Source organism: Oculina patagonica, chromosome 1 (genome assembly GCF_052425735.1).
Source record: "Oculina patagonica isolate OP01 chromosome 1, crgOcupat, whole genome shotgun sequence".
In the NCBI taxonomy this organism is placed as follows: Eukaryota; Metazoa; Cnidaria; class Anthozoa; order Scleractinia; family Oculinidae; genus Oculina; species Oculina patagonica.
The window spans coordinates 37,283,802-37,411,217 of NC_135758.1; the positions used below are offsets into that span (position 1 = coordinate 37,283,802).

At 39.4% G+C, this 127,416-nt stretch overlaps 7 protein-coding genes across 8 annotated transcripts; 4 read left to right on the forward strand and 3 right to left on the reverse strand.

Annotated features, from left to right (window-relative positions):
• Positions 1–5,826: 5,826 nt before the first annotated feature.
• On the reverse strand, positions 5,827–10,164 carry LOC144628018 (uncharacterized). Its single transcript, XM_078486074.1, has 2 exons — positions 8,603–10,164; positions 5,827–7,551 (listed from the first exon to the last, which is right to left on the reverse strand). The coding sequence occupies exons 1-2, from the start codon at positions 9,924–9,926 to the stop codon at positions 7,304–7,306; spliced, it is 1,572 nt and encodes a 523-aa protein (XP_078342200.1). The 5' UTR covers positions 9,927–10,164; the 3' UTR covers positions 5,827–7,303.
• A 318-nt stretch (positions 10,165–10,482) lies between these two features.
• Positions 10,483–23,088, forward strand: LOC144627957 (parafibromin-like). The gene is made up of 21 exons (XM_078485987.1): positions 10,483–10,631; positions 10,792–10,885; positions 11,154–11,192; positions 12,664–12,694; positions 12,861–12,935; positions 13,018–13,073; positions 13,497–13,520; positions 13,920–13,981; positions 14,823–14,934; positions 15,140–15,244; positions 15,696–15,794; positions 16,629–16,701; positions 16,951–17,015; positions 17,258–17,339; positions 17,827–17,850; positions 18,847–18,934; positions 19,305–19,478; positions 20,630–20,718; positions 21,029–21,105; positions 21,201–21,265; positions 21,426–23,088. Exons 1-21 carry the CDS (start codon positions 10,501–10,503, stop codon positions 21,460–21,462), a joined length of 1,602 nt encoding a protein of 533 aa, XP_078342113.1. The 5' UTR covers positions 10,483–10,500; the 3' UTR covers positions 21,463–23,088.
• A 710-nt stretch (positions 23,089–23,798) lies between these two features.
• On the reverse strand, positions 23,799–55,983 carry LOC144667298 (ATP-dependent RNA helicase A protein-like). Its single transcript, XM_078528692.1, has 31 exons — positions 55,868–55,983; positions 48,985–49,128; positions 48,250–48,427; positions 45,561–45,658; positions 44,640–44,779; positions 43,955–44,001; positions 43,426–43,571; positions 42,436–42,525; positions 39,671–39,841; positions 38,609–38,803; positions 38,303–38,374; positions 37,656–37,797; positions 35,769–35,851; positions 35,246–35,402; positions 34,534–34,628; positions 34,321–34,419; positions 33,310–33,424; positions 32,600–32,697; positions 32,105–32,178; positions 31,564–31,716; positions 29,488–29,648; positions 28,817–28,928; positions 28,426–28,593; positions 27,852–27,939; positions 27,552–27,594; positions 27,278–27,333; positions 26,830–26,997; positions 26,236–26,351; positions 25,644–25,877; positions 24,573–24,758; positions 23,799–24,199 (listed from the first exon to the last, which is right to left on the reverse strand). Exons 1-30 carry the CDS (start codon positions 55,973–55,975, stop codon positions 24,596–24,598), a joined length of 3,714 nt encoding a protein of 1,237 aa, XP_078384818.1. The 5' UTR covers positions 55,976–55,983; the 3' UTR covers positions 23,799–24,199; positions 24,573–24,595.
• Positions 53,513–54,241, forward strand: LOC144628364 (uncharacterized). Its single transcript, XM_078486466.1, has one exon. The coding sequence runs from the start codon at positions 53,513–53,515 to the stop codon at positions 54,239–54,241; it is 729 nt and encodes a 242-aa protein (XP_078342592.1).
• A 298-nt stretch (positions 55,984–56,281) lies between the features above and the next one.
• On the forward strand, positions 56,282–87,344 carry LOC144667220 (spectrin alpha chain, non-erythrocytic 1-like). The gene is made up of 59 exons (XM_078528627.1): positions 56,282–56,600; positions 57,514–57,639; positions 57,740–57,880; positions 58,268–58,456; positions 58,598–58,689; positions 58,955–59,099; positions 59,231–59,347; positions 59,763–59,827; positions 60,233–60,341; positions 61,158–61,259; positions 61,669–61,806; positions 62,296–62,406; positions 63,283–63,516; positions 63,931–64,135; positions 64,486–64,528; positions 64,748–64,817; positions 65,067–65,135; positions 65,648–65,764; positions 66,407–66,586; positions 66,941–67,010; positions 67,159–67,226; positions 67,954–68,103; positions 68,228–68,320; positions 68,715–68,846; positions 69,031–69,182; positions 69,623–69,737; positions 70,480–70,563; positions 70,904–71,008; positions 72,105–72,196; positions 72,934–73,078; positions 73,402–73,518; positions 73,631–73,695; positions 73,775–73,874; positions 74,223–74,371; positions 74,732–74,780; positions 74,956–75,206; positions 75,684–75,846; positions 76,103–76,187; positions 77,389–77,573; positions 77,989–78,093; positions 78,194–78,303; positions 78,505–78,603; positions 78,682–78,802; positions 78,904–79,158; positions 79,621–79,719; positions 79,879–79,926; positions 80,686–80,797; positions 81,165–81,241; positions 81,412–81,548; positions 81,714–81,786; positions 81,953–82,069; positions 82,431–82,546; positions 82,933–82,996; positions 83,501–83,613; positions 83,887–84,036; positions 84,609–84,764; positions 85,352–85,498; positions 86,007–86,157; positions 86,685–87,344. Exons 1-59 carry the CDS (start codon positions 56,355–56,357, stop codon positions 86,811–86,813), a joined length of 7,248 nt encoding a protein of 2,415 aa, XP_078384753.1. The 5' UTR covers positions 56,282–56,354; the 3' UTR covers positions 86,814–87,344.
• Positions 87,345–88,938: 1,594 nt separating this feature from the next.
• On the reverse strand, positions 88,939–94,311 carry LOC144628589 (uncharacterized). Its single transcript, XM_078486709.1, has 3 exons — positions 94,236–94,311; positions 91,754–91,965; positions 88,939–91,668 (listed from the first exon to the last, which is right to left on the reverse strand). The coding sequence occupies exons 2-3, from the start codon at positions 91,962–91,964 to the stop codon at positions 89,552–89,554; spliced, it is 2,328 nt and encodes a 775-aa protein (XP_078342835.1). The 5' UTR covers position 91,965; positions 94,236–94,311; the 3' UTR covers positions 88,939–89,551.
• Positions 94,312–95,370: 1,059 nt separating this feature from the next.
• LOC144628598 (E3 ubiquitin-protein ligase LRSAM1-like) lies at positions 95,371–114,477 on the forward strand. 2 transcript variants are annotated; one of them, XM_078486721.1, is made up of 27 exons: positions 95,371–95,530; positions 96,655–96,708; positions 98,115–98,159; positions 99,195–99,269; positions 101,882–101,950; positions 102,219–102,303; positions 102,474–102,598; positions 103,072–103,114; positions 103,322–103,369; positions 103,488–103,538; positions 104,946–105,013; positions 105,439–105,468; positions 106,497–106,619; positions 107,129–107,216; positions 107,298–107,349; positions 107,684–107,728; positions 108,535–108,605; positions 109,000–109,099; positions 109,855–109,942; positions 110,647–110,721; positions 111,266–111,346; positions 111,703–111,798; positions 111,911–112,009; positions 112,573–112,698; positions 112,980–113,090; positions 113,572–113,676; positions 113,975–114,477. In XM_078486721.1, the coding sequence occupies exons 1-27, from the start codon at positions 95,459–95,461 to the stop codon at positions 114,095–114,097; spliced, it is 2,148 nt and encodes a 715-aa protein (XP_078342847.1). In that variant the 5' UTR covers positions 95,371–95,458; the 3' UTR covers positions 114,098–114,477. The 2 variants fall into 2 exon arrangements, with proteins under 2 accessions (XP_078342847.1, XP_078342856.1); XM_078486730.1 differs by lacking the exon at positions 105,439–105,468.
• Positions 114,478–127,416: the final 12,939 nt, after the last annotated feature.

The window sequence follows — 127,416 nt, forward strand, 5'->3', positions numbered from 1 at the left end:
CTGGGAAATTCACTTCCGCTTAGACCTGAGAGCATGCGCAATAAAAACCGGAAGACCAAGGTTCTACCTGAAATCGACCTGAAATTGATCTGATCTATTCCAGTTTCCCAGAGTCCGTCCCGTACCGCTGACCGACATAGACGGACTCTGGGCTCGAGATTGCCGACAAGACGGAATCACGAGTAGAGCCACAGGCAGCCCAAGCTCACGATGTGAAGAGTTGAAATAATACTCTTTTGAAATGCGCGAAACGTGACTCTCGCGGAGGTGTTGTGTTACAACGATTCATATTTAAAAGGTTTGTATGGGAAGAAAACGCTTTTGAATTCATAGCTAAATGAAATGATATTTTTAACAATAAAATCAACTTCCCTTGATGTCTTGATCCGAAGCGTTTTAAGCGAGTTATGCCATTTTGGGTTTCCACTGCTAAGAAGAAGTAAAGTCTTACTTCTTCTTAGCAGTGGAAGCCTGAAATGGCATAACTCGCTTAAAACGCTTCGGATCGGCCTGAGAACCGAGATAACAAAAGATATAACAACAAGACATCGAGGGAAGTTGATTTTATTGTCAAAATATCATTACATTTAGCTATAAATTCAAAAGCGTTTTCTCCCATACAAACCTTTATAAATAGGAATCGTTGTAACACAACACCTTGGGCTGCCTGTGGTAGAGCAAGAACTGCGTGCGCGGTTAACTAATAATAGCAACTGTCATGCCCATAAAACTTTGACTCATCTCTTAGGTAAAGAGGACGCCTCGAAAGGACCAAGTTATCAGGTTTCATGTTACATATCAGAGAAGTAAATGGCATTACCAGGCAGCTCATTTTCTGGGAAGCCAAAAAAATCATTATTCAGCAAACTATCATAATTAAGCGAGACCTGCCTTTCAATTTCCACAAAACACAAACTCTGTGTTATAATAAACGCAGGGAAGATTGCCAACTGAGAAATCATATGCATGAATTGTCCAGTTGAAGGAGATAATGTAAACTATGACAGTTCGAAGACATTAAAAAAAAGCATTTTGTTTATCTTTTTTAAACGTTTTCACTTTAATCATTTTAGGCGCACACCTGTGTACATGAAGGAAAGCAACTTATAGCAATTAATGGTAAAAATGAATTTTAATTGTGATAATGTGTGTTCACTTCTTTATAACACAAGATAATTTTTTTAAAAAGTGTGATGGATTAAAACTTTTCTCACCAGATACACCAATTGTTAAAACCTACCGCTGCATTTAAACAATATTTATAGTCGTAAACATCTTTTAGGCCCCTTGCATACATACTTAGAAGGCAAGTGAATTTTTGATTATGGTTAGCTGTGCCTTTTGATTCGTTCCAGGGCAAAAATCAGTTTCTAATACCGGGGAGCGTATTTGCTGCAAGAACCTTAGCTGTTCTTAGAGTTCATTTCTTGGGCGAGAGTTAAACTGGACAGTGTACTCAGGAGTGCACTCCATGGTGGGTCAGCTACTCTGCGTTCACACACCGCCTTCTTGGCCAGAAAGACTGCTTGTAGTTCCCACTTGTTGTGGCACTATGTGGCATCTTATCCGCCTAAAACAACAGCAGGCGAAGGGAGATAACTGTTTGTATCTCTCTCTGAATTCCTTATCAGTTATAGCGTAAATACCAGGTTTCATGGCTGCATAGATGTTCGCCGCGACCTGCGTTGCAAAGAACACATATTCGCTGCACCGAGGACCTTGAGGTCCTTCACAAATATACGGCACAATCAGCAAGATTATTGATAAGATGACGAAAAGAAACGATGTGGCACTCTCCATCCTCGCCTCTTCTTGCGTCATTTCGAGACTTTCTTCTACTGTAGCCGAAGCGGTACTGCTTGAAGCATCTTCTTCGTCAACATCGACCTCACTCGCGTCACTGTCTTTGTTTGTTTCAGTGGACATCTCAGTCAAGGTTTCAGGGTTGCTTCTTTCGGCAGCGAAATTTTCTCCACCAGGGCCACAGCTTTTGTTCGACAGCATCTCATGGACTTCGTCTGTGAACTGCACAACTTTGTCGTTTCTCACGTCTCTGATCCGCTTCTTTTGGCGTCGAACTTTTATTTTTCCAGCTTTCCTAACCTCTCGTTTGCGACGAGTTATTTCCTTTTTTCTGCGCCTTACTCGGCAAAGGATGACGAGATTTAGAATCATCAGAATCAAGTCGGCAGGTACCAGGAACATGAATGAGTGAATTAAATCTAACATGACCATCGTCATCTGTTGAGCAGGATCAATGATGCACTTTTTGTATTCAACCTTGCTTATTACAAAGTACATAGCTGAGAGACCAGCGGCGATGATCCAAAAGAAAACCATTAAAATTGCGCTGAATCTTCGTGTGTGTTCTCTTCGCCCTTTGGTAGACAAATTTCTAGTCACGTCACACGCCAGAGCAACCAAGCAAAGGGCAATAACCTTGCCAGGAATTTGAGCAAGGAAGGCATAAATCTTGCACAGGACATCTCCAGCCTGACCTTGAACGAGCCAAACGTATTCACCATGAGAAAACTTGACAAACTGTGCCGGGTAGTAAAGGAGGGCGATTAAAATATCAGCACAAGCCAAACTGATTAGTGTGTATCGAGCAAACGTTTTTCTTCCTTTCCTGATGCTCTTGAACAGAATAAAAATAGCGATGCTGTTTTCCATTAAGCAGATGACAAAGAGAACAACTTGAATAGCCAGGCTGATTTTAGGGAGTAAAGTGTCCGGTTTTCTTGTCGGGGGCACCAATGGCTTTGCATAGTCCGGGATAGTTGGCACTTCGGTAAGATAAGGGGATGATGTCGGGGAGGTTGACCAGGACGAGGAGTAAGTTGGAGTCCAAGCCATTTTTCACTTCAGTGTGTTTGGCAATCCGTCACGTCCCAGCACTAAACAGCAAATGGACCTTTAGAGTCTTAAATTTGCAATTAAACGACGATTTGGTTTTTATTTGTTTAAGTTTTAATTATAACAAGTATGAACTGCCGATCAACTGGCTATTTTAAGGCACAAAGACAAGACCAACTGTTTTTCAAACGTAACGTTTGACACGTACATGCAGCTAATCATTTTAAAACCGAGTAGGAAGACGTCAGTGGCAAACTATGACTCATTCATATTTTACTTTGCCAAAAATCTTTATTTAGCGAACTACCATAAAAAAGCCAAGGTGAAAACCTGCCTTTCAACTTTCCAAATTATCTCAAACACAGGGAAAACTGGATATTTATAAACTCAATGTAAACTCCACGAACAGTTTGTAGGATATTAAAGAAAGCGTTCTGTTTATCCTTTTTTAACGTTTCCAGTTAAATCATTTTGCGCGCACACACACCTGTGTATACATAAGGGGAAGCAATTATGGCAATGATTTTTTAATCACGGGCTCTCCGCTTCCAACAATTATGCAAGAGATTAGTTTTAAACTTAAAGCGGTGATGCTTACAGTTCAGATTCGAAAATTTCACAGTAATGGTTGTTCACTTCTTTGTAACACGAGATAAATTAAGAAAAATATTTTTTTTCTTAATTTTTTTTCTTACCGGATATATCAATTATTGTTAAAATCTGTGTGCTGATATTTTAAGCGGTTTTGCAGTCGTATATTGAAACATCGTATGTAGCCCGTGAACAGGCACTCTAGTGTATATTAGGTGAAAACGCGTTCGGCAACCTTTCTCGCCGATTTTTATTTTCGCCCTTTATCCCCCCGGGGAAACCCTCTTAGTGGACTATACGGGGAGGGTCCGCCTGAAAGGAGTACCTTTTTAGGCTGCAGGTACCTTAAGGTTACTTTTGTAAGCGACTACTAATTTAAGCGATTTTAGCGAGTTGGGCGAAAATCACTAAACTTAGGGAGGGGGATGAAAAATTTTCCTCTGCAAACATTTTTTCTCGAAATTCTTACTTTTTTTTGTTATGCATATCGTGTTTGAAAACAATTTATTTGTCTTTCCAGGCCCTGCAAACAATTTTTTTCAATATTTTTCACCCAAAAAAATAATGGTCCACAGTGAATCAATATTAAACAATTGATGCCGAACCCATTTTCTGATCTTTTTAATTAACTTTGTTCTTTCTGGTAATGCAAATGTTCGTTCAATTTAATGCGAGTTTGTTCTTTTTCTGAACATTTATTTCCGTCTTAGCTATATGTTTGTTAAAAACTGGTTTACACGATATCGCTTGTTTTTTAATTTTTGGAAAATCGCTAAATTAAATAGTCGCTAAATCTTGCTCAGAGAAAAACGCTAAAATTAGTAGCCACTAACAGTAGTAACCTTAAGCCAAATAAGGTATTAAAAGGTTAAGGATTTCACGAGTTGGAGTATTAGTAAGGGATAAAGTAAAAAAAGGTAGAGCGGTTTTCATTTGAGAGTCGAAAGTAATTCGCGTTTGCTTTGGTTTTGCATTACTGCACTCAGTGATTGGTTTAAAAATCTCGCGCCATTTTCTCGACCAATCAGAACTAAGGGACCGGTCATTATTTATGTAGAGGGGGGGGAGGGAAAAATATGTTGGAAAGGTCAAAATTTCTGTAAGGCCCCCCCTCCAGGCCATATAAGTAGCAAGTGACCCCCCCTTCTTTATTCAATATTTACGTTATGACCCCCCCCCCCCCCTCACCTCATATCTTCTATTAAATGCATGTTACATACAATCTTAATTGCACACTTGTTCTGATGCACAAAGGCTGGATCAACACTTAGTCAGCCAAGGCTTCTTTGCTATGGATACTCTTCCAGCAATAGGGCAAATTTTGGAGGAGTTATGTGTATAGTAAACATACCTCAATTATTAACTCCTCAACTTTGGAAAAGTGATAGTTTTTACAAATTATGCTCTCATGGTGAACACAAATGTAATAACCATGCAAAATATAATCTTTTCCAATGATTTTCCTAAAGTGTAAAAGAGCTACTTTCTTGTTGTTATATCATGTTTTATTACTTAATTCTTGGGCTATTGCAGTGATAATCATTTTGTAAAAAGAAATAATTTCAGTCAAACCAGATATTAAAGCAGATAGGTCTGGATTCTTTTAATATTTAACTAAAATTTGAGATAACAATGGAGTTTAGAGTGCAAACAGTATTTCTGTAAAATACAAATCACTATAAAAGTTGTACATAATTAGTGGAGTTTAAACAAAAGAAAACAATAGAAATAGCATAAAATTGTACAATTTAGCGTCACTGTTTCACTTATAGTGTTTGCACTCTTCTATTTAACTGTTTTACCCACCTCAAACTGCTGATCCCCCCCTAAACTTCTTTATAAAAAATTTTAGCCCCCCCCTCTTGCCACTCTGAAATAGCCTTGACCCCCCCCCCTTCTTTTTTCCCTCCCCCCCTCTACATAAATAATGACTGGTCCCTAAAACTAAAACCAATCGTGACTCGCTCGCGCACGTTTTCCCGCGCTTCGTGTCGGCTACATGTATTTGCTTGGAGTTTTGATTGGTTCACTGGATTGTCTGTGTCCTTTGTGATTGGCCAGAGTAATTACTTTGGTTTTGGTTTTACGACAAAAGTCTGTGTCTGAGCCAAGTGGCCCATACAGCCGGAGCTTATCCCGGTTTCCGTGGCATTAAGCGACTGAGAGTACTCTCCCCTAGATAGGATGCCAGTCCATCGCAGGCCATTTATACACCTGGGTGGAGAGAGGCACTGTGAGAATAAAGTGTCTTGCCCAAGAACACAACGCAGCGTCCCGGCCAGGACACGAACCCGGGCCGTTCGGCAGATGTTCAGCAAAAGTCTTGCTTTCGTTAATGGTTTATTCAAAGCATGCTTTAAGCTAATGACTACTATTGACTTTTCAAAGAGTCATTAAAAAAGATTTTATTTATTCAGTGTAAGGGTTCACACTATAACTTATAATTAAAATTTGGCAGTCAACATCAAAGTCTGACAAAAAGTGTAAAGTAATTTGCGAACCTTCTCCGCTGCTCGGAAACATCACTTCCCCAAATATTTTTAATTTTTTTGTTTCGTTGTTTCTTCTATTGAAAAAAGTTTACGCACCAAGGAAACAGTATAAGAAAACAATGTTTTGGCAACGATGCTTCCTCGTTTGCGGGAGTCATTTACATCTTTTTACAAGGAAAGCGTATTACATGATTGAACCTAACAAGCAGAAGTGTTGTTCACGGCAGATGTTCAGCAAAAGGCTTGCTTTCATTAATGGTTTATTCAAAGCGAGTTTTAAGCTAATAACTACTATTGACTTTTCAAAGAGCTAGTCATTAAAAAAGATAAATTTATTCAGTGTAAGGGTTCACACTAATATTAAAATTCACATGGCTTATTTCTATCGCTGATTTTTTGACTTTTATAATATGGTTCCACTTGGTGGATGTACCAAATGCTTGATAAATGACAATGAAAAGTAATTTGCGAATGTTCTCCGCTGCTCGGAAACAGCACTTCCCTAAATATTTTCGCATTTGTGCTCACTTACAGAAACATTTTGCTTCTGCAACAAATTTCTCCATTTATGCAACAAGGCAACAGTATAAGAAAATAATGTTTTGGCAACAAAGCTTCCTCATTTGCAAGGGACATTTACATCTTTTTACAAGGAAAGCTTATTACATGATTGAACCTAACGAGCAGAAGTGTTGTTCACGGCAGATGTTCAGCAAAAGGCTTGCTTTCGTTAATGGTTTATTCAAAGCGAGTTTTTAGCTAATAACTACTATTGACTTTTCAAACATTTTGAAGTAAGTGAGGTCGACCCTGCTCCAGTCACTGACCACATAGAAGACAAAAACCCTTTTGCCCTGATGAGATTACAATTGAAATACGAAACAGTTGAAAGATTTATAGGGGTCATGAATGGTCCATCAAAATTTAGCAGTGCTCACAAAATTACAATTTTGTTCAGAAGGCTCGCAAAATTTTAGTGGGTGCTCATTTGCTCGTGTTCGCATACTTTTACAAGTGCTTGCATGCTCAGTTTCTATTGTATTGGAGGTAGCGTTTTAAAAAGTGCTCGTTGCTTGCAAGACTAACTTTTGCCAATGCTCGCAAAGACCATTCTGTAGTGGATGTGCGGATTTAACCGTGGATGATCCAGATTTAACCAACAGTAATAGAGAACGACGCCATTACACTCGTGTACATTTAACCATCACAACTCCAGTGTCATGCTGGGTAATATATACATGGGGGGTGGGGAGGGTAAGGCATAAGTAACATACACTACACATTTGATACCCCTATTTATAAATGGAACTATGGAAGTGTAGCACTGATACAAATGTGCAACAGCAAAATAATTATTATGTATCTTATAACATTTTCAGCTGTTTCCTCATTTCTTCTAAACGTGATTCATACTCATCTACTACTTTAAATACTGTTTCTCGATCCATCTTTCCCTCCTTAATTTTGTGAATTGTGTTTTTCAGTTTTTCTGCTTCATCACCTTGCAAAGTCTCCAAAGCTTCTTCGAGAACATCTATTTCCATCATATTAGACTTTCTCAGTGCAATCTCTTTAGATGGTGACATCTTGACTGCAAAACTGAACCTTGCACCTGACAAGTAAACAGGATACAGTCAAAGCTCTCTTAATGGACACTCTCGTAAGCGGACAGCTCTACTTACGGCCGCCTTTTTAAAAACCCTGTATTAACTCCTATACAAATTTTGTATTTTTACATTCTCGTAAGCGGACATTCCGGTAAGCGGCCGTGGACACTTTCGGAGATTATGACTTGGACTTTTTTCTTTGTTTTTAAGCTCCCCTAAGCAGACATCCCAAAGAAAATCCTTTTAACAACCTTGTATCAACATTACAATGATTTTACAGTACCATATATTTCTGTCTTTGTTTTGTCGTCATTCAGGTCCCTCAGGTTATTTTAAGCTGGGCAAGCTCCCGTAAGTGGCCATCTATCCTCTTCACCTCTAGTGGCTGCTTACGAGAACCATTCTCATAAGTGGCCAGCTCCAGTTACGGACACTTTTTTCGCATCCCGAGGGTGTCCACTTATGAGAGCTTTGACTGTATTACACTGCTGCACACTGTAAGGTTTAAGCCCTGTCCAGGATCACTGCACTGTGTTATTGGGCAAGACACTTAGTGTCTCTCTCTATAGCTTCCCAGGTATATAAATAGCTAATGCAAATTTATTTCTAAGGTAGCCCAGCAATGGACCACCATCCCATCCAGGGAGGAGTATTTAAAAGTATTACTACTACTACCGGTAACTACTTCTCATTTAATCCCAGCGCCTCTTTGAAAAAAAAACCCACAACAATTTGGATTTTTGAAATATTGAGACCCCATTTTGGGTGGTGTGGGAAGGGAAGGGGCGTGAAGATTGCTTGTTCCTCATAAAAAAATACAATAATATTGATCCAGACCTTCAGGTAAGTTAAGGGCCTGATCATCCAGACTGTATAGTAAGGGGGAGGCGCGCTCTCGAAAAAAATTTTTCTCGGCCCTTTGGGCCTCAGTTTGGCCTAAAAATAAGGTGGGGGCCTGGGACTTCCGGGCCCCTTCCCCTAGATCTGCCACTGATAATCATTGTTTTTTTAAATTATTATTTTATTTTTAAATAAGTGAATGAATTAGTTCTGTACCTTCATATGTCAATGGTGGTGGCCTGGCGCTATGTGGGATTGTCCCATGAAAAATAGCAACACGTCCATATTTTGGTCTCACTGCAAAGATGACCTCATTCCCCTCCATATCACTAAAGAACACTGTCTCGCCATGATGGTTCTCAGTCCAGTTTTGATTGAGGTAAATTAACAGAGTAAATTCATTCTCGTAATCTGCACAATCTGTGTGGATCGTAGTGGTGTCGACACTCTGGATATTATTGCATCCAATATCGTAAGGGTAATATCCTTCCCTTCCCGAGACAGCAGTTACAATCTGACTGATCAGCTGCCACAATGAAGTTTGAACAAAGTCGTCAACTTCAAATGCCATAATCCACTGCACGCTGTCTGTACTGTCCATGCCAGCAGCATTGTCATTATATCCACTACTTACAACTGTTTGTCTTAGAGCATCAAGTTCTCTAGCGGGAACGATGTTATCCAAGACAATAACACAACGGCCATCACTGGTTGTAAAATTCCTAGTGATAAATTGTTTTATGTCCAGCTTTTCACTAGGGGTTGTGCCAGTTTTAGTCAGAAATTTAAAACTAGGATAATGCTCAAAAGAGAAAGTGCCTCTTGTTGACGTAGTGTCAGGTGATACATGTAGTTCCTTGATTTCCGAATGACGCTTTTCATCAGACTGCATGATGTGAATTTTAATTACATACAAGCGCTCTGTCATGTCAATAGCTGGGGGCTTGATCACATGTTCCAGCGAGGCAGGTAAAATGACCAGCCTTCCATTCTTGGGGTACACAGCTTTTAGAATTTCACCATCCTCATACACAACCAGTTCACCATAGCCGTTGCGTCTCCAATTCTGTACAAGAAAAATAACAGCGATATAACTGTTGACATTATTTCCATTGAATTCCCACTTGCTACACGTACATGTATGGCTCGCTTTGATGTTGATTTGGCCTTCAATTGCCAGTATGCTCCAATCACCCTTTGATCTAAAGTGCGATGACAATGTATCTGATACTTTTCTCCAAGAAGAAGACCTCGTAAAAGTTGGAGAAGTCAGGTTAGCAGACCAACTATAGCAGGATTGTGCTGAGAATGCCTCCGTTTGACTATCCGAACTGATGTTGTTCGGTTCATTTGGCTGGAAACTCCATAGCGTTTCGTCTTGGCTGAGCAAAGTCTTCATTTCCCAAATTTCATTGGTAGTAAATAAATTGTCCTTAACCAAAACATCCTCCGAGGTAAATGAGCCCGATAAGGAGCTCCTTAAAAGAAGACAAAGCAAAAAGACGTAAACTGAGCGGGCCAAGTTTGAATTTGTGGCCATTTCGAAGCGATCTCGACGTCGGCATAAGTTTACAAACTGTAAGCTTATTATGTTGGGCTCATCCTCGGTGTAAGAACCTGTGAAGAAACTCACCGGTGACGTAAAACAAAGAACGAACAAAGCAACAAAGAGCGTCAAAAACAATTCAGAACATGAAAACAAAAGCTCCAAAACAAAGAAAAATATCACAGGTTCTTACACCGAGGTAAACCCGTATGTTGCCAGGATCTCGATCATCATGTAAGGGTCATGTAAGTTATCCTTGGGCTCAGTAGCCGCTCCTGAGGTGAAAACGTGATGCGTTTTATCTCTTTTATTAGTTGGTAACTTTGTGGAGACGATAGATTAGCCACCTCCAAAGTGACCCTTTTTCTTCCCACTGTAGTTTTTTAACTAAACAACAATTTTATAATGATAATACAATTGTTTGGTATCAACGAAAAGCTTCATTTCTCGCGGCGCTTTTTTTAAATCGCGCGGACAATCGCGCGCGTTTCGTGGGAGCGGGAATATGTAACCGCTACATTTTGCCCAGCAACCGCGCCTTCCAGGTCTTCGAAAGTGAGTGACGAACATGGCGGATCCATTGTCGCTTCTTCGTCAGTACAACATAAACAAGAAAGAGATCATAGAAAGAGCAGATGAAGTCATATTCGATGAGTTCTCATTTCCGAGGACAGCAAAGACGAATTATGTCATTTTCAAGTGAGTAGATTGTTGTGTTACTGTTCTGAAAGCTTCCGACTTTAATGTCAGAAATTAAAGCTATTAAACTACCCGTCGACTTTTACTTCCAATTGCGCTTCGTTAAATTAGTGATTTGTTGCTATTTGTGTTTAAACTGATTTATAATTTGTTTTCTCAGATCTCAGCCGAAGGAATACTATACTTTGGAGTCACTGTTGTTTCTGTTGAAGAATGTGCATTTATCACATCCAATCTACGTCCAACGTGCAGCGGTGAGCAAATGAAGATTTTACATTGTATAGATAAACACACCTGGGAACGTTTGATCGTTGTTGTTACCTTGTTGTGATTTAACTATATTATGTTAATTTAGTAACTCCAGTCTGCTTTTGTCGCTGCAGTAGCATTCAGTTTGTATTGTTATCTTTATGAAGCAATAATGTTGTTAATTGAATAGTAAATAAAATTTAAACGCTCGCCTCTTTAAAATTTACAAGAGTGATCTTGTCCTAACGTACATTTTGTTTATTCTATTATCAGGGTACAAAGATCCCAGTGGTGAGATATCCTGACAGAAAGGTGTGCATTTTTTATTCTTTTCTTCGGTTTAGAATTTTTACATCTCCCACCATACTTATGGATCACATGTGACCCGGCATAGCAAATCGAACCCAATCGAACTAAATTTCAATCGAACTCAATCGAACCCAATCGAACTCAATTCATGGATTGAGTTCGATTGAGTTCGGCAATCGAACCAAATCGAACTCACCGAAAAGGAAAATATCCAATCGAACTCAATCGAAGGTTCGATTTTCGAACTCTTGATTTTTGTAAAATCGGCATTGAAAATCTATAACCAGATCTTAGATGATCGAGTTACTTCAGCCCGGAGTTTAGCACGTGGGTTGTAAACTTCAAATGCGTAGTAAAAGGCTACCAGGAATGCCGCTTTGACGTCAAGGATGGCGAAGATTTCAATGTTTTAAAAAAATCGCATGATAAATTTTGCATTCATCGGACTGAAAAGCTCGAAAAAAAAATCCGTGTTCCAGATGGGATTTGAACCCACGACCCTCCGTGATCTATTTTAAAAAATCGGCGAGAAAGGCCGTGCATTCCGAATTGCAAACGAGCGCGGACAATTAGGTCACCTTCAACGTAACTAGTTTCTTCCCTGTGGCAAGTAACACTCGGAATTGTCAATTTGCAATTGTAAGTTAGCTTTAAAAGGAATAACGATATTTTTGTTTTGTTCTGTTCTGTTCTCTTAACTGCGGGCAGGGGTTTCTGTTATTAGCTGTTATTTAATAAACTGTAAAAAAGCGCAAGAAAAAACTGCTTTCGACGGGATTGCTTTGTATGTATAGGTTTCCCAGAGCCAATCGAACGCAATCCATTTAATTGTGTTCGAATTAGTTCGGTTACCGAACTCAATCGAACCCAATCTGATTGATTGGGTTCGATTGAGTTCGATTTGTTCGGAAATCGAACTCACTGAAAGTCCGATGTTCGATTTCGTTCGATTGCCGAACTCAATCGAACTCAATCCATGGATTGAGTTCGATTGAGTTCGATTTTCGAACGTTCGATTAGTTATGCCGGGCATGTGAACAAACATGGGAAAGTTAAATGAAATATGCATGTTTCTGGAGCTTGGGTTGTGTGGTGGTGGTTGGGGGGGGGGGAGGCTACAGAAACTTATTGATCACATAACTATATTATTGCAGATATTTTTTTCTAAGCAAGGGATTTTGTCAATCCAGTGGACAGTGTGTCAATCCAGACTAAGTTTTCAAAGGTCAAAAACACAACGTTGACGAGACGACAGTCTCGCAACAACTGAAGCTGTTTATAATTGCAAGCTTTTATTAGTATCACAAGAAAAATTTCAATTGACTTATAATTCAAGCACTTTTTGCTCATCGGTTCAATTTTTTGTTTATTTCACGGTAGAAAGTACATGTATGTTTCATTTAATTGTAAAACTTGGAGAACTATCTTTTAAAGTAATGATGACTTGATAACCTCTTTTTCATGTCTGTTTCAGGGATTGCTAAGTTATCTCAATGGCGAGGCAGGTAAGAATTTTAGTCAACATTTATTGATCAGTTGTAAGAGTAATTTATGGTTGCATAATGCAATAAAGGAGATGTTTTGCATTGCTGGAAATATGTCCTCAAGAAGTTCTTGACTGGATTGCTTTTGTGATTAGTCACTAACAGGTTTGTCTTGATCATCATATAGATTCTTCAAGTAGTATCGACAAGAGTGTGCCACTGGAGATGCCTAACCAGCGCTCAGCTGTCGCACAAGCACAAGGTATTTGATTGATTGACATAAGATTGTTTGTAAATTTTCATTCTTACGACAATTGATTGATAAACTTTGTTATAAATGATAGCAAAAAGACCAGGAGATGACTCTGTAGGCGGAGAGTTCAAGAAGCCAAGAGTAGAGGTCAGTATGCAGGAAAAGAGTTGATGATGCAATTTAACATCTCTTATTACCTAATACCCATTCCCTCTATAGCGCGCGCCTGCGCGAGACTCAGCAACAATGCACGTTGCTGAGTCTCGCGCATGGTTTGATGAATACAACTACCGTGATTCCCTGCAGGCGCACGCTATAGCATAGAGTGAATCGGGTATTGTTATCATTCCATGTGAGACAAACATCTGAGATTCAAGCCAAAAAAATATACATGTATTAACTTTGCAAAGCTCGTTATAAACCTGTTGAAGGTTAAGATTTATTTCATTGGCATATTCTGGTGAGTTTTTATTTACAGCAGAGACATTATACCCTCCATTTTATTATCTAGATCATTTTTATCTGCAGCACTTGTAAAAAACTAACTGTTTCTCGTGTGTGTTTTTACAGACTGAGCAGTTGCGACTGGATAAGGTAAATTAATGTGATATTACTTTTGTTACACTCCCCTTTCCCCTTCTCAAAGAAAATTCATTGGAAACAAACCCCAAAATACTACTAACAATGTCTTGTATAACCTAACTTTTCCACAAGAGTGAATGGAGGTGTCTTCGCATCACAAATTGAAATACTGTGTATGGTTCCCTTCGTGGAACCTTTAGCGTAATAAAACTCTCTCTTTCTTAGGTAACATGTCTAGACAAATTACACAAACTGCATAAAAGATTATAAAAATTGAGTTTCATATCAAACTTTGGATGTTAATTAAAAATAATTTTCCTTACAGAAGCATCTACCAGTAATATATTTTTAATTGATATTTAACCTGTACATCAGAGGTATGAAAATTTTTGTTTTCATTTCTGTTCTTAGAAAAGGTTGGAGGCTCGACTTGAAGGACACAAGGAAGGAACTGTCACTACTCAAGAGATCAGGTACATGCAGTTCTGCATGTTTAAAGGAGAAGTTCACTCCAGAATGGCCATTTATTTTCTTTACGCCAATAAAAAGTTTACACAAAGATATGTTATTCACCAAAATTTCAGCCTCCAACGTTTGCTATAACCCTATGAAATCTTTCCCAAAACTCGACAACTGAATGCCGCCATCTTGGAGCTGGTAATGTATGCATGACGTCAAAGAGCTTAGCCTGAAGTTTGGCCGTAAAATTTTAATAGTCGAAACTCCTCGTGTTTTGTATTTCTTGGAGCTCTGTTTGAGCAAAATGGAGATGCACAAACAGGCATTTTGACAAACAAAGGCCACTACGAAGAAACAAGGAGTTTTGAGTATTTAAATTATCCCGCCAAACTTCAGGCTGAGCTCTTTGATGTCACGCATACATTACCAGCTCCAAGATGGCGGCGTTCAGTTTTCAAGTCTTGGGAAAGATTTCGTAGGGTTATAGTGCACATTGGAGGCTGAAATTTTGGTGAATAATATATCTTTGTATAAATTTTTTATTGGCCTAAAGAAAATAAATGGCCATTCTGGAGTGAACTTCTCCTTTAAATATTCTTTATCTAGAGATGAATGTTGACATTGCAGCCAATCTTGATATACTCAAGATGTGTTGAACTTTAACATCATTTAAATTTTATAACTTGCATCAGTATACATTCTTTTGTGATTTGAAAGAAAGAGAAAACTTGAAAAAACTTCCTGTAGTTTCCAAGGAAAATTACAAGGAATCTTTTTATTCTCCCTGGCAAGGATATCTTCGTTACATTTTGGTCGAGCTTGATTCCTGTTTTGTTTTGTTTTTAATTTGTAAAGATCCTTGAGTGATGCTATGTCAGTTGAGAAGATTGCAGCCATCAAGGCCAAGCGTCTGGCAAAGAAAAGGACCACCATTAAAGTGGATGACGACTTGGAAGCAGGTGTTTTGGTAAGCAAAAAAATAAAAACGTTTGACTTGAGGAGTGTGTAGGCATGTGTAAAGTCTCAATGCTGGCATGCAAATATGTTTGTAGGGTAGTGGGAGGAGATAAGATGCATCTACATGCTGCTTGTTAACCTTAACAATACTTGTGAACTTCAAACAATTATTTTTGGTGGTTGGATTATTATTTTCATTTACTTATAATTTGTAGGAACAAAGATTTTTTGTGGATGCCGAAGTTGATGTCACAAGAGACATAGTTAGCCGTGAGCGACCTTTACGTACACGAACATCTGTCCTGCAAAGTTCTGGCAAGGTTTGTAATCATGGTTTTTATTGATCTTTACATTATAAATTTAATATTATATTTCAGCAAATCAATGCTTTGGATAACAGACATTTACAGGTTTAATATTTGGACTGTAGTTAGTAGCTTCCCCAGAGTTGCGCACTAGCAGACCCCAGGTGCCACAGGGGACTTACTTTTGTTTTTGGGCACTTGTATAACTTTTGCTATCATGAAAGCTTTAAAAACCTGGGCACCCAAGATTTCTTTCATAAGAGCCTTCGGGCACCCTACAAAAAAAAAATTATTATTCTAATAGCACAGCTTTGTTCCCTATTGCACTTAGTATCATTGGTGGATTTTAACACTTTCCTTTCCATATTTAAACTGAACCTCACATATCATTTTTCATGTTTATTAATTAATTAATTAATTAATTAATTAATTAATTAATAGTAATGTTCATGAATTATGTTTTCAGCAATTTCTGAAGAATGTGTTGGCCATTCTCCAGTCAGTGAAAGCCCAGGAAGAAGGAAAGGTCAAACAGCTACAGAACCAGGATCCCTTTGCCACCCCTGTAAGTACACAGAACTTTTCTTTTGCATTTATTAAATTCATGGTAACAAACATGTTATGTGCAGTGCGCAGTTCATGTAATGAATGATCCAAAACCTATAGTGCATTGACAGGACTGTCATTAGCAATTCGCTTTGTATGCAATTGTAACAAAACACAAATCAACATCTTCACCTGTAACATCGAGTGAACTCACCCTGTAACAGGTGTTATATGGGTTACAGCCCTTTAATGACAGCCCTGATTGTGAAAGTCATTCAGAAAATAAAATACTAGTTCCTGCGTAGTATGTACTAGTAGAAGTTTCACTGTAAAAATCATCTGGATGCGTTGGTTTAACAGGCAGAGCTGTGCAGTTACTTGCCCAGCAGGAGAATCTAGCAGTGCCTGGGTGCCACAGTCAACTTACTCCTGTCTTTGTACGACTTGTATAACTTTGCTATCATGAAAGCTTTCAAGAGCTGGGTGCCAAAGATTTCTTACTTAAGAGCCTTTGGGCACCCTGCAATTATTCTAAGAGCCCAGCTAAAGTTGACAGGGCTCAAATAAAGTACCGTCCAGTCATCTGGGACAAGTAGATTCTCCTACTGGGCAAGTAACTGTCATTCTCACTTGCTTGATGGGCAAGTGCGCAGCCAAGTTGTCTGCTGACTAAATCTTAACGAAATAAACTAAGGCAAGCATGGAACTGCCCCAGGCAAACAAAACTTGGAATACAAGTTTATTTTTGAGCCCTGACCTATTTGTGCATTTTGCTATCTCTGAATGCCTTACATGCCATTGATGGTAGGTTCTTGTTTTCTAAGCTTTGTTCTGTTATTTGATCTTGAAACAGGAGATCAGAAAGAAGCCTGCAACTCCAGTGCCATACAACAGATATGATCAGGAAAGATTTAGAGGAAAAGAAGGTGCAGTGCAGTACTGACGTGCTTCTTTCATGTTTCTACATGTGGTAGTGAATCACACTAATGAATGTCTGTGAGGGATATTTCTGATAAATCCAAACCTTTTGGTATTTAAAGAAAAAGTTTATTTGTCTGACCCACCTGCTGGGAGTGACCTTCATGTTGATTTTCTTCTAGCTTTCAGATAAAAGCACTTTGTTACTCAAAGATTTGTTTTCTTCTACTAATTCCTTGATTCGCTTTTATTAACAGAAACTGAGGGATTCAAAATTGACACAATGGGAACATATCACGGTCTCAGTTTAGAATCTGTGAAGGTGGAGTGTAAAAGTTTCAATTCTTCAAACTTAATGGAGGAAATTACATGTTAAGGCTACATTAATTTTTATACTGTTTAACATTAGAGAACTCAAATATCAGAAAACAGTTGAGTGTTCTTAGTAAGATGTATCATTAACGACACTCGTTGCTATGACTGCTTTGGTAATACATTGTATGTGATTACATGAAGAAGTGATTAGTAGCATTCTCACAAGCTTGCTTTATTATCTACTCACAGGAGGGAATCCAGAAACCAGCTAGGAAAGTCTTACCCAGTCCCTCCCCTCATACACAGCCAAGCAAGTCACCCAGGCCTAGTGGTGAGTACCAGAAACCTTTGAAATCAAATTATGTTTATCATAATAGCACTTAACTTTTTTTACTCTTGCGTCTTTAAAACAGTACAATAAACAAATAAACAAAGTAAAAAAAAATAAAGTTCAAGCTAGTTCCACAGTTCCTTCTTCCTTTTATGGTTCATTGTGACTGTGACTTCTACTTAAATTCACTGTACACTTCTTGTGGCTTTGTTTGAATTACTCTGGTCCACTTACGCGTATAATTCCAACAATATGGATCTATAAAAATATTGTTTTCTGAGTGTTCAAGGTTTTGTCGTTTTCCTTGTCAAAGCGTAACAGTCAAAGTACCACTGAGTGTTTCATTCTAGTTCGAATTTGTAGTATTACTTATTTTATAGTCTTGGGGAAGTTAATTAAAAAGTCAGCTTTTTGTAATTATTCCAATGAACCATTTGACATACCGGTACCTAAGTGATTTTTGTTTTTGTTTTGTTTTGTTTTTCAGCCCCTCAAAAACCAGCTAAACGAGGTAAGATGATTCAAAGAACAGAAAGTGATCTTTATTTTCTTGTGTTTCCAAATTGTGCTCAAGTTCTTTTGAAGTCTGTTGTCTGGTAAACATAGTTGGTATGGCTCCAGTCAAGGCTTGAATCCTACTGGACGTCACTCAAGGTGTTAGGTAGTCTCCTTTGCAGTAGTTATTTGGGTCGCTGTGTAACGCTTCTTCCAACTAAGTACATCGTAGGGAGAAGCATTAGTGATGGCCCAATAATGAGGGGTAAGGTAAAGAATCCGATCCAAACAACGTGTCGGTAGCATATTGGTCAACACTTCACCAAAGCTTCAGCTGACACATCACCGTTGTGTCACTGATGCTTCGGCTGACACGTCACCGATGTGTCGTCGACGCATTGGCTGACACATCACCGAAGTGTCACCAATGCTTCCACTGACACACTACCGATGTGTCGGCCAACACGTCACCGACGCGTCAGCCTACAGACCGGCATACTACCGACATGTAGGTTGTAAGACAACTGAGAAGTTGTTGCTGGGGAGATAGAAAGCTGTAACACCTGCAATATTGCTTAGACTTTAAAGTTACCCAGATGACAATGTGAAATAGAGATCTGCAGTCAATATTTACTTTTAAATTTGAGAATGTAAACGTCCTCTTGTAATGACAACCCATTGAATTGTTTGAATTGTTTCTTCCAGTCATAGAGGAGTAAATCTAGTTCTAGCTTATTTTCTCTGTGGATGAGGTGTACATGTACTTTGAAACAGTTATTGGATGAGGTTTTTGTGATATCGGAATAATCATTCAGCTGAGGCTCGGAAATCATGCATTGCGCACCGAACCTACAGATTAGTGAATAATCTGCTAGCAGATTATTCACTAATCTGTAGGTTGCGTTGATTCTCAGAATTAACTGTAGCTCTTAGCCAATGAGAAGACAGATAGTGACTGCAATGTATAATAACAGTTATAATTTGTATCTTATTCTTTGTATCTCATTTCCAGAATCACGCACTCCCATCATCATTATTCCTGCTGGTGCAACATCGCTTATAACACTTTACAACGCTCAGGATCTTCTGCAAGATTTCAAGTAAGTGCAGCGTAAGAAAAACGTGTAACAAGGGCTTTCAACAAATTTGGTGTTATAACTTTTTGCTAGACATTACACTCGCTTTTCGCTCTCAAATCACTTGTTGCACCAAGTATATTCCCTGTCAGATACGCTTCGAGAATTGGCTGAGCTCACAGCTTTCTTGAGAGAAGTTATTTAGTAACGTGATTTAACTTTGTGACAACAAGTCGACCCGACAACTTTCGTGCGCTCGGAAACACTCGTGAATGTTGCTTATTGGTTTATTAGAATGTATGTTTTGACGAGGATGCAGCACTCTTCCCTCGACTTTACAGCAATAGTAAAGGGACTTGTACTTGAATTGTAGAGATTTGTGTTCATTTTAAAGGTTCATAAGTTCTGAGGAGAAAAAGGCTCAAGGTGCCAGACGTGAAAACGAGGTTCTGATTCAACGAAGAAAAGAAATCTCTCAGGCCCAGGCTGCACCGGGAGCAACGTCAACCACAGTCACTGTACCATACAGAGTGATTGACAACCCAGCCCGCCTACAACCCAATGACTGGTGAGTTTAGTTTCCTTGCTTTACAAGCGATTCCTTGCCAATTTCGCGCGTTAAGGACTAAGTCATGTTACCTTAAGTCATTTTTTCAATGTACAGAATTTTGTTAAGATTAATAGAAAACGCGAAAATAACCTTTCACTAACGTAAAAAGATGAAAATAAATTACAAAGCTACAAGTGTGACTACAACTGGGGAAGATTGAAATGGATTTCGATTAAGGAACTTGAAAATTATAGGGTAAATGTTTGAAGATTCACTTACTGTTAGCAAGCTCTTCTAAGGACCAGTTTATATGGAGTAGAGTTGTCCCTGGTAGGAGGGTTACCCTCTCCCCCGCGCTATCTTTTACCACGCGTTTATATGAGAAAGTTGTCCCTGTTGACCGAGCCAAAACTTGGCCCTGTCAGTTCAAAAGACTGGCGAAAGTTATTTTGAAATAGCTATATTTATGGCGGCCTTTTCTAAAATCAGGAACGCTGAATCGTCGACGAAGACCATTTTGGACAAATTTACCGCCGACTTCGTTGTTGTTTTGGCCGATTGCAGCATTTGCGCATGCTCCGTATGTGTCAACTTGTCCCTGGTAGGCGAGGCAAAATTAACAAAACTGTTTATATGGAAAAAAGTTGGCTCGCTCCCCACTCCACAGGGTCACCCTACCTTCAAAGCGAGTGACCCTCCTCCCCGGGTCTCCCTGCCCCCGAGCCAACTTTGAAATTTCTCATATAAACAGTTCGCAGCTATTTATAAAGAAACGAATGAAAAGCTCTGTCGCCTGGGGTGGCTCGGTATGGAGGGTAACTCTCCTACCAGGGACAACTCTCCTACATATAAACAGGCCCTAAGTCGTGCTACATGTACTCGTTACATTTTCCTCAGTTATTCAGTACAGTACATAGTCGTTTGCTTTTAATAGTCTGAAGTGATGTTGCCTATCTCTTTCGTGAACTAAGTGTCACATAAAGCTAAGTTTGAATGTAAATCAGAGAAATTTATAACAAATAATTTTGACAGCCTTTTATTAACCTGTTATTTCCATTGTTTCTTGTAACAAGTCAAGTTACGTTTTTAGGTCGCTACTTTCGAAAATTTACAGTACTAGGACATTGTAGTTCTAACACCACTTCTAACTGTTTTTTCCGTTCTCATAGGAATCGTGTGGTAGCAGTGTTTGTTCAGGGCCCTGCTTGGCAGTTCAAGGGTTGGCCCTACAGCTCTCCAGTCGACATTTTCACCAAAAGTACGTTTAAACTGTCACATTAAACGTTACTTTACCTTTCTGCCAAGGTTTTGGTTGGCGAGTTTTTCAACAACAAAAAACTCTCTCCACGTCGAAAACAAGCCTCGTATTGGGACTAAGTTAATTATGGTTGAGAAAGATCGATGCGGAATACGAAAAACAAACGAAACAAATACGCCAAGATCCACTAACATGCGTATATAGCTCTTTTAATTTCGTAATACAGTAATAAGTTAATATATAGTGAGTGACGCACTAGGTGTCCAGACGTGGTTGACCCTTCTCATTTCGTATACTTATTGTGTTGCAGCCAAGGGGTTTTATCTGAAGTACGACGAGATGAAGACGGATCCTAATGTTCAGAAATGGGACGTTCAAATTCTTACTGTAAGTTATTCTACTAACAACCGCAGACTTTTCTTTGTTGTTGGTCTACAGATGGGACTGTTTAGATAACTGTTCCGTGATATGTTTACTTCCAGATCAGCCGAAATAAAAGACATCTGGATAAAGCCTCTATTATCAGATTCTGGGAAATTCTTGACAAGTAAGTTTACCCTAGATTTCGGTGTTAAGTCTTAGCTCATCCTTGGGGCCTAAACTGGTAGCCGTTGAATGCGCTAAGGGAAGGTTTCTTAAATTTAAAGGAAGTACTGTATTTCCTTTTTATCGTACTTACTAAAAGCTTGATTTTACTTTCCCTACAGATTTATGACCAAGAACAAGCCACACTTGCGCTTCTAAGCTTGAAGATCAGTTTACAGTGCTGAGCTGTTGTCTTGTGAATGGTCGACTGTTTACGCACTCTCATACACAAGATTTTTTTCTTACGAGGCGACAGCTGCGTGCAGCTAACAATTCAAAACGTTCTTATCCAGTCCATATTGAACAGCAGTTTAGTCTGCAGAGGAGAACTGTGGAATCTACAAATACATGGAATGGCTTTGTCATCAAGGAGTTTTCGCTTGGAAAAACTGAAAATGTAACGCTGTCACGGGAAAGTACTTCTCGTGAGCGAGCTTTCATATGAATGATTGCGGATTTCAGCAACAGACTTAGTTATACCTAAAGTAACGACCCACTGTTACTCTTAGTCTAAAGGGAACGGGTTAAAATTAATAACGGTCAGGCAGCCTTCATGGGTCTTCATGCGGGGGTGCTTTTCAGATGACTTTCGAAAGTATAGTAACAAGAACTGAACGTCTTTGTACCTGTGTATGCATACCACTTGTGTCTTATCAGCAGCACAAGATTCATATTGAAAAAGTAGTTCTACTTGATAGCGATCGCTAGAGGACCGAAACAAAGAATCAAAACAAGATTAAAATTTCCCGCATTGATTTTGTTTGTCTCTAAGCTTCGCTATCGAGTGAAATTTTTTAATTTATCTCTGAAAATGCATGATTGTAGTGTATTGATAACTCATCTTTTTATTTTTGATTTTGCGAAAAGCGTCATTGTTTCCCTGATCAATTCTACCATTTCGAGGCAGGGGCGGATCTAGGGAGAGGGGAGGGGGTGCGCTCCCCCTCCCCCCTGAGATGACCTGCGGCTTTCTAATACAACTGGTATTCTGCCAAAAAAATACGCCATTAATTAGTGGTGCACCCCCCCCCCCTCCCCTAAGAAAAATCCTGAATCAGCCCCTGCGAGGAAGTATACGATTTCGTGGAAACTGACATCTGAAATACAATGGTATGTTCAAGCACGTAGTCTTGCTTAGAAATACGTTTCGATTGATTCAGATTTTACTTGATATTTATTTGCCTAACTTCCAATTCAAACAGCGCGTTTCGTGCACAATATACAACTTTTGGGCGTTAATTGATGAATACGAACACAGGGTAACTTACAAGGTATACAGAATTCTTTAGCCAAAATGTGTTTTAGTGACCCTTTTGCCAAGAGGATGCCTTGTTTAAATATAAACATCTTTTCTTTTCTTGGACTGTTGGCCCTGATGTACAAATTAATTTAAGGGTGAATAAGTTGGGGGATCCTTGTAGTAAGAAGCTTCTGTTAAGAATACGAAAAAAGTATTTCTGTACTTAGGCCCTGGTGAAGAACGTAAGAATGAGATACTCTCATTTTCCCGCCGACTCGATTTAATTTAACCTTTGTGGGACTTGACAATGGCTCTCTTAAGCATGTGGAAAAAAGCGCACAACGTTATCGCGAAAATTGCTATTTCCCGAGAATACAAGGTTTGTGACGTCGCCTGCGACATCATGCGCCAGAGAGATTTAAAGTCTTCTGATAGTTATTTTGGAAAGTTTCTGGTGAACAGTATTTTTTGATGGGTACATTGTAAATATTTATCTAACCTAAATATGTGTACTCTTCAGAGTTGAATAAACCTTTTTGCTACCATTTGACTCATTCCTGCTAATTTAGGGTCGTGGTTTAAGGAAGTGAAGTTCTCCGAGGTAGCCTGCTAGCAGGCTCGAGTTTCGGAATGCATGCGCGTGACGAACCTGCGATAAGAAGTCGGCGAGTGAAGCAAACTTATGTATAAGCGTGAAATTCGCGCTAGACTTCTCCTCGCCGCCTCCTTCGCCACTCGCGCGTGGATTCCCAAACTTGAGCCTGCTTGAAGGGTATCTCCGAGGTTCCGTAAGCAGGGTTGCCACGGGTCAGGAAATGGACTGGGAAAAATATAATTCCTCAAGGTCAGGCAATTTTATTTTGAGTCACGGAAAATCGTCATATTGAAGAAAAGTTAGAGAAAACAAATTATATCACCGATCTGACAATTTGCAAATTTCTGTCTTTTCTCTTTAGAATGGAGGTTGACTATATCTGACATTTTGCAAATTTTTGTCAGGGAAATTTGGTTTTTATCAGGGAAAAGTGAGGGAATTTTGAAAACTGATGTCTGGAAACCATGGTAAAATATCGGGGGCTCTCAGAACAGAACATACCAGGAAACGTAAGCTGTAAGTTACCGGCCAGGTTAGAATCGACCACCAGCTCTAGGGCAAATGAGTTCCCAGCTGCTCGTATGAGGATGAACACAAACGACACCTCTTTCCCGATACTGTTTTCAATTTCTCGAGAAGAAGCAGTACAACAAACAAAAGCATAGTTGATCAATCTGCTTTATTAAGAGCTGCGATTTTAGTGACGGCTATTAGGTTTGTCAAAGGGTGCAACTTATAGCATATGACTATTGAGCAAGAGTTTAGCCACGAGAAACGGACTTTCCTTAAAAGAGAGAAGAAGCCCATACAGTTGAGAGATTGAGAGATTTATTTGCATAATTCTTGCAATTTTATTTGAGCAAATTTGTTCAAGTCAGGGCACCCAGACCTTACTTCTTTTTAATGCCTTGATATCATGCGAAGAGAAGTTACCTAATGACCCCATCCGGGATTTAAATATATAAGCGAGAAATGTAAATCTTCCTTTAGAAGTTCATAAATTGTCACTCTATCTGCCTAACTCGAAGAGTAGAACTAATCCACAGCGTGAGTGGCACACTGCCCTTGGCCCAGGGGGGTACTCCGGCTTGAAATGACGGGGATGATCGAATGGAGGCAAAACCAGGACCCAAAAATCCCTAGTCTCCGACATACCCCCAAAAAATCCCGGACAAAAATAACCCCCCCAAAAAATCCGCAAATACCCCAAATTGCCAGGAGGGGCAATAACATAACACAGAGAACGCTCGTGTATTCATCATACCATAATACGCCAAGGCCGCGCCAAGGCACTAGTTCGATACCAAAAAATCCACTATCTAAATCAAGTCACCCAAAAAAAACTGCCAAACCAACCAAAAAAACCCGGAATCGAAAATCAAACCCAAAAAATCTCGATCATCCCCGTATGACAAGCGGAGTACCCCCCTTGGGGCCCTTGGTTACATCATTTGTCTCTAATAACGTCCACCGCGAAATCCGCGAAACCCTCCCCGAGGGGGTCCCCCTCGGAATCCACCGCCTCGAAATCCACCCCCTTGATTGTTTCCGCGGTAATGCCTGGGGCCTTGGTAGCCGCGTCTGGGAGGGGGGCCACCACGCCCTCCTCTGTGCATCAACCTGGGAATGACACATTGGAATGAGTTACAATGTAATACGTGTAGGAGAAAGGTATAGAATGTGTTCATGGCGGCCATATTGGAGGAGTGAAACAATAGAATGATTTTCCTTTGGGAAAAAAAATCATTTTCATTCCTCCAACATGGCTGCCATGAAAACACTCTATACAAGAATTGTATAAAGTCGACTTGGAACGTTGAGGACTGTTGCTTCGTCACGGAACAGGGGGGGGGGGGGGGGTTGCTTCCAAAACAGCTCTAGATGTAAATCTACAAATAAGAAAAAGTTTCGGTGCAAAACGATAATTAGGGCCAGCGGACGCTGATACTGAAGTCTCAGGCAGAAGATTAATTAAAAGAAAAGTGTCAGCAATGGAATGTCATAGTCGTAATTATTTGGCTTGAGCCAATAATTTAGCACATAAAATAAGCGTGAAAATAAATTAAAAAAATAATAAATAACCTTTATTTGGGCACGGTAGTATTTAAAGCTAGTAGCTTGTTGGTTTTTGCGGAGAGAGGAAAACCGGAGAACGAGGAGAAAAATCCTCGGAGCAAGGACAAGAACCAACAACAAATTTACCCTACATATAGCCTGCGTAGCAGGCGTCGAGTAGTTTTTGTAGCGCGCGAGGGAGAAACGCGAAAGGCGTTGAACGCGCGTAGGGAGAAACGCGAAAGGCGCGAGAGGGCCACGCGAGGAAAAGATCGCGATCGCGCACTCTATTAAACGCGCTGAAAACTACACAGACGCCTGCTACGCAGGCTAACCTACATATGACACCGGGTCCGGGAATTGGGAGCCTTTTGCACATTGGTGGAAGGCGAGTGCTCTCACCACTGCGTCATCCCTGCTCCCCAAACGTTTTTTAAGATTTGAACTTACCCTGGGGGAGGACGTCCTCGTGGTTGAAACTGGTGTCCACCACTGCGACTCACGCCAAAGCTTCCCGCGTTAGCCCGTGATAGTGATTTAATAACATTTAATATTCTTTCATCTGTATGACTTGGTTCAGCTATCTTGGGTGGAGTTGTGGCAGCGTGAACTAGAAGGTAATCCAGCGCGTGGCGCAGGGCAACAATCATGGCGGCTTGATGATGAGGAAAACGGAACTGCAACCTGAGAAAAAAAAAACAAGAAGAGAAAAGCGCAAATCAGTGAAATTCACGAAGAGAAGGCCGTCAAGCGAAGTTCTCACTTGTATTCCATTGGGTTCCACATGCCACAAAAAATGCCGCCTTTTGAAGGAATCAAAGCAGAAATTAAGTTTTCAAGTTTTCATGCTGCAATCCATTTTCATACTTTCCATTTTTAGTCATATTCTTTCCCTAATAGCTTTTTACCATTTGTTCAGTTATTTTTACACAAAATAATATCATTATGTTGGGCTCTTATGAAGTTTTAAGGTTTTTAAACTTCTCAGAGTCATGGTAATTAAGACAGTGTTTCTCAAATCTGCACGCGCGAGTTTCCTTACCAGTCATCCATTCTGACGATTCCATTTTCAGATTCCACTTTACTCTGACTGAACATAAGCAGCTGGAGTGGATTGACCATGGTCATCTGTTTACACGATACAGCGCGGGTACGAATCTACGGCACAAATTCAAAAGCGACATAAGCGTTTCATTTATTGTTAAATGCACTCGCCTCTTAATTTTATTAGGGAAGTACTCAACGAGGACCCACCTTGTGTAGGGGTAGGGGGGCTATGGGCTAAGACACCACCTGTCTGATTATCACAATTTTTAAACATACCACCTGTCTGATTATCCAAATAAACAAAATTTACTGGCCTCAAAATTTTGAGATGAGACTTTCATATTAGGTGTGCATGAAGCTAACATTGCTGAAGAAATGGCACAAGGAGGTTTGAATCTTTTTCTTAGTTTCTACAAACAAGAAACCATCTTTTAAGGTGGGAAGGGGGGGTACATGAAGAGACCTCCTGTCTTTTTGTAGAGTGGTGGGTCCTGCCTGATTCCAATAGTTGTGACCATTTCCCTAGTGGACCAGATAAAAGAAACCGCCTGATATACTTTCATTTGATCGGAAGTGTACTAATATTTACCTTTTCTCCAAAAACGAAAAAAGGAGACGGAAAGGTCTGTTCTCTATTGGAGCAGTTTACTGAAGACTTGTGGATCAGCGCGGCCTTGCCTTCAGTTGTCAGCACCTTTCGTTTCTCGCGGTGAACACAAACATTGGGGTACATGCCCAGACATAGCAGTGCTACAACCTGAAAAGAAATAAACAGGTCACCACTAAGCTAAATGTTCGCTCTCTTTTTACTTTCACTGCAGTTACTTGGGACCTAACGCAATCCTTCTCGTGAGCGTCATGCAAGCTTCCCGTGACGATCCCAAAGACAGCCGCGATAAAGTATAGAACAACAACATAAAACATTTGTGTCTCTAAAAGGCCATCATGATTGGTTTTTCCAAAATCCCGCCCAACACAAAATTCTTACTGGTCGTAATAAGGACATATTATTTTCATGAGCCAATCACATATCTCACCATATCCAGTTTGGAGTCCGGACCGCTGTAGTTGAATGGCTGAGGGTGCATGCATTCTGTCCAAGATACAAGGATACAAAGCAAATGTCATTTGGCCAGATAGAAACGAAACCAGCAAGAGCTAACAACTAGCATTAATAACCGGATCAAAAGTGCGAAGAAGAAGAAGGTTGAACACTACTATTATTATTGGAGTGTTATTTTGTCACGAGGGAAAACCAATCAGATGTGAGTGGTTTGATCTACAACATGGGCAAACGGTCTTTTTACTTACCGTCTGGAAATCCAGCATTGCAGAGAAGATCTTTAAGCTGAAGCTGTAAAGAACAAAAAAAAAGTCCACATTTTCTTTACTTGCATCAACTGCATGTAGAAAAACTACAAAAAGCGCTTTTGTGACAGTTCTGGAATTTAGTAGGACTTTGCGAAGATGTGATAGGACTTTCTGACACATTAGTGTGGTATGACTGTGGGCGAGAGTGCTACGACTACAGCGCTGTGCGCAAGTGTGGTAAAACTGTGCGCGAGTTGGAAAGATTGTGCGCGCTGAATGGTCTGACGGTAGTAATGTTACCTTGGCCTCCGATGTCATGCGCAGAGTTGACATGTTTAACTGATGACTGTCACAAAAGTGAAACTCTGCAGATTCGTCTTCCACCGACCTGGAACAAGAAAATAAAACCATCCAAAAATTGGTCATGGAGGCATTTGATAAGGACGAGTCCTACTGTAGACGTCACGCAGGCCATCTTCTCCATGGACTGCACAAAAGCAAATGAATAATGGCGCATCAAGCAAACTTCGGTTATAGAGTAATTTTCACTTGAGTTTCTAATGTAATTCACTGTTCTTTGGTTTTGCATTACTTTGTTTAGTAATTGGCTTAAAACACTCGTCAAACTTTTCTCAACCAATCAGATTTAAACCAAAACCAATCGTGATTCGCTCAAACACGTTTTCCCGCGCTTCGTACTGGCTACATGTATTTTGCTTCGAGTTTTGTTTGGTTCACTGGATTGTCTGTGTCCTTTGTGATTGGCCAGAGTGATTACTTTGGTTTTGGTTTTTACGACACTCAATCAAAAATCCCTCTAGTGTATTGCATTAGCCAATAAGTAAATTTCTCCAAGTTGAGTTGTATAGCTCACCTGGCGTCTTCCCACGCCTGGTACGCACTGAGTAACGCAATGTGGTCACTGTGACGTGACCCTGCAAACTGCTTGTGCACCCAGCCCAGTCTCTTACGGTCAGATGGTGTTTCAAACGGCTCAGGGAAACTGGTGCTGGCAGCTATGGTACACATGGCATCTCCACAACTGAGAAGTGAATAACAAAAAATACATCAAACTACAAGTAAAGCGCAAGTATGAGAGTCCGTACAAACGCTGAGAAACACAAGCGAAAGCACAAGGGATCAAATGTTTTAGGGAAAATGTTTCACCACATTCCTAAATGAATATTTAAAAGAAAGGCAAGTGTGGAACATATATTTTAGTGGAAACGGTCAATGGATTGATTCAAATTACAGTAAATACTCACTAAAAGATGCATCCCAGAATGATCATCTTTCCAAGCCGTGGTTCAATCGGTAACTTGGCCAACAGATAGCCAAGCGGTGTTAGGTTCAAGTTTCTATCCAAAGCCTCCATATCTACACAAGAATAAACGAAATTTCAAGTCAAATAAAAGTGAAGTAAGATAGAAAACACTACAGAGGTGTTGAGGAACCAAAAAGGAACAAGAATGGCTGAGATTGGGAAAGAATAAAAATTAGATGGATTTCAAGATCAGCCTAAAGCCATCAATGATCAAGTTCCTTTCATCTAAAGTAGTCACAGAACCACACATATGTTTCAGTCTAATATGATGAGCCAAGTTTTGTTTCACCTGACGAAGCAGCATAACAGTATTAGAGCAGTTTTCACGCGAGTGTCGAAAGTAATTCGCGTTTCCATTGGTTTTGCATTATTACGCTTAGTGATTGGTCAAAAGAACTAGCGCCACTTTTCCGACCAATCAGAAGTAAAACCAAGACCAATCGTGTCTCGCTCACACATGTTTTCCCGCGCTTCGTGCCGGCTACTTAGTACAAGTATTTGCTTCGCATTAGCCTCCATTGCAAGCTAGTTCCAGTCCAATACTGAGAATAGGAATAAGGTCTATTCACTTAGTCTCAGACTACTATAAACATGAAAGGTTACACCACCCACCTTTCAACAGTGCAACAGATTCTGCCACAGCATCCAGAGGGGGAGGTTCAATGGCTTTGTTCAAGAACTCTCCAATGTCTCCAAGCTTAAGAAGCTTGATGGTCAGAGCCAGTTCATGAAGAGGTGTACGTAGGATCTCCGGTGTGGCGTGCTCAGCAAGTCTGTTGTGTGGTAAACAATCAAGTTTTAAGTTTGCCAACTACACAGCGTTCCCACCTCTCTTATCAAGATACGTTACTGTAATTTATTTTTGCGGTAACTTAATTTTGGCGATTTGGCCAAAAATACTTTAAAAAGCCGGTTTACACTTTACGATTTGTCGGCCCGATTTGTTTCAAGCAAATTTACACGCTGCGATTCGTCGGCCGGCTGTTCTTTGCCTATGAAAAAAAAAAACCGGCCTTAGGGTATTTTGAAGTCACAAGCTAACACAACAAAGAATATTTATCACTGTTTGCCAACATTTTATAGCATTTTTCTTGATAGAACAAATTTATGATTCGTTTCAAGTCAAGATATTTTTCCTTCAGTCTTTTTCAGACATTCTTCCTTCGGCCGGAAAGCGAGCCGTGGACTGCTATCATTTAAATAATCTCACGACCAGCCTCTATAATCTCTGCCTTTTTTTGTATCTTACACCTAATGACGGTTTTGCAATAAAACCAAAAATGTGCCTGGGTAAAAAGAATGCAAGATGGTGCAAATGAGGATTGGATGATAATTCCGTCCTGGTATCTGAAAAATGTTGGAGGCCCTCTCATTTTCGACTGTAGCTATGATCTAAGTCTTTTAGAACTAAAAAATATGCCACCTTTCTACATTGACATCTTAAAAACATGGGCAGAAGTTCATGATGTTAAATCCGCCCCTTTAGATAAACATGACATTAAGGAAGCCATTATTTGGAATAATAAATACATAACCATAGCAGGCAAATCTGTATACTGGGAAAACTGGCACGCTGCTGGAATTCTCAGAATCAAAGATTTATTAGAAGAAGACGGCAAATTCCTCTCATATGGTAATTTTCTTAGAAAATTTGGCCTTGCTACGCCATTTACCAACCTCTGGGGTTTAATAGCAGCAATACCATTAGGGTGGAAGCGTGAATTACAATCTACTAATGGTGGGAATCGACAAGAAGGAAAATCGACTTTTCCTCCTGGTCAAATACTCACCAGTAAAAGAGCTCGGAATATTCTTATTCAAAAGAAATTTAAAGAACCTTTAGCTAGTTCTAGGCTACAAAGGTTAGGTGTAGAAGAGACGAAGATCAGCGCAATTTATAAACTACCATTTAGAATAACACGGGAAACGAAACTAAGTATATTTCAGTTTAAGATAATTCATAATATTTTACCGTGCAGAAACCTCCTATATAAAATGAATATATCGGATTCTCCCCTTTGCGAATTTTGTAACGAATTAGAAACACTGTCGCACATGCTAGTTAACTGCTCCCGTATACGCGACTTTTGGAATTCAGTCTTATTCCGGTGGAATAGTCAAAATAAAGACAATTACAATTTTGATGAATTAGGAATAATGTACGGCTATAATCCCGGAAGTTCTGGCTCCTATATCTTTAATTATTATATTCTACTTAGCAAAAGACATGTCTTTCTACAAAAATATGAGCACAAATTACCTAATCTCCTTCTCTTTCTTGAGTTAGTAAAAGAAAAAATGTTTATTCAAAGATCAATCGCACATGCGAAAGGACAAAAAGAAAATTTTTTGAACTTATGGAAGCCTTTACTAACAATAATTTAGTTAACAATTTAGTTACAATAGTTACGTGTATCGCATTGTTACCTCTGTATTTTTTTTCATTTATCTTTTGTATTTTTTTTTTTTTCGTGTATTGTCAAGTGTATTGTGCTGAAAAGTAAAAATTAAAAAAAAAAAAAAAAAAAAAAAAAAAAATTCTGTTTTCCTCCACAGTCTACGTATATTTCATTGACTTAAATATCTAGTCGTGAAATTACAATTATTCGGAATTTCCTTCATTTTATTTTGATTTGTAGGAAGTTAGCAATCTTCACTTCACTTTTCCCCAGGCCCCGGCCAACTAACCTTGAAGCACGTGTTCTACTGCACAGATGAAAAGCAAACCCAGGCCTCACTCTGCCTGCGCGGCCACGCCTCTGTTCCATGTTAGTCCTGGAAGCCCACACAGTGGCGTAATTTGTCATGTTGTTGTGTGACGTGAATAACTTCACTTTAGCTCTGATGAAAAAACAACGACAGAAACCATTATATCGTCAGTGGAATGATAAAGCTGAAAAGGTTAAGTGGTTTAACTTATGTTGGAAGCTAATGAATGATAAATGAATACTCGAGAACATGATCATGGTGCGAACAGTTAGCATTTTTGAGACGAAACCTGTAAAACCAGTCTCAGAGATTGCATTTCGCCATTACTGAAACTATCTGTTTTAAATAGTTTGGATTCCTGTGGTTTATAAACATTGCTTGCTGAAAGCGCAAGTAGTAGACTTATCTTAGCAATGTGTACAATTAAGGCTTGAAGTTTCTTATCACAAATTTTTGTGTTTTCTACTTAATTAACTTAACAAGTTTTGCTGGTGTAGCGGACGGGTTGTTAGATACTCACTTGCAGGAATCAATGACAAACACCACATCATCAATGGTGATGCTTGTCTCAGCAATGTTGGTAGAAAGAATGATCTGCAAAGACACCACAGCGATCTTCATTAGCTAGCTTAAACCAAGCTAAAGTCGCAATAGGGAACGCCTTGCCCTCGCTGCCCGAGCTTATCCCAGTTTCTAGAACATAAAGCTTCTAGTAGCATTCCCCCTGGATGAAATGTCACACTGTAGTCCATTGCAGGGTAACCACCAGAATTTTGTCAGGTTCCCTAACAGATCAGTAGTACCTATCTCTACTCAATCATTGGTGGAGGGAGACACTGCGAGAATAAAGTGTCTTGTCCAAGAACATAACACAGAAACCCTGGCTAGGGCTCGAACCTGAAACCCTCGATCTAGAGTCCAACGCGCCAACCATTAGATCACCGCGTGTTTCAACAGTTCAAGAATCCTGAGTAAAAGCACACCTGCATCCTTCCAATTTGTGTGTGATACGCACCTTTGTAACTCCTTCTGGTACAGGTTCAAACACTCTCCGCTGATCTTCTCTTGGGATCTGAGAATGCAGAGGAAGCAGACGATACTTGCTACTGATTCCTGAAAGGACAGAGAAATTACAACATCAGGAAATAATATTTTGTTGATGGCCTGACATTTTTCCGTAGTGCTAGAACGCAAGTCATTCTTTCACCAAATCTGCGAGAAGAATCGCGCTTGAGCCATGAAAAAGCGGAGAAGCCGCGAGAACAAGTCGACGAACGAGAAAAAGGGCTAGTTTTCAAGCTAATATTCCGAAAAGCACACAAAAACATGTGCAGGATATCTCATGAGCTCAAGTGGCACTCCTAGCCAACACAACTGTAGCAGAACAAAGCAGTACAACGCTTTTTCGACGTTTTATTATTTCTTTTGCAGGAAATTCTCTTTCAGTTTTTGCGGGAAAACAAACTCTTTTGAAAATCATCTGTGCACGTGGACTGGGCTTATTTCTGCATTTTATACATTTCACTCACATATAGCAAGTTAAAACTCTTTCCGCTGCAGATAAAAAATACTAAACTAAGGCTAGAACGATGGAACGAGGGACTGGTTTTTTAACATTTTGCAAGATATTCTTTACAAGCTGATGGTTTCTTTATATACCGTTTGCTATATTCAATTTGCTTACACTGTATGGCAAAATCTGACATGGATCACTGTTGGTCTTACCAAATTGTGGATGCATCTTTAGATATTTGTGCAGTGCAAATATTAAGTTCCATCCTGGAAGAAATATGAGGACAGCTCCAGGGATATTAAGGCCAGATATGTAGTTCAGAAGAGCCTGCAATGTTCAACAATTATACCAGTAGGTCGTAAGTCACTTCCACTTGCAATTCTTTGTCCACAGTAAGCAAACACAAGATTTCTTACATATCTACACGTAAATCATTAAATGCTGCTATTACCAACAAATCCACCACATTGTTCCATAGTTTGTACTCTTGTAGATCGCAGAAATGGCATCATTAAATGTTCAAAACTCAAGTGGAAGGACTACTCCACTCCACACTTTTATTCTTAAAGTACATGGGTAACTAGAAACACGACCCCGCAAGAAAGCCTGTTACTCCACTCCACACTTTAATTCTTAAAGTACATGGGTAACTAGAAACACGACCCCGCAAGAAAGCCTGTTGCTTTAACCTATATCGTGCTTAAAGGACCCTAGTCAGCCTCCGCCATTTTTGATGCCATCGAAATTATGAAAACTGTATGGCGAAGCAAAATCTTATTGCATTGCTGTAAGTTGTGTTACTGGAAGTCTTTATAATTATCTTTAGCAGTTTCACCGTGTTATCTTTCGTTTAGACACGATCCGCATAAAATATAACACCGAAACTCTCGTATGTTAACAAAAGCAAAGGCGTGGCTGACTGGGGTCCTTGAAATAAAGGATGTTGTTGTTGGACAAGAATTTAGCTTATTGCAATGGTTTACTGCAGACTGTCCGACTTTTTACCCACTTCATTTTTAAATATTTCGACTTTTTACATTCCGGTATTACATTATTTTAGACCTGTTACAATCACATTCAACACCAGGGGCTAAGATGAAAAAATATGATTGCAGACGCCCTTTCTACCAACACTTTGCCTTTGATCGATCATGTACCTGATAATCTAAAATCACATTCTGAACAAACTTAATAATTTCTATTCACGGTTAAAACATGGTTACCTCCACAAGCTCAAAAGACATTTCCTTTTCACTCAGTTGTGCTAAAGCATTCTTGGTTTGGAAGGAGTAGTCATCACTGCATGTCAAGTTACAGTTTTCCTGCGAGAAGATGCAACATTACTATTAAGCTTGGCCAGTCACAAACTATCTACCTCTGCATGTTCAGCTTGTTTTTTTAATAGATACTGATAGCGTTCATAACGTAATTCTCACCTCCTCGTCATCATCAACATCATCCCTCTTTTTCTTTTTCTCAGGAAGAGGTGGAACAAAATTCAACATCTGGATCACATCTTCAAGGTAATATTCTGTGCAGGTGCAATAAAAAAATAGTTTTCCTGCTGTAGAAACTGCACTTATGTCTGTATATATGTATGTCATATAATTTTCAAATTTTACGATTTTTAGCAAGGTTTGTACATAACAAATAAATGAAATGAGACACTGTGAATCCTGGCCACTGAAAAAATTCAGTGGCTCAGGTGGGACTCGAACCCACGACCTTCCACATGTAAGTTCATATGGGATTCACTCACGATCACGCCCATCTATGGCTCTGTAGCTCAGATGATAGAGCAGTGGTCATGCAACCTGAAGGTCATGGGTTTGAGTCCCACCTGAGCCACTGAATTTTTCAGTGGCCAGGATTCACAGTGTCTCATTTCATTTATTTGTTATGACTGAGGATGATTCTAGTGTGTACATAAACTGCGATTCACAGTTTTTGCACACATCTTACTAAAAATCACAAAATTTGAAATTTTTGTAGCTGCATTCAATCCTTGACATTACTCCCTTCTAGGGCAAACAATAAGAGCTAGTCCAAAGCATGTCCACTTTAGTAGCAGCTGGCGGTATAATCAAATAACCAGTTTGTCCAGTTTCTTTCTTCATCAACAAATTAATCATAGAAGAGCGACTGTACCTTGAACAGGAAATGATCTTCCTTCTATTTCCACAATGGGACAGTTTCCAAAGTATTCTGTAAACATCTGAGTGTCAATGGTGGCCGACATAAGAACAACTCGCAAGTTGGGGTAAGCTTGAATCATGTCACGCAAGATGACCAAAACAAAATCAGTCTGTAGTAAAAACAAACAGCTTCTTAGTATTTAAATCAATCCTGTTAAATCAATCTCTGACACAACTACAATAAATACATAATAATAATAAGAGTATTTATATAGCGCCAAAATCCACTTATTGCCCATGGCGCTTTACAATAAAAATATTAATAATTAAAAATGATGTTAAAAAGTTAAAAACACTAAAAATTTAAAGACGGATATTTACAAATATAAGTTCAAATGTATCTAAAAATTGAAATAATTAAAAAGCCTGTACTACAGGCTATGCTTTAAACGTGTACAGGTTACCAATAGCCATTTATACTCAAGCATGGAGAGAGGCGGTAATAAAGTCAATTAAGTGTCATTTCCAAAACCTACATTTATGTCACGTTCATGAATCTCATCCACAACAACATGAGAAATGCCATGAAGACCATTTTCAAGTTTTCTGAGAAGAACCCCTATGGGAGAAGAATGAAATGACAACAAAACGTCAATGAGTGTTCGCTGTTTTGTACTTGTAATAACATGTAAATGCAAATTGAAAAGTATGCACTCTTGCTAGATCTGGCTTACAGGAAAACAGTCGGTATAAAACGCAGACCATGCAGATTGCAGACTGCAGACCGTGCAGACCGTGCAGACGGTGCAGACCGAGCAATTTTTTTTCTTCTTTTTTTACATTGTGTTTCACAAAACTTTTCACGAACGGTTTCCGAAGTTCGTTTGAAATTCGCGAAGTTCGCTACGAACTTTAGGGGGAATTTCATTAAGTAGTTGTCAATCAAATTACGAACTTCGAAACGAAATTGTGAATTTCACGTGCAGCGAAGTGGAAAGGTTGAGGAGTTCGCAAGTTGAGAAGAAGTTCGTCCAGTTTGTTTAATTTGGTGAAATGAATCCGTTCACAGTACAAGGAAAGGCAATTTCAATTCCAGGAAGGCAGGAAATCATCTAACGTTGGCTTCAAGGTCAAGGATTATTTTATTTAGCCTCCAGCTTGTTGAGTTTTCTTCTACTGTCAGAGAGCGCGTTAGACTGTAAACATTGGAACATTTTAAGTTATAGGTAAAAAGAACTGGTCGGATATAGCAGTTTATTTGTTAAGTTTAGGTTTCTAGTTCAATTTTATAATGTAAACAAATGCTTCGGTTGGTAGTTATGCTTTGGGAATACAGGGTTTTCTTGAGTAATCCCCTAAAATTTTTTACACTGTCCTTAATAACAAAATATAAGTAATTCGTAAATAAATATTACACATTTCAATTGTTCCAAAGCAAGTGTTGTTTATTAGTAAAAAAAAAAGCTTATTTTTTTTCAGAGGAACAGAGTTTATCACGAACAGACAGATGGCGTGACTTGCGTGTTGTGTAAACATAGAAGTGTAACAACACGGAATTGAAAAGTTCTGGTTTTCCGCAGAATTTCCAAACTGATGTGTATTCAAGAAGGAAAACGTTTTTTTTTTTCTCTTTAGAAGATTTTTACAGCACACACAAACTGTATTTTTATATGTAAACCGGTTCATCTGTTGAAATTTTTTCCTTCGAAACTGCACACGGCAGAACTTGTAATCTATTTTTAGTCGGGTGTCGGGTGACATTGGGAAAACTCAGTTGTAACATTCACAAACCATTTTCAGGGCAGCCTTGCTTTTTTTGAGTCCGTTGATGTCCTGCTTTACTGGACTTGGGATTGCTTTTTGCTGTACTGGGAACGGATTCATTTCACCAAATTAAACAAACTGGACGAACTTCTTCTCAACTTGCGAACTCCTCAACCTTTCCACTTCACTGCACGTGAAATTCACAATTTCGTTTCGAAGTTTGTAATTTGATTGACAACTACTTAATGAAATTCCCCCTAAAGCTCGTAGCGAACTTCGCGAATTTCAAACGAACTTCGGAAACCGTTCGTGAAAAGTTTTGTGAAACACAATGTAAAAAAAGAAGAAAAAAAAATTACTCAGTCTGCACGGTCTGCACGGTCTGCAGTCTGCAATCTGCATGGTCTGCGTTTTATACCGACCGACAGGAAAAGGCTGCTAAGTTATGACTTTTTTCAAGTTATGATGTGTATGTATGGAAATAGACAACCCATCCTTTGTAGCCTACCTTTATGTTTTGATTAAATAAAAAAAAAACATTGAGGACTCCTCATTGAGAAAAGTAACTGTGCTAGCATTGAAAGTTAACATAATTACAATGTTATGGTACTGTAGGCCTGAAAGATAAAAGAATTTACATATATTATAGAAAGGCTTACCAACTGTACAGAAGAGCATGGAGGCATGGCTTCTTGGTAGAACAGTATCAAACCTGACTGAGTACCCAACACTGCTGCCCAGTATCTCAGCTCTCTCACTGGCCACTCTTTCTGCAACACTCACAGCACTGATACGTCTCGGCTAAAATAGCAAATTTCCAAAACCAACAACTTGTTTTAATAACTAGCATACATTGTACCTAAATGGAATCTTCAAAGATTATGGGTGGTTCAAGAAGTTTTGGGATGCCAAGCCTTTTCTTAAGATTGTACTAAAGCATGCAAGAGCTTTTAAGAAACAGAACACATATACATGACTGTATGAAAGAAATGTGTAACTCTTTTATTCTGAGAACCAAATCATATGATTGTCCATTACTGTTCTTACTTTTGAGTCTGTGAATTAAAGTGTACATGACTTTATGGCCTCTCAAATGTGACACAACTGTTATCATGAAGTACAAGGTAGCTATAGCTTTAAAGTGTCTAGATTAAATCCTAGTGCATGACAATTCATATGAAAGCAATAGTAGCACCTACATGTCACTGGTGCTTCTAGTTTTACCATACTTGTATTTCTTTGTCTATAGATAGGCACTTATTGGCAGTGACAAGTTCAAAGTTAGTCTGACATATACATAACTGACCTGGGTGACTGCAATACAACAGTCAGCACCATAGCCTGCCTCAAGGTAATCATCCAAAATGTACTGAGGAACCTGAAATGCCATGATATAAACATTTGTGAGTTGTAGTAGAAACTAAACTTATTTTATTGGTTAAAGAACAGCAGGCAGAAATTGATCAGACCCAATTTGAATAAATATCAGAAAATATGCTGTTTGTAGTAAGACTGTGTAAACTGCCTATAGTATATGGATCTATTAAACAGATCATTTCTAATTCAGAATACCATAAATCAAAATCCACCACTGATAATTACACATTCACACCTGAGTCGTTTTTCCACAGCCAGTTGCACCCTTCACAACAACAACCCTGTTCTTCTTGATAGCTTCAATCAGTGCGGACTTGTACTGAAACACTGGCAGTTGGCTGCGCTGCTCCAACATGCGCTTGTACATATCAACATTTTGATGCTTCTCTCTGTACTCATTCAGGTAATCCTGACTTGTTGGAATAGGTTCCTGGAACACATAGAAAAACGGTTATTGCATGAAAACCATTCAGATGGTCAAAATCCTCAGTTATTAAAATTACAAACTATTAACGTGATAAATTATAACAGAAGCCAATCCAACTGCAAAATTAATAGTCCCTTACTCAGAGCTGCAAATAACAGTTGGCCATTGAACATTGGCTGACCAAAACTATTTGCTCATGTCCAACAAAATACCAAGTGTGGTCGGACATGATGTCGGGACAATGTTTTGATTGTAAATCATTTTATGGCAACAATGAATAAAAATCTGTCTGACCATAATTTTGCTTTGTGCGACCAAGATGGTGTCTTTGTAGGACATATGTCCTTTCAAGTGAAAAAAAAAATATATTTGCAGCCCTGCTTACTTGAATACTTGCAGTTTTTTGAAATGTCTATATTTGAGCCTAGTGCATTAGGGGGCTGGATTGTTTGAAACCTGATTAGCATTACCCCAGGATTAAAAGTTGACTGAGGGTTCAACTTCTCATAATAATGTTCTCATAGTGTTTCTAATGCTTAACATTTGTGGAGTTTGAGATAAGTTGAAATCAAAATTGGAGGACCAAAAATAAACAGAAAACCTTACTAAAAAGTTGAAAAACTGAAATTGAAACTCGCTTAGCTTAAACATGCTTTAATAGCCCAGCCCAGTCGGCACTTATCTTCAATTTCACTAGGAGTATTTCTACTCCCCCAATGGATGGGATACAAAATCCTCACAGGGTTGTTAAAATGTATTGAAACAAGTAAAACTAATCTGTGCACTTATATATCGTTATCCCCCATTCACATTTCTAAAGCAGCATTAATAATTATTTAACTGGAGGCTAGGTATTGATGTGGAACTTACTTGATACTCCTCGGCTCCTTCAATAATCATAGGCTGGTTTATCCATGGATTCCAGTTCATATTTGGTGGAGTCCACTCCACTATACCAGAGCCTGCTTCATGCTTTGCATCTTGAAATTTAACCATCCCAGGTGGAAGGACAATGGACACAGCTTGGCTTGGGTCTTGAGGCTAAAACAATCATGTAAGCGAGGTTGGTTTAGTCCAATTTCTGTCAAACAGTAGAGTATGTGAAGCTTCCAGTCTTCATTGCAATTTAAGAACTGCCCAATATATCAATTAAGTAACTTAAGATAGATTTAGAGCCTTAGTGTTCTTTATATATTTTAACAAATGGAAGTGTAAGAATTGTTTAATAATTAATTATTAGTATTAGAGCGGTTTTCACTTGAGTGTCGAAAGTAAATTGCGTTTGCTTTGGTTTTGCATTACTACGCTTAGTGATTGGCTTAAAAATCTCACGCCACTTTCTAAGCCAATCAGAAGTAAAACCAAAACCAATCGTGACTCGCTCGTGCACGTTTTCCCACGCTTCGTGCCAGCTACATGTATTTGCTTCGAGTTTTGATTGGTTCACTGGATTTTCCGTGTCCTCTGTGATTAGCCAGAGTAATTACTTTGGTTTTGGTTTTACGATACTCAATTGAAAACTGCTCTATGTGTTGCATTTTACACATCTAACACTTAAGTTTATACCTTATTAAAGCTTACCTTTGAAACCTTACCTCATTGGTCATCTCTTTTCAGCATCCGTCTTACATTAATTTAATTGCCTAATTGATTTACTTTACTGTTTAAAAACTAGATGACCTAGTGATCATGATTAAAAACAGCTTTACCACAGACTAATACTTGTCTAATAACCATGTCCTAAGTTCTCCTGTTTCCAACTTGGAGATGGAAAGAAACCCTAAGAATATACCAAACTTTTCCCACTAAACTAGTTTTGAGGGCATCTTTTGTGACACAACCCTCCAAGTTAAGACCATTTTAGTCCCCATGGCGACTAAAATTTTGGAGCTGGCGATAAATTGGAACCAAAGTCGCCAGCCTGGCGACTAAAATTGAGAAGATTAGGACCAAAATTTTTCACTGGCGACCAAACTTCAGCAGTAGGTGGCCAAATGGCCACTAAGGAAAAAAATATACTTGGAGGATTGTGACACTGCATCGTAATAATTTTTATATTTAGATTTGAAGTCAGTGAGAGTTGTTTAAACTCTTAGTTACCTTAGCCGAGCAAAATGCTCTGTTCCACTTGTGAGATCATTCTCTTCAAACATTAGCTATAACAAAGAGGCAAGACTACACCTTTGAAGCAGACATTTGTCACAAACCCCTGTTCAAGACAAGAACAGTGTCAGATGCAGATGCTGTCAGTATTAACATATCACTTGCACAATGCGCACCCAAAGGCTTCCTACATACAAGTATGACAAAGGTGAAGCCCAAAGGTACACATTATACAAATTTTTATTGTTTACAACACAATCAACCTAATAAGCAGTTTGGTGTGCACAATACAGTTAATTACGGCTTCTTGACTAGTATTTTGGCTTGCAACTGAAAGCAAGCAAAAATACCAAGATTATGGTAAATATACGACCCAACATACACACCAAACTGTCTAATAAGAGATTTTTTGTCAGATCACCTGTCCGAGTAATATGATTCCAATAGGACCTTTATGGTCAGTGGTCATATCAATTGTCAAGCACAAAACTAGAGCTTAACATATGTTGTTCTTGTTAGCGGCCAGGGGCTGAAAGGACATAATTATCAATTCAATTGCATCTGACACAGTCCTGAAGCAGACAGCAAAATTGGGGCTGATTAGGGCGATTGAAAATTCTTTGCTAAATCAAAACATCTTCAGGATATAAAACATAGCTCTTTTGCCACTTCAAGGATGCAGTCTTACCTCTCTTATAGCTCATATATGGAGAGAATGACCCAACAGCCTTTAACATTTTGGACTAAAATGTGCCAAGGCTATCTTGATATAGAACAATAAAATGGAGTGAACTCTCTCTATGAAGTAAGCTTAGAGAATGTACACTCCTTGACATATTTGTGGCATTAAACCCCAACCTCACAGGGACACTGATGTGCCAGGTTGTCTTGTATAATGTAAATGGAGTGAACTCTCTCTGTGAGGAAAGCTCAGAGAGTGTATACTCCTCTTTACCCTTTGGTATAAAACCCAACAACCTCAAGTGAATTAGACACCAACATTTCTTGCGTATTATAATGCAAATGAAGTGAACTCTTTCTATAAAGTAAACTAGAAAGTGCACACTCCTGGATAACCCTTTGGAAAAGTAAATTTTCCAAACCCTGTGATATCGTCATTTACTGCACCTTTTTCGAATACGTGAACTCTGCGCATTAAACAGTTACATTTTTCACTGCCAAAATACCGGTATGTGATATTTAAAAAATATGTTATATTCACTGCCAAAATAATAATGTGATAAAATATTTTATCACATATTTTTTATCTGTCAAAGACAGCAGGCCCGTGGCTAAAAGCTCAAAGTTTTTTAATAATTTTTGCCAGAGAATGCTTTATTAAGTTTTATTATGAATCATGATAACGGATCCTCAATAATTTTATGTATAGTGGCTTTTTCCTATCAGCCAAATTCCTTTCTCCCAGAAAAGCTTGCATAAACTGGTTTCAGTTTGTCAAAAAAAATCTTTATTACATTATAAGGTGCATGCATATCCTGGGTTTTAAGGGCTGTACTGTAACAGCACTTTACCTGAGGGACTGGCTGAATTTCAAGACTTTGCAGTAGGCTGGAGACTTGCTGTTCCATGTCAGGGCTGATTCCAACATCATATGGCTCAATCTAATCATCAAAAGAATTTACATCAGAGCTTCTTGTTTAACTTTGATCACATTTAAACTAGTAAGTGTTCCTCAGGATCCAAGAACCCTATATGGTTTATGAGTCTTCACTTGTTCTTAACCATGTCTTACAGATACTTAAATATATAGTTAGACAGGTACGGGGGAGTCAGGACGCTGGCCAAGCGGTTTGGAGCACTGGCGCCAGTTGTTCAAGGGGTGGATAACGCTATCCACCAGATAATCACTTAAGTTTTGTATGACAATTATCCACTGGATAGCGATTTATCCAGTGGATAGTGTTATCCACCCTTAGAAAACCTGGGCCCTGGTGTTGTAATCCAGGGCGGGGTTGTTCGAAAGCCGATTAACACAAACCCAGGATTAAAAGTTGGTCGAGGGTTCAATTTCTCTGGTATAAAAGTGTTTTTATTGCTTATGTTTTGTGGACTTTGAGATTAGTCAACATAAAAGCCCAGGCCAAATGAGGTTGAGAGTTGATGAAAGTTGACTCTCATGAGAGTTTTCGTCAACTCTCATCGACTATCATCAACTCCCGCCAAACAAGAACGAGTGTCTGTAAAAATTTTAATTGACTCTCTTGAAAAATTTGAGCACGCTCAAAGTCGATGAGAGTGCGCGAGAGTTCCATGCCAAACAAGAGTGAGAGTATGAACTCTCATCAACATTCATCCTCATTTGGCCTGGGCTAAAACTGGAAGACAGAAAATATAAAAATAAAAACCTCACTAAAGGTTAAAAAACTAAAATAAAAATCAACGCTTATCCTGGATAAGCTTAATCATGCTTTGAACAACCCGGCCCAGAGGTCCCAGGTTCAAGCCATCCACCAAGCTGATCATTTGCTCTCTTGGAACTTAAAGGTTTATTTAGTAATTACCTCATCAACTTTCTTTCTTTTTGGTTGAAGTTGGCCTGGCTCAGCAGCTTCCAAGGCTCCCATGTGGAATAATTGTCGAACAAGGCTTAGTGAAGTGTTTTGAGCAGCTTGTTTCTTTGTGGAAGCATGTTCACGAGCACTAATAGCTGTAAAACAGTTATAAAACAACAAAAATAATGAGCACCCACCTTGAATCTTTTTTTCGTTTGAATCGTAGTTTCTACTCCTGATAGAGGAGGGTTATACAAACAAGACACCTTCTTTTAAGGTTGGGAGGGGGGGGGTACATGGAGAGAGCACCTGTCTTTGCAGAGTGGTGGGTCCTGTCTGAGTACAATAGTTTTAACCATTTCTTCAAGTAAGTATGGTGTGGTTTTCTGATTGAAAACATATCAAAGCCTCAGTATCAATACTAAGGATCCAATCAGCCACATAATTTACACCTGTCCAGTGGTTACTGTCATTTGATGAGGATTTTGTATGAACTACATTTATTTTTTTATTTATGTATGTAATTCCTTAAACTTACTTCGCCTGTGAGACTTCACAAATATGGACAATTCTGCCACAAAGTGTCTACAAAAGAGTAACAAGGTATACTAGATAAGTTTTACTTATATCATTATTTTTACATCCATTTTAACATTTATTTAACTTAGGCTATAGCAACCCTCCAAGTTAAGACCATTTTAGTCGCCATGGCGACTAAAATTTTGGAGCTGGCGACTAAATTTGAACCAAGGTCGCCAGCCTGGCGACTAAAATAGAGAGGAAGGATTGAAAGCATCAGCTTAATTTGGTGACTAAAATTTTTCACTGGCGACCAACACTTGAGTAGTTGGTGGCCAAATGGCCACTAAGGAAAAAAATAAACTTGGAGGGTTGTATAGTTTTGTTGCTCTTCAAGTACATAATAAATAGTAAATGGTATACATTGTACTTATATACAAATGTAGAGACAACCAGAAAGAATAAGACAAAACAGCATAGAAAAGATACTAGTCATGCAACCATTTAATTCAAATTCCTGTACTTGTTTATGGTGGGCATTTTGAGAGCGAAAGTTTGCATTACAGTCTGCTGAACTTCAAATGCTTGACGACCAATTATGCCCTGTTTAATACCCAATTAGATCAAGTTTTGGTGTCACATGTTCATGCTTACAACTGTATAGTAGATGCAAGCAATGGTAGTAACACTCAAAAGACATGTACCTGTTGTGATCTGGACCACCTGATGAGTACTTGAAATCAGCAGGAAGCCTGTTCTGCTGTAGATATTGGTGCAGCCGAGACTTGGCATTTGCCATTGTCCAGTTTCCATGGAGATGTGCATTCAGATCTACATCTTCAGCCTGAGATTTAAAAAATGAACCAGAAGATAATACAGTATCTAAACAGAACTGGCCAGGCCACACAAGAGGTCAAGAAGTCTTATTATAGAGGCTTAACAGCTTAAATTTAAGTAGCAAACATAGAACATCCATAGAGAACAGGTAAAATAACAGTATACCATATTTTCTCAATTAAACGCCCCCGGCGTTTATTTCAAACTTGGGCCCGTGGATCCGGCGTTTATTTAAATGGTGCAGTTTATTGAAGCAAAATGTTTATTAAAAAAGGGTTTTAAGTCATTATTTGTGACATGAATGTAATTTGCCATCATACCTAAAGCATATTACACTTCGAATAAATGCCTGGAAAGCTTACTTACAACTTTAGCTCGGAGACCCGGCGTTTATTCGGGGCCCGGCGTTTAATCCAGAAAATACGGTACACTTAATGGCCCTGAGGGAAACAGTTTATTTTGTTTCCCGAGAATCTCAATGTTTTGCAAGATGGAGCCAAGGGAAACATTGATATTCTCGGGAAACAAAATTTATAACTGATTTCCCGAGGGGACCAGTCATTTCAAAACAAGTGACTTGTTATACAGCACAATGAAGACTTAGATAAACGGCTGTCATTGGTCAACATTCGGGGACAGCATTGCACAGTTACCCTCTTTATTATTAGATGTCATGTGACCTTGAAGTAGCCGATTAAAGCACATGCTGTTAGGAAAAATATTCCAGCTATATATTACAACACAGAATGATGAGTTATACAATCATATGGTCAACTTTAGGCACATACCTCTTCAAACTTTCTTTTATTGTACATACTGTAGTGGTAATCCCTTTGCCCAGCTCCACTCCAGCCATCCATTTGGTTAGCACCTGACCCTGAACCACCTATACATAATGTTTATACAAGTTATATCTCTCTTAAGGTGGTAGACTAGAGTTTAACAGGTCCGTTTTGGATGGAAAGTTCTTAAAATTAAGAGACGTGGCTGAAGTAAAAACATAACAGGCCAAGACAACTTAAGTTAAGCTTCAGAAAAATTGATGTTTGAGGTGACAATTTTCACACCTCAGGTGACAAACCTCATTTGAATTGCGGGCTCAAAATTACGAAATTTTCGTTTTGCGGCTTTATTTTTGAAAGCTGGTCAAAATGAAATGTAGGACTCTATTCCCATATAGAAAAGGAAAAATCATGCGGGAGCCCGGAGTGGAAAGCCACTTCTTTCCTCAGATATCGAGCTTTAAAGTCAAAAACACGTGCTGATTCTTTACGCGGCACTCACATCTCGAAGAAAACTTCTTTCGCTCCGGGCTCCCGTGAAAAGTATCTTTTACACTATAATAACAAACCACGCGAATTTCATCCAGATACGATAAATCTACAACTTTATTCTTAAAGTACCTTTCAGTGCGGTCTGTGTAGGTCCTTAAATTGTGGTAGTTTCTCGCCGATATCTCATCACAAGATCGTGTTTATCGGGCGCCATTTTGAAATCTTCTTAGAAAACCGCTGTTCGAAGTGTTTGTGGCAACACATGGCCGATTATAGCGCGAAGAATGCCGAAAATCTACGATCTTGTCCGTCCTTTGACGAAGTTCAAGATGGCGGCGTAAACAATTATGTAATGCATAGCAACGATGTGAACTTGAGACCTCGGCTAATGGGCACAGCGGATAATAGGCGTACTGAGTTACTGCGCAAGTCTCCCGTGAAGAATATCATGCTGTGTGGCAAATTCTTGTGTTGTTGTGTAAATGTTACGTCACGAGTCCCAGAAGCGAAAAAACCCACGATTTAACCATAAATGGAGCCAAAATACCAAGGAACCACATAAAGGACATAAGTTAAGTTTATTTCTACCATCAACTTTTAATTCAAGACCTGTAAATTGCTCTGAACGACTGATTCCGGCTTATAGTTGATATTTCACAATGATCGATCGTGTAACACAATGCCGCTTTCTAAATCACGTTCGTCCGATATAATGATCGTTATTCAGCTTCTTTTGTAGAATATATTGCAGACACTTTCACAGGAAAGGTACAGCGGACCTGAACTTACGTCTTCCAAAACGAAGCAAAGCTTTTCAACGGCAAAAGCAGACTCAAATCAACATTTGGTGCGTGTCACTCGCGTGTCACACAATAAATTCAATATGGCGGCGCAAAGTGCCGGCCTAGCGACCGACTTTAGGCTTTAATAATTCCGCACATGAACAGAATGGAGCGCTTATCTCTTGGGATTGCGAATAAATCTATGTTATCTTTCAAATCCTTGAATGTTTTGATATGTTTCATTTTTGAGCCAAACTCTATTCTACCACCTTAATACAGTCCAAGCTCCCATAGGCAACCACCTTTAAAATTGGAAAAAGTGATTGTAACTTGATCTGGTCAATGGCATGTACTAAAACCCAAAACAACGAAACAAAACCACCAAAACAAAGCCGCCAAAACAACTGAAATGAAACAAAACCACTGAAACAAGCAAAACTCATTACATTATTATTGAGAGCTTACCATAAAAAGGGTAACCTGAGAGTTATTAAGGCTAGCCGGAGTACAAATCAGGCTAACCAGTGTGCTATTCAGGCTAACCAGAGTGCAAGGGTTAGCCTAAATAGCACTCTGGCCAGCCTAAATAGCACTCTGGCTAGCCTAAATAGCACTCTGGTTAGCCTGAATAACTTCAGGGCTCGAGACTAACTTTTTTGCTAACAAGCCTAGCGGCTAGTGACAGCTATGATTTCACTAGCCAAAGCCAATTTTCTACTCGCCAGAACTTTAAAGCGTGGTTTTTCATTTTTTTTACCAAGCCACCTGAGACAAAAGCCAATGAGAAATCGAACAAAATCCAAAATCCTTACCCAATCACTGATTAACATTACAACCTACATGTACATTATGCCCAATTTCCCAGGCTGGTTAAAATTAGCAGAAACAGTTTTCTTTCACTTGTCACCTTCGTCACTGGAAAGTCCAAAAAAAATTACTGTTTGTTTGCTTTTCAGAACACTAAGCTTGTACTTGTTAGTTCTGTTCTCTCAGAGTCGTTTATAATTTGTGGTTTCTTTTCACAACAATGACTTTCACTAGCCATTTTGGCTAGTTAAAGCCCAAAATCTACTAGCCAAAACAGCATTTCTACTAGCCTTTGGCTAGTTGGCCACCGTTAGTCTCGAGCCCTGTAACTTTCAGGTTAGCTTGTTTACGGTTAGCTCTCAATAATTTTAATGGGTTTTGCTTGTTTCGGTGATTTGTTTCGTTTTGGTTGTTATGGCAGTTTTAATAATAATAATAATAATAATAATAATAAATAAATATTTATATAGCGCCTATCGAGGCCTGCTCTAGGCGCTTTACAATAATGTTAAAAAAAATGAGATTACTAAAATCATTTTGATTTGGTGGTTTCGTTTTGTTGTTTCAGGTTTTAGTGAATGCCGTTTACAAGAACGTGTTGGTAATTCACATACTTTGTTGCATCATGAGAGGTTGTGGTTGTGAAGGGAAGGGTTTACCCTGGGCTGGTCCTGGCTGTTGGTTTTGATTTGGCGTGAGCTGTGCATGAGGTGCTGGTGCCACAGATGACGGAAGCTGTTGCTGCTGTTGCTGAGCTGGCATGGCTGCTGCTGGTGCTGTTGGTCCTTCTCCCTGTTTTACACAAATACGTTATACAAAGCATACAGGTTAGACATACAGTATACGTCAAGCAATTACCATAAACAATTTACCCAACACTTTATCAAGTACAGTTCCAATGTTAACATTCTTCACAAGAGTTTGGGAAACTACAATAAGTGACAATAGTGTTGGTACATCACATTGTCATTTTAGGCACCATTTTATTGTAATATGGTCTAACTTCACCCTTTTCCCCCTCTTTTACAACCCCCTCCCCTATCAATGTTGTAGAGACTTAGCATTAGCCATTGTGATGGAGGGGAGGGGAGTATTTTTGGCAGAGTGTAATGAAATTTAAAAATAGTGGTTAACTAATTTGCCATAAAAACTGCAAATTATGCAAAGTCAATGTGTCAACTACTTTTGACTATGATTGTAAGTGGGTGTTCTGCTTTGTATCAGACACTTAGCCAACTTTCAGAAATTTTGAGCATTTTTATTTTTAAGCATATTTTATATTATTGCTTAACAAACTTATGGCTTTATACATTTTGTGAGATTACTTAACCACTTAAATAACCACTCACAAATAAATCATCTGGGAATGAGTCAGGAGGAATAATTCCTGCTCCAATCAAGAAGCCACAGAAATCCTTGGCTGCATTAGTTTCAGCATCTTTCTTGTTTGTAGCACTTCCAAGACCGACATAATCAAATCCCTCTATCTGGATCTGAGGGTATGTAACAAAAAAAGTTTAATAAATAAGTACTCAGGGTTTTCAAAACAAGCTGGCGACTGCCAGAATTCTGCCTGCTTCTTAATTAAATGTCGCCGTTTACTCTAGTCATAGTAATTCCCTAGGATTAGGGGCTTTGCAGCCCAAGACTAACTTGTAAAAGCCATCTATTCTTCCAGTTGCTAGCATGTACACCTACTTCAAAACATTAATTTTGAAACCCCTGAGTTCTGTGTACATTGCAACCGCTTCACTGGGTTAGTTTATGTTGAGGGCTAAGATTGGTGGTAATTGGTTGTTAGTTGTTTATGATTACTTGTTAAATAGAGTTTGTTTTTTCAATGCTGTTCCAGCATTCCAGCATGTTCTGGTATTCCAGGTTTGAGTATGTACACGTCATATATCACTGAATTTCGACACCTCACCACCAAAATTGGTCGGTTCAGTCAATCTTCTATCGTGTTCCACCCTTTTATCATGTTTTAAGAACAAGAAAAAACGTCGGAATTGTAAGTGGAGATGTCACTTAGCCATAGTCCACTTCTCATGTTGGTGAGTTCTTTGGTGACAACGTGATTGGATGCATTTTTTTGACTGAAGAAAGACTCTTAAGAGGGAGTAAGAAAGCTTTTATATGGTAAACAACCAGCCTCTATTGCTTCAGCTTGTGGTCGCTTACGAGTACAAGGCTGTGCCCTAAGAAAAATAACAAGGATCTCAAAGGTTCCAAACTATAAGATCCAGGGTGCTCAGCACAAGGCTTATATGAAAGAAATAAGGGAGGCCGAAATAAGATTATCTAGTCATCCAAAGATAAAAGTTAGTTGCCTGAGGCACCTGGCCAGGCGCCCTTAGAGCACAGCCCTGGAGTACCCATTCTCATAAATGACCAGCTCTTACTACAAGAGACATGGGTAAGTGACATGGTCGCTTACCAGAGCTTTGACTACATTATTTGCCAATCTCAAACCTGTAGCATCTACACATAATTATACAGATGTGAGACTTAACTTACTACAACTGTAGATAAGCTTAGCTGATACCACTCTATTTCATTTTTTCATCTGATCATGTCCGATCGGTTACGTGCGTCAAAGAAATATAAAAGATCCCTAAGCATAAATGTAATCACCTCTGAGAAGCATTTCGACAAATTTGTCTCAGCTCATACACGTGAGAATATAAATTCGCTGTGTCTATATGTCCGGCAGCCGGACAGGTTTTCCAAAATACTCCGTGTCCGGCAGTCGAAAATATTTTCAAATTTCAATGAATACCATCATGTACGTGTTTACATACCTTAAAACTTCACGATTTCCACCGCAGTGCGAGGTTTTGTGTTTATAATCGGCGCCCTCTGTGTATAAATCGAAGCTTGCCGCCAGCTTCCGGACACGAATTTCAAAATACTCCGTGTCCGGCAGTCGAGTATTTTTGGTTTTCTACTCGATAGATTCGAACAACATCATGCTAGGCAATGCTAAACAATGCTTTTCTCGCATTTCTTGCTATGAAATTTACGATCGCCGCCGAAGTACGCCGAGTTTACAGAAACCTTCCAGTACACCCACTACACCTCTTGTCACCCGCCAAGTGTGAAAAAAGGATTCATAAAGGGCGAAGCTCTTAGACTCCTAAGAACAAATTCTTCAGAAACCACTTTTGAAGAGAACATTTTAAATTTCAGAGCACGCTTGGTCGCAAGGGGCTACCCACGAAATCTGATAGATAAAAACCTATCAGAAATTAACTTCACAGAAAGGAAGTCAGCACTTAAACAAAACAAAAAAGATACGAAAGAAATTTTGCCTTTTGTCACACAATATGAACCAGCAGTGCCAAACATCAAACAAATTTTAATGAAAAAATGGCACATCATAGAGGAACAACCACTACTCAAACAAATCTTCAAAGATCCACCCATCATATCCTTCAAGAAAGGAAAATCTTTAAAGGATATGCTCGTTAGAGCAAAAATATAAAGGTTCTCAAATGTTTCACACCGGTAGAGATTGTGCGGCCTGTCACGCCTTGCTACCTCCTACTGATTATGTCTTCCAGACAGAGCCCTATTCTACCAGTGAAACCACTTAATTAACACAGTCAAAATGTTGTACTGTACAACACTTCTACGCCTAAATACACGCAAACTATAATACACATTTCTTCCATTTTTGGAAGAAAGCAACTTAAGAACGCGTTTAACAGAAATATGCCTGTGCATTTCAACAGGATGCCATTTTACACGTAGAATTTTTTAATTATAACCTTTTACAAAACACAACACAAGCTTTGAAACCAAACGGATCGAACCTACAGCAACCTGATTGGACTGGCAAGGACCAATCAGAACGCACCATTTTCGATCCTTCTACCGGTCATAGGTGGATATAAAAACTCATACTTGTCCAAAAAACTACGGAACGGTACAGAGCTAACACCTCTACCATTCCACAAATAGCAACTGACGAGGATCGTAAGATCCGAAACCTAGGTCTTGCTTGAAACCTTACAACACAACAGATCGTTGATCTAAATGGAAAGCCCAATGGAGGACAAGTACCTTTCAGAACTCTCTCCAAGCATCCTTGGAAAAAGTCCGCTTAATACATTACACGACCAGCCTGGCTGTTCAAAAGAAGAACAAAGCGACAAAGAGGAAGATACGTACGAGATCCCCAGCTTCCAACCTCCAAAAGAGGACACCAAACCCAGTAGTGGCTACAAGAAAGCACCAAAGAAAGCAGAGAAACGGAAGGCCACTGAAGCACTCCCTACCACAGAAGCTAAAATACAAAAGACGGAAATTTCCATCAGGAAATTAACCGAACATTTAGAAAAAAAGACTTGTCCAAAGACATTAAGATATTCTGCACGGGCCAATATTCCGGCAGACGAAGACTTTAAGAAAGATATTAGGACAGTCAAAGAGAAAGCAGAGCAAGGATTTATCCGCGCTCTAACAAGGTTTCACTACCGCCGTCTAGAAAAACAAAAAATTAAGCTTAACAAAGACAAAGCTAAGGCTCGCCGTTTAAGTGAAAGCGGTTCAAAATGTAACAAATCCAGAGCTACTCCGCCAACGGCGGTCAGCCGCAGTGTCAAACTTAAAAAGCTTGAGGAACTCAAAGCTAAAGTAGATCAAATGGAGTTAGAATTGAACACAGACAATAAAGATTGTGAAAAGTACTCACATATGTCTGGTAAATGTGTCAAAACCACCAAGGGTGGGGAGGAAAACCAAAATAAAGGGTTAAATACCTACACGAAAACCCAAAGGGACACGAAAAAGCGAAAAGAACGCAGAAACAAACCAACAAACTCAGCCTCACATCAAACAAATAAGGAGGAAAAATACATCAAAAACCTCTCAAATAAAAACCTCACTTATTTCCAAACTAGAGTTATCTCCAGGGGATTGAAATTTATACCGGTGAACAAACCAAACACAAACAAGATCCGGCGGCAATTACTGCAGGATTTTCGACATTTTGAAAGACGAATGCGTCTTAAATATATGTTTCACAGTAAACGCAAAGAAGTTCACACTTTCCATGTCAAATCTAACTGGAACCCACCAGTTCAAAAATCAGTTGCCCTGGAGAGCTTTTTAGAAGAAGTGAAAATGGATCTGGCTGAGATAAAAATAACTAAGCCTAAACAGAACTTGTCACGCAATGAACGCAAAGCATTAAATGAATTAAAACAATTCAAAGAAATTAACCTCAAGAAAGCGGACAAGGGAAATACCACCGTTGTCATGAACACAATACACAAGATTCAAGAGGGTCAAACCCAAATCAACGATCAAAACAATTACAGGCCTCTTGACAACCCCATGGTTAAAGAGACACACAGCAAGGTGTCACGTTTAATTACAAACCTACACCATGGCAATCACATTGATAACATGACAGAGAAATGGCTATCACAAACACCAAATCCACCTAGAATACCAGAATTCTATACTCTTACAAAGATTCACAAGCCAACCATGACTGGGAGACCAATAATCTCCGGTTGTGATGGGCCCACAGAAAGAATATCATCTTTTGTTGATACACTGCTACAACCTATATCGAAATCACAGGAGTCGTATCTTAAGGACACCACTGATTTCATAAATTTTCTTGAGAAAACCAGCGTAAATAAAGAAACATTCCTTGTTTCGATGGATGTAACCAACTTGTATACAAATATACCACAGGAAGAGGGTATCGAAACAGTATGCGAAGCATACGACACCTTTTACAATAATAGCCCTCCAATACCCACATACTACCTCAGAGAAATGCTTAGTCTCATACTTAAAGAAAATTCCTTCCAATTTAATGGAAAGAACTATCTTCAAATACACGGCACTGCGATGGGCACGAAAATGGCTGTCGCCTTTGCCAATATATTCATGGCTAAAATTGAGACACAAATCCTAAGCAATACTGTCAAAAAACCTACAGTTTGGAAACGGTACATTGACGATGTATTTTCACTGTGGGACGCCAACAAAACAGAGATCGAAAGATTCATTGATCAAGCTAATTCACATCATCCTACAATTAAATTCACAGCTGAAATCTCAAACACAAAAACTACATTTCTGGATACAGTCATATACAAAGGCGAAAGATTCAGGGAACAATCAATCCTTGACATAAAAACACATTTTAAACCTACAGAAACCTTCCAGTACACCCACTACACCTCTTGTCACCCGCCAAGTGTGAAAAAAGGATTCATAAAGGGCGAAGCTCTTAGACTCCTAAGAACAAATTCTTCAGAAACCACTTTTGAAGAGAACATTTTAAATTTCAGAGCACGCTTGGTCGCAAGGGGCTACCCACGAAATCTGATAGATAAAAACCTATCAGAAATTAACTTCACAGAAAGGAAGTCAGCACTTAAACAAAACAAAAAAGATACGAAAGAAATTTTGCCTTTTGTCACACAATATGAACCAGCAGTGCCAAACATCAAACAAATTTTAATGAAAAAATGGCACATCATAGAGGAACAACCACTACTCAAACAAATCTTCAAAGATCCACCCATCATATCCTTCAAGAAAGGAAAATCTTTAAAGGATATGCTCGTTAGAGCAAAAATATAAAGGTTCTCAAATGTTTCACACCGGTAGAGATTGTGCGGCCTGTCACGCCTTGCTACCTCCTACTCCTAGTCTTGGCATTTTTAAATGTGTACGCAAAAATATAAAATAAGCAGAGTTTATAGGGACTGTTAAACTTATTCTTATCTTGTTGCTGTAATTATGGTTACTTTTGTAATTTCTATTTTAATTGCTCTTGTATCTCTATTCTAATAAAGTTGTTTTTATGGTAACGTTTTTGCTGGCTCCCAAGCTCACAAACTTTAGACACCTATTGGAACAAACAAACAAATTGGAAAATAGTTACAAAAGTTGGACAAGGGAACAAGGGAGGATAGGTAACAAAAGAAAAGTAAAACTGGGAAAACGGAACAGGAACAGAGAACACCAAGATCCAAGGGTTACTTTTAGGTAACACGGAAACACAACGAAATGTTGTTCGGGACAAAGTGCATGGACACCTCCCCAGACCAGCGACCAACGCCCGCCCCCACCCCCCTTACGAGACCCTATTTCCTATGAGCCAGTAGTGGAATAATTTTTTCTTTCAATGGTGTAATTAACGATAGCAAGGAATGGGACACAAAAACAGAGTAGAAAAAACTTGAACAATTTAAAAAAGGAAAATTGACTGCCCGGCATGGTGTCTTTTGAGTTTGTCTTTCGAGAAGAACACGGTATCTATCGACTGCCGGACACGGAGTATTTTGAAATTCGTGTCCGGAAGCTGGCGGCAAACATATTTGCAACAAAACAACAAACTCGGCGTAATTCGGCGGCGATCGTAAATTTCATAGCAAGAAATGCGAGAAAAGCATTGTTTAGCATTGCCTAGCATGATGTTGTTCGAATCTATCGAGTAGAAAACCAAAAATACTCGACTGCCGGACACGGAGTATTTTGAAATTCGTGTCCGGAAGCTGGCGGCAAACATATTTGCAACAAAACAACAAACTCGGCGTAATTCGGCGGCGATCGTAAATTTCATAGCAAGAAATGCGAGAAAAGCATTGTTTAGCATTGCCTAGCATGATGTTGTTCGAATCTATCGAGTAGAAAACCAAAAATACTCGACTGCCGGACACGGAGTATTTTGAAATTCGTGTCCGGAAGCTAGCGGCAAGCATATTTGCAACAAAACAAACTCGGCGTACTTCGGCGGCGATCGTAAATTTCATAGCAAGAAATGCGAGAAAAGCATTGTTTAGCATTGCCTAGCATGATGTTGTTCGAATCTATCGAGTAGAAAACCAAAAATACTCGACTGCCGGACACGGAGTATTTTGAAATGCGTGTCCGGAAGCTGGCGGCAAGCTTCTAAGTCACGGGCTTCGATTTATACACAGAGGGCGCCGATTATAAACACAAAACCTCGCACTGCGGTGGAAATCGTGAAGTTTTAAGGTATGTAAACACGTACATGATGGTATTCATTGAAATTTGAAAATATTCTCGACTGCCGGACACGGAGTATTTTGGAAAACCTGTCCGGCTGCCGGACATATAGACACAGCGATATAAATTTCAATGGCAAAAGCATCACTTTTCCAAACAACTTCCGCTTTCATTGCAGATAAAAAAAGGTTCGGGTTATCTTAAACTGGAAGTTGCTATGAATAATAACTTTACCTGAAACTTAAACGTTCCCTGCGTAGCCGGTCTTTCTGTATAAATGGGTCTCACTTTACGTTTTCCACAAAAAGCATACAAGAAGTTTTTGAACTGGGAAGCCGCCATTTTGCCGGGACCACGCGAACACTCGAGATCGAGGCTGTCTGGTGCAAAATTTTTCATAACAGGGGTAGGGAAGAGAAATTGTAGCCAATAACACAGGGTAATATATTTCTTTTAGTTAAACATATCCCAACTTTTATTGCCTATAAGATATTTAAAAAATAATTGTGTTCTAGACACAGGAGACATTTTTGGTGCTAACATCTTTTTACGGGATGCTTTCTAGAGAGTTCTTTTACAATCATACCCTCCCCCTACCGCTAGGTATTCCTTTGTCATATTTGTATCACGTGATCACAGCGCTCTTCACTGGGGCGATTCCAAGGCGATTCCTTCATTCTTTGGTATTCGCCGCGTTGTGTTTGGAGTGAAAATTTCTAAAATGGCTGAGGTAGAAGCTCGTCAAATAGCCATTCTAGAAACTGTTGAAGATATCCAAAATCGGCGTGAACAAGTTTTACGGCGGTATGCAGAGTTCAAAGAAGCAACTCGTCTCCGGCGCCAGCGTTTAGAAGATGCGAAACGCTACCATCAATTCAAGCGTGATGCGGACGAAGTCGAAGCGTGGATCAACGAGAAGCTACAGATCGCCTGTGATGAATGCTACAAGGATCCAACTAACCTTCAGGTAACTTTTTGTAGTATTTAATGAAAACTGCAATCAGATAAATAGTGTTGAATTCACGTCTAAAGAGAAGATTGCTTCTCCTTCGACAACGCCCCGAGCAAACCCGAATACAAAATTAATCTCTGGTTAAATTATATTGCAGTTACGTGGAATTTACGGTAGCTCTGTATTTCATCTATTACCTTTTTTATATTATTGGACAAAGATTTAATCTCTGAGTATTTCTTTTGAAGGAAAATAGAAATATATCAAAGAAGCTTAGCTTGTTGTAAAACCAATTCAATCGAAATCAACTTGCGTGCGTGACCAGACAGCACAATACACGGTGCGCATAAATTGATTCGAAGAATCAAAGTTTCCTTCAGCTGTTTCAGTGCAGAATCAAGATGCATCAAACGAGAGTGTGTGCTAAACGCATATCGGGGCAAAATTTGTCAGGAAAGCGTTGTTCTGTGGGCTGGTTTTGGAATAGTGCAAGCTGTAGCGGCAAAAAATTTTGCGCGCTAATAAGGTGCTTGTATGTTAATTCAATTTCACGCTACCACTTTGGTCATTGGCAAGAAGAACATAATTAACATAATTTGTTCACAGAGCAGAAGGAATTTTTCTTGTCTCCAGTCATGCCATCACTGTTAAGTTGTGATGTCTTAATTATTTAAATGTCATTTGAAAGGCAAAGTTATTAGTCTGATGTTGTGAAAGGAACATAAGATGTTAATTTCATCCTGAGAGTCACGCGTGATGGTGGGTGGTGGGGAGCTTGCCTTTATATATGCAGCATTCCATATCATGGAACAACTTATTTGATTCACTTAATTTCAATCTTGCATAGAAATAGAAATAGCAACCTCCAAACTACAGAAAAAAAGTGTATAAAAAAGTAAATCTTGATGCAATTTCTTTATTTTTTCAGGGAAAACTTCAGAAACATCAAGCTTTTGAAGCAGAGATCTCAGCTCACAGCAATGCCATTGTTGAACTTCAAGAGAATGGAGAAGGCATGATCAATGAGTCACATTATGCCTCTGATCTTATCAGGGTGAGTTGTAAGTTTTATGCTCCCATTTTGTTTTTGTTCTGTTATTCTTTGGAACCTTGCGTATTGACTGCAATACCATGAATTTTCCATCATCCAACAGGAGCGTCTTGACTCACTCATCAAGCTGTGGGAGCTGCTGCTTTCCAAGTCAGCAGAGAAAGGGCGCATGCTTCTTTTCACCCAGAAAAGAGTTCATTTCCTGCGGGAAACAGAAGAAGTCATGTCATGGATTTTGGAGAAGGTAAGGGCCGATTTGCAATAATTCCAAAAAATATTGGTTCTACACACCCAAGAAAGTGTCAAATGTTTGTTATTTCAATGTTTTGTTTTCAATAATTAGGCGCACATTTACAAGATGCACAAATTATTTGTCTTTGCAACTTGATAAAGAGCGTGTGTTTCTTACAGTACTGACTATGGGCGTTGTGGCATTACATGACTGAGTGTTTCACAGATGTTTAGACCTGCAAACTGAACTCAAGAAAATGGGAAAATTTGGAAATTTGCAAACTGTTCCAGCACTGAAGACCTGTTTAGAAAGTGTTGTATCCCATCCATTTCCATTACAAATAGCTTAGATTAGAAGAATAGAAAATTAAGTATGTAAATTGTGTCTGTTACCTTTCAGGAAGCAATCGCCACTTCAGAAGAGGTTGGAAGGGACCTGGAACATGTTGAGGTTCTGCAGAAAAAATTTGAAGACTTCTTGAAGGATATCCAGGCAAACGAGTCCAGAGTGACGTACATCAACGATCTCGCTCATCAACTTGGTGATGAAGGTCATCCTGACATTGAACTGATCAGCACAAAGCAGGCGGTGAGGAATCAGTTGAATCTTTTTCATTACAAGTCACATAGCGTTCCAGTGTACAACATCCATCAGCGTAATTTTTTTTGCAGTCCAACATGTGTCTTGACAAATTTATGTGAAATTTATGAAACTGTTATCTATTTACAGGAAGTCAATGAAGCATGGGAACGACTGAAGATGCTGGCACTAAAACGTCAGAAGAGGCTTGCAGGAGCACAGCAGATACACAGCTTCTATCGGTAAGGAGTTCTGTGCTGATACTGAAGCTTTACTAGAGAAATAATGACATACTAGATTGAAATGAGCTCATGTGTACAGATAAATGTTGCTATTCAGTAATTATATGCATGTGAAAATTGTGTTGGCCCAATGGTTAGTGCAATGGAATCTGGATCAAGCAGTCCAGATTCTAATCCTGGTCATCATCATCGCTAATGAGACCGAAATTAATCATCTTCGCTAAAAAAGGGAAATGAACATTTCTAATTTTAATTTTTTTGACAGTGATGCTGATGAAACCAAGAACTGGATCAATGAGAAAGACAAAGTACTGTCTTCAGATGACTATGGAAAAGATCTTGCCAGTGTTAATGCCTTGCTGAGAAAACATGAAGCCTTAGAGAGAGATTTGGCTGCTGTGGAAGATAAGGTGGAGATTCATTTTTATCAAAACCCAATCATATATAGTAGCAAGACATTAATGTATTACACAGTGTGTACACAGAGCAGTTTATTGCATGGTATTTGCCAAAACTCACCTTTGCTCTCTGAACTTCACAGGTTACAGCCCTTGGCCAGGAGTCAAACCAGCTTCAAGAGGCCCATCCTGACAGTGCTGATGAAATTGCTGCCAAGCAAGATGAGATTGTCACAGCGTGGGGAAACCTCAAAGATAAGGTGTGGTAGATCAAATGTGTTTGCCTGAAAAGTGCCCACTACAAAACAATGTGAAGCAAGTCACTGATTCGTTTAAATTGGTAGTACCCTTGATTAATAATGGTGAATTGTTTAACTCCAATGTCATCCCCAAAGGCCACGATCCTTCGGGTCTGCACCAGGAAAAGGGACCTCCGGGCTAGTCTTGAGTTTTCTGACCACTGGTCAAGGGGAATGCAGTCTCTGGGAATGAGATTGGTTCCATTCCAATTGGGGACTCAGAAATTATATTTTCTGAGTAAATTTGACTCGACATGTGATTGCTTCTTTATTTTCTGTTGGTTTATGTTAATTTTGGTGGAATCTGAGGTTGTTTTCTTAGCTGAAGACAATGAATCATGTAGTTAATCTGAATTTTATTTTTGATTCCTTTCAGTCTGGAGTAAGAAAGACAAGGCTTGAGGACTCTTACAGGCTTCAAAGATTCATAAGTGATTACAGGTAAAACAAGAAACAATCCTTTATACACTGTCTTTATTTTGGCCCATTACAGTCTTCCCTCCCAATTACAGGGCTGCAAGTAATTTTTTCATTTGAAAGGACATATGTCCTGCTAAGACACCATATTAGACTGTTGGACAAAACAAAATTGTGTTTGGACAGATTTTTATTCATCATTGCCATAAAATGATTTACAATCAAAAAATTGTCCGGACATCATGTCCGACCACACTTGGTCGGCCAATATAATCAATGTCTGATGACCTACTGTTATTTGCAGCCCTGCCAGTACTTGACTAGCCAAAATAAAATCTTTGCATTTGCCATCTTGTTATTAAAATCATAGCTCATTTTCTCATCTTTAGCTATATGCCGTGTTGACTCTTTTCCTGTTTGTATCATTAGGGACCACATCTCATTCATAAATGAAATGAAAGTCTTGATCCAGAGTGATGAACTGGCAAAAGATGTCGCAAGTGCAGAAAGTCTTCTGGAGAGACACCAAGAGCACAAGGTACCTTATTACATGAAATTTTCGCGACACTTAAATTTCGTGATTTTGCCAAAATTTTGTATTTTGAATCACTTTAATTTCGCATTGTTGAGTATGACACAATTTACATTTTCTTGGCAGTATTATTTAACATGCCCTTGAATTAAATATAATGACTTCATCAAGGGAACAATAACGTAAAAATTAACAAAAACGCAAGGGCAGACTAAATCTCGACAATAGCAACAACAGAGCAGTTTTCACAATGTCTATGTTGTGGTTTAATTTTTGTCAGTGGTTCATTTTTTTTCGACTTTTTTTGCTTGTTTATGTTGTGGTTTAATTTTATCTTTGGTTTAAAATTTTTTAAACCAGTTTGATTTTTATTTCCCTTTGTTTCAGATTATGATAATGAATATGAGACAATGAAAAATAAAAATCAAACTGGTTTGAAAAATTTTAAACCAACTATAAAATTAAACCACAACATCTACAAGTAGGTCATGCTTGTACGTGAGTTACTGTTCTTGAGTCCGATCGACGACAACTTCCCTTTAAATTGAAAATTCCTTTCTTCTGTGAAACTAAACTTAGCTTATTGATTATTGACATGTGATTCACTTAATTTTCGCGACACTTATTGTTCGTGTCACTTTAATTTCGCGATTTTTTTGGAATCGCGAAATTAACGTGTCGCGAAAATTTCATGTAATAAGGTACTTACAACATTGTATTCTCTCAGGAATCTTTGACTAGCAAAATTTGGTCCTTGCTTTGCATGACACCAGTGTAACGCTGTACTACAGTTCATGTTATATGCTTTTTTTCTGTCTTTAGGGTTACATTGATGCTTCAGAGGATGGATTCAAGAAGTTTGCTGACGATGGAGAAGAACTTGTCAATTCCAATCATTATGCTAGTGATGAGATCAAAGAAAAGGTAATTTGGGCTAGTTGTTTGGGTTGTAAATTTGAGTTAGGACACAGTGCGAGCCATCCGAGCCAAAAAAAAACAACTCCCAATAAAATGCTTACCACAAGCTACCTAAACTAATTGTAGGTTGATCAGAGTTCTATTCAGGCTAACCAATATGTAATTTAGGCCTATTTGAATGGCTCACATGACTCACTGACTCAACCAGAAATCCTCAATCCCAATTTAAGGCTAACCCCAAGCTACCCACATGTAAGCTAACTGTAGGCTGGCCCCAGTGCTATTTAGGCTAACCAAAATGACTCTTAGATTGTCCAGACCTGTAAATTTGCCTTTTTCAGTGGATTTTAAATTGAAAACGGTGTGTTTTTTACAAAGTAAAAATGTTTTGACTTGGTTCACTGATTTCTTTTAGCTTGCAAGCTTGGAGACAGAAAAGATGGAACTTCTTGAGCTGTGGGAGAGGAGACGTGTCCAGTTTGAACAGTGCATGGAACTACAGCTGTTTAATCGAGACTGTGAGCATGCCGATGCTACCATGACCAAACAGGAGGTATGAATGTGTTTCTAAGCATGATTTTGTCAAATGCACAGACTGATACACCTTGTTCCTAGGTTAATCCAACTGTTTACGAAAGAAGTTGTCGTTGTTGTTGTTGTTGTTGTTGTTGCACCTATGATGACTTCAACAGGTAAAAGGCTGTTATAACCCACCTTAGTTCTTTTTCTTGTCAATTAGTCTGCTAGTCAGCGTTGTCGGAGTAATCTGGCTCTAAAGAAGTCTATATAAACTGTTTTGCTTAGCACTTATAGCTAACTTAAAAAAAATACTTTGTGTAAGCTTAGTTGTGTCTGCAGACTAATTATCTTAACATACCAACAACAAAAATGTGTAACAGAACAAAGAATCTTTCTTATATTGAAGACAGCATGCTCTGAACGACAGCATGGGTTTTCATACAACAATCTGTGATCTTTAGTAAATTCATTACTTGAACATATTCCTTTACGTGTCCTAAAAAGATCTACCATTACTACACAGGCATTCCTTGCTGATGATAACCTGGGAGATTCCCTTGATGGAGTGGAGGCATTGATCCGAAAGCATGAAGACTTTGACAAGTCTTTCGCTGCCCAAGCAGAGAAAATTAATGTAAGTAAAGGGTTCTTGTTCCTTGCTCTATCTACAGAAGCTTGAAATTGCATAAACTAAGTTTGATTTTTAATTGCTATTGTGGTTATGATTTACGTTGTATGCATATGAGGCAAAAAAAATAGGAAGCAAACTGGTATGAAATATTTCTGAACAAAAACAAAATGATGTAAAATGTGGCTAAATGTAATTTAGATGTGGCTAAATGTAATTTAGGCTAAGTTAACCTCGAAGCAATGCTCTCCAGCAACCTTAAGATGCACGAAGCCCGCCTGCAACCTTGGCGGTTCGCTGGGGCACTCTGTGACGCATATACGCAGTGGGCCGTTACCGCTGGCCGCTTAGAGCTCGGGGTGGCCCCAGGGCCTTCGCAGGGGCTCTTCATGACCTTTCACGCAGCGTGTTGCTCGCCATCATTCGCAAGCTCATTTCGCTAGCACTTGCTCGCAAGCTTCGCTATTTTTGCCCGGCCCACCCTCCCTCGGGTAGGTCTTAGAGCCTCGTGGAAGGTTGGTAAGTATTCCACTGAGTCCTTCAGTGTGACGGTGCCTAGGTGGGTGGTGGCCGCTTCAGGGTTACCATGGATACCTCCTTCCCTGCTGTGCATCGCCGGGCTCCACCAACCTCCGGGCACCAACGCCCAAGCTCATCTATTGTTGATGAGTTTAACTTGACAACATACCCATGTCTTTGACTCGAACGTACTGCAAGGAGTTCAATTGGTACCATTTAATACCTTATGTAGGGGCCCAATTAGTTTGCATTTTTTCAAATTATCCTGTTGTGTAAACTAATGATACATTATTCTGTATATGTTTTCCACAAACCATCACAAACAAACATGTCTAACATGTATCTCGTTGTTTTTCTTTTTAGAGCATCGATGAGTATGCAAACCGCCTCATTGACAGTAATCACTATGCCTCAGATGAAGTTCGTGAGAGGAGAGATAGAATAGTTGAAAGACGTCAGAACATTGAGGAGTTGTCTAAGGCACGCAGATCCAAACTTGAAGAATCACGTAAACTGCAGCAGTTTGAGAGAGATGCTGATGAAGTTAAAAGCTGGATCAATGAAAAGCTGAAAATTGCCTGTGATGAATCTTACAAGGTGAGAAAAAGTGTTTGTGGGATACACTAAAATGTGTAGCTGGTTCACACCCCTATAAGAAAATCAGTTGTCAGTACAAGTCTGCAGTGGTCAGTTAGCTCACATCTGCAGTACATGTAGTTTAAGTCCTTAACCTTGTTTAAGTCCTGGTAATCAATACAGAATCTCTATTCTCCCCTATACTTTCAACCAGGCAAGTTGCTAGAAATAAGGGACCTCAGAAAATCCTAACACTAAATTCTCCCATGAAGGGGAATTCAAAATCTGTGGACGATTGTGATCCTGGTCTTCAATCCAAAAAGGGTAACTTCGTGAAACCCAGAAGTTTCCATCATTATTTAATATCATTGACATTAGATGTCCCAAAAAATAAGTCACTTTTTGTAACAAAGATACAATGTCTTCTGCTTCTAGGATCCTACTAACCTGCAAGGAAAAATCCAGAAACACCAAGCTTTTGAAGCTGAGCTGAATGCCAATCAGAGTCGTCTTGAAGCAGTAGACAACACTGGAGAACAGCTGATTGGAGATGAGCATTATGCTTCAGAACAGATCAGAGAAAGGCTTGATGAGCTGCATAAATTGTGGGCTTATCTGTTTGAGAGATCAAACGATAAAGGTAAGATGATTACAATAAAGATATCTTGAGTTAAGTCAAGACATTATGCGTGAAACAAAGTGAAAAAAGTCGGGATAGGGCTTAAAAGTAGAGGATAAATATTAGAGAAGATCAAACTTGCTTATAGGGTTTCTCGCCTCACCCCCCCCCCCCCTTAGTTTTTTTAGACTTCATCCAATTCTCCTCACTCTTCTGCAACAAAATGTTTGCACTTGTACAGACTATAATGTTCATCAAATCTGTGACTTCTCGTCTAGAAATCTTTAGACAATCACATGAAGCAACAAGATGAAGCCATTTCCACTGAATTAAACTGCTCATTTTAAGGAATCTATTGTCATATTTTTCAGGAAAGAAATTAAAGGATGCAGCACAGCAACAGCAGTTCAACCGGTGAGTACAGGAATAAAACAAGATCCTTTGCCTGCCTTTATTAGCATATCCAACAATAAAACTTCATTCTTACAAAAAGCAAATCCATAAACATGTTCTCTTCCTGTGATTGAGTATGCAGTAACTGTTGTAGTAAACAGATGAGAGTCATGCTACTGAAGTTAAGAGTAAAACGCAAATACAACAAATTGATTTTTTTTTTTAATTTTTCTTTTGCAGAGGTGCTGAGGATGTTGAATTGTGGTTCACTGAAGTTGAAAACCTCCTTGCTCTTGAGGATGTTGGGAAGGTAGGTTATCATCCATGAGGAAAAACGACTTACTGAAATGTTTGCTGTTGTTCTAACAAATTTATCAGCCTCTGACCAAGACAGCACTTTATGTCCGGAACTCAGTATAGAGAGGACATGGATGAGACTGATAAAACAAAAAGATTAAAAGCTGATTCCTTGCCTTCTGTGTCTGGGGTTTATTTCAGGTGTACAATCTTTTTATTACTTTTTCGTTGTTAACCTTTAATTGCTACTGTTTTATTATAGGATCTGACAAGTGTGCAGAACCTCCAAAAGAAGCATGCCATGATTGAAGCTGATGTCATTGCTCGTGCAGTAAGTGGATAAGAGTTTTTTTAAATTTATAATTGAACTAACTTTAAAGTAAAGAATTAATCTGCGCAGTGAATTTGCAATTAAAGAAATTGCAAAGAAAGAAGCCAGAAAAAGTTCTGGCTACAGAAGTAAAGATTGGTAGTGGCAAATCTGGTCACCATACAGCTGCCATTCAGTTCATCCATGGAGGCCTCAACTTTGGCACAAAGTCCTTTGACAATAAGCATTGCAGCTTGTTTTATTGGATGTTGCTTTCACAATTTGCTGTAAACTCCATCTCTTCTCCTCCCATTGTGACGGAGAGGTAAGAGTCAACAGAACAGATTAATAAGGGTCATTATTCCCACCTTCCCTTGTTGTGATTGCAGTGAGTTAGCTGAAAATACTTACCACAACTGTATACTAGTTCTAGTATTAGACAGTTGGTGTCTCGCTCAGTATGTTTCAAAACTGAGTCATAATATTTATCCACTGCTTACTCAGAATACTTTATTTGTTATTTGTCACATCAGGAGAAGATTGAAGTTGTTAATGCCCAAGCAACAGAGTTTGCTGCATTTGATCACTTTGACGCTCCTGCTATCCAGAGTAAGAAGGATACTCTTAATGCCAGATACCAGCAAATACAGGTAATGGTGATCCTACAGGAATCACTGATCATCGCACAAATGTTATTACCCTCTTAGCAATTACTTTTGTTAGAGCGGTTTTCACTTGAGTGTCGAAACTAATTTGTGTTTGCTTTGGTTTTGCATTACTACGCTTTGTGATTGGTTTGAAAATCTCGCGCCACTCAGAAGTAAAACCAAAACCAATCATGACTCACTCACGCACGTTTTCCCGCACTTCGTGACAGCTATGTGTATTTGCTTCAAGTTTTGATTGGCTGACTGGTTGGTCTGTGTCTTTTGTGATTGGCCAGAGTAATTACTTTGGTTTTGGTTTTACTACAATCAATTGAAAACTGCACTATAAATGCATAAGAGCCGCTTGTCCATCTCTCAGCAGTTATAATATTTGTTGTGGGTTAAATTTGTTTTCAGGTTAAATCCGTTTTCAACCTAGGTTAATTAATCTGTTTCAATTCGAAAAGAACACTCTTAAAACAATTTGTATTTCTTGATTAGGATTACTTTTTATGAATTGAAAGTGTTTTAAGTCATTAAATTGGTGTCATCTTTCCGTTGAAATGGATGCAACCTACATCATCTTTACCGTGGTTTTACATTGTATCTTTTTTGGGTAAGCTAAATTTTTGCTTTAAATTTCAGGCTCCTCTTATGGCTCGGAAAGCTAAGCTTCAGGATGCAGAAAGACTTAAGCGATTCCTTCATGATGTTGAAGATGAAGAAGCATGGATCAGGGAGAAGGAACCTATTGCTTCATCCACTAACACTGGCCGTGATTTGACAGGAGCCCAGAATCTGTCAAAGAAACACCAGGCATTAATGGTTAGTACGTGCAGTAGCAGATCCAGACCTTCAGATAAGTGGGAAAGCCCAATCATCAAGACCCTGCAATTAGAGGAGGGCCCGCTCTCAAAATTTTTTTTTTTCTTGGCCATGCGGGCCTCTATTTGGTTTAAAAATAAGGTGGGGACCCGGGTTCCTGAGCCCCTCCCCTAGATCCTCCACTGACGTGTAAGATATAAAACCTCAGTGCTGTTAGCGTGAAAAGCTTTCTCTGCACATTAAACCACTTGTTGTAGTATTTTTTTAATTTTTTTTAGCTTCACCTGCATGTTACAGTGATTTTTACGAGTATTTCTTGGTGTGTTTGTCCATTGCAATTGTTTTATTTTGCAGACTGAAATTGCTGGTCATGAACCACGCATAAGAGCTGTTTGTGACAATGGTGTGCAAATGATTGATAATGGTAAGTCAGTGAAACAATTGACCAGTGTAATGGTCAACTGTCTCCTGTTTATGTGTAAAATTATTGCTTTGTATGTAAACCATAAAACCATACAGATACAAGTCATGGAAACAGTGGTGCTAATTGTATGCACTGTGTTTTGTTTTAGGGCATTTCGCTGCTGATGAGATCAAAGAGAAGATTGATGATCTTGACCAGAAATGGCTTGAATTCAAGGTAGGAGCATATAAACCTCAGAAAGTCAATGATGACAATATAATAGATCTTGTAAAAACTCTTTTCAGTATTAAAATCTGTCCTTGGTCACCATGCCATAGCGCTGAAAGGGATACTGTGCACATGTGCCAGTGCATGAGGTACTCAGGAAGTAATTTCTGTGTGGTATAGGAAGCTATTTTATTTCTTTGGGTATGCTGTGGCATTTAAATTTATCTTTGGTTTAAAATTTTTCAAACCAGTTTGATTTGTTTCAGATTATGATAATGAAAATGAGACAATGAAAAATATAAATCTGAATGGTTTGAAAAAAATTAAAACAAAGTTAAAAATTTAAACTGCCAGTTGTCATTGGACAAAATCCTGTTCAGAAAAAATGAGGCCTAAGGGTAGTCTCCATCGTTGTAAACATTGCCAAGAGTTTTGGTATGATGCCAGCAAAAATTAAATTTAAATTGTGCTGTTCAATGTTAGATTATTATTGAATGCCCAAATCAACCAACAATGGTTAATTCATTCAAACCCCCTCCAATGGACAACTCTGGTAGAAGGCACTTCTCATAAGCAGACACTTCTTCTTGGTCCCAGCCACATACAGACGCTAACAGTTTTAACTTCCCATAAGCAAACATCTCTCCCAGTTGGACAATTTTTCTTATCCCAACTTACAGAAGTCTTTACTCTACCAGTAAACACGACCTTATTATTTTCCTCATTGAACTTTTAGGACAAAGCAGCTGTACGTAAGGATCATCTGGATGACTCCCTCCAAGCTCATCAGTATCTGGCTGATGTCGCTGAAGCTGAATCCTGGTTGAAGGAAAAAGAACCATTTGTCACCAGTGACGACTATGGCAAAGATGAAGACAGCGCACAGGTAAGCTTGAATTGAATGACAGTCTAACAATTATTAACCCTTGTATTTATTTTTGTTTGCCGAACACAAAGATTACATCTGTATGTACATTCTCGAGTACTGAAAACATTTTACATACTTTTAGGCATTGCTGACCAAACATGATGCCATCATGTCAGACTTGAGAGCTTATGGAACTGTTATTGATGGGTTGAGAGAGCAGAGTCAACACTGTAAGGTAGGCCAAAACAGTTAAAACTGTTCCTGTCTGTCTCTCTTTCTTTCTAAAATTTAATTCAAGTTTCTTTTATCAACCAGTATCCCTTTTCAATTTATAAAACAGTCATCCCTTTTGCCTTGTGGACACCTCGGTATTACGGACACCCTGGACATGAGTTAAAGTTCTGGCAAATAAGAATTATTGAAATAACTCTCGTAACAGCCGACTTCCTGTATTACGGACACCAAAATGGTGGTCCCTAAGGTGTCTGTTATAGAGGGAGTTCGACTGAAGTTCGTACAGCATTAAGTTCGCTGACTTGAAATGTGCAGTTGCTGTAGTTTGCATTTCTTTGAAAAAAGAAACTGTTAATTGCTGGTCAGAAATGTTTATGAAGTATTCTCTTTTACAGCCTTCAGCTCATGTTACTGACATCTCAGATAAGGAGTGTGTACTGGCACTGTACGACTATCAGGAAAAGACAGCCAGGGAGGTCTCCATGCAGAAAGGCGACATTTTGACCTTACTGAATTCTAGCAACAAGGTGAGGCAATTCATTTTGTCAACCGCTAGTAACAGAGCTTTTAAACCTTAGTTAGTTCTTTATTGTGTTTTAAACCTTCTTGAAATGCAGCTTGGCTACTTTGGTTTTAATTTTTTTTTTATGGTACTCAGATGGTTTTCACTGACACCTTCCTTACAATCATTAAAAAATCTGTTAATTGCAGGACTGGTGGAAAGTGGAGACAAATGACAGGCAAGGTTTTGTTCCAGCGGCATATGTCAAAAGGATTGATTCCCACAAAGCCTCCCAGGAGCTGCTCTCGCAGGCTCCTGAAGTGGACTCTGTTGCACAAAGGCAGCAGGCTTTGGATGACAAGTGAGCGAATTTGTATTTTATCACCTCTTTGGAGCTTAGCAGTTCTTGTGAAATGTGCAGTGGCCTAATGTTTGAGATCGGGTTGTCAAAAGGTTTAAGCTCTGGCCAGTTGTGATGTTGTGTTCTTCAGCAAGACACTTTTAATTAATGTCACTGTTCCCTTACCCTCAACCCTAATGATGAAAAAAAGCAAATGAACTGGGGGTAACCTGCCATCCAGGAGAAATAACAATATTTCCAGGCACTTCATTGTACAGAAACTGCAGTTCAGCACCAACTGTTTCAGCCAAGTAGCCAAATAGCAGACATTATTTTTATCTTCACTCTTCCTTTACCTCCTATATATCCAGCATGTGTGTTAAGTGTTCTTTTTAAGATGCTTCTTTAGTGTCATCAGTGGTTTTGTGATGGTACTAAAGTGCAAACCACTTTTCTAACAGATATCAAGATCTGATGGACAAAGGTGAAGAACGCAAGAGGAAACTGGAAGACTCCATTCAACGATACAGTCTTTTGCGCGATGCTCACGAATTGGAATCCTGGATCAATGACAAGGTCAGGCCAGACTGCAGATCGTTTCTAATTGTTATCAAGAAAATCTTGGGAAAAAAAGTACTAATTACTAATTACATGACCTTGTTTTGAGCAACAGGGGTGGTGCAGTGGTGAGAGCGCTCGCCTCCCACCAATGTGGCCCGGGCTCGATTCCAGTCCGGTGTCATATGTGGGTTGAGTTTGTTGTTGGTTCTCGTCCTTGCTCAGAGGTTTTTTCTCCTGGTTCTCTTGTTTTCCTCCCTCCACAAAAACCAACACTCCAAATTCCAATTCGATCTTTGATGCACATACACGTCTTAATGAGCTCTAAGCTCTTCTGTGTTACGTGGGTAAAAAAATTACATTTTACATTTTTTTTGGAAAGTTATTATTGATTTACACCCGCTTTCAGTGTTCCGTGCATAGAGGCTTTTTATCAACATCCATCTTTCGACATGCTAAACAAACAAGACAGATCAAAATCTGCCAATCACAGCCCACTAGCATGACCTTCTGAACTTGTGGGCTCATTTGCATGAAACCAACAGTTTTGATTGACTCATTTCAAACAGCATGTCAAAAGACAATGTCGAAAGATAAATGTAGAATGATAGCTATGCACGTAACACTGAAAGTGGGTGTAATTAATTTTTATTCCTTATTGATCTGAGACTGTGAAACCCATCCTACCACCTCAAGTCTTTGCTTGTGTGACTCTGTATGACTTGATTATTAATTTTGGATTGTGTTTTCTTGTTTTCAGGAAGCCATTGTCACCTCTGAGGAGATTGGGAAGGATTACGAGCATGTGGAAGCACAAAGAAAGAAGTTTGATGACTTCGAGAAGGTACATTAGAAATAAAAGATGATTTTTTTTAGTAAATAACACAGGCATACTCAAAAAAAGTCTGAGTGTTCCCAACAAAAGACAAACCTATGACGTCATTCTGATTAGTACTTGGGACACTACCACTGAGCTATAGGAAACCCGTCAAAACTAGGCCATTAAACTACATGGATTGTATGTGACAAACATACATGTACTGCATACTGTTAGGATTTGAATGTTGACATTATAAATGATTGACTAAACACCATTGATACCTAGCTTTTGCACTTTTCTCTCTTGTTGTTATCTTACACCAGGTAGATAATTTTGCTCAAGTTTATATTTCATTTTTGCCCAGGATATGATTTCAAAAGAAGTGCGCATCAGAGAGCTTACTTTACTTGCTGAGAAACTAAAAGTAGAGCACTACTCAGAATATGAGATGATCCGTGAGATGATTGAGGTGAGGAAAATTTTAATAATAATAATAATAATAATTATGTGATGATGATAAAAATGACGATGACGATGATGATGATGATTACAATAATAATAATAAAAGCAACAACAGCAATAATAATAATTTTGCTAATAATAAATTTTTTATAGCACCATTTTCCATAAGTTCAGTAGCACTTGACAGAAAATGAATTTGAGAAAAAATACTTACTAGTATACAACATTTTAAAACAAAAAAAAAGAAAAGAAACACAATAACCAGCTAGCTGACAAATGATGACATTACCACTTTTCTTCTAAACATGATAATTCCCTGCCACAACATAATAAACGACATGCAGTGCATGCAGAGGCGATGACGTTTCGCAAGGGGGTCTAACTTATTTTCAGGAAAATTAACGTATACTAAATAAAAGTAGCGACAACTTCAGCGTTGAATGATTTCAACAAAAAGTTGCGTTATCTTGTAGTGTACTCTTACTACATCCTCGCGGCCCGCAGTCAAGCTTCCTGTATCATGTCTTCCACGAATAAAACACGCAAATACATAATTTTCTCTTCTTTTACTTTTATCATCTTTTCTAACATTCCAGGAGTTTTTCTTCGTTTTTTGCAGCGATTTTTTTAACTCATCGTCTATTGAGTCTGATCGGTCGACGCAACCAGAAAGTGGTTCCGCCCCTGCCTCTGGCATAAGGCTTGACTGACGTCATCGCCTAAAAATCTGTCTGATTCATTTCTACCTATTAATTTTTTAAAAAATCAACTAACACACATTTTCAGTTTTTGAAGCACAATGACTTTCATTCTTGAGTAACTTTTATTTGTACTCACACTGAGAAGTTCAAAATAATGCTTAAGAGCTTTAATATCATAACAATGTATATTATTTTAACTACAGGTACACAATGTACGTACATTCACTCAGACCACTACAATATTTTCTGTAAGTGATCCGTCAAAGTTGGGACTTCTAAAAAATTATTCATTCCTCCAGTGGCATGTTTAGGATCATCTACTGGCAAAACCCCTGTTGCTAGTCCTAGACTGCAGACTATGTTTCCGGATTGCGATTGTTGACTTTCTCATTTCTTCAACAGAGGCTGAAGCAAAAATGGACCAATCTTGTGACCATGTCTGAGCAGAGGAAAGAGAACCTTGACAATGCTCAGGATATTCAAAAATTCCACAGGTAATGTTGAGAGGTTTTAGTTCTCCTTCTCTTTTTCTAGTGTCCATACAGGTGTTATTTGTTAAGCTCACTGTGCCTTTTCATAACACTCGAACTCAGCCCAATCAGTGGTTGTATTATTTTCTGCTATCAATCAGTGTATCTCTCAGGAAACAGAAATTTATTTAAACCAGCTTGAATTGTCCATCTGTGGGTTGTGATTGGCAGATTTTTATCCAATTTTTTTTGCGTGTTTTTAAGATCCATTAGCTGTCACCATAATCCACCATACCAAAAAAAATGGTGACTGGTACATTAACCTAAAATTTCATGCGCACAAAAATGCTATAAACGCTTATAAAAGCTCTTAAAACTTCAAACCCAGCATGAACAATGTTGTTAGTACTGGGACGAATTTCGCAGAAATGTGCCTGTCTTTGTGCCCTATTGGTGTGTTAGGTTCGTAAGGTATAGTGGTAAAATGAACAGCTGCCATCTTTTTCCATACAGTGGATTATCATTGACAGCAGCAAAAAAAATGCAATTATTATATGAACTCTGAAGTTCACAACTCAACTGACAATAATATTTATGATCATTAGTTTGGTAACTTCAGAGTTCACTTTATTGAAAGGTGCAGTAAAAGCAAAACGAGAAAGGCCTATACATGTACTACAACACTGTTGAATAGATTGGAGGTTATTTTTGTTACATTCTCAGTATCATCCACTTATTTTAAATTTTTGTCTATATTTCAGGGATGCTGATGACACCAAGGCATGGATCTCAGAGAAGGACACTGCTCTATCTACTTCAGATTATGGCAGAGACTTGGCTAGTGTCCAGGCCCTGCAGAGAAAGCATGAGGTGTTGGAGAGGGACTTGGCTGCCCTGGAAGAGAAGGTATGTTAACTAGAGTATATCCCGTTGTAAGCTCTTTAATATGCTCTTTCATTGCAGTTTGGCAGATTCTTGAAATTTCCTGACACTATTAGAACTGGAAATCATTTTTCTTAACAATCAAAACAAACGACCGTCCTCACCTTTGTTTTGCTGTGATAACTGTCAGTTCTGTTAGAGAAAGTCGTTACATGACCCTAGTCTGAGCACATTTCAGTGCTAGTCAGATGTTTGCAGAATTTGATCAGTCAAACAGTGTCTTTATATGACACTAAGGCCTAACTGAAAAGTAGGCAAATAAACAATATTTGGATTTTGTCTCTCAGGTCCGTGAACTGAATGTGGAAGCTGCCAAGCTGACCTCAAGTCATCCAAATGCAGCCCAAGACATTGAATGGAAGAGACATGAGTTGGAGGAGGCTTGGGCAAATCTCCGGGAACAGGTATTTAAATTGATTTTTATTTATTTTTACAATAATTATTTTCTTTTCCATGACAAAAATAAATACACATTTTTTGTTGTCAGATATTTCAGTTGTACTGTTTCCCTTTCAGGCTGCAGCAAGAAAGGGCAAACTGAGAGACTCATACGACTACTTCCACTTCCTAAATGAATTCAGGTAAGTGTCCTTTGCTCTCTTAAAATCAACTTGTAAAGTTTATATCTTTCTGACTTTGACTTGTTTTGTATCATTTCAGAGATCTTACTTCCTGGATCAATGGTATCATGGCACTCGTAACATCGGATGAGCTTGCCAAGGATGTGGCTAGTGCTGAGGCTCTTTTGGACAGGCATCAGGTAAACACAAACCCCCTAAAGAATATCTAACTGCTTTCATAGATACTTAAGTTGCTAAGCAACATGCGCAATAGCTTTCGGAGTACTCGTGAGTGCTCGTGCTAGTTTTTGATTGGATGAAATACCAGTAATTCTGAAATTCTTCACGTGTTTCAACGAAGATTTGCCAAAACTGGCACTTAGTCTACACGAGTGAAGATTAGCCTTGTCAGAGTTTTTTCACTATAGAATACCTTTGTCCTGATAGTTATTGAATTTCTGTAGGCTGTTTACTACTATACATGCTGTGGTGGCCAAAACTTTGAAAAACTTCTTTATGTTGATGACTTTGAAATTTGTATCTGTCAGGAACATCGTGCAGAAATTGATGCACGTGATAGCACCTTTCAAGCCTTTGAAGATTTTGGCAAGGACTTGTTGGACAAAGAACATTATGCCAGTCCTGACATCCGAGAGAAGTTGGACACAATGGCCACAGAGAGGGAAGAACTGGAAAAGTAAGAAGACATTGAGTTAATTTCCTGTGAAATTTAAACTTGATCATTTTTTTAATCCTTGCATAAATTATGGATGAATTCAATAGTAGTTAAGATAGTGGGATGCTAGCTGCGACATGTATCATGCACCCACAAAACACCCCTTTTAATTCAGTGGGAGGCAAGCTTCTCAAACCGTTTTAAACTGAATTGTTTTGTTGTTCTTACCTGCTATGAGACTAGCAAGAGATAAGCCTAGTATCCCTGCACCTCTACTCAATCATTAAGCTTTAAACATGTTTTGAATGTTTTAAACCCTATTTCATGAATTGATCAACTCGGGTTGACATTCAAACTAAATTACTTAACTTATTCTTTCAGGGCTTGGGCAGCTCGCAAACAGAGACTTGATGAATGTCTGGAGTTGCAGGTTTGTTATCACGTTGTTTCTTCATCGTACCAGTTCTCAACTGCTTTCCAATTAACAACTCTTAAGTCAATGATGGTCATCAGATAGAAACAAGGGATTTATTCAGATTTGATCAGAAGTGAGCATTATCTAAACTATTAGTGACTTTGGATTGCCTCCTTGATCGTTTTCACAGTTATTCAACCGAGATGCCGAACAGCTGGAGCAGTGGATGGCAACCCGTGAGGCCATCATTCAGAGTGAGGATGTAGGAGAAGCTGCCGAGGGTGCTGAAGCCCTGATCAAGAAACACGAGGACTTCACCAAGACACTGGCTGTGCAAGACGTGAAGATCAATGCTCTGAAGGACAATGCCGACAGGCTGATTGACAACAATCACTATGATTCCCCTGCTATTGCTGAGAGGATTCATGCTGTGTTGGCCAGGTAATGCTGAAGTGTTTTTTTTTAAACAAACAATTTACATTTTGGCACATTAATGTACCTCAAGGGTGACTTACTTTACTTAGATCCTAGCTTTCCTCTGAGAGAATAGGGCCATTATACCATAACCTCCAGGGTAAGAGTGGTATATATGTAATGAAGGTATAGAAAGTATACCAAAGCCTGTTTTACACTGTACACAATCACATACAAAGGGTATTGACAAGGAAGCTGACTAACGATCATTGTACATAACTTTGCATTATATTAATAAATGTTTGTAACATTGTTAACCTTGAAGTAATCTAGGGTATACTGATCAATATAAAAATTAATTTGCCCTTTTTGTTTTGGTCCCACTTAACAATAGATGATGTTGTCCCCCAAACAAGTCACAAAACTATCCACTGGTTTGTTGCTATCCAGTGGATAGCATTATCTGAGCCTTGCTGTTTATATTGATACTGTTTTGTGCCACAGGTGGGCGACACTGAAGGCAGCCCTTGTTGAACGCCGCTCTAAGCTGGGTGAATCCAAAACAATTCAGCAATTCAGTCGTGATGCTGAAGACATTGAGGCATGGGTTAGTGAAAAGCTACAAACTGTTCTGGATGAATCTTACAAGGACCCAACCAATCTGCAGGTAACTTAAGGTTCTTCCTTTCTGATTGTATGACATTTTTTCACATCACACAAAAATTTTGATTGCACAGTACAGTTGAGCATGCAGTTATGTGAACAACATGGGACATTCATGTCAGCCTAATCTTCAAGCAGCCCTATCTGTATTTGTATCTGTAATGTATTTAGCACTTTGCTTGAAGTTAACAGAAACGTTTTTGCACCAGTTAATGAATTGTTGTGCTTATAAATTTAATCATTTGTTGTACTTTTTTCAGTCCAAGTTTCAGAAGCATCAGGCATTTGAAGCTGAAGTGTCAGCCAATCAAGAAAGGGTCCTGGAGACAATTAACCTAGCTGAAGGTGAGTGGTAATGTTCTCCTGACAATACGCAAAACCTCCAAAAGCCCTTTTCCTTTTCCCCTCGGAAATAAGCCCCTTAAATCTCAGACGCAAAAGTCCTTTCATAATAAGTCCCTCCCGAATATAAGCCCACGAGCTTATATTTCGTTATAGCTCTTAGAGAAATATATAACTCTTCCATTTATAAACCTCCTTTTGTACAGCTTGTTTCGTGTTTTACATTTTTAGAAAGATGTTCGGACTTGTTATGTTTGTTTCTCAGCTGTATGCATTTCGACCCCAAGGACCCGAGACCGGACAAGAGGAGGAGGGGCAAACCCGCCCCGCCCGCCAGTGAAGGCCCACACGACCGCCAGCCGACGCGGCCCCCGAGAGGGCCCCCGCCGAGCGGAGAATGGCAGAGGGGACCCACCCAGCCGACGAGACGCAAGCACCAGACAGGTGACCCGAGCGGCGACAGACCGCCACGCCCGCGGCGCAGAGGCGGACCGGCGAGCGGGGCGGCGGACAGAGCGCGAGGGGCGGCGCCGCGGGGGGGCGCGGGCGGAGGGCACACGGAGCACGAGGAGGGGGGGGGGCCGGGGGGGGGGGGGGGGGCAGGCGAGAGGGGGGGGGGGGGGGCAGCGAGGGGGGGGGAGGGGGGGGGCGAGGGGGGAGGGGGGAGAGGAGGAAGGGGGAGGGGGGGGAGGGGGGGGGAGGAGGCGGGGGGGGAGGGAGGGGGGGGGGGGGGGGGAAGGGAGGGAGGGGGAGTGGGGGGAGAGGGGGAGGGGAGGGGGGGAGGAGGGGGGGGGGGGGGGGAGGGGGAGGTGGGACGAGAGGGAGGGGGGGGGGGGGGGGGGGGGGGAAAGGAGGGGAGGGGGAGGGAGGAGGGGGAGGGGGGGGGAGGGGGGAGACGAAGGAGGGGGGCAGCCACAGCAGACGCAGACAGAGAGCGAAGGGTGTTTAAGAAAGACGCCCTCTCAAATTTCAGACACAGTATTCTGTCCTCCAAACAGAGGCCCAAAGATTTTTAATTTGCAAATATCCCTCGAAAATAAAGCCCTGTCCCCCCCCCCCCCCTTCCTGTATATATGCCCTTCCGTGAAAATAAGCCCCCTCGAAAGGGACACTGAGCAAATATTAATAAGGTCACTGCTTTTTTTGGAATTTTATGGTATCCAAATCAAGGTGGTATTTCTAACATTGTACCTTGTCCACACAGGCCTCATTGAACAGCGAAAGTGTGCAGGAAGCGAGGAGATTGTGAAAGAGAGAATCACTAAACTTCAACAGCAGTGGACGTACCTGGTCCAGAAGTCAAATGAGAAGAGTCAGCATCTGAAGGAGTCTAATCAACAACAACAATTTAACACCAATGTCAAGGAATTAGATTTCTGGCTTGGAGAGGTGAGCTGATTAACTGCTCGTTACCTGGAATGGCTGGCATAGCGTATTATGTTGTGGTTCAATTTTATCCCTGGTTGAAATTTTATTTTCCTTTGTTTTTGGGTATGGTAATGTATGATAATAATTAGTTTGAAAGAAAGGAAAATAAATTTTTAACCAAGGATTAAATTGAACCACAACGTATTCACTGAAAAAGAGGTTTCTGATGAGCAAGGATTGAAAATGTTTTGTTGGTGATAAGAAATAGGCTGGGTATGTGTTTCGCTGAGGTGCAAATGTCATTTCGGGAACATTGTGAACAATATGTGAACAATCTTAAAACGCTGACATTCATAATTCTATCTATCCTCAAGGAAATTATTGAGCCTATTAAGGTGGAATTTCTGTTCATTTATTGTGTTGTATATTTTTTTAGGTTGAAGCTTCCCTATCTCATGATGACTATGGTCGTGACCTGGCCAGCGTTCAGAATCTGATCAAGAAGCACCAGCTTGTAGAAGCAGATGTTGCGGCTCATGAGGTATGATTTGTGCTTAGGACTACATTACAGTTACAACACCTGCATCTAGCGAAGAGTGATGGACGTGAAAAGTTACATTCTATCTCATGATTCCTTTCAGGATCGCATTACAGACCTGCAAGCTCAAACCCAGCACTTCGCTGAAGTTGGCCATTTTGATGCTGATTCTTTGCAGGATAAATCCCGTCAAATTGCCGATCGCTATGACAAGTGAGTCCTTCTTTTCAGTTGTTGAAATACTCTGAATCCACTGCGCAACATTTTGTGTTGGTTACTTTAGCTTTTTTGTAAATGAACAGTTTCCTGCAGAGAAAGAGGATTTTGTTTTTTATTTGTATTAGTCACTGTGCCGTTGTTAAAGGTTTGAGCAGCAAAAAATGTTTAATTGTGAATTTTTTAAATAAAATTTAGGGTGAAGGACATGGCATCTGATCGCCACAAGAAACTGGACGAGTCCAATGCTTTGCACCAGTTCTACCGGGATGTGGATGATGAGGAGTCCTGGATCAAGTGAGTAGCATGTTGGCTTGTTAGCCTGCCAACATTTAAATTGACCTATCCTAAGTTTTCATCTTTTTGTTTGATCAGAGAGAAAAAGTTGTTGACAAGTTCTGAAGATTATGGCAAAGACTTGACTGGCGTACAGAACTTGCGTAAGAAGCATCAGCGACTAGAAGCTGAACTGAACACTCACGAGGCACGAATCCAGGTATGAAGACATAAACATCTAAATTCTCACTTAAGCAGAGCTGCAGCTATTTCATTCAACGTATGGAGAATTTAGATTCACAATCATGTATTCTCCTGCAGGCTGTGCTGGCATGTGGCCGTAAGTTTATCGATGAGGGACATAGCAGCTCAGATGACATCAAGGCTCGCTGTGACCAGCTGCAGGAAAACTGGGATGAGCTGAAAAATCTTGCAGAACAGAGGCAGCACAAACTAGAAGAGTCTCTTGCTTACCAGCAGTTCAGTGCAAATGTTGGTGAAGAGGAATCTTGGATTAATGAGAAGAACACTCTTGTTGGTAGTGATGACTATGGTGATACGCTTGCTGCAGTTCAGGTGAGGCAGCTGTCCTATGTGATTCATGCCTTAGTTAGCTCTTCCTAATACTTGTCTGAAGGTGGATCTCCACTGTCGCGTAATTTTAGGTATGTTAACGGGAGTGAATTTAACTGGCTTTACTTGCGTAAAATAAAAAAAAAGATATGTATGGACGATTTGCGTTTGCAAAAAAAAAAAACACATAAAACTTTTCACAGACGCGAGACGTCCATACCTTTTTAACGCGACGGTGGAAACTCACCTTAACAAGAAATTCAGGCTGTAAATTTGATATACCGGTACCAAATATGTTTGGCTTGATCACCAGCCGTGCCCCTTCCCAGTGAGTAAGAGAAGGAATGAACAACGGAAAAAGAGAAAGTGAATCCTTGAAAATTCAGTGACAGAGGCAGATGTTTTCTGGATTTACTTCTGTTGGTTTGCTAGGCAGTAGCTCATTTCGTACTGTCATTTTATTAGGGTCTCTTGAAGAAACATGAAGCATTTGAGACAGATCTGGAGGTTCACAGGGAGAGAGTGCAGGACATTGAGGATGCCGGCAACAAGCTCATTGAAAAGGTGAATTTTTGTGCATGATATAAAAAGACATGTCATTAAACTGTTGTTTTCTATTTGCCTCTCTCGTACCCCCCCCCCCCCCCCCCCCCCCCCAAAAAAAAAAAAAAACAATAATGTGAACCAACAAGCAGCCAACAACTGTTATTACTTTTTTCACAGGAAAACCACCAGTCTGAATTGATTGAGCACAGGATTTCTTCCATTAAGGTAATGTTTCTTCCAAACGAATTTATCATTTCTTTTTGTACATCAGTGTTACAAATAGTCTTTTGGAATCGTTACAGTATTTGGGATGTAAAGCTACGTCCCTTACCGCGACATGAAAAAACCTTTCCGGTTACAAGCCTGAAATTTATAGTGTTCTTACTGGAACTTATATTTTTCTCAGAATTTGGCAATAAGTGAATAATTATCGCCCAGTTAATGAATTTCTTTATTCTTCTCTGCTTGACAGCTCATTAACAGTGTAAGGATAAATTCGGCGTTAATCGCTGTTACAGTGGAACCCCGATATAACGATCCTCGATATCATCATATTCCGATGAGAACGTTGAGCGGACCAAACGTAAAATCTTCCCTGATATAACGATGTTATTAGTACACAATCACAATTTAAGCAAAACATTGAATTTAATCCAATAACATAACAGAAATCGAGTAATCTCTAACGTTTCTGACAACAGCTTTGTACCATGATATACGAAAATGATACGGTATTCTAAGCCTCTTTATGCAGCAAAAAAGTATATGTTAGGTTTACCCCTATAAAACGATATTTTCGGTTATTTTACGGCCATATAGTTATATCGGGAATTTTGATATAACGATTCCTCGATAAATTTAATAACGATATAATTTCACTGCTCCCTTGGCATATCGTTATATCGGGGTTCCACTGTACAAATTAGCTGTTACCAATACTTTATGAATTTCGTTATTATTGTGTGTTTTCACTGACTTGTGTAGAGCAAACTGCAAGAGTTGGAGAGGATGGCATCCTATCGAAAATCTAAGCTGAATGACAACTCAGCTTTCTTGCAGTTCAACTGGAAGGCTGATGTGGTGGAATCTTGGATTGGTATGTGTACCTGAGCTCTTTATTTCTCGGCGTCTTTGTTGCATTCAACCAAGGCCGCAACAACGGACCGAGCCAACGCACAAAAGCGAGACGAAGCAAACCCAGGGGAAAACGACAGGGGACGGCGGACAACGCAGGGACGCACAAGGAGCAACAAGCCGGCAGCGGAAACGGGGCGATGAAGCGATAAGGGACGGATCAATTTTCAATATTGCTCTTTTAACTTTTTCCGTTTCTTTGATTCAAGGTCAACGAAGAGCATATCTCTGGAATATTTCTCTTGTGCCTACTAACCTAACCTTTCATAGAATCATTGTTGTCTAAGGCTCAAGACTAAACCCTCCTTTTTGCATTGACCTTTTTGTAGGTGACAAAGAAGGAATCGCTCGGTCAGATGACCTGGGACGCGATTTGTCTTCAGTACAGACACTTTTCACTAAACAGGTAAAAATGCGAAGAGTTGTAGTGTTTGAAGACGATATTTAGAAGTTGCCTTGTGGGTCAGCTGTAAATAAGATCTTAAATGACGTGATAGTTGCAGGCAGCAGTGACTTGTCAAACTCCAGTTAGTTCTCACAAACGATATATCATTTGTGCTCTGTTTTGTTTATTAGGAAACCTTTGACTCGGGTCTGCAAGCGTTTGAAAATGAAGGAATCGCCCGTGTGACAGTGCTGAAGGACGAGCTTGTCACCTCTCAACACGAGCAGTCACCTGCTATCATCAAACGTCATGATGACCTTATTAGGAGGTGAGTTACTCTTGTGACCAATCATTTGCAAGATCAAACTGGCATAATGACCTTATTAGTTAATCAGGAACCCCTCTGATCAACCATTTGTCAGTGACGCGTGTTATCCACGACTAGTGATTTCGGTTAAATAAATGAAGTTCCTTGTCTCTTTGCCACCTCTAGGTGGGAGCAGCTTTTGGAAGATTCCAGGACTCGTAAAGAACGACTCCAGCATGCACAGGATCAGTACAAGAAGGTGATTGCTGGTTTGCTTGTAATTTCAGTCAGAAACTCCGGTTTTGTTAGAGAAATTGTTTTGTTGTTGCTGCACTTCTCGTTCTTGTCGTTATTGTCTCGTGGCTAGTTTACGTGTAACATGAAAGAATCATCACTTACGGCCTCGTTTTTTTGTTTTGTTCAAGGTGGAGGACTTGTTCCTGTTGTTTGCCAAGAAAGCCTCAGCTTTCAACAGTTGGTTCGAGAATGCAGAGGAAGACCTCACTGATCCAGTGCGCTGCAACTCTGTTGAGGAGATACGAGTAAGTTTTATAGCCTCTGTTCAAGTCCTTCAATTCTTCCCTCGCTCTAGAGACGTCGTCTTTGTGCCCTGTTGCCTTGGTAAATCCCAGCTTAACTGTCTCATAAAGTGTTCACGATTTTTTTCGAGCCAATAAAAAAATTGCGCACGTGCATATACTTGCATGCCGAAAGTTCTGACGTCAATGTGTCGTCATGACAATATGTCATGCTAGTTAGCAACACGTAATAAAAATTGCGGCTTCAAGTCAATTCTCGAGGTTATTGCTAAAAATGATTCTTACCCCCTTCCCTATAAGTTAACCCAGGAATATTTTGTATGGCAGAGATTAATTTTCCTGCGTTTTAATTTTACCACCTCAGGCGTTGCAAGATGGACACACGCAGTTCCGCGCTTCTCTGGACACAGCTGAAGATGACATCATGATGCTCAGGAAGCTTGATCGACAGATCAAGAGCTACAATGTCTCGATCAACCCGTAAGTATGCTTAATGGCAAACTTTAGGGGTCTATTCAAGGTATTTCTCGCCAGTTCACAAGTTGCAAGAAACAAACAGATGATTGTGCAAATCAAAACACTACACGTGCATCCAGTTAAAAACTACCACCCTAGAGCAGTTTCTCATTCACTGTCATAAAATGTCGTAGTTGTCAAGTAGGCTCAGTTGCAAACAGAAATAACCCTAACTTTTCTGATGAAAATGCCTTATGCTTCAGTGGGAGCCAGGAGGACGACACCAACCCACATTCTTACCAAGAAAAACTAAGTGTCGCAAACTGTTCCGCGAATTTTACACATTCCTGAAAAGAGATCATTTGAGATGGAGCAAATCAATACTGTTTTTTTTTTTTCTTTCATGTTAGGTACACGTGGTTCACTATGGAAGCGTTGGAGGATACCTGGGAAAATCTGCAGAAGATTATCGAGGTTTGTAAATCTTGCTCTGTCTAATCTTTGAAGCTTTCAGCGGGCAATAATTAATATATTATACTTGTCTTCTGTCTCTCTTGGCGCACAGGGGAGTGCGCGGTCGAGGGGGGGGGGGGGGCGGCGAGGGGCGTTCGTCGGGCGGACCGACGGGTGGGCGCGGAGGGGGGAGGAGGCGGGCGTGTCGGGGGGGCCGCCGGGCCCCGCGCACCTCATCCATACTGTTAAAATTTTGTTCTTACAAAATGGCTGTAATTTGACCAGTTTTACTTCTGAATGGTCAAAGTGTGGATTTTTGCTCAACTATTTGGAGCAAAATACGTGCCAAACTGATAAAAGCCGGAAAATAAAATAAATGGCTGTAGGGCGTTTGTGATAGAAAAGTATTTCGTCACACAAACGAGGCGTTTGGATCGGCTGCTGCAAATGTCACGTTTCAATATGTTTTTTGGGCAGAAGAGCCTTTAACTGTAGGCTCAAATGGAACCATTTTTTGCATTTTAGGAACGCGAGGATGATCTTCGCAAGGAAGCCCAACGTCAAGAATACAACGACAACCTAAGACAGGAGTTTGCACAAGCAGCGAACTCATTCCATGCCTGGCTCACTGATACAAGGTAACATGGACATAAATAGTAGTTGCTAACGCCACGCGCTGGAAAAAATGGGTTTGCATAAATTGACATCACACCTCTCTGGAAATCCAACATGGCGCGGGAAAAAGCATGACAGAATATAAAAAAATCAAGTCGAAAGAAGATTGTCTTTACACGCCATATTGCTGGCTTTGAAGAGCGTACTGTCTTGTTACATCTCGCCAAGTACTCTGTGTAAAACATTATACCTTTCAAAACAAAAGTTCTCACTCTAGAGTTTTCATTTATTTTTAGGGTTGCAATGGTTGACGGGCAAGGTGATCTTGAAGATCAGTTGGCAGAGGTCAAGAAGAAGAGTGCTGAGATAGCTGACAGGAAAGAGGACCTGAGGATCCTTGAGGACCTTGGGGCTCAAATGGAAGAGGCCCTCATCTTGGACAACAAGTAAGTTGTTAATAAAGGGTTAAGGTTTATCCGAGCAAGTGCATTGTGGTTGTGCCTAGGTATATAGCCAACAATACAGAACAAAATGAACTTATGATGATATTTCGGCTATACCATCTTCAGACTAAATGAAACATACAAAGCGCGAGGTTATAAGTTGGTGATTAGCATAAACATGCACGTGAGAAAGCGAAAAAAAAAAAACGGTAATCAGGAGAAAAGACGTAGGTCCGCTGGCTTTGATGCCATTGTTCAGCGATGGTGCAACGCTTGATGTGGTAAGCTTCTTTGTACAGAAGAATATTCCAATTGTCATCACTGTTGTAATGATTACGGTGTTGCGGCAAACTGCTTGCAGAAAAAATATTCTTTGATCGTTGAATTAGAAGGTGGAGTGTTTGATTGAATAAAACAATTTGGTACGTAAATAGCACAGACGCAATGCGCATGCAATAGTGTCCAGATATACGTGCCCTAATGTCCGATTTGTTATTCCATGACACGTTACGTTAACGTTCGATTTGTTGTTCCATTGCACGTGCATTTTTTACAAGGATATGTTGTTGACATAGGTACACAGAACACAGTACAGTGGACCTCGCTCAGCAGTGGGATCAGCTGGATCAACTGGCCATGCGTATGAAACACAATCTGGAACAACAAATCCAGGCCCGCAATACTACTGGCGTGTCCGAAGAGACCCTCAAAGAGTTCACCATCATGTTCAAGTAAGAGTCTTGTTACTTTTAAACACGAGCGGGAGACTAAACGTAACAACAGTCTGTAAACTTTACCTAATGCGCCGGGGTCTACTGGCAAACCAGAAACGAGAAGGGAACGACTTTGAGAAAGTCTACCTAATGTCCTTTATCCCTCTCCGTTTCTCGTGGAACACACACTGAAGTAGGACTGACCGCCGCGGGAACCAGAAGACGCGCCCCCCCCCCCCCCACAGGGGGAGGACGGAAACACAGGGGGGGAAGGGGGGGAGGGGGGAAGGAGGAGGCCAAAAAAAAGGGCGTAACAGGGTAACATTTGTAAGATGCGGGTTGGAAACTATTACTTTCCCTCTCGCTCTTTTCTAGTTAATCAGTTTTCTTTAACGTCACACCTCTTTCATGTAGTTCTGCTTAGTTTACGAATGTGCCTCCATGTTTTCATGGGACACTATTTCTTCCTCCTTTCTTCAGAATTCTTGTCTATCTCTCCATTGGCAATGTTGCTGTCTTATTTCTCGTCATTTGTCAAAGGAACGCCAGTTAAGTTGACTATAAACTTAACCTAGAAAGATAACTTGTTAATTTTTTTTCCTCAGGCACTTTGACAAGGACAAGACTGGTTACCTGGATCACCAAGAATTCAAGTCTTGCCTGCGTTCCCTTGGTTACGATCTGTCCATTGTGGAGGAGGGCGAGGAGGATCCTGAGTTCCAAGCTATCCTCAGGACTGTGGATCCAAATGGGTGAGTAGGCTTGGTTTGAGTTCGATTCCCATAACCTTGAAGGGAGGAGTGTAATCTCTGGTGGTAAAGAGGAAAAATTTTTTTTTTATTAAGTCCACCGAAAAAAATTTTAAATTTAAACCCTTAAGGTTTTTTTTTTTTTTATTTTTTTTTTTTAATTGTTCAAACACCAAATTTTTTCACCGAGCCAAAAAGTCAGAACCACCTTGTACAGCATAATTCGTCTTAAGTTTTTTTTTTTGTTTCTTTTTTTTTTTTTATAACAGCACCACATGAAAGTACTGCTCAATAGCTTTCATTTGTATGGTCTCACACAAGGGTTTCATCCACAAACTCCGGAATAAAACACGCGAACTGTTTACTCAAGGTTTAACTCTTGAAATAAAAGAATAGCTTTTACATCCCTGGAGCTAAGCCAAAAGGTGGCGCTTTCTTTAGTCCATCTCACAACGATAACGTAGCAATTTTGCACGGCGTTAACAGCAGTTATTATTCTGTCTGTTCGTAGTGACGGTGTGGTATCCATGGGAGAATACATGTCCTTCATGATCAGCCGTGAGACGGAAAATGTTGGTTCGAGTCAGGAAGTCATCAGTGCGTTCAAGGCCCTCACTGAAGGTGGAAAACGCCTATATGTCACCGAGGCTGAGCTCTACCAGGTAATTATACAAAAATCCGAGCATTTTCGCCTATTTTCTAGAAAATGTAACCTAAAAGTCTTAAAAGGACTATGTCACGGGGATTTCGCATTTTTTTGGTCTAAACTGTTCTAAAATAAGTGGTAGGCAACTTTACCCATGTAAAACATTGTCTTTGAACATTTAACGGAAGATAGAACCTTTATTTGGGGATAGAAATCAAACTTCCGCTAAAAATATCGATTTTCTTTTTAAGGCACGCGGAAACAACATGAAAACGTTAGCTAACGTTTTCAAATTGCAATCCATTTCCATCCGAGCCATCCGCAACCAAACGCGCTTTTAAACAGTTTTAGTGCTCTAAAATAGCAATTGTTAATAAACATGGACCTTTATTTTTAGGTTTCGTAGGACACAAATATAGATTTTGGCTGTTCAAAAATCTGTTTAAATCTGTGACATAGTCCCTTAAATTTTCACGAATTTTGCACAGTTATCTGTCGCTAGACGTACGTAATAACCTTTCAACTTTCTCTCTCTCGTTCTAGTCTCTCACCAAGGAGCAAGCCGATTTCTGTATCGATCGGATGAGTCCGTACGTCGACGACAAGGGCCGAGAGGTTCCGGGAGCCTACGACTACAAAACGTTCTGCGAACAGCTCTTCTCCTCTAGTTAGATTAGTCAGTCCGGCATATTAAAACAGTAAACACATTTGGTATGTTTTTGTGAAGACATGAAACACCTCACGGAAAAAATGTTACGGAAAGAATAACCAGTATATTATAATCTTGCAGCTCGCCACGAAGAGATCTGTATGGGTCTATCAACAGGTAACCATCACTTAGTCTGTAGGATGATAAGCATATATATCTGGTCTCTACCGTGCATGCCCGTGTTTTGGTAATCAGTTGTTACCATGGTAACGTTTAGCCAGGGAAGTGAAAAACTCTATTATATTAGCAAACATGTGTTAATTTGTCATCAGGGATCTGGGCCAGTGCATGTTTTAAAATCAGTAGGAAAACCGTGTTTCCTAAAGCAGTGGTTCATTTTCAAGGCTTCTTGAACAAGAAGCTTCATGTTTTGCTCTGTGCTGATTGATTCCGTTGAGGTGTTTTGTTGCTAAGTTTCAGAGTGTGATCCTCATTTAGCTCTAGTCCGGACATTGACTTAAAAAGATGATTAATAAAAGTGGTGAAGGAATTTATATGTGGCTGTTTTTTTGGGAGAGCGGGTGGTGGGGGAGCAGGGAAGAAATGGGTTTTGCGGACATTGACTTAAAATGACCCTAGATGTCGAATATCTTGAAAAATTTAGTCCCTTCCCAAGTTTGTACGACACGACCCCAAAAGTCTTTTCCACAATTTTTGTCATGTTGTTGTTTTTGTTCTGTTGTTTCGTTTTGTTTTGTTTTTCCTTTATTCGTTTGGGTCTGGTTGCAGCTCTCGCAAGATCTCGTGTATGGCTCGCTGCCCTTTGAGAGAACAATAGGACAAACAACAGGGACAATGTCCCTGGCCTCGAAAAACCGTAGCAACTCCTACCAGGAGCCCATCAGTTGATGGGCTCCTGCTCCTACACTAGTGGACCAATAGAATTACAATGTTATGAGGGCTGTAGGGGCGGATGGGTGGAGGGAGACCCTGATCACAGAAAAAGAAACACAGAAGGAATGAACGGAGGTGAGAAGTGAAAGCTAAGTAAAAAATGACATCCACCCCAGCAGGCGGCCGTAGTGGAGCAGAAAGGAGACGACAGCCATGCACATGTCTGTAACAATACATCCTAGCTTCAGAGTGAGCTGCATGATCCCCAATATTAGCGGAGTCTACCGTCTCGAGCGACAGCAGCCGCTGCAGAACACTGACACCAAAATGTCCCAGACCACTGACGAGCAAATCACGACGTGATGGGCAGAACAATGCATATCTGTTCTCGTATAAGTTCGTGGTGTAGCTCAACAATCACTGTATGAGAACAGAGTCTGTCCCAAAAACTCAAGGTAGAAGGAAGAAAGTGTCCAAAAAGGAAAACAGCGGTCAAACTAAGAAAGATGAAAGCTGCCAAAATCGTGGAAATCAGTCAAGAGGCTCACCAAAATTCGAGGGGGCAGCCCCCAGACCCCCCTAGTGGGAGGAGCCATGAAAATGGGTCTAGGCCCGAAATATTGGACTCTCACTTCAAAACCTGTCAAAAGCCTGATATCCCCTCCCTCCACCCCCAAAAAACCTGGGACAACAGAAGACAAATATGGAAACAGCCACCCCCCTTGAAAATCCTGGATCCGCCCCTAGCTGCTACACTACTGGTTCGTTTGTTCGGTTTTGCTTCGAGGTCTTACTACTTCACTGAGTTATTCCCCGTTTGCTATTTTACGTGATCAGGGCTTGAAAACACCAGAATGCTGCACACTGCTCTTGGAAACGCTAAAGTGAACAGAATAGTTGCTTATGGCAAGTCACTCCCAGCTTAGGTCAGGTGTTAAATGTTACGAACAGGACAGATAACGTAGGCCTCGTGTCTGCATAGCCAGCGTAACAAGAAGAGGAGGGACATCGCCGCGGGGGCCGCCCCGGCCTGACCCCCCCAACTGAAGTGACCCCCGCCCTGGCCCCTCACCGCGCCGAGGGCGCCTGTCTCCGAGCGCCTGAACGCCGTGCGCTGTCGAGGCCCACCATGACAGACCCCCCACCCGGACACCCCAACCTGAGCCGGGCCCGGGCGGAGCCCCCGAAGGCCTAAGGGAGACCCCCCCCCCCGGGGACATCGCCCCTAGGGTGGTGTTGGCGTCGCTTTCCAAGATGGCGAATTCTTCACCAGCCTCCATCTTGGAATTGGTTGGACCCATGATTACTTAAGCTTTTTTTAGTATTTAATGTGCATGAGAAGTTTCTGTAAAAGAGAGATTTAATTTGCCTTTAAAGGAGGCAAGAAAAAAAAAAAATCGAAAAAAACGTTTTTCTCTCAAATGCTATATGACACCGCAACATAATCAACAATACTCGAAATACTGTACTCAGTCCTCCATTTAACATAAGCATTTACATTAACTCAACTCTCGGTTAACTGCGCTATATATCGGTATTAGATGAGTTTGCAATGAGGAGTAGGGAAGACTAAGGTGCTTGATTCTTTGCAAACAGAAGAACTAATTCAACAATTACTCCGCGTCAAGAAATGCCTGTTGGCTAAGCACTTCTTGAGTACATTTTTTAAGCCTCTTAACTTCTCGACCAACTTGTAGCATTTGCATCTAATAACTAGCTCAAAAAAACATTGCCTTAAAATCTTTAAAACACAAAGCCTAACAGGTAATACTCTAATGTGGTTACTTAGTAAACAACAAATCCACTATCAAGAAAAGTTTTGCGCTATCCTATATGTAAAGTTAGACATGGCAACGTTCCCTTGTTTCTATCGTCGGTTGGCTTTGAACCTCATATCCGGGGTACCATTCTTCTTCAACGGGCCACGAGCCTTGGTCGACGACGGAGTGGGGTTGTGGGATTGCTTATTAACAGCATAGCGCATGTCCGGGGTGCCATTTTTCTTGAGTGGGCCACGCGAGACGCTTGCAGCCGCGGAATTTGCCCCGTATCGCTGCTTGTTTACAGTGTAGCGCATATCAGGAGTACCATCGTTTTTCAGCGGCCCGCCGATGTAACCAGAGGAGAGAGGCAGCTCCCAAGGAAAGCGTGTCCCGACAGAGGGCGTCCTACTGACTGAAGTGTAAACTGAGCTTGTTGTTGAGCGAGGACTGCTGAATGCTTCTTTGTTGGCCTTACAGCGCATGTCTGGAGTGCCGTCCTTGTTCAATCTCGGTCTGTAGACTGGTGCCGATGCATCTTTGCGGCCAAATAACTCTTTATTTACTTTATATCGCATATCTGGCGATCCATCTTTCTTGACTGGAGGTGTAAACTTTGCTCTATTCTCCCGAAACCTTTTGTCGGGGGTACCGTTTACATTGAATCCCTTTTCCAAATACAACTCTCGGTTTTCTTTAAACCGCATGTCTGCTTGGCCGTCAAGTTTCTTGTCAGGTTTCTTTGTGCGATAGCGGTCAGTATGGTAGCTTGCACACGAGGAGCTATTAGACGGGTATTGGTCAGACCAGAAGCTGTCACACGGGTAGTTGACAGACGAGAAGCGGTCAGGCTGATAGGTGTCACGCGAGTAGCTTTCAGGCTGGTTGCTGGCAAGCGAGTAGCTGTCAGAATGATGGCTGTCACGCGGGTAGCTGTCATGCTGGTAGCTGTCACGCGAGTAGCTGTCAGGCTCGTACTCGGGCTGGTAGTTGTCACGCGAGTAGCTGTCAGAATGATGGCTGTCACGCGGGTAGCTGTCACGTAGACTATCTTGCTTGGCTGCTCCTCTGTAAGATGCGGTTGATAACCCGTCAGTATCCGCCAAAAGTGTCTCTTCTGAGTGCCTAGACAGAGAAGTGTCATCAAGGCTTTCGACATCTTGAAAACCTTCATCTTCAGTAGTGACCGAGTTAGCTTCAGATTGATCCTCAGCGGCAAGCAGCTTCTGTCGGGCTTCCTCGATTAGTTGAAGGCAACGAGAAGAACGTGCAATTCTAGGATCCTGCTCTACTTCCTGTAGAAACTCCTCACTTGTCTGCTCCAAGCGAACACAGGACAGCAGCTCGCTCAAGTGAGGTAAACGAGTCTCCTCGTCATGCTCCATCCACTTCACGACAACACGAAAGACGTCTTCCTCGGCCTCAATGTCGAGCCTGTCGTTCTGGATAATTTCTTTTAGGTCTTCGTAACCCAGGGCATCAAATTCCTCATCTACTGACAACTTGCTGAAATTGGCGATGATGTAGCGTTTAGACTCCTCCTCAAGATTCTCTGTGTACGCCGAATCCAATTCTCGGGCCAAGCACAGAATACCAGCCACGTCATAAGTATTCAGTCTTTGAATCAACCAATCACAGCAGACTTTGGCAAGTGCGGGCATCTCGTAGGTGCACGCAGCTCTGAGTAGGCCAACGGCATTTTCGCGTTGTAAGGTAACTTTTGCAGAGTAGATATATCCGATGAGATCTCCAAGAACAACAGGTGGGATATCCAGGCGAAGCTTTTCCTTTTCGCGAGCAGACGAACCTTGCAACAGAGCTTCTTGAAGCACAGGCGAAGCTGCTGCGATGAGAGGCCCATGAACTGCAAACTGGGTGTTCCCCTTCCGATCTTCCAAAACGGTTGTGGTTAATTCCTTCTCCAAAAACATACTAAAAAGTTCTGAAAGCACATCTTCTTGATCATCAAACACAAATCTCATCGGGTTTCTTCCTTCCTGATCCTTAACTTTTCCACACATTCCTGCCAACACATCAATGTCGTACTTGACTGCAAAGTTGTTGAGGTCATCGAGAATATTTTCGTCCACTATGACTTCAGATTTGTAGATGAACTTCCTGAAACACTCCAGAATTTCCTTGGTCAGTTCTTGAAGCGCCATACATCCTTTTGTGCCCTTGGCGTCCCTCCATACAAGAACTCGTTTGACAGCCGGACTGCAAGTAATAATAATTTATAATAATTTATTACTTATTAGGGAATTGGGGTTTTTTTTTTTTTTTTTTTTTTTTTTTTTTTTTTTTTGTACCTGCAAGTAGCATGGAGTGGAACTTTTCTTCATGGTCCTTTGCTCTGGTGCACAGGGTTACATCAGTAAGTAATCCCCCCTGTGCTTGCATCTCGGCTAGGTTCTCTAGCAAAATTTTGGCATGCTTATCTTTATGGAAGACATAGGTTACATTCTTGTCTCCAATGGTTTCTTTTAGAGGCACATCCAAGAGAGAACTGTTTAAAGACATGCTGAAAGGTAAATAAAAATTCTTTATGCCTGGGATCTCTTTTATGGCTGTATTTGAAAATGCCAAAGAGCCCTTAATGTAAGAAACAAAGCCAAAAAGCTTATGCCGGTTGGACAGCAGCAATCAGCTTCAACGGACCAGTGTTATAAAATCATCGACTGACAACAATTTTTCACTCGACTCTTTCCACTCAGGTTGTCGAAATGTTAGTCCCCTAATACTTTGATTACTCGGACGATTACACTAACGAACTACTGATACTCCTGGTTAAAACCATTTACTATGTAAGCTTATATATAGAAGGATTAGTGGAGGATCTGAAGGTATAATTCCTGAGTAACAAAGTGGCAGTTTATTTATTTATTGCGATTTAATGGTAAGATCAGTCTACTAAGAGAACCTACTCAAGTTATGAATTCAAAATTAAAAAAAAGCCATTTGGGTGGTTTACAAAAGAGACCAGGGCCCGGGCATACTTAAGATTACGGGTGATTCGCAACAGCTCTCTGCGTTCCAGTGAATGTTTCAAGCGTGTTTCGGCCGTACATTTTCCGAAAACCCAAGCACGGAAGGGAACCCAGAGCACAGGGAGGCCGCAGAAAACGTCTAAGTATTTTTATGCAACCGGGCCCAAGGACCCAAACGAGGTCAACCCCCGGATTAAAAAATAAAATACAAAAAAAAGTTAGCAATTAGTTATGACTGTCCCCTTGTAACAAATGGAGGAAGTCGGCCCAACCGTAGAAATTGTTCCGCGGGAAAGCCTTTGTACGCCGATAAAATGAACGGTCGGGAACGCACACTTCTCGGCACAATAATACATCCGTACATTATCCATAAAAATATCTTAGTTCACTGATTTAATGTTTTAATTTCGGATTGCCAATACTTGCAACGGTTTACACCATTTTCAAAACTGAAAAATGAACTTTATCAGTGGCAGATGCAGAGAAAGGAGCAAGCCCTCACCTTGTGGGCAAAAATGTGAGATCTGAAGGGATTACTGAAACATTTTCGTCCGTTTTCGTTGGGTACTGTATGCAATCAGTTTATACATCCCACAGGCTGGTTAATAAAAGATTCCCTGCGAAATTCAGCCGCAAAAAAGACGACATGCGCTAAATCAAATTTAATGAAGGATAAGTCAAAAGCGGAGGAAATGTTAAGTGCGAGAGAACTATTCCCAGTATTAGCTAAGAACCAACGAGCAAGCGAAGTAATTTGTTACACTGTGCGTCAAATAAGACTTTTTTGCATAAGAGAGATTGTAAACAGTTTTTACATTATTAATTAAGGAAAAAGTGCGTAGAGGGTAAAATTGGGGGGCGCGGGGGGGGGGGGGGTTTTTTTTTTTTTTTTTTTTTTTTTTTTTTTTTTTTTTTTTTTTTTTTGTTAAAAAAAAATTTTTTTTTTTTTTTTTTTTGGGCCCCCCCCCCCCCAAAAAAATCAAGAATCGAAAGGAAAACTAAATCGACTTCCTATAAATGGCTGAGTAATGTTGGAATTAAAATCTTATCGTTTCCATACATATGCGAAAAGGCCCTGCTGCTACTTCCGGTTTCGTCCACGGCCGTACTTTCGGTTTGCTTAGAATATAGTTCTATTGAATTAAAGCTGGTTACCTGATGAGCAACAACCGCCGGATTCACTGCAAAAACCGTGAAATAAATAAAAGGTTGTCTTATTCTTCAACTGCGATGGTCGAGCATCAAATGATATGCGTAAATTCAAACCAATTTTGTCTGTTTTAAAGTCAATGAAACAAAGTGAATATTAGTATTAATATTTTCTACGAGATATGTTGAGTGACCGCCTCAGTTTTTAGCATGCAATCGGGATTTTCATTTCAGTTTCCATACTATTTAAATCATGGACAAATTAGTTGAAAAGAAATCAGTCTTACAGGAATTCTTGATGAGTGAAATCTATAGCGCAAATTTGTGCAATGCTAAAGTGATCAAGCAAAAGAACTAGCAGAGGAAGGTTCAAAAGAGTTTTAACTCCGATATGCACAAAGAATCTTTCGATCGAAGTGGTCTTCTTTACCATCTTAATTTTATCCTGTTCATTTACTTAAATTTCCCTTCTGAAGGTAAAAAAAAACTTTCTTGACGAAACTAACCGATCACTAAATTCAAGCCGACGAGAGTACTTTGTAGTTAAAACATTTTCAATTAAACTATTAGAAATGTTTTGAAAGTTACTTGAGCTAATAGTATAGCTTTCCTGAGTTTAAATATAGTTTGAGCATTTACTACATGATTTTCCTACCTTGGTACAAAGCTGTGGCTTGTCAAGAATTTTTGAGGCGGATAGGAGTTCAAGACACGAGGCTAGTACACTTGCAAAGAAGTGTGTGTTGACCATCGAAAGTGATGGCTTTTACAGAATGGCCTTCATGACGTCATAGGGGGTTCCCATACGGTCATGCTTCTATATTTACATCGACGTTCCGGCATTGTTATAACTTCAGATCTTCCCACAGGGAAACGAGAGGGAAAGTAGTTTCGATCGAAGATAAAGCTAATACGGTGCTTGTTTTTGACACAAATTAAAATTAAAGTTAATAAAAATTTGCGTAAACAGCAAAAGGAACATATGAACACTTATTGCCTGATTGCACGTCGTCTTTACATGTTTAGGGTCGGCCAAAGCTTTCAAGCGCACACGGTATACAGGAAAGGGGTTTTTAAATTGGACACACGATATTTTTACGCCGCTATTTTTTTTCGAATGTTCCGCAAAAAGTTCAGGGAATATTTTTGGGTACTAGCGCGCGTTTGGGAAGACTGGGGAGAGGAACCACTCAGGAGCAGCTCCGTGGATTGCAGGTCTCAAACCCTCGATTTCTCAAACCTCGCGATAAATTTCCTCATTGTTTGTACTGTACAGTAAAAATGCGCAAGAAAGAACCTAAAATTTTCGTCCCTAGAGCCGCCTTTCCTTCAGGCGGCTAAGAGGGACAGGTTGCCTAGGCCTCTAGGCTAAGGTTAGGAGAATGGACCTAATCCGAATGCCACTCGCACCCGAAGCTTTACTTCTGTGTAATTCTACATGGTTTTTCAATGAAGGCCGGATGCTCCTGGTGTACGAACAGAAAGGTTTCACACGAAATCTCTCAAAAATCTTCGAAGTTGTTTTTGATTCGTCACGCAATATTGAGTTTGCGTGACGAGCTGGTGCCAAAACAAGAAACCGACGTCTTCTCCCGCCCACTCGCTCTGCGTAATAGGCTAATAGCTGTTTCATTGATCGAAAATAAAGTATGACGTTTAGTCCTTTAACCAGTTTAACCGACGTCGAACTGTGAAAAACTGGAATTGGTTTAGGGCTTCTGAGGGTTAAGAACATTTGATTCTGATAAAGGTGTCTTGCACCTGCGATTACTTTTGGTGCGTGTGTTATTACCCACAATGCATTGAATTCAAAATGGCTGTGCACAGCAATATGGTGTTGTTCGTCTGCAATTAGTTTTTTTCTTCTTATCTGAAATTATGCCGTTTTTTAAGTCAAGAAAAGTCAGTAAAGATGAAGCAAAGAAACGGGTGGAACGATGCCTGGTCGTAGTAAGTGTTCTTTTTGTAGATTATTATAATTTCAGAAAAGTTGTTTTGATCTGACGTTCGGTCGATAACTAATTTCCGTTTTGGGTATGTTCGCAAATTAGTCGAAAACGTTACTAATAATGGTTGTCATTCGAGGATTCTGCTCTTTTGATAGTTATCTATCTTGAAAACTTGAAAAATAGCATCCAGATATTGATAAAGCCTTTATGATGTGTTGATTTGAGCTTAGTAATTTAACTTAGTAGAGCGAAACCTGTGATTATGCGGATCATAAGACGTGACAGCCGCAGAATTGTTAATTTTCGTTCCAGTGTTGATTGAGTTTTGAGACCAGCTTTAAAATGTCCATGGTTACATCCTATGCCTTGCCATTTCGGTACCTGTTGACGCAAATGCACAGCCCTAAAGCTATGAGTTAGACAATTAAGCTTATGTGATTGCAAGCTTAAATGTTTTTGTTTGTGGTAGACATAATATATGGTCAACATGTAGTGTTCTTCAGGTGTTGTTTTCATAGATTCTCTCAACGCATTAAACATGAAAAGTTATTTTTTTAATCTTTAAAGAAAATAACTTGTCATGTTTACATTATTAGAGATAATGTCTACAGGTGTATTATTTTTTAATGAATTTCAATTCACACTTGTGCGATAAGCAAAAGCGTAAGCACAAGCATAAGAAAACTTATGTGAACCAGCGTGAGACAAACACAAGGGCAAGGGAAATATTTTTTTTCTCTTGGGCTTGTGCTACAAGTACAAGATAAACACAGGCACACTGCCGTTTCGATGGTCATCAGAATTTCTAATGCACTGCACTTGTGTAAGTTGTCTTATGCTTGTGTGTATCAGAAGTGTGGACATCCGTTGCAGATAGGCTTGTGCTTATGTGTCTTCTCCCCGGGGGGGGGGGGGGGAATACTTGCTAGTGATACTTGCTATGAACATGGGATAAGCTCCAGCACTAGTGTGGAGCAGTTTGGCACAAGTGCAACATTTTACCTTTGTGTAGCCTTTGTTTTACCTGTTTTACCTTTGTGCCAGGGTAACCATTTCCCTTGATGTACCCGCAATAAATTAATACAATCAGTGTATTTCACTTCAGCATTTTCCTTTTATTTTAAGGCAAGAGAGTCTCCGGATCCAGCTTTTGATTTATCAAAGTGTGGAGCAACAGAGGTATGTGTGTTATCCTAATCCACATTTATTCGTTGTCAGTAATAACAATTATTTTTTTAACAATATAACCAATATTAGACTTACAAGTGTGGTTGAGCCATAACTGCCATACAAATCTCACTTGTCATTATGTGATGATTTAGAATAATGTGCAGCTCCAGAAAATATCCATACCCACCCCACAGAAGGTCATTGGAAATCCAAGAGGGTGGGGGGCTCAAAACCAAAATTTTTAAAGGAAAGTATGGGGTTAAACTGGAATTTCCAGAGGGGTAGGGGCAACCTTCCAAAATAAGACCACTTAAGTCACCATGGCGACTAAATGTTTGGAGCTGGCAACTAAATTGGAACTGAAGTCGCCAGCCTGGCAGCTAAAATTGAGAAGAAGGATTGAAAGCGTGAGCTTAATTTAGCAACGAAAATTTTTCACTGGCAACCAAACTTGAGCAGTCGGTGGCCAAATGGCCACTAAGGAAAAGAATAAACTTGGTGGGTTGAAGGGGATTCAAACCAAAAATTCTGTGGGAGGGGAATGGATATTTTCTGGAATAACACAATCATAAAAATTATATGCAAAAAAGGTGCGAAAGGTGCAATTCCAGTGGTCAGTACATTGGTTTCCAGATCGAGAGAATTGGATTCAAATGGCTAGCCTTGAACATAACCAGACTCTTTGAGTGAACACATCACATTATACCCAGTTCCCCTCTCCACCAAGGTGTGTAAATGGATACTGGCATGCGGTTGAGAAAACCTTAAAAATATATGTAAGAGGTGATGGGAGGGGGTGGGAGGGCCACACAGGGAATGCTGTGATGGTCCGACTAGCAGATCTCTCATGCCACATGTTATTTACAGTGCTTCCAATAAGACCCAACACACACTGGAGCTCTAGCTTGCTCTAAAATTCATGCAGCTCACTATAAGGGAAGATGTCTTCACCTTATAATTTATTGCTCTCTGATGGGTGCTGTACAAGGCAGCCACCTACTTAAGAACTTATTGAAAGCACTGCATGTAGAAGATTAAATACTGGAAGTAAGACGTTCTTCTCTGATACCCAGGATTAAGGAAGACTTTTTCAATAGTAATGTTTAAATAGTTCTCATGGAGAATTTGGTAGTATTTGAAGACTAGTTACTATCCCTTCAAGGGTGATGATTTTAGGACTTTTACAGGGACTGTAAGTAAAGTCTCTAGATATTTTGTGTTTTCAAAGAAATCCATTGTCAGTAAACAAAAAAAACATCTTGATTTTTATTACAACTCCTGTCAAAGTTGATTTTGAGGTTCAGTTCGTTGAACTAATTGCAGTAGACGGCAAGAAGCTGTTTGCAGCTGGTCAAAGGGAAACCCGGTGTTTTAAAATCCTAGATTAATCATGGCTTACTCTTCAATTTTCTTAGGTACCCAAGGGAGTGTATTCTTTATGTAGGGTGCTTCAAAAAGAGGTATGGTCTTATACAACAGATAATTAATTTATGCATCATTTTATTCATTTCAAACCTGACTTCAAGTGTTGAATGTGAAAGTTTCTTTTTTGAAGCCCAGTTGGGGAGGGGGAATGTTACTCGTCATCTTGCTAAATTAAGGACTTTGGACTCACTTAGGGTGTTCATGACAGAATGTAAATATTTTTTACCCGTCGAGGGTTGCAATTATGTGCTGTCATACTGTGTTGACAGTATGGACCAAACAGACTTGATAACAAATGGTCCATTTTAGAGGTTGAAAAAAGCTTGAGCCACACCCAGATTGGTCTCCTTCAGGAATATAATTCAATTTTTTACCAACGACATCCCTGTCCCTTTTATTTGTTCATCTCTTTCATTTATATTTGAAGTGTGTGTCACTGAAATCTACTGGAAGAAGATGACCACACCCTTGTCAACATAGATGCCAAGTCTCACGCTTTTGGCGTGAGACTTACTCTTTTTGACCCAATCTCACGCAACCACGCCATTCAGACAAAATATCACGCTTTTTTTAAAATACTACTTGTAACTTGAGGAAAAAGTCTTTAATTAAATACTTTCAGCAGTACTTTGGTAGAGATGAATGCTAATCGAGTAGGGAAGAGTTTAAAAACAACAAATGCTTGCCCATAATGAAGGAGATTGCTTCTCTACAACTTACTTTTTTTAAAAAAATTTGGGGGAATATACCCCCAGACCCCCCTAGAAGTTACCTCCTCTGGGTCTCACTAATGCTCCTTCGGGGCAATTCAATTTCTCACTCCATGCCAGCCAAAAAACTTGGCATCTATGTGTCAATACAATCTAACAGCTGTTTGTCTGCTAATTTAAGCCAATGAACATTATTGGTCCACAGAAATATGCAACTTTGGGCTTAATTAGTTTAATGCAGAAAGGAAGTCTATACATGAACTAGGCATGAACAAGAAGTACAGCATGCATATTTTACAAGGAAGGAATCTGTGAACTCAGGTCTTAAACAATAATATTATGTTCTTTTCATACTTTTAGGCCCTTCTACTGTTTGATAATGATTTATCAAATCTAAAAGGTGGAGGAGATTTGAAGGATTTGTCCAATTTAAGGGTGAGAGAAGTGGAATCATTTTGTATTAATAGTTTTTAATACCGGCACCATCTCCTTTTTTCGACGTTTTTGCTTGTTTACATGCTAAAATAGTAGAATAGGGGTTATGTGGACAAAATTTGGAACCACATATTTGTAAACTCTCAAGGGACTTTTTAGTGCAGAATGCACTTTTGTGATGGTTTGGTGGGCTGTCGTCTTCTAAACCCCTAACGCGCTAATGTGTAAACTTTTAATCACCAATTAATTAATTAATATCAATTAATTAATTATTCCTTGTGGAGGGGGTGGGGGTGGGGAGTACCTGACCGTACCCCTAGGTAAAACCTGGAGCACATCTACGTTACTTTCATATGAAGATATCAAACGTATATATTTGTTTCAGAAAACCCTTTGCTCTCCTTGTGGTACTACTCAACGTAATTTACACCAAACGCATGCGCAGATTAGTCCACGTTGTTTTCTGGAACTATCATAAACATCGCTTGTATTGCGTGTTTGCGGTAGGCTTCCTGCAGACTTCTTGGCGCCAAGTAAAAACCGCCAATTAATTAAATTCGATTTTGAGACTTTCACAGCGCTTTCGTAATTAGGTATGCAAAAACTTGCACCGGGATTTTTTGGCGTGAACACCTGATAACCAGGAAACAAATATCCTAGCTGTACTGCGTTTTAAAAAACCTGTCGAAAAATATGTTTTTTGATTAGATTTGTTTCTTTAGTTTTTGAGAATCGTTTTTCTTGCAGTCTAAACCGTAACTTAATTAAATTAAACAAATGTCATCGATGCCGCCGTAAAACAAACAAAAAACAAAAGTTTCATGTTATCGCATTTTCAAGGAAGACAAAAGTATTTTGTTACAAACGAACAAAAGTGTCGTGTTACGTTTGCAAAGATTAGCGTAAAGAACACCTGGGAAAGAATACAAGTAGCCTGTGAACAGTTTTTCCGAAAGTAAAATAAAGCAAATAAAAACGAACATATATAAAACATCATACTTTCAATTGTTCCATATTGCATTCTGCACTTACCAAATCATCGAGATTTTTTAATTTCTCAAGGGACTGTTTTAATTTCTCAAGGGATTACTTTCCGCTGTGGGTGATCACTTGCGATCTCGTGGAAAAAACGTGACTTGTCACATTAACAAACGTTATATAACAATTTTAAAAGTGACATGTCAGCTTTCTTATCTCAACGCACGTGTGTCTGAAAGGCGATCTATAGAAAGCGTTGCACAAACAGTGGATTGCGTAACTAAAACACGAATAAATAATCACTAGCACTTACATCGTTTAAAAATTACAAACGTCAAAAATAAACCATACCAAAAAACTTGCTCTTTTCAAAGATATTATATGCAAGAGATGGGGGCTTCTTTTAGCTTAGGAGCGGTTAAAAATTAGGCCAAATTTGGTTGCTACATGCAAGCGCCATTCTATTTCGTCATCAGCCTAGGTCGTTAGGGACGAGACCTCGCGTTGACAGCAATATTGCATGAATCGGCTTTACAACATGCGATCGTATCTACGCAGTTCGAGTGGAATTTCAGTCAAAGACAGCAAAATTCTTTCGTATTTCATCTTCAAATATAATTCGAAAGCATTCACTGTATATGTGGCTTTTGTTTAATCCTGGGTCTTGATATCCGACCCTCGCAGAGCCTAGACAAAACGCAGCTTGAGTGTAACGATTTGTTTACGCCGCAATTATATGCGCAATGTTTTCTCCAACAGTAGTCGGAAATATCCGTATTTTTTTTTGTGCTTTTTCGTGGAGCAATCGTAACGATACGGCCTTGAACACATTGAACAGCGGTCTACCTATAACAATTCAAATATGGCGTCACAAAAACAAAGCGTGGAACGCATATTTTGCTGTTTCATTTGCTAATTTCGCTGCCGTAATCTACTGCCTGGAAAGGTCCTTGCAATTTTAAAGTATAGAATTGTCAGATCTCGGTGAAATTTGCACTGTTTATTTGTGTAATGTTAAGGAATATGTGTATAAATACCCGGCGCGGACGAGCTATTTTTGACAAAATTATTTGGCTGCATTTCCTCCCAAAGATAGGAACTGAATTGTTAAACTAAACTACAAAGAAACTGTAATGATAAGTTCGAAGAACAATGCACAGGATAAACCTTCGACTCATACCTCATGCAAAAACGTCGATATCTCGAAGAGACTTTGATTGTAAGTCTAAAGTCAAAGTTAAGTTTGCTATTTTGAAGCAATGGAAATTTTAGTTTTTGATATAAAGTGAAATCCCATAACAGGCCATTAAAAACTTTGTCATATGTCATTCTTACGGCCGATTTACACGGTACGATTTCGTCGCATGTGACATGCTTGCGACAGGCCTACGACACGAATTGTGTCGTGTAAATCAAACCTACAATTCGCTTACGACTGTTGTAGGCATGTCGTAAGCTTTTCGCATGCGACAAAATCGTACCGTGTAAATCGGCCTTTACATTTCCTACAACTTGTCTTGGGAAGAATAACTTTTAATCCATTGTTTAATAAAAGATAAGTTGGATTTTCAGTTTTTAAGCTATTACCAATTGCTTGCTACAGAATACTAAAAGCAAAATATTTCTCCCAACAGGTTTTAGATCTTCATGACAATCAAATTACCTCACTTCCACCTGACATTGATGAGCTCAAATCATTGCAGGTATGTAAAAATGGTAATAAGTTGCAGTGATTGTGTGACTCAGCAGAATGTTTGTATGAAAATTCACGAAGCACAGAATACACTGGAAGAAAATGACAGACAGACATACAGACAAACAGATGAACTAATGGACAGAGTCAGATGAATGGATGGATGGACAGACAGACAGACAGACAGACAGACAGACAGATGGTAACTAATTGGTAAAAACATGGAGGACAGACAGAGGAACAGTATCACTTATGGTCTAGCTATTATGTGTTTTCAGGTGTTGAATGTTCAAGGAAATAAGCTCAAAGCTCTTCCTGCGACCATTGGAAACTTGGTATCTCTTCAAAGCTTAATCCTTCAAGGTATAATATTTATTTTTATCACTTAAGACACTATTGGTCTTGTGTGACGATTCATGTTGATGATAATAATAATAAATAATAATAACAGTTTTTAGCACGCACTTAACATACGTCTCAGTGCGTTTACATTTGATGATTTGATATTCTGATGATGTTATTGTTGCTTACAGCAAATGACCTTCGCTCCGTACCACCTGAGATTGGAAATTTGAAAAGCTTGAGAACTCTCAATATATCTGAAAACAACAACTTACCAGGAGTTCCACCCACCTTGGCTCATGTTAGAACTTTAGAGGTAAGACAAAACTTTTGTTATAAATGTGCATGTTCACAGTTCACAGCCTCTCGATTTTTCAAAACAAAAGAATGTGTGAGAAACGTTATGTACAGTGATCGAACTAAGTGAAAAAAATGATAAGTCACCGAACTTGTTTACGAGAAAACGATGATTTATCTCTCGCATGAGCCAAGCCGCATAGAAAAAAGCCACCATTTCATTTATGTGTGCGCCCTAATTACGCTTAAAATTCTGCGCAGTATTAAAGGATGCACAATGCAATACTAGGGAATCACCTTAACTAATCACCTTCCATATTAAGACAATATTTAATCTTGGAGAAAGGGGCGCTTAACTGTGGAATATAGCATTTATTTTTATTTATTTATTTATTTTTTTGGGGGGCAGGAAGTCAATCTTAATTGACCTCCATTTGAGTTGCCGTCAATTCATATATGTACAAACTGTAATACAATATCCATTTTTTTCAGACTATTATTCTCGATGTGGACAAAGTAACTTTCCCACCTAAAGGTAATCTTAAAGATATTTTATTTATCATCATTTATTTAGTAATTTTTCTTTATAAAATCAGCAATAGAAAATTATAAGAATGATTATATTTTTCATTTCCCCAAAATCCATTACGTCTGCATGGGGCAGTGGCCTATTGGTGATCATGAGGCCTTTGACCGAGTCACCTTTGTCCAATTTCAGACAAATTTCTTTCTTTCTTCACAGATGTAACAGCTGAGGGAACAGCATCAATCATGAAATATCTCTGCAAGGGTAAATCTCTTATTTATACTATGGTTATATATACCATTGTTATTTTAATGTTTAAATTATTGTCATCTAAGTTTAAGATGCATGGTTGTTGTCACGTCTTTTGTTGTTCCCTTTACAGTGGCTGGAATTGAGTATGTTCCTCCATCAAAGCATTTGTTAAATGTGTTGGGTATGTACAAAGAATTATATGAAGTAGTTATTTGTTATTAGGCAATTAATATACAATCTTCGTTCACTGTCCAAAATCCACGCGCGCAATTGGTTAAAATAGATCACGTGATTTTGCTTTACCTGTCGTCAGCAAACTCAGACAGTGCAGTATTGACAATAATGCACAAAAATCGTGCATTATTGAAGGTGTCTTCAGCTTCAAGGCTTGTAGAAGTGGAAGAAAAGTATATTCCTCAAATTATCAACGATCCAATACCAAACAAAATCGAAGAGGATAACAACTTGAAGCGCTTTCATGTTCAAAGGTAAACTGCAGCTCAATAAATACATTTTTGTGTGCGATTGACTTGCTTGTAGTTGCTTGATTGTGAAAGCCATCGACTTGCATTGAACAAGCTTCTCGCTGACTGTATTTATGAACGACCACAGCTGATGAACGATTTTATGAACCATTTTAAGCTTTATTTCTGTACGGCTAATTTGTGATTTTTATATTATTGATGTAATCCCGTGTAATTATGTACTACTACACTTCTTATTTTTAAACATTAAGTTTGTTGTTTGAAGCTCGTTCAGTCGATGATCGGTTGCAGTTCGATGCAGTGTACTCAGATTGTATATTAAAAGGGTTAGAGTCTGTTCGTTCGTGTTTTGTTGACAAATACACGCACTTGCTGGCCTCACAATGAACTCAAAATTTTCAATACTGCTCTCGGCTACGCCTCGTGCAGTATTGAAAATTTCTCGTTCATTGTGCGGCCAGCGCGTGCGTGTATTTGTCAACAAAACACTCACAACAGTCTCTAACCCATAAATATTACATTGTTGAGCTGTCAGTGCTTGGTATTTCGGCCCTTGAAGCACAGATGTCACTAGCTTACTGTTTTACTGTGTGCAGTCATCTCAGAAATAATTTATTCTCCTAGCAGTATACAACTAGTTTGTGCAGAGAATTATATATCAAGTGGTTATAATAAGTGGTTAACCAAGAAACAATATTTCCTGGCTACTGTCTTTGGGAAATGTTATTTTAAGTGATGTTACACCATCATATTAGCGTTAGGGTTGGAACAGGTCATGGAAAACCTGGAAAATTTATGGAATTTTAGAATTTCATTTTCCAGGCCTGGAAAGTCATGGAATTTAATTGTGGGTCATGGAAAATCATGGAAAATGGTATAGATTGTACAAAATAAATTAGGCAGGTTATTTTTTGTGAGGAAAAGGGTAAAAACATACCCAAAATCAAGATATTTTTGAACATTTCCAAGAAAAATGGTCAAATTTAGGTAATGGATTACTTTGAAAAGTCATGGAAAGTAATGGAATTTCAAAAGCTCAAAAGGGTATGAACTCTGTAATGTGCTTTAATTTGATTTTGCCATATGATGTATGTTTCTTGCAGATCCAGTAGGACTCGGAACAGCTCCAGATAAAAGATTGGACTCCACCCCAGTAGATCAGCTTGTGGCAGTGAGTTCGGTCCAGCCTTCTCTTAATGTCTTTACACAGAAATCAACCTAATTTGTGCTCTGTTATTTTTTTTCAGTAGCTTAGGTTCTGTAAAAAAAAACTTGCAACAGTTAAAAAAATGGTCAAAGTCAAAGCAAGTTTCAAATTTTAGATCAGAGACGTTCAGTTTATGAGATAACGAATAGAATTTGTTTTCAATTACTTTCTTTTTTATGGGAAGCCTTTCATGTTTTTGGTTATTTAAATCAATATTATTATTGAAATGGTAATCGGCAAGGTTGTTGTTAGGCAAAAATACCTAGCTTCAGTCAACTACATTTTTTGATTTCATATAATTTTTGGTCCTTCAGAAGCAACCAAAACTCTTTCCATTCACATTTTCCACATTACACGTTTTCACACATTTACCCAAATTTTTATTTCAGAACACTTTATCACAGCACGAGGCAGAAAAGGTTCGCACGTTGGTTTGCTCATTTCGTTTTTTCTTTTCTTGATTATTTTTCTAGTATGTTTCTTTTCTATTTTCAATCATTCATTTTCTTTTTCAATGACATGCTTCTCAAAAGTATCACACCGCTTACATTTTGTCACATCTCATGCCAGAAGGCTGTCACATCATGGGGTCTTGAAAAATAAACCACACAATGAATAAAGATAAAATGCACATAAACAACATCTCCTGATCATGATGAATAAAGATGAAATGATTGGTAAAAGAATAGCATTTTAAATGTGGCCTTGATCGAGTTTCCTAATTGACCCATCTCAAGTTATGGAATATGATTACAAATTATAGACAATGCATCCAGTGCATTTTATTAACTTTATAATGTTGATATAATTGTAAATTATTGTCATTTTTGACCTAAGTTATGTAATTAAAATGGTGCGTTTATTTATCGTTTGCATCAGTCTAATTGTAAAAAAATAAACAAAAAGATGAGGGCTTTTCCATTTCCTTTTTTTTAATTTAATATTTTATTTATTGCAATTTATGACCAAAAAAGAATAAAAAAACAGCAACAACGAATTATATAAAAGTAATAACAATAATAGTGAAAAATAATTATAATATTAAAAATAGTAAAATTTAATCAAGAAAAGTAGCTGTTGTAGTCTTACAAAAAACCTAAACCTTATATTAGGTGAGCCCCCATTAATCTTATCAATTCTAAAAACTAATTTCTGAACTTGTTTTAAAAGTATTTGATCTAGGGCTGAGTTAAATGTCGGTTGGTAAACTATTCAAGCTATCGACAATCAGTTAAAATAAGAGAATTTAGATGCATAAATTTGTCCAGGCATAGTTCTTTTTATCAACTGAATACCATCATAACCTTCAAGAATGAAATTAACATTTTTTGAATGATTACTGGTAAGCGAAATGGTATCATATTTAATCAGGGACATGGCATACAATTACAATGTACAACTTCTTATAAACTGATGAAGTCTAACCGCAGCTCAACTTAATCCCCAGGAAAAAAGAAGACAGCAGATGATTGAAATAGAAAAGCAGATTCATGAAACAGAACTAGAGCAGCAGGCCCTGGCTGCGACAGCCAGTAAACACCGCATTGACCTTATGGACAGGATACGAGCGGTAAGAGAAAGTTAAGAATGAAGAGCGGCCCGGCGAGCGAGTGTGAGAACACGAACTACGAGACGGCCGATGAGATCCCACGCACTAAATAGAGATGGGGTTGGCCAGATTGGACGTAGTGCCGTCTTCAGAATGACCTCTTACTTTGTTTTTTTTGAATTATTAATGAGTTTTTTAATTGATGTTTAGAACTAAACCGCCTCTTTTGACGAATTCCTATAGAATGCTAGCGTTCCCTATTTTACCTCAGAGATAATCAAGTGAGAAGATTCATGCCCTCTTTTTCTGCTCCATGGGAAAATTCCAAAAAAAAAATCAACACTCCTCCAACAAGGTGGTTTTTAGTGGGAGGGGGATGAGGGAACAAGGAATCTGGAAATCCAGATGGGAGGGGGGTTTAGCACAGCAGTCCTGGAAATCAAGGCGCGGGGTGAGCATCCATTGGGGTGTGTGGATTAACATTAACATTAACAATATAAATATGTAATATTATAAAATGTGTTTTGCAGGCTGAAGCAGAAATGGATGACCTCACGTTATGGCAACAACAACAGCAAGATCATGAAAGACAAAAATTGGTGTCAGCTATGGCTGCAGGTAGCTTCCGTGCCACATTTCTATTAGGCCCACTGTACGTTGCTTTACAGAAGAGTTGATTAATTATTAATTTTGTTGCAGACGAACAGTTGACTAATGACACTGTGGCAATGATATTACAAGTTAATGAAAGGTAATTCAAACAAAACTGCTGTTTGATTCTTCTTAAAAAAAGTATGATTCTACCGGTATGTTAAAGCACGGTGGGGCGTGAGCGGGGGAGGGTGCCGGACCCCCATGTCGGGCGGCCGGGCCTGGAGGAGGGGGCGGAAATCCTTCGGTTTCTACCTGTGCTTTGTCACAGCAACGTAACATTTTTAGAGTATTTCCCTTGGTCAGTTATTCGTGAGACGTGTATTTAGATCTGTTGACGTTACAATTGATTATTACAAGGGGGTGGTACATTGTTATACATTTCTTTAGCGATAAAAAAAAAACTGATTATTTTTTCGTAATTGTAATCTTAGGGCTCAGAAGGCGGAAATGATTCTTGATGAAATGGAAAAAGAAAGGTAACATTTTATTATTAAGAGGTCCTTTAAAAAGAGATCACGCAGCCTGTCTGTCTGTCTGTCTGTCTGGCTGGCTGGCTGTCTGTCTGTTACGCGATTGCCATTCAGTGGCCATTTTCTAACAACTAAAACAAAGTAACGCGCGATCACTGTGACATGTCAAAATTCGGAATGAACAAGAAGATTAGGCTGTCCACCTGGATAGGACACAGGATCATTGCAGGTTACAGCACAAGCCCTGTATACAGATACCGTTTGAACTACAGAAAGCGTCCGTATTAGCGGAATGTTTGAGCTAAAAAGGTCTCGTTCAGAGTTGCACATGAAGAAATATAAAACGCTTTCATACTGTGTTGGCGGCCTAAACCAATTTGGCATGGAAAGTGATACTTTTAGGGGTCAAAAAAGTGTGCGCCACGCCCAGGTTGGTCTGTACACCAAGCTGGTGTAGTGAGCTTCGGCTGTACACCCAGAACGCAGCTCTAGCCATTTCCAAGATTTCTGCTTGTGCAGACTAACCATAAGACCATCAACCTTCCCTTTGTAAATATAGCTGACGAAAAGCACTTTCCATTTGTCAGAACTGGCCGGCTAGACCGGTAATTGAGACTGAATTCATTGTTATAGATTGTCCTTCATATCAGAATGAAGAAAATTATCGCTGGATGGTGGAGGGGAACAGTGCAAAAGACCCAACTCACTCAAAACCACGGACCGGCCGGCCAGTGCAAATGGGAAGCGCCCAAGAGCAATCCGTGAATCAACAGAAGATGTAGTATTGCTAGACGTTTGATTTCGTTGTACAGAATGAGAACTGAACAGCTGATCAAGGTGACACAAGAAGAAGCTGAGAAACTTAGAAAAGAGGAAGTGCTAGGTTGGTGATATATTTTATTCCACTCCTCCGTTTCTGCTCAATGCGAGTGTGAAACGTCCGTTGAAAGTGTACTCAGATTTGTACTGGGTACTGACAAATAAAGCGCTCCTGCTAGGGTGGGATTAGGTTTTTACCTCCTAGTCTGAGATAAGCTTAATAAAGGTCAGAAAGGAAGTAAACTACACACGCGTGATTAAAGAATATTTTACTTTGTTAGAACTTGTTTTTCTGTTCTTTGCCGACTGAGCCCCAAGCCCAGACTAGAAGAAGCTCTGGGAAGGATAGAGACGTGTAGTGCCTTATGCATCAGTAACTCTCCTTCCTCCTCCCCCTCCATCCTGGAACAGCAGACTGGAATTTTTTTTTTTGATTTTTTTGCTTTTGTTTCGTGTAGCTTCCATGGCTCGCCTTTTAGAAAGCCAAGAAAGTCAAAGTCGACTTATAAGAGAATATGAACGGACAAGAGATAGGACTGCTAGTCAGGCCATGAATGAGTGAGTTTATATTAATATTATTTTTTCTGTCGGCTGAAGCTCATTTTCTCTTCGGCCTTGTTTACTGAAATACTCTCTGTTTGCAATACACTTGTTCAACACGTAGCCTTGATATAGTCTGTACCCGATGCTGTGAACATTGGAAAATGCGTTCTTTCCAAACAACATACCTTGTCAGGAGCGTTTACCATTGCACACAAACCCGGAATTTTCGGTTGAAAAAACTCAAGTGGTTCAGCCCATTCCATTGAAGGGTTTCGGGAAAGATGGAAACGCCAGACGTATTGCTCTGTTTTCCATTCAACTTAAGGGACAAAACAAATTTCGGTACCATTTTTTGAACCATGCTCGGGAGAGCAGGAATTTAGTAGTATTTCGACCTCCTTTTTCGTGCAACTGGGAAACGCCCCAGTTGTTTGCGTCGCTCTACCATCAAAATGTCTTCTTCTTATATGCATTTGGCTCAAGAATAGGCCAACTGTTACGCTCCATTCGTCAAACCTGGCTGTGTACCTTTTTTCTTAATGAGTTCCGCTTGTACACACGTGACGCGCTAAGTAACGTGACATATTGATGCGTAACGTAACATTACAACTTTTGGATTACTCCCGAGAACTGTTCGGTCAAACTGAACGTTCGTTGCGCATGTAGTTCCCGCCAAAACTGAGGCTGCAAACAGGTGCCTCAATTTTATCAAATCCTTCTCCAAACATTAAGGTTTATTTACTTCTTTTTTTTTGTTAATTTTTTACCAGGTCTGTAGAAGCTGATACGCGGTTGCTTGGGCTTTTGAATGAACAGTATGAAGACAAAGATTCTTTAATTTCTGAGATCTCCAGAGAGGTCAGATATTAGGTGTAAACTCATGTTCTGTCTTATTCCCAAAGTTTGGGACACTTCACGTAAGGGAACACGAAGTTATTCTTAACGACAGTAGAAGGTATACCTCCCATAACTAGCCGTTTAGAGGTGGTCCCTATAATGTGTTCCCCCATAAGAGGTACTGTTTCTCTGGTTTCAGTTGTAAATTGCCACGGTATAAAGCAGAGTCTGTAAAAGACAAACAAAACAACGTTTACAACACGAGTCTCACAAACAAGACAGAGAAGATTTAAGAAGTCAGAGTTTTTCCAATATCTGGCTCTAAGTAGGAAATAGAGCGGTTCCTGAGGAAAAGTATTGCGTTTGACTTTGGTTTTGCATTGCTACGCTTAGTGATTGGCTAAAATCTCGCGCCACTTCTCGCCTGACACCACATCGTGACTCGCTCGCGCACGCGCGCTGTGTCACCACTGTTGCGGAGGTACTGGATGTGCCTGTGACGTTTGGGGACCCGAAAACTGCTCTAAAATAAAGTTTTAATGAGTGCAAGCCTGTCTCACTTTTATTTAAGTCGAGCGCCTGGCGAATTTTTCCTAATAATCGTTGTGAGCTTTGTTTCCTTCTGGTATTCCCCCAAAGTCTCTCGTCCTCTTTGTTTTACTCAAAGGTCCTCTAGTTTCATGTCACATAATTTACACGATGTTTATTCGTATTTTTACTTTAAGGAACGCGCACAGATGGAAGCAATCCAAGCTCTTCAACTTCAGACAGACGCAAAACATCGCAGAATAACCAGTCAGGTAATGAACTGAAATAAACGCGTCGAGAATGGAAAGAATTACTCTTTTGGGTGTTTTCTCGTTAGGACCTTTTAGAAACTTCAAGACAAGAATCCTTGGAACACCTTAATCAGATTGGATGAAAAAGTGGTCACCCAAACGACATACCTTTTCTCACCCAATACTTGTTGAATTCAAAGCACTAGGAACCCCTCCGCCCCTTTTCCCCAGACATTTTTTCAAAAATTTGGGGTTTTTTATTTTTCCAAAAAACAAAATTTAAAAGGGGGGGGAAGCAACTCATATTTTTTTTTTTTTTTCTTGTTTATTTTGGTAATTTTCCCACTTTTTTTCGATTTTTTTTTTTTTTTTTTTGTTTTTTTTTTTTTTTTTTTTTTTTTTTTTTTTTTTTTTTTTTTTTTTTTTTTATTTTTTTTTTTTTTTTTTTTAAATATTTTTTTCCCCCCCCTCTTTTTTTTTTTTCTCTCCTCCCTTTCCTTTTTTCCCCCCCCTTGCTGTTCTTTGCGTTATCCAATCTATCTATACACTATTGGTTTGACTACAGATTTCAATGTTGCAAGACGAGCTAGCAAAACTGACGCTCACAGAACTAGACAAGAGAGATGAACGGCAGGATGTTGAGAGGGTATGTCAGTTGTTAAATCATACGATAACTCGTCAGGTGCTAAAACGTTTCTTAAACAGTGAAACGCTGGGGAAAATGGGAAAAGGAAATTCAATGCACGATTCCAGGGTTTTTTGGCATCGTCTCCAGTACCTCCACTTTACCGCCTGGAATATCTGTGGTAGCAAAGAAATGTTAGCTTGCACGCGCTGCCGTTACTCACAGCCGGAAGAGAACTGTGTCCAACATTGGGACACGTCACGTACGCAAGCGTGGCATTTGGTCACAAACGCCTCGTTTTCATATTATTATACGCAAGTGCTATTCCGCTGCTTGCATAGGGTTTGATGTCTGAGTGACTGTTGTTGTCTTTTTAGACTGTGTTAGAGTCGAAGAGAGAAGCTTTGACTGGCCTGTTGGTTCAGCTTGTTGGCGAGCAACAGAAAAGAGAAGATGAGCTGATGAAGAGACTTGTAAGTTCTTCACGTAGTATGGGTTTACTTGTTTATTGTGTCGAGTCAAAAATGTCGAAATTTTTACAAGAACAGAGGCGTGGAAAAATATGCATATTATTTCTTTGATCAGGTTGAGATGGAACATAAAAGGGAGACTGATATCGAGGACTACTGGCTGATACAGTACCAGAGGTTGCTGGAGAGCAAACCACTTACTCTGCTTGAAAAGGTGCGTTTTCTCCTTGTAAGTCTGTCTGGACCAATGCATGGCACTTAGTCAGCCCTGGAAATGTGCGTGCAAGTTAATCGCAGCTTATCTCCCCCCCCCCTCCCCCCTCCCCAAGCATGTTTTGTAAGGTTGCACAACAATGGCACTAGCCTCTAAGTGGCCGGCGTTTCTCCCACTTTTGGTATTGTCGTACTTAATTTATAAGGGAGTGTTATAGGTTCCGAACGGAGGAACACGACGCCCCAAAGAACGACTGGTGGAGGCTAAACAAGCTTGGCCTCGTGGTCATATAAGGCCGCCCGCGCGACATTTCCCGCTGCTGTGGATTGGTTGACTAAATTATCTTGTAACTATGAACCGTATCTAGGGAAATAGCCTCCTACACAAACTTTTTTTTGGCTCGTGGGGGGCAAAAAGAACGGCGGCGTAAAAAGCTAGGAAATGGCGCACGCTGATTGGTTAGTTATATAGCTCTCTTTGCTTGGTGAGGATTTAGTGATTTTAAAGAACCGTTTTTGCTTTTTATGAGAGAGGACCGTCCTCCTTTTTTTGCCATGTAACAGGAGTGTGACAGTGTCATTTCTGACATACTTGCCGAGGCAGAGGCTCAAGACTACGCTTCACACTTTGCTCGTCATCGCATCACGTGGGAAATGCTTAAAACCATGACAGACAAGGAACTCAAAGAGGTAAGAAGAACAACGGAACACAGTACAACTTCAACCTTCAACCTAGTAAATGGTCCAGCTCACAACGAGTCTCTCGTAGCTCAGTTGGTTAGAGCGCCCAACCGGTATCTGGGAGGCCATGGGTTCGATTCCCGTCGGGGACTCAGATTTTTTCTTTGTCCCACGCTCGTGTCATGTTGAATAATTTCTTCACAGTACAACTTCGTTTCTGATTTTTCGTTTGCGTGTTTCTTCGTATCCTCCTATTTAACTTTATTTTTCTGTCTTGCCGTTTTCCATAGCTGGGAATACATGAGCTTGGAGTTCGCAAGGCAATCTTGAGCGTGGTTCAAGAACGGCTCCGTTTTGATACCAAGGCAAAAGAAAAAGAAAATGAGATTGAAAAACCCGAGGTTGGTATTACGCTTTGCCCGGCAAGTTGTCACAAAACCGTAATTGTGGTTTCGTTTGGCATAATTTCGGGAAGTGCCAAAATATACCTACATCGTAGAAAACCTAACAATGGTTTGGTTTTGTAGAACAGTACTTGACAAATGACAAGAACCACAAGAACTGGATTACACTATGTAGAAACCTGAAAACCTGACTCTCAACTCAGTCACGGTGTTTTGTTGTTGCTATTTTTTGTCAGGCCTAGTAGGCCCCCCGGGCGAAGATTGAGACGCAGAGGTCACAGTCAGTCGAACGACCGGGACGGGAGCCAGGTGGAGGTGAGGTGAGAGCCGGGGGGACGGACCTGAGGGAATGGGAATGCCACGACATTTATCCCGTACCTGAACAAAAACGGGAAATGGAAGAAACCGCCGAGACGTTTGACCGCGGTGAATAGTAGGCCAGTTATTCATTTATTGATGATTACTCTGTGATTGACAGGTGCCTGTTCCACAAGCCCCTGCTCCAACACAACCCACACCATCGGTCCCTGTAGTGGAGCACCGTGACATGACCACGGAATGCGTGATCTGCATGGATCAGAGGGTAAGAGTAAATTCACCTTGCGCGACGTAACAGATAAAAAATCTCTATCCAATCAGCAGAGAGACATTGTGTTCTCAGCCAATCAGGTGACGTGCGCGACGTTTCCTGCGCTTGGCAAGGACGCAGCTCATTTTGTGTGCTACAATAGGTTAGCTAGGTAAGCCTTTTAGACCTATGGTCTCACAGTAATGAAGAGAAATAAGAAGAGGTTTACAATGTTTTTAAGTGTACACAGGGAAGTATGTAGAACCTTTTACTGCCCTTTCTTCCTTGACGTTTATGTTTTTTGTTTTGACAGTCTGACGTGGTGTTGCTGAATTGTGGTCACGTTTGCTGCTGTTTCAACTGTTCCAGCACGCTAACCGCCTGTCCAATGTGCCGTAACCCTGTTGTTCAGCGTGTCAGGATATTCCTCTCATAATAGAGTTTGCCTTTTAGTTATATCAGAAGCATATCTGCTTCTTGTTATATTACAAGCAAGCTTTTAGATGATAGAGGAGACAGGGTGGGGGTGGGGTAGGGAAGCAAAAGCCTCCCATAGCTGTATACATTACCGAAACCAGTCTGGAGAACACGGCAAATCCTCGTAAATTTTCCGAAGTGTATTCGATCCCTATTGTCCAATCAAAAAATAGCGCGAGAATTCTGACAGTTTTACGTCAGCTTGTTGTCAGCAGTTACGTCATGTTGTTTAGCAACATGAGCCCGCGGGCTCATCTAAATTACGAGACAGTGTTTTTAAAATCGTGAAGGTACTTGTTCTCCCGCCTCTTGTGTACATAAATTAAATTGTAATAATTAACCGCAGCTTGCACCCCGGACCCGGTCGGGGGAGTGTAGGAGGGACAGGACGCCGAGACGGACCGAATGGAGAGGACTGGCGCACAGAACGACCAGCATGTGGGGAAAAGGACCCAGGAAAATCGTCCAAATCGAGGTAGTGCTACTACCAAAAGATTGTTTTCTGTAGCATATGGCACAAAATGAATTCTTACGTCTAATTTCGCTAATTTTTGTAGTGTCCAATGTAAATTCGCGTTAGGCAGGCGTTGATTTTAATTTGTAACCTTTTGATGTATGCTTTTTAATGAAACAACACGTCGAGAAAATGTTTTAAATAGACGAGCTGTTAAAATAATAGCAAAAATTAAATTCTTCGCTTGTAATAATAACGAGCGATCAGATAGATGTGTAGTTCATAGAATAAGCACTTATTACCAAATGAACTAATAACTATAACTCTTATAGAGTTGCAAATATCGTGTGTTTCGTATTCAATACTAAAATGTATCTTTAAGCTTCCTGTTGGATAAATAGGCCTTATCACGGTTTTCGACGCCATAGTGACGAGTAGTAGGCAAAGGGGGTAGAAATTACAGTGTTTGTATGGGAATCCGACGGCAGATATCTTTTACAAAAATTGAATACTGGACAACTTATGAACTGTAAAGGCTGTTTCTCATATTATCGCCCCTTCGTCTCTTTCGCTTCTTTGTTTGCAGTTAGGTGATTGGAGCAAGCAAATTTTTGAAAGGAGAGAAGCGGAAGAGACGATCGGGACGATCAAGAAAGTAAAATTAAAATGCTTGGCAAAAATTTTTATTCGCCAAGTTTAAGGGTTGTCGCTGGCCTAGAAAGCGTTCAGTTACGTTTTTTATTTTTCTAATAATACATTTGTCTATAATTTTTCCCGCGAACTGCGTCAATCATGCGGAAAAAATATAGACAAATGTACGGGAAATTTAAAACGTAACTGAACGCTTTCTAGCCCAGTTACATCCTTCAAACTTGGCAAATAAAAACTTTTACCTATTTGTACTAATCATAACGTATTGATGATAGGGTTGAACCTTTTAGACCTTATGCCAGCATGTAATTTCCCTAACAGTCCCCACAGAGGAGAGGAGTACTTATCGACAGCAATTAGTTCGTTGGCCAAGGTGTTATCCGCATTCATTGAAATAAAAAATATATATATATTATTACATTTAAGTTTATTCAAACCCGAAATGATAAGAAAGGTTAAACTCTTTCCAGTGTCTCTTGTGTTAGCATTAGGTTTTGAAATAGTCTCAAGACTGGAGCAAATTTTAGAATTTGAATTAAGCTCCAAGGAGATATCAAGAAAGTTAAGTTTGTATTTGCAAAGACTACATTTAAAATGGCACTATATATAGTGCTGAGGAATATTAAGCAGGGGCATTAATTCTAAAGGAACTTAATCCTAAGTTCCTGTGAAACCACGTATGGTCCAGATTGAAGAAAATCAACATAGTTTGCAAGACTCAACTTGGACGACACCTTACATGAGGAGATGACTTTGTACTACGAAATGAGCTCCAAATTTTAATGAATACAGGAGAGAATAAAAGCTTTATTTACTTTCTCAAAATATAAAAAGCCATTTATAGTATTTAGTGGTCGTCCCTTGTTTTATTAAGTGCTTTTGTATTCCACTTGTTTCAAGCTGAAAATGCGTTAAAAGGACTTATTTCGACTTTTGTTATCGATACGTGGTGACAAATCCCATTAAATCTGAAACAAAAATCTAAATTCACTTTTGTTGCTCAAGGTGCTGGTTTGATAATGTGGTTTGTCAGAAATAAGAAACAAAGCAGTCGGGGAAACAAGTACTTAATTTTGCCAAAAATATTTTCGGAATCATTCGAAGAATTTACGATTTTTTTTTTAATTCAATCTGAACAAGAGCAAGAACTCCGAATGTTGCAGATGAGTATGGCGTCATAAGGATACGTCATGTTACCTAGCAACACCTCTGACAAACACTGCAGGCTTAGTCATTTCTCGGAGAAGGAACTGTTAAGGAACTGTTAAGGAACGGAATAAATACTTTTTCCCCAGACTGCTTGTGTAAAATTAAAGTGAAAGTATTAAATGGCTCCAAAGCAATTTCAATTCTTGTATAATATGTATATAAATAGTAGTACTCATTAAATGTAGACAGCCATTATATAGCTAGGTTCCAAGCTGCGCATTAAATGCAATCCAGAAAATACAGTTTTTGTGTAGTTGCTTTAACACCAGTAGCTGTATTTCGCAAGTCTGTTTTCATACCCGGACGTTCACACTGTACAAACTTCTGATACTCTTGGTTTAGCTTGGCTTCATCTTGTTGTTTTGGACGACATAATCACCATTCACATCACAGAAAGGCTGACCAACAAATCCACAGAATCATTTTCAGACTATCACCCAACGAAGAGTTTTGAACGACTTATCAATCAACTTACTGTCGATTAACAATTTCACTGTCAATTGCTGGACACTCCCGTATAGTTTTCCTAGGTGTGCTGGAAGCCCTTTTGGGAGGAATAAAGTATGTACTGCCATATAACAAAAGCTTGTTTGGAATAAACACTTGTATAGGGGGGTCTAATATACTGTGGTCTCTAATCCCATATTCAAAGCGTGTTTTAAAATAAACAAACCTTTTGGCCACAGCGTACCTGGTTTGGCAATGAATTAAATTGAATGAGTTTGCTGGAAACCACGCAATTTTGAGGACTATTCTCATTGTGTCATACCTAGTTTAATTCTCACGAACCTAGTTGGTTTCCAGAATGTCCAAAATTCGTCGTAAGCAGCCTCAAACAAATTAAAGCCCGGGTCAAACGAGGATGAGAGTTGACTCTTACGAGAGTTTTCGTCAACTCTCAACGACTATGTTAACTCGGGCCAAACGAGAATGAGAGTCCGTCAGACTCGCATCCACCAAAAGGTTTGTTTATTTTATCAAAGGAGATCCCACCCTTGATTTCACTAGAACAGTCCCTGGATCCAAAGTACCCGACAAAAATAAATACGAAAAGTTTGAATTCAGTTGAATTATCAGTTTAATGTTTCAAATACGTACGCTGTGTTCATTACAAGTTTGTGCATGCATGTGACGCCGGTTACATTCATCATGATCAACACAACACTGATGCTTACAACTACAGTCCACCTCCCCTTCCGTAAACATTTGAATCACTGTTTGAAAGGTATCACAAGCTTCACAATTGCATGAAGTCTCGACTTCCTCTGCAGGGTAACAGCCTTTCTGCAGGTCTGTTACAGACAGGCCATCAACCCAATCCTCCGTGTGATACGTGAAGCACGCGCCGGTACACTCCACGATCTTGGGACTCTCGCACGATCCCGTTTCTGAATCACATTTCACGCATTGCAACGCTTCAACTGACGAAAGTAAAGAAGGAGAAAAATGAAAATCAATGGGTGACCGCTTAACATTTTCCTTTCAGGTTAAAATTTAGCTTTAAAATCCGATAACGCAAAAAGAGAACACTCTTTAGGGCATAACTGCGGAACATATCTAAGCGAAAAGTCCCTTTTTGCTACAACGAAGGGTTAACAATCAAAAAGTCCATGCAACAAGGTTAAAAGGCAATTGATCTCCTGACTTGGTGAAACATTTTTTTTCTTAAAACGAAAAACTTAAGTTTCCTTCCTCTAGCTTTCTTAGAGTTAACATTATTTAAACCTCGCTACCACATACACTTTATTTATTTTTTAAATTAATTTTTTGGCATTTTTATTAGGTATTTCATCTAAGCGATGCACAGCGACTAAATAACTTTGAGCAAAATCCAATTTGATTGTTTCGGTCAAGTTGCCTACCACTGGACAAATTTGGGTTTCTGAAAAGACGATAAAACTACTCCTCTATTATTTCAACCAAAGAGGATCGAATATGGATACACATTTCCATTATGCCAAGAATAAAGACCTTGAATTAATTTTATTTTGTTGTTCATGGAAAATTGCCTTACCTTGAACAAGTGTCACTTTCAACACGGCAGCAATTAGTAGAACAAAGACGAACTTCTGCATGGTGTACGGCCAGGAGAACTAAAAACAATTATAGCTAATGAAGTAAATAAGTTCACTTAACCAACTCCTAAAAAAGTATTAGTTTTAGTCAGACTACTTTGAAATGGTGGCGAGCTGTTCTCTTATGGGCTACATTTCTTTTAACATTTTGTAACTGAGTGCCTATAATTGGAGCTTATCAACAAAGAACTTTATTTCGAAAGTTTCAGTCGACAAAAAAAAAATTAAAAATTCATTCGGTCTCATTTCGTAAGTTAAATGTTTCTTTTGTTTAGTTGGTTGCATATTATTACCTCAACTGACCAACCTACTTGGCAAGTCTTTTCTCGTCGATTTCACTTCTGACTACCGTTTTTGCTATGTATAAACCTATAATTTTTTGTAGCCCACGACTAAGATAAAGTACTGAAGTCTATAAAGCCTTCTTGATAACTTCAAAAGTTATATTTAGCAATGACAAGATTAAAACGATAATGTTGTAAAAAAAGTTTTGTTAACGGGTTGTCTGATACGACTATTTCGTTTCTCGTTCTATTCTGTTTGAAAAAATGCATTTTATAAATCATATCTGTGCGAGGGGTCTCCATTAATGTGCTTCTTACTTTTAATTCCGTACTTTCAGATGTCACGGTTAAGTTTTCGCTTTATTTAGCAAACTAGATTTGGTATCTTTTTTTGAATTTTTTGAAACTGACATTGGTCTTATCATCAAAGCAAAATTGATCAATAACTGGTCTTACCTCAAGAAAATTGCGTCCTTACCTGAAGCTTTCTGGACGAGGATGTTCGCACTTACGAAAAGGAGTTTCATTAAAGATCCATTGTTATGATTGGTCGGATAGCTTATCATGTGACCGAAGGCTTGCGTCACTGCAAGGCTCTTGCAGCTGGGATCAATAAGCTTAAAGAAGTTAACAATGAAAACTAATTTAAAAGGAACTTACTTTCCAATTTTAATTCTTTCATTGTATTTTATTATTTTTTTTAATTTAAAATCTATGGGCGCAGGGGTCGTCCATACTAATAAACTGCATGTGAAAATTTTATTAGGTTTGTAAATTGCAACATAGGAAAGTGTGAAAATGTCATAATAAAAATTTAAGGTGGCTCTGAAACCGCTTCGAGGAAATATTTTTAACTTTGCAAAAAGTTGTATCTTAACATGCTGATCATTTATCGATGATGAAAAATGTCAAAAATGGGTGACACCGCACTCGCTTTTCAGTTATAAGCACTTAAAACTAAGATTTAAGGTGTTGTAAACAGGTGATACTATTGCTATGGTTACCAGTGACGTCAAGAAAATAACCACAATTTGTTTACCAATGAATTGGGCATTGTTTGATACCATCGTAGTAGCAGTAACTACTAAATATTTGTAGCACTGACCCATTAAAGTATTAGGGCAGAAAAGTGCTGGAGACTGTTGTCAGCTGTTGTCAGTTCTCATGATTTTTTACTCAATTTGGTGGCAATTTTCTTACCTCCAAAGTTGGCTAAAATCCGTGACACAGTTCCCTTGGTTATCCAGTCAAAGAACAGTGGGAGAGCTTCTACGAGCCCTGAAAATTGTCACGTGCCAGGCGACGACAAATTTATGTTGCTTAGCAACTGGTGCTGGTTCAATCCGTTGACTGACGTTGATTGACAAGTTCACTATCGATTTTCTGTTCCTGGCTAACTGTTGCTGGACTGTCAGTATAGCTTTCCCTAGTTTTCGTTATATTCCATTTTCAAATGAACGTACTAAAGAGACAAAACTTCCTGTTTTAGGCCATACAACCTACAGGCCCGGCAAAACGAGGAAACAAGTGTCCAGAAACATGCTGGAAACATGTTTCCATAAAATGTTTCTGGAAACATGTTTCCTCGTTTTGCCAGGCCTTACCTAGCTTAGCGTCAGTGTCAAAGTATTTATAGAGCGCCACTCCACTAATTGCCCATGGTGCTTTACAGTAAAAAAAAATATTAAAAGAATCAGGCTCTCATCCTATTTTCCTCGCATATTCAAGGCGTGTTTTTAGAGCCTTGTTGTGGAAATTTGCGTATACAGTAGGTACTTTGGAAATCAAGCTAGATATGCTTCAAAGTTAGAAGGGCAAAGTATTGCATTGTCTTCAGCACTCATATAGAAATAATTTAAATAATTTAATTGCCAAACTATGTGGGAGCCAAAGGATTTTTTGTAGTTTTACCGTGGAGATACAGTGCGATCGTATCATTCCCTCCCTTGAAAAAAAAATCAATACGCGACAATAACAAATACAAACATTTGATTTCAGTTGAATGATCATTTTATTGTTTCCATGATTCAAATACCATATACACTTGTTAAACTAACAATCGAAGATCCATCGTGATCGTCACAGCAATGATGCGTACACATCCATCGATTCGTTTCCATTTCAATCAAAGATCGGAAGCCATCACAAGTTCGGCAACTGCATGAACCGCTGTCCACCTCCTCGCGGGAGTAACAACCTTTCTGCAGATCAGTTATAAGCGTGTGCCGCGGCCCAACCCGGTCCTTTGTCAGGTACGTGAAGCACTTGCCGCTACACTCCACGATCTCTGGGTTCTCGCATGATTCCGTTGTTGATTCACATTGCTCGCATTGCAACGCTTCAACTGACGAAAATAAAAAAGAAGAAGAAAGATAAAAGTCAATAGCTGGTCACTCGCTCGACGCTTTCTCGCTGGGAAAAAGCGTTGTATGATCCAAAAAGATCAGTCTCTTTTGGACCATTTGCTACAACGAAGGGCAAAATCAACACGTTTCAGTTTTTGATCGTGTTGACATACAAGTCAGCGTTTTCATTCGGCCTTCCACTCGGTGGAACATAATTTTTCTGAAAACCGGAAAAACTCTGGTTTTATTCGTTAGAGTCACTGTCACCTTTTCATTTTTGGTTTATTTCGTTGAACTATTTATCATTTCAACTAGATAGATAAACTGCGTCTAAATAAATCAACAACTGCGAGGATGGTAAAATTGTATCTCTTTTGTTTCCATACAATAGAAAGAAAATAGGGTGCGCCTTTGCATTAAGAACTTGATGATTAATTAATTTTGTTGCTCATGAGAGCGTGTAAAACGAATTGTTAAGAAAATTGACTTACCTTGAACAAGCGTCACCTGCAACACGGCGGCAATTAGTAGAACAAAGATGAACTTCTGCATGGTGTATGGCCTGGAGAACTAAAAACAATTAAAGCTTATGAAGTAAATTACTTTCCCTTACACAACTTCTAATTAGTTTTAGTTGGATTTCTTTGATAGGTCTTACAGTGCGACGCGCCTTACCGTGGCCACCCAACAAAGTTTTTTACAATTTTTTACAAGTGTGCTCTCGTATCACTCACGTAATATTATTATTTGTGTGACGAACACGCCTCCTTGCAAAGTTGAATACGATCGCATTGATACTTGTTACATCGTATTTATCAACAAAACGCAGTGAAATCGTAAAATTTTACAAGATGACACTTGTAAAAAAAGTTTGTGGGGTGGCCACGGTAAGGCGCGTCGCACTGTAATAAGGTGGCGAGCTGTTATCTCATGGGCTAGATTTCTTTAAACAACTCGTAACTGAGGGCATAAAATGGCGTTAATTAACAAAGAACTTTATTTCAAAAGTTTCAGTTGGCAAAAGAAGAAACAAAAATTCATTCGGTCTCATTTCGTAAGTTAAATGTTTCTTTTGTTCAGTGGATTGCATATTATTACCGAAACTGACCAACCTTCTTTGCAAGTTTTTCGTAGCCAATTGAACATCTGTGTGATACTAAGTTTTTGCAATAATCTAAATTTGATAATCTAATCGAAGATTGCTAATATTACTTTTTCTTCCATTTTTATTGATCTGAGAAAAATTAAAAGACTGTATGGCCTTCTCGATGATCTGTAAAGCTCTATTTAACAATCGCAAGAAAAAATCACTTCGAAAAACATTTGGGTAATGTGTTACGATTTAATGGTTTAACCCTCTCGTTCTGTTCTTAAAAAATTTAATGAAAAGATATGCACATTTCTAAATATATTTCTTCGATAGACTAAAGCTCTTTTGATGGGTTGAGTATGTAGTTTTACTTTTTAAGTCTCTCGATGAAACCCTAGCTTAAAGCTGATTTAGTCCGTAGTGCGAGAGGGTTGTTTACGTTGTTTGATTGGCGTTACACCGTGACGACTGGTGTCCGCCATTACAGTTCGCTTCGTTAGACTCGATGAGTGACGTGGTTGTAGCGTCGGTTCTCTGTATTTTGTTTGAGGAATCTGGCGGAAGAAACAGGTAGTGTACGTTGGTGTTGGAGGCCCTAAACATGCAGGAGATTGCGCAGTACGGACTGTAATTCATCTTGAAAGCCATTGATCATTACTTTCCTATGGTAGGTTTATTATGCTCTACAAGGTAGTTTAGCTCTTTAACTCTGTGGAAAAAACCCTAGTGTTTGACTATTAAAATGAAAGCTTTTAAGCAGTACATGCATGGTACTGTCTAATTTTCATTAAAATTTCAAGCCACAATTTTAAATGTTTTTCTTTCAATTTTGACTGATTATTTGAAATACATGTGACTTCTCATTAAGAAATATATCGAAGTTAAACTGTCTTACCTCGAGTGAAGATAAAACTGAAGTTGTACTGAATCTTGTAAGGAACACCTTGCCCTGCGACAGAAGCAGAAACAAAATAAATATCGCAAGTCAGCGAAAAGGAAGAAACAATGCTTTAGTACTTACCTGAATCTTTCTGGATGAGTTTGTTCTCGTTTACGAAGGAGCGTTTCTTTTAAGGGTAAATGGCAATCGTTGTGATTGGTCAGAACGCTTAGTATCTTGCGCTGGCTACGTGATCAAATTAGTCAAAAAATTTTGATTAAAGTTAATTATTGAAATTTATTTAAATTTTTAATCAGTGAAATTTACAGTTCCAAAATAATTATAACAAATTGGAAAAAGTTAGGAAGCTGTGAAATGCTAACTTGACCTCTGAATGTCCGAAGCTGAGTATCTATTAGCTGCACAGTAACAAATTTTAAAATTTATTTTAATTTTTAATCAGTGAAATCTTCAGTTTTAAAATAAAAAATTGGAAAATGTTTGGGAAGTGTGAAATGCTAACTTGACCTCTGAAAGTCCAAAGCTCAGTATTGGTTAGCTGCAAGATAAAAAATTTGAAATTTATTTAAATTTTTAATCAGTGAAATTTACAGTTCCAAATGACAAATTGGAAAACGTTTGGGAGGTGTGAAATGCTTACTTGTCCAAAGCTCAATACTTGTTAGCTGACAGGTAGAAATTTCCCCTGGTACATCAAAACTTTTGATTACCACGGCCAAGTGAGAAACAGCTGTTAAGATTCCATCGGAAAAGAATTTGTAATCAAAATCTTTTACAGTGCGACGCGCCTTACCGTGGCCACCTAAAAAACGTTTTGCAAGAATGCTCTCGTAATATTATTATTTGTTTGACGAACACGCCTTCTTGCAAAGTTGAATACGATCAAATGGATACTTGTTACATCGTATTTATCAACAAAAGTCACAAAACGCAGTAAAAACGTAAAATATTACAAGATGGCACTTGTAAAAAAAGTTTGTTGGGTGGCCACGGTAAGGCGCATCGCACTGTAAAACTTGGTACAGTTGTTAATTACAACTAGTACATCAAATAAATGAAATAAAAAGAGGGGTTCACCATGCTTGTTTTTGCGCTCAGAGCTATAGTTTATAAGTACTTTGCTAGTTTATAAGAGCAATATTAAAAATTCAAGCCTTGGTTGAGAGACGCTCATTACATACAGAATTTTTTTGATACAAGTACAATGTGAATATCTTCCTTTAGCGACCCAACAATGTTACAGTAAAACGCCTAAATTTTGCCGAATAAAGCAAAAGTAATGGACTAAAAGGGCTATTGAAGCAACTATTTGCTTCCATTGAAACACGCAAAAATGGATCTTAATGAAGATTCAATGAGAATATTTCAACAATCAAAAATCAAAAATTATTAAAACTTAGATTTCGGGTGCGATTTTTTTAAAATTACGTAATGAAAAAGAGGGGTCACCATGCTCGTATAAAAGAAAACGACCATTGATTTCCCTGTCGAGCTTCTCCTCTTAGAAACCTCGTATAATGTTCTGTGTGTACACGCGCTCGTGCGCGCGCTTGATGACGCAAATATTATGCGCAATGCAATTCACTGGAATCACCTAAATAAGCCAGAGCTGTGGCCTAAAGCACCTGTTACGGTAATCTCCTCCTCAAGGCTTCCTAGGTGCTCTTGACTTGGTGTTTTTTAGTTGGCATGGTTGTTGATTTCGTTTTTATTTCTTGTATTATTGTATTATTTTAATTTTTCTTTTTATCTATGTAAAGCGTATTGATCTAGCATTTTCAATGAAATATGTGCTGTATAAATTTTAATGATAATAGTTTTCAAGGTACAAATATATATGGCACAACATGCTCAAATGCAAACTAATGGATTTCTTTAAGATTATTCCTCTGAAATATAACAGGACTGTACTGAGATGTTTTAGGTGCCTCTCCACACTCGTCAACAAGCAATAGCCCCTTTTTGTACGCAATAATTTTCTTATAATATTACTACGAGTACTACGATTGCTGACTAATTTCACGTTTCAGACGATTGTTTCATATTCTACACTAGAAATTGCTCTATTTTTATTTTACAAAAAGAAAGTTGTTGCTCAATTCAATTCAAAATTGAAAAAAGGATAGGTCACCATACTCGAAATGACAATTTACCTATCTAGCGAACTCCAGGCAGAAATAAAAAGCCGCAATTTTTTTCATGCGCGCGCTAATCACGCGTGCAATTAAGCGCAGTAAGGATGCGCAATGCAATACTGGGGAATTACCTTAATTCCGTCATTGAGTAGCCTGCGAAAACAGCCGCCTCTCACGCTCCGATCCGCTTGCCTTGTTCAAGGGGATCGGAGCGTGAGAGGCGGCTGTTTTCGCAGGCTAGTTATTGAGGTATCTTTGACAAAGGTTCTCCAAGTTCATGTTGCTTCTTTCTTTTCAATGCTTCTTAAGGTGAGGAACTTAAAGGAGATTGTGAGCTCCCTTAAAAGCATAACCATTTGTGGGACAACTATGCTCACTTAATGTGTAGCAACAGTGCTTTACCGCAGAATGTAATACTAACACAAAATGTAATAAAAATCACCGGAAAATGAAATTGTTGCAGGTCAAAATGATTTTAAACTAGTTTGATTTTTATTTTTCTTTGTTCAAGGGTTAGTCGTGGTACCAAGAATGGAACAATGAAAAATGCAAATCAAACTTGTTTTTAATCATTTTGACCTGGAATTCATTTGAAGCTACAACATAATCACAACGCAAAATCAGTATGATAAAGCTGTTAACCCTTAAAATACCACGCTTCTGTGATTTTTTCAGCCGTTTTCTGGGCTTAGGCAATCTTTTGAATTTCATGATGGCATATAAGAAGCTTAAGTAATTAATATGTGCTGTTTCAAAACACTGAGGGCTCAAACTTTCATTGTGACGTCAGTATTCAGCCGTTGCGTCTTTGATAAGCGAGCACACGGGCTCGAATCTGGCAAAGTTTTCGTTTATATAAGTGTTTTTCCGAGTCATTTTCCACTGCAGAAGCCCCCAGGCTGGCATCATTAAGCTAGAATGGTGGGTAGAGGCAAACTTCTGAAAGAAACCAGAGGTGAGAGATGATTTGACGATGATTAGAACGCCAAAAACATCTGTATCGGAACATGGCGATTTATGAATGAAATTGTCTCTCTGGCCGTTCTGTGGATGGATTCCGAGACCTGCCAAGGCAATTTGGACAACTTTTGACTTCCAAAGAATGCAGTCGGTGCAGTATTTTGCCGGTAGGATTGGGTGGCTCGACACTTATAAAAAACCTATGAAATAGAGGTAGGTGGACTTGCATTTCGCCGACAAGGCAGTTTTACCCAGACATTCCTTTCGGTCACCAATGAGGAAATTGCAGGTTTGCAAGCATTGCTGTAATCGAATGGTGATTGCTCAGTCTGCTGAAAGATTTTTGAGAATTTTTCTTGGTGAGCGGAAAGGAATAGGCTCGAAGTTTGCTGCAAATGTACACTTTTGGATTCAGAATTAATTTTCCATTAAAAAAACTGAAAGCGAAGATGTATGTTTTTGTTGTTGTTCTATGGAGTAAAAAACGGGCATTTTCGGATTTGCTTCAGAAAAAAACAGCCATATACAACGGAAATCTAGAACTGTAGTCGGTTAGTTGGCTTTTAAAGCTATGAAAATTATCACTTTGCCATAACAAGGGATCATTACTATCATGTGTCCAGATATGCGAAGGCTGCAGATTTTTTAATCACTGCTGGTATTTTCTACGCAAATATGCGTTGTTGGTAGTTTAAGGGTTAAGTAATGCATTTTAACGCATGATGCAATAACACAAAATGCTAAAAATGCAATAATTCTAAAATGACATGCATGTTCGTTTCATGACCTCAATTCAGTGAATTGAAGTCAATAATTTGCCTGGTGAAACTTTACAAGAAACAAACAAGAACGGCAGACCTTTTTCATTCGCGCAGTTACTTTTTGGAGGTAGTAGTTTTGTACTTTCACCACATTGCCTTATTTAGACCGGGTTGGAATATGATAGAAATCAGTGAGGAGTAGGAGAGGAGATACACGGCCTTGATTGCTATCTGTAGACAGTTTAGGTATGTTCTGTACATTAAACTCCGCACTAAAGTATTTGAAAAAAAATTCGAGAAAAAACTTTTTAAAGTGTCAAAAAAGTAATATTTACAGACGTTTCGGGCAGAGCCCTTCTTCAGTGTAATGTAAAAATGCCGATGTAAAAAGCGAGTTGCGCCATACGAAAAAC

Excerpts from the sequence above, each read along its gene's own strand:
- LOC144667220 (XM_078528627.1), top strand. The coding sequence starts at position 56,355 with ATGGCTGAGGTAGAAGCTCGTCAAATAGCCATTCTAGAAACTGTTGAA. Across the intron at positions 69,183-69,622 it reads CAGCAGGCTTTGGATGACAA|ATATCAAGATCTGATGGACA; the intron begins GTGAGCGAATTT and ends CTTTTCTAACAG. Across the intron at positions 77,574-77,988 it reads TAGATTTCTGGCTTGGAGAG|GTTGAAGCTTCCCTATCTCA; the intron begins GTGAGCTGATTA and ends ATATTTTTTTAG.
- LOC144628589 (XM_078486709.1), bottom strand. The coding sequence starts at position 91,964 with ATGTCTTTAAACAGTTCTCTCTTGGATGTGCCTCTAAAAGAAACCATT. Across the intron at positions 91,669-91,753 it reads CCACTCCATGCTACTTGCAG|CTTGCAGTCCGGCTGTCAAA; the intron begins GTACAAAAAAAA and ends AAATTATTATTA.
- LOC144628018 (XM_078486074.1), bottom strand. The coding sequence starts at position 9,926 with ATGGCCACAAATTCAAACTTGGCCCGCTCAGTTTACGTCTTTTTGCTT. Across the intron at positions 7,552-8,602 it reads ACCACCATTGACATATGAAG|GTGCAAGGTTCAGTTTTGCA; the intron begins GTACAGAACTAA and ends TTTACTTGTCAG.
- LOC144628598 (XM_078486721.1), top strand. The coding sequence starts at position 95,459 with ATGCCGTTTTTTAAGTCAAGAAAAGTCAGTAAAGATGAAGCAAAGAAA. Across the intron at positions 102,599-103,071 it reads CTCATGTTAGAACTTTAGAG|ACTATTATTCTCGATGTGGA; the intron begins GTAAGACAAAAC and ends CATTTTTTTCAG. Across the intron at positions 103,370-103,487 it reads CATGAAATATCTCTGCAAGG|TGGCTGGAATTGAGTATGTT; the intron begins GTAAATCTCTTA and ends TTCCCTTTACAG.
- LOC144627957 (XM_078485987.1), top strand. The coding sequence starts at position 10,501 with ATGGCGGATCCATTGTCGCTTCTTCGTCAGTACAACATAAACAAGAAA. Across the intron at positions 16,702-16,950 it reads AAGATTTAGAGGAAAAGAAG|AAACTGAGGGATTCAAAATT; the intron begins GTGCAGTGCAGT and ends TTTTATTAACAG. Across the intron at positions 19,479-20,629 it reads CGCCTACAACCCAATGACTG|GAATCGTGTGGTAGCAGTGT; the intron begins GTGAGTTTAGTT and ends CCGTTCTCATAG.
- LOC144628364 (XM_078486466.1), top strand. The coding sequence starts at position 53,513 with ATGGCTGTCGCCTTTGCCAATATATTCATGGCTAAAATTGAGACACAA.
- LOC144667298 (XM_078528692.1), bottom strand. The coding sequence starts at position 55,975 with ATGGCGGCTTCCCAGTTCAAAAACTTCTTGTATGCTTTTTGTGGAAAA. Across the intron at positions 42,526-43,425 it reads AAAGAAAGAAAGTTGATGAG|ATTGAGCCATATGATGTTGG; the intron begins GTAATTACTAAA and ends TTTGATGATTAG. Across the intron at positions 33,425-34,320 it reads TGTCTTTTGAGCTTGTGGAG|GCTCTTCTGAACTACATATC; the intron begins GTAACCATGTTT and ends TGAACATTGCAG.